Source organism: Periplaneta americana, chromosome 4 (genome assembly GCF_040183065.1).
Source record: "Periplaneta americana isolate PAMFEO1 chromosome 4, P.americana_PAMFEO1_priV1, whole genome shotgun sequence".
NCBI lineage: Eukaryota > Metazoa > Arthropoda > Insecta > Blattodea > Blattidae > Periplaneta > Periplaneta americana.
Genome location: NC_091120.1, coordinates 142629188 through 142773366, shown reverse-complemented (window position 1 = coordinate 142773366; position 144179 = coordinate 142629188). Strand labels below are relative to the sequence as shown.

Sequence of the window (144179 nt, the reverse complement as noted above, 5' to 3'; positions counted from 1 at the left end):
AAACAAAGTGTTGTATTCTGTCCTTGTAGTCAACAGCTGTGTAATTACTAACATTAAGCTTTTGAGTTCTGTCCGCATGCACAGCAATTTTCCAAAATCGATTCGAATGTGCATTGCATTGCCATCTATAGATAAGAATGTGTACTATGTCATGCCTGTGAGTGCTCCAGTGTGAGCTGCATGGTGTTATTTGTCTATGGTGAAGAGGGAGGGTACTGTACCGTTCGTTTGAACGACTCAACGACTCCGACTCATCACCACTGGTGACTGTTATTTCGGAACTGTTATTTGGAACATAGTATTTTTTCGGAACCGGAACAGTCGGAACTGTTCCGGGAAAAGAACAACTTCGCCCATCACTAGTCACCTCTCGCCGCAATTCGGCTGTCGGTGTGATTCCTGACGCACATGACGTCATTCAAATTCGTTATCAGAGATCGGAACCAACCCTGTATTTTATGGGTGTCATGTGCGTCCTTGCAAACCTCGAAAGTGACATTAGTGTTGTATAGCTTCATTCAGGGATTTTGGCCCCTGCAAAAAGTAAGTAGATAGACAAGAGCGAGTTACTCATCACTACTGGCGGGCTGGGTCACACAGGTCAGGCCGCACTGTCATAACACAGTGTTACTTCCTTCCTATCATGTCGGGGTACACTCCGCCTTAAAACACAATATTCTTCCACACGTCCCGTTATTAACCACTACATCTGTTGACTAAACAATGTCATGATGACTTATATTTTCTTGACATGAGTGTCCCTCGGCTACGAGCATAGATATTATTTTCATTTTTCCTCTTCCCCTCCTATGCACATTTGTGATTAAATTTCTTTCTTATGACGCAACGCACAGCTCGCTCACTAACCAAAGAACCAAGGATAGAGGCCATTAACGCTGAATCGAGCTGTACAGTGTGCCTGACTCAAGCCGTTCATAAACTGTTTTAGGCATCACGCACAACACGACTAGGAATGGACAATTTTAATCGTTGAAATTCTCTAATTCGCAGCGCTTGTATTTTAGTCTTAATAAAGACTGAAAACAGCGAAAATAATAAATAAACATAGACGGGTGGACTGAATAATATATTGATTCATACAATCCGTTTGAGGAAAGAAACATTCATTTTTAATACGCGGGTCTCTCTAGGTAGTTTAGTAATTTCGTAATTTTCTCCGTTTAGATAGTGAAACAGATGTTCACTAATTTAATTTTGGTTGTCAACTACGAGTTTTAAGTGCCGAGAAACTCCTTGTGCTGGCTGTCTGCGGAAAGATGGGAATAGTGCTCACAATGTCTACTTTTTTAAAAAGTGTCGAGATCTCCCAAAATGACCCTATCAATGTTAAACAATTATTGAAACTGATAAGTTGACTCTTGGATACTGAATATGTAGGGCCTACTATAAAATGCGTCAAATGGTTTAGTAGGAAACGCTGTACACAGACTAGAACTGAAATTGAGAGGATTAGTGCAAAGACCAGATAAGTCAACTTTTGAACAAAAATGAGTAAAAGCATGCATCGTATATATGGGTAATGCGACAATGCGCATCTTTTGGTGCAAGAATCAGAGTTGTGTGGGCTTATCTGAATGAGATATGCTTAGTTACCAACAGAGATCTTGGTTGTATTTAGAGAAAGAATCAGACTAGTCCTGATCTTCCTGGTTCTTGCATCAGTTGATGTCAGCACAAGTGTAGCAGCTATTTACTGATTTATTTACTCGTTTATTATTAAGCTATATATTTATTTGTTTATTTATTTATTCATTCATTCCATTCATTCATTCATTCATTCATCCATCCATCCACCCATCCATCCATCCATCTATCCATCCATATATCCATCCATCTATCTATTTATTTATTTGTCTATAACAGGACAAATCTCCCATTCCAATAGACAGTAAAAAATAAAATTTCTGTCACTTGTGTCATGAAAATACAAAGCAAAAAAAAAAAAAAACACATAAAAAAGGACCAATAAGAATATGTTGTTTTTTAGTCAAATGTCCAAAAACAGCTTCGAATTTCGTGACACTTATTAAGCAACTAAGCCAAGAGATATTAGGTTACGGTAGCCCGTTTTTCCCCCCTCCAATGCATGCATTGGCGTACGCAGAATTTTGTCAAGGGGGGGGGGTCATTATTAAAATTGTTTACAATTTACATTATCGGTATTTTAAATTTTGCGTAGGCCTAAGCTTATTATTACTATTATTATTATTATTATTATTATTATTATTATTATTATTATTATTATTATTACTATTATAAAGTCATTTTAAGTTAATTGACATAAATTTGATAAGTATTTATATTAAGAAGACGACGTGAATTTTTGCATTCACAAGGGCAGAGAAAGACATTCCTCCATTTTGTGACTCACAGTTTACTTGACCCACTACATCAGATCAGCCAGAATCGCCATATTGAAAATTATCTTACGTCATATTCTCTAACACGCGAAAAAAAAACTCAAAATATGCTTACACAAAGAAATAGACTTACTGTCTTTGAGATTGTTAATGTTAAATAAACTTGGCCTATGTAAACACTTCAAATGAAAAAACATATTCGCTGAAAAAAATATTATACAAATAATTGCTTACTCACATCTGTAGCCTGGGCGAAGAGGCCATGTTGAGTATGAAGAGTTGATGGTTGTCCAGTCTAATTAATTTTGATCGAATACAGACACTGAAACATATCTTGTAATTTTTGTCCACACTTATACTTACCCTCAACACATTCACAAAAGTGATCACAAATTTAAAGTAATTTCCACACGCACTGAACCGAGGCACCAATTAACACCCAGCTAACCCAACGCCAAGTGCAGCTTCTGTCCGCTGCGCTGCCCAGAGTGCATTTCCTCCCAGCAGTGTGGCTAACTTCAGAAACACGAAATTCGCTAAAGAGCTTCAAAAATTCCGCTAGACACATTCCGCTACTGTTGTGACTATTGAATAAATAAGAAATATGTTACGTTTTAAGGGATCATAGAAAGTTTTATTGTGCTTCCCGACTTAATTTATATTGTTTGGAAATCAAAGCTGTGAATTAGACTTAGGCTGTATTAATTTTATTTCGGATTTATTTACAAATGCTTAAACATTAATAAAGACGTGCCAGTATCTTGTTAACAGAAATGTAGAAGTAGGTTCTAGTGATATTTTATTAAATCATATTTATTTTATAAAGACAATTATAGAAGCAAATTTCTTTACTTATTCTTCTCTTTGTCATAGTCTAACGCACTAAAATTTAATTATACTTGTACTATTACGTGATGTTACATAAAGTTGGTATATATACTATAGGCCTAATAACCACATTCTAATGTATTCCTTTACTTACAGACCTTAGAATACACAATGCATATTAAATTCGTATCTTACGTCATTAGCATCTCTATATCTGGAAAAATAAACGTTAATGTGGTTCAGAATCTTTAAGTATTGTATTTTTATGCAGGTAATTGAAAGTTAATCAGATTCCTTCCCAGTTCAGTCCTGTGAAATTCATGTGGTACTCATCATATATTTCTTGTTTACACCTGCTATTATGAGTATCACCTATTTTGTAGGTCTCACAGATATCCTACATTTTTATTTCTCAGATCTAATTTTATTCTCAGTAAAGCACTTTCAATGACAGGTGACAGTCTATTTCTTTGCTGCAGTTGGAAAAGCAGTGATATTTCATTTGCAGTGATGACAAGCATTAGCAACATCTCTTAGAGAACATTAAAGTTACGCGAAATCTTACAGAAAAACAAAATTTATTTGGCAAGTTTCAGAGAGAATATACAAATTTAAACTTCTCTGATTGAGGTTCTGGCTGATATGTACATCTATTATCAGGTAGGGCATCTCACTTGCCGATATGTGTCAGAGGGAGAACAATTTGTATGTATCTGAAGTCTGATTAGTGGAATATGTAGCTAATCGGCTATGTATGCATTGGAGGGAGAAAGGAACTGGCCAGACTACCCCATTATCTCTTGGCCTAGTTGCCTTATGAATGAAGAATTAAGAATTAGCCACGAAATCCCCTGAAGGGCAAGGACCTCATGACTATGCAGGGTGGCTTGTCAAGCAGTTCCCGGTTAGCCACTCCGGGAATGTTGGTCACTTTTATAATATAATAGTTTGGGGTACTGTCTAGGTTAACACTGAAGGGTCCACTGTTCACTAGTCAATGTTTGGGTTGCAAGTCACTTTGTGATTAGTTTCCATTGTTGTCGGTCTTTCGCTGTTCTTGACCATAGATGGCCGAAACTTGATCTAAGTTCGTCCGCCCACCTTGTCTTCTGTCTTCCAGCGTTCCGTTTGCCAATCCTTGGGTCCCATGTCGTAAGGATGTGTGTCCACCGGTTCTCGTTGAGTCGCATCATGTGTCCTGCCCATTTCTTCTTCAGCTTGTCGGCCGTTTCTGCTGCGTCTTTGAGATGTGTTTGGCTCCTTACGTCTTCGTTACGTAGTCTGCGTCTGAGTGTGATGTTCAGCATCTTCCTCTCCATTTTTCGTTGGCACTTTCTCAGCACATCCCGCACTCTTTCCGTTAGAGACCATGTCTGTGCTCCGTATAGGAGAACTGGAAGGATGCAGCTGTTCATGACTCCGCTTCTTAATTTTAAATTGTAAGTAATGTCTGTCAGAATGAAACTGAGGTTCCAAAATCTCTTCCATACGTTTCCGATTCTTCTTTGAATCTCGTTCTGAAAGGACATTAGTTGGCCGAGGTAGATGTATTCAGTCACGTAGTCTAGTTGTCTGCTTCCTATTGTGATTGGTATTTTGGAGTTGTTAGTCGTGACTTTTGTTTTCTGTGGGTTTAGTTGTAATCCTACTTCCGTGCTGAGGTTCTGTAGCTCCTCTACCAATGCTTTCAGTTTTTTGGCTGACGTGGCTAGGAGTACAATGTCGTCTGCAAACCGTAGTTGCCTCATGAGTTGTGCCTCATTGGTGTTACTTAAGGGGTTCAAACCTGTCTTCGGACAGTTGACTAAACAACAACAACAACAACAACATATTTTTTTTTTTAATTCCCCTACATTTCGGGTGGATTTCGATTATCGCCGCTACGTCTCCCGAAGCCTCAAATTGCGCTACGCGTAGCGGAATTCCGCTACAGTTGGGCACACTGCCTCCCTTGACGTCATAACCGGTTATAGAAATGTTTTAAAAATTACCAACTCATCAAAGTTGGACGAATCAGAGGAGCAGATCTTCCCCCGTGTTATCCGCCATTCTCGATGCTTTGAGAAACGCCATTTCATTGGCCAATGAATGAGGCGCAGTAGGAATTTTTTCCAAAAGACGACATAATCATGTGTAAGAAATAAATAGAAAATTATAGCTTCATATAAGCATGAGAATAAATACGCATTAGTTTCAAAAAATTAAGTGACTGTTTCGTAAAAAAAAGTGAAGATCTGTTACATGTGGGTGTACATGAACCTTCCAGTCCAGACGTGGGAATCTGCAAGACAGGCCTTCTGCGCGTACTTTAAGAGAAGTTATGCCATTTCCCAGAAACAATCGTGACTATGTTATTAATTTAATTTATTAGCTAAAATGTTTACTGCGAACAGTTGAATAAAACTGATAATTTCTCACAAAATTCTGAAGGAACTGACAAGCAAACATTCTGATAGGGGTAGATAAAAAGATTATTTTTAATTAATTGATGAACTAGTGGACTTACTCGTGTTAAATATGTAATATTCGTCCGGCTTACAGCTGTTTCAGTGCATCACGCACCATCATCAGAGCCTACTAGATCGCGGCGTCATCTCGAACTTCTCTGCCTTTTAGGAGGGTGTGTTTTATTGTTGGAATGTGTTGGATTGTGGAGTCGAATAGTGTGTGTGTACTGAAATTGATCTGTGTGTTGAGCAGTGGCGTATACTGGTTAAAGGGTTTGGGCTACAGCTGACCCTATTATTACACAAAATATATCTAACAATTACTTTCATTTTAATTAATATGGTAAAAATAATAATACAAAATTATTACATTATGTTATATTATAAACTTTTTCTTTTGTAATTTCCTTGGGCTACCGCCGGTGGCCCCGGTAGCCCGCAAAATACGCCCCTGGTGTTGAGGATTTGATCAGGGTGTGTTTCAGTGTGTTTGTATATTTCGTATTGTTCTAGTGTGTTGAGGTTTTGGTTCTTGGGTTGTGTGTGTAGGATTTCCATGTCCGTATTTATGCTATTGTATGTATGGTTGGCATTGGTTATGTGATCGGCGTATGTAGATGTGTTGTGTCCTCTGGTTATAGCTTTAATGTGTTCTTTGTAGCGAGTTTGGAATGATCTGCCTGTCTGTCCTATGTAGAACTTGTCGCAACTATTACATGTGAGTTTGTATACACCTGTGTGGTCGTATTTATTTGTTTGTGTTTTTTGTGTGTTGAGATGTCTTTGTAGTGTGTTTTCTGTTCTGTATGTTATGTTGTATTTCTGTTTTCTGAATGAAGATGCGATCTTATGTGTGTTTTTGTTTTCATATGTTAGTGTGATGTATTTCTTGCGTTCTTATGTTTGTGTTGTGTTTTGTGTACAGTATTTATGTGTTTGTTAAGTTTTTGTTTTGTCTTCCTTATGATGTTGTCTATTATGTTTGGATTGTATCCGTTTTCTTGTGCTATGAATTTGATTGTGTTCACTTCTTCATTGTAGTGTTGTTGGTTCGTGGGTATGTTGAGTAATCTGTGTACCATTGTCCTGAATGCAGCATGTTTGTGTTGTATGGGGTGGTTAGATGTGTTGTGTATGTGTGTGGTGGTGGTGGTTGGTTTTCTGTATATTTTGAAGGTGTGTTTGTTGTCGATTTTTGTTATGGTGATGTCTAGGAAATTTATGGAGTTGTTGTTTTCAAGTTCTAGTGTGTATTGAAGTTTTGGATGTAATTTGTTTATGTATTGGTGTAGTTTATGTATTTGTCTTTTGTTTCCTTTGTATAATATGAGTATATCGTCTACATATCTGTGCCAGTATATTATGTTGTCTGCATACTTGTGTTCATTGTTGAGTATGTATGTTTGTTCTATTCAAAAATAGATTATTTTTCTTTTCTTTCGCCATGTTAATAGTGTTAAAAGAAGTGCTTATATATATTTTGGCCACTCGACCGCAATTACGAGGGCCATAAAAAATAAGTTCGCCAGGGGCCGTTAACAGAAAGAAAACACAATTTCAATGGAAAAAATTATTGGAACAGACACAGCAATTGTTGAGCTATGACATTTGTCATATCATTGGATCGACAGAGAGGTGCAGACAGCTGTCAAACGTTGGTTCCGATCCCATGCGGTTGACTTCTATGACACAAGGATACAAAAATTTGAACTCATGGTATGACAAATGTCTCAATTCCAGTGGACGATATGTTGGCAAATAGCGCAACAATTGCTGTATCTTTTTCAATAAATCTTTCAATGCAATGTGTTTTTATTCTGTATACGGCTCCAGGGAAAATCACTTTTTGGACGGCCTCGTAATTGCGGTCGAGTGGCCAAAATTTGTATAAGCACTTGTTTTGATATTATTAACATGGTGTGAGGAAAAATTTTAACTTTTTTATCTGCCCCCATCAGAATGTTTGCTTGTGAGTTCAAAAACAGCAATGGGACTGACTGAATATAATAATAATAATAATAATAATAATAATAATAATAATAATAATAATAATAATAATAATAATAGTCTAATAAAGTTAATAATTAGAATAATTTTAATAATAATTGGCCTAGTAGTAGTAGCAGTAGTAGCAAACTTAATAATAATATTAATAATAATAATAATAATAATAATAATAATAATAATAATAATAATTCATCAGTAGGACGGATTGTACATAGAATCTTTGTACCGTTCCAGTCTTTCACAATGATACGTCATCGTTCCTACTTCTGTATTCTCCTTCCAGATAGAGTGCCTCCATGTGCTCGTTTCTCTCTTGTGAGTTCCATTCCATTGCTCTCTTGTACAAGATTTATAGGCTCTATATGGTTTATACCTTATATTTCTACTTATGGTATATCTAATATATCTTTATTCTGATTCAGGGATTTTAGCCCTGCAAAAAGTAAGTAGACTGACTAAGAGCGAGTTACTCATCACTACTGGCGGGCTGGGTCACACAGGTCAGGCCGCGCAGTCATAACATCTGACACTTCTTTCTTATCATGTCGCAGTACACTCCGTCTTAAAACATAATATTCTTCCACACGTCCCATACATCTGTTATATTTTCTTGACTTGAGTATCCCTCGACTTTGAGCACAGATATTATTTTCATTCTTCCTCTTCTCTCTTCCCCTCCTATGCACATTTGTGATTAAATTTCTTTCTTATGACGCAACGCACAGCTCGCTCACTAGCCAAACAACCAAGGACAGGGGCCATTAACGCTGAATCGAGCTTTTTACAGTTGTTCATCAATATAGGCCTACATACTCACCCAAAACTTATTTACTTAGACCTATTTTAATTTTGGTATGTTTCTCCGGCACTCCCCACATTAATAGTTTATTACTGTAATTCTTTTCATTTTACGAAAAATAATAATACAGCAATACGTAAAAATCTGATTATGTATTTTCTTGTAACGGGATCCGCAAAGAGAAACGAGTCTAGTACTTGGGGAGAAATGGCTAAATTTTCTTCCATGAGCTTAAGGGGTTAGGTACAGCCCTAGATCTTGTATGTAACAGATATGTCGGGCTTATAGGCTTTGAGGTTAACAACTTTTGTCAGATTTACTACGCTGTCATCTAGTTGTTACATAAAGAGTCACGTCATAATTCCCATTTGCATTGCATCAGCGACTGTGCTGCCATCTCGTGTTCGTTTACGGCGGACGGGTGGCGATCCTGGCGGTTGTTCTTTTCAAAGTGCTGCCGATTTTAACGTAGCGAGGAGTTATCTGTTACATATATGATCTAGGGTACAGCTTACAGCAGTAAATTTTTGGAAATATTCAACATTTTTTCCTCCATTACTGTATCTTGTACAATAATGAAAATTAGTATGTGTAAAACACTGTCCTTCTACTATATTAAACAAATATTTTCACGATTTAAAAAAATATTTATACATTTTTCCAAAATTCAAAGTGGTGGCAGTTCACTGTGCAGAGATGAAGCGTTTCCCTCATAACTCATAAACTTTTCAACTTTTTCATGTTCTCTCTCTTTTATTTTATTTCCGAAACTCATGTTTACAATATCATGATCTTTCAACTACATTGCTTAATAAATAATATATATATATATTTTATTTTATGTTAGAAGAAAATACTGATATTTGACCATTTTGTTAAATGAATTCATTTTTATCAGACAAATTATATCAAAGGTAGAGAAGTGATTTTGCATCATATTGTAGATATGACATGCATAAATATACCCAAAAAATTTCATCATAGAATGTTTGATAGTTTTTGAGTTATGAGGAAAAAGCTTCAAGACTGCACAGTGAACTGCCACTGCCTTGAATTAAAAAAAAAAAAAATTATTAATAATTTTTTTTAAATCGTGAAAATATTTTTTTCTTATACCAGAAGGACAGTGTTTTACACATACTAATTTTCATTATTATTCAAGATACAGTAATGGAGGAAAAAATGTTGAATATTTCCAAAATTTTACTGCTGTAACCTGTACCTAACTCCTTAAGTTCCATACATGCATAATATATAGATGCTCTACATAAGTATGTATCTTATACAATTATATATCATTAGATACTGTGTGTTCACTTCTAAACTTTCACCTTGAGTAACACAGGATTTTAATATCGAAGGTTGATTTTCATTAATTGTTGGCTTCTTTTCAAGGATCTGAAGTCAGATTTTGATTTGAAGAATTGCAATATTAACACAATTGTATACATAGGCCTAAATCAAGACAAGTAATCTTTGGAAATGTCTATAGAGTAAACAATCTTGTTGATATTCATAATTTAGTTCCAACTATTCAAAGTCTCATGCAGACACTTCATTTTTCAATACCGCTTCCTCTTCATCTGGAAGTTCTGTCTTCAATATTGTCTTCTATTTTGCGGTTCTACATTGTCTCTTTTCACAGTCCAACAGTAGTCGGCCATCATCACTTCATTCCACCTGCCTTGATAACGCTTTTCTATTTCTTTCATGTCTTGATGAACCCTTTCTCCGTGTTCTTCGCTGTAATCTCCAAGACAATCAGGAAGAAGTCAAAATCGCTATGAAGTAAATGAATTTTAATGCTCATATTGCATCGTTAATTTTTCTTAGCTACCAGCGTATTTTCTACAATATTTTTTTAATCTGGATGTTTCCTATTTCCTAAGAAATTGTCGACCACATTGTTAAATCATGTCCAAGCCAGTCGTTCTTCATACTTACTTAGTTACTGGCTTTTAAGGAACCCGGAGGTTCATTGCCGCCCTCACATAAGCCCGCCATTGGTCTCTATCCTGAGCAAGATTAATCCAGTCTCTACCATCATATCCCTCCTCCCTCAAATCCATTTTAATATTATCTTCCCACCTACGTCTCGGCCTCCCCAAAGGTCTTTTTCCCTCCGGCCTCCCAACTAACACTCTATATGCATTTCTGGATTCGCCCATACGTGCTACATGTCCTGCCCATCTCAAACGTCTGGATTTTATGTTTCTAATTATGTCAGGTGAAGAATACAATGCGTGCAGCTCTGCGTTGTGTAACTTTCTCCATTCTCCTGTAACTTCATCCCTCTTAGCCCCAAATATATATACTTAGTCTTTTCGGGATTTACTTCCAACCCTATCGCTTTACTTGCTTCAACTAGAATTTCCGCGTTTTCCCTAATCGTTTGTGGATTTTCTCCTAACATATTCACGTCATCCGCATAGACAAGAAGCTGATGTAACCCATTTTTACATCATTTTTACATCAGTATAAACTATCAAAATATCCAGGAAACAGTGGAGTATCCCACATATGGTACTGGGAAGTTTTAAAACTACTGGATTGAGGTTTATTTTTTTAGCATTTTGAACTTTTCAAAATACTCTGCGTACCACAATATTTTAACTATCTGCTTGAAATTTTCAGGAAAACTTTAGATAAGTTATATATGAGTAAAAGAACTCGTGTGCAATTGTTGAGAAATAGTCATTGATTCCATTGTTATTAAATATTGTTCATATTTCATATGCATCAAAATTAAAAATTAAATAACAATTATAGAAAAGATTTTTTTGTACAAAACTAATTTAAATTAAAAAAAGCTTGCTCATCATTTTGTTCATATTAGTCTTTTAAGTTCAAAAGAAATTTTTAAGTATTATGTGATAATCTATTTGGCACAAGGAGCATCTATAAAAAAAACAGTAAAATCTGAAATAAAGAAATGAATATCTCAAAAACTATTTGACGCAGCTTAACAACATTTGGTGTGTAATATCAGTATAATAATATGCTGGTATGGACAAAATTTCAAGTTGATCAGATGAAAATTGTAGATTTTAGAATTTCATAGATGCATTGCCAAGTGCACAGAATATGCTACTGGTATAGAGACATACATGTGAATAGATACCCGAAATGATCATATGCTCGTGCTCGGGTACAGTCCAGTAGTCTACATAAAATTTTACAGGGATCATACTTGTTACCATTCATTCATTCATTCATTCATTCATTCATTCATTCATTCATTCATTCATTCATTCATTCATTCATTTTATTCCATAAATCTTACACGAGCAATGAAGCTTTATGATGTGGAACAAGTCAAAATTTTACAATATTACAATTACAATTTTTACAAATTTTTATAGTTTTACAATTTAGTAATTTTCTACAATTTTTACAATTTTGTGCAATTTTTTACATTTTGGCGAGATGTAGTGAGATGAGGTGAGGTCCGAGGATTCGCCAAAATATTATCTGGCAATTGCCTTTTGGTTGGGGAAAACCTCGGAAAACCCCAACCAGGTAATCAAATCAAAGGGGTTGATGCCAAGGACTCGCCATAGACCATCCGGCTTCAGTCCCACGGCTGTGGAAAACCTCGGAAGAAACCGAAGACCAAAGGGGGATCCAATCCAAGCCCGAACGCAGCTCCGGATCAGCAGCCCAGCGAGTCTGCCGACTGAGCTACATCGATGGCTCTACTAAAAGCATACAATATATAGCCAACCAGATTATTAAATTTACAAACGCAAACGATCATTCATCAGTTGAGCTATATGTATAATACAAAAGTAAGTTAATGAAATTTAAGGCATAAGCAATTCAACCAGTTGTGATATACAGAAATTGATAATACATATCATGCAAACTACTTCAATTTACAAACACAAACAATTTATCAATAGAGCTATATAGATTACTATTCAATTTAAAGCATATTCAATTCATCGGCCAAAACTATAGAAATGTATACAATACAAAGTAGCATACTTTCATTAAGCTATACAAATTTGTGCAATTAATATCAAGTAGATTAATTCAATTTATAATCATAAACAATTCATCAGTTGAGCTATACAGACTACTATACAATTTACAGTATATACAATTCATCAATTGAGCTATACAGACTACCATTCAATGCTAAACAAAAATATACAATGCATAGTAAACAGATTAAGTCAATATAAAAAAAAACATATTTTAGTTGAGCTATATAAAATTGTACATGTCATTTAAGTAGAATAATTCAATTCACAAGCATAAACAATTCATCAATTGTGTAGAAGGTTTGTGTATGTAGAAATCTGGTTAATTCTTTTCTGAACCTTTTCTCGTGGTTCTTCAAATCTTTGAGATAAGGCAGTGCATTGAAGACTGTTATACATGAATAGCGAACTCCTTCTTTAAAACAGCTTAGACTAACAGAGGGTAGATTAAGATCTGATTTATGTCTTGTATTAAAATGATGAATGTCTTGATTAGTACTGAATTTATCTTGCTTCTTAATATACAGCATCATTAGGGAAAGGATGTATTCACAAGGTAAAGTCAAGAAGTAGAAGTACACCCTTGAGCTCCTTTTGTTGGAATCAATAAATAACCTCCATTCAGAAGTGTTGTATGTAACTCCAAATTTTTTATAGTAGGCCTACAACTCGAATGTTTTTGCAATAAACAAGACAGTCTTCTGTGGTTTCCCTTGTTCTACATCAGTAAAATGTTGTGCCCTGAATAAGCAAATGACTTTTTTCCTTTAATCGAGACCCCCCAAGATTTGTGCAGATTCTTTTAAAAGACCTAGATTTCTTTCCAAGTCATTCAGTTCTTCTTGTGTAAACTGCTCTGGTTGTCCTTGTGAGGGTGTCGAGTCGTAATAATGGTCTGAAGATTCAGATTTAGATTCAGATGATGATAATGATGCTAAAGCTAGGGGCGGTTTAGGTTCGGGAATGGTGGGACAATGTGATATAGGTCTTATGGTTGTTTTTAAGTTTGGTTAGATAGTCTTTCATACTTTTCTTGTTATGCCCGTCGACTTTCACCATACTAAAATAGCAATCATCGACATAGTTTTCTTGAAACAATTGTCTTTAGAGACAATTAATATTAGGTAAAGCTAAAAGAAAAAAAGCTATCCCCGTAACATGCCATGAAGGCACTTGGGGGGCATGGAGGTAGAGCCCCATGCTTTCCATGACCTCGGCACTAGAATGAGGTGGTGTGGTCGGCACCACGCTCTGACCGCCTTTTACCCCCCGGGAAAGACCCGGTACTCAATTTTTAAGGAGGCTGAGTGAACCTCGGGGCCGTTCTGAAAGTTTGGCAACGAGAAAAAATCCTGTTACCACTTGGGATCGAACCCCAGACTTTCCAGTCCGTAGTCAGCTGCTCTACCAACTGAGCTACCCGGCCGCCAATTAATATTTGGTACCCTCCACAAAACTGGCTTCATTTATACACCGACGGATCCTTGATATCCAGAGAACAAGGTGCCGGTGCAGGTGTTACGTGCTGTCTCTTCTCACTTGGATATGGTAGAACAAGTTTTGATGGTGAAATCATTGCAATAAGTGAAAGTCTCAGGAATCTTCTATGCCACATCAATAAATTTAGGAATGCAGTTATATTGTCAGACTCCAAAGCAGCTATTCTATCAATCGTCTCTAAACACACACCTTCATGTCAAACAGCAGAAATAACTAAAATGCTCTCTCAATTAATATCACTCAATAAAAGAATTGTATTCCAATGGATACCATCCCATTGTGGAATCCTGGGAAACGAGAATGCTGATTCTTTAGCAAAGAAGGGCAGCACTGCTACTTACAGACCTGTTACTAAATCTACGTATTACTCTGTGAAGAGATTTATTAAATCTACATACTTAGACTTCAACAAACAAAATTTGATAACACAATCCCAAGGGAAAAAATGGAACTCTCTGCATCAAAATCCACAGTTAATTCCTGATTTACCACGAAAATCGTCTGTAGCTGCATTTAGATTGGCAACAGGCCATGATTGTTTGGCCAAACACCTACATAGAATTGAAATATATCAGTCCCCTACCTGCCCATTGTGCAACTCAAACCAAGAAATGGATTCGGAACACCTCAAAATCTGTGCTTCATTGGTTGGTCATGATAATATATTTGAAAAATATTGGAGTGCAAGAGGACAAATGACTTTATTGTCAAGCGCCTGGTATTAGAAAACAACAACAACAACAGTTTTCTAGTTCTCTCCATACCATTGGAATGCCGAATGGTAAGAATTTCTACTTCACTTGTGTCCATTTTCTCAAACCTGCAACGTATCTATCACACACAGTATGGCGCGAACAATTTCTCTTGGTCTCCTAACTTTATGTCAAAATAAGATAGGTAAGATTTTTTGACAATTACACTAACAGATTTTTTAAGAACATAGAAGGTTTTTCTGTTCTTCTCATTTTATCCTTTGCAGTTACACACTTGAATAAGCAATACCACAAAACACCGGGAGGGTGTTAAAGAAGAAGATGGGTGAAATTTTGGTAATTTTCAGTAAAAAATCGCATTCTCGTTTTCTTGTGAAAAATGAATCAGCAATCTCTTGTTTATATGTCGAGCAACTTTCAATGTTCTGTGGCCTCGGAAGCAAAAAAATTACGCAACATATAAATGGCTGTACCTTTGAACTTTAATTCCATGCAAATTGTACAAGCTGTTTTCTGACACTTTTTTTCCAGAACATTTCGTTAGGTTTGAAGTTTAAGGTTCTTACAATTTTTTATGCTAGGAACATGAAATTTTACTGCATATTCTATATACTGTGCGTAACAAAACAACATATGTGTTTTATAATTAAATTAATACTTTTAAAATAAAAAATGAAATATTTATAGTGGTAATGGAAAATTTTTATTTTTAGATATGTAGTGGTTATAGAAATTTTGTTCTCCTTTTGTAGTAAATATATAGGCAAACTAATATGTAATATTTTACTAAATATGTCACTGGTCTTACATAAAATATTTCCGACATTTTACTGAAAAATTGAACCATATTACATTTTGAAGTAGGGGAAACTCGGCTAATTCCGCAGTACGGGTAATTCCGCAGTAGTGCATATATGATTTTACTGCGGCTTTACAATAGCTAACGTAAGATTTGAGAGGCTGTCAACAGGAGGCATGCCCTCTGCAGTGCTATAGAAAAAAAATCAAGGATATTGGTCGACACATCTGTCGGAAATACAGTGAAACATCGAAAGTTGGCTGTTTTTCGTGTTTTGCTACACAGCTGTGAAGAAAGTGAACATTGTTACATATAAATTGCTCCTTTTAGGTTACTTTCATAATGTATTTCATAATTACGTACTACTGCGGAATTAGCCAAGTCCTATTACGGATTTATCCGCACTGTTGCGGAATTACCCGAGTTATTTTTCAACTGCAATGTATGTACAACTAAATATATTTGCATTTTCGTAGGTCTCTTTATCTCATTTGGTAGTGAAAGGTTTCGTCCATGTCTACATATCTTGATAATATTTTTCAATAAACATTTTGATAAAAATATGATAGATTTACTTACAGAATTAGCCGAGTCTCCCCTATGCAAATTTTACAAGACATTTTTGTTAGTAACCCAGAAACCAATTGACTAACAGAAATCAAATTTCACCACATCCTTATCTGTCACATTGTGATTATTTGTGCAAACAATCAAGGACGTAGCTTTAAAAATGTAAAGGTAGGAATTTCACCCATCACCCTCCCCTTAACAACAGCATTAGAACAACAGTTCAGAAAAGCTACACGCAGGATCTTGTAGACTTGTTTTTGGCTTTCTCAAAGATGGCGATAATAAGAATCATGATCATTATATAACAAGAGACACAAAAATGTAACAGCAAAAATGCAATAATTCAAAATAATTCACTATATCTGCCAAAATTAATCTGGTTAAATCCACTAAGTCACTTAATGTATTTTATCTGAAAAAAAATCGTATCCTCAGACTTAGTGAAAATGAATATATTTAAATTTGCCTAGTAAGATGATCTTGTAGAACTTAATGGTTATTACTAGTGGATAGAGCGACAAAAAACACATAGATTAGTGCAAATAACTCAAAATGTGAAGAAAAAACTTGACGTGTTTTGCTTGTAAACCGATGGTATAACTGATCGCATTTCCTCGTAGTAAAAAAATTGGAATACCTTTCGATTTCATGATATTGAATATAAATTCCCTGTTCTGTTTTCGTGTACTGCAGGCCTAAATGAAAGGTGGGTTTCCAACATGTATGCAGAATTTCTTAAACAAATGCAGAGACCAGCTAAAGAAATACTATTGGATAAGTTATTTTCAGTAAAATTTGGGAAGTCAGTTGTATCCCAGCCCAATGGAAAACAGCAATAATTAGCCTATACTAATTCTGAAGAAAGGGAAGGAAGAACATGATTCGCAGAACCAGGCCTATAGGCCAATCTCACTAACTAGCATAGTTTCCATAACTACAGAGAAAATTGTTAATAGCAGACTTCTAGAAACACAACTTACTCATAAACATACTCATAAATAATCAGGCTTTCGTGAATACAGATCAACTATGGAGCAAGTATCAACATTGGCCCAACACACTAAAGATGAACTTGATCGTAGAAACATATAGACTACTGTTTTTGTTGACTTCAAATCAAAGTGTGACTAAATGGGGAAAGAAAGCTTAACTTGGAAGTTCACAATGAAAGAAGTACGATCTAAAATGTTAAAATAGTTCCAAGATTTTACCACTCAAACATATCAATAAAAGTGAAATATAATAATAGTGTTTCTAAAAGTAAAGTTTCACGAAACAGGTCTACCACAAGACGCTGTAATGAGCTGTCCACTAATAAACAGCAACACTAAGGCAACTGTATGAAATTAACTGCCTGCTGTATACAGGTGACCGTGTGAAATGCAAAACGTACAACAGAAAGTATTTTAACAACAGCACTTAATACATTAAGTAAATGGTGCCATGAGAATGAAACTGAATGCTTCCAAAACAATATTCCGGTCCTTTGACACAACCAATTTCTGTGTAGGTATATATATATATATATATGACCTTGAATGCAGAGTCCATGGAAGGAGCCTCTTTGTTCAGTATGAATACAATGCTTTGCGATAACGCTCTCAGTCATTACTCATTGCTTATATTTTCACAACCTGGCTATTCTGGGACACACCGATAAACCACAGCACAGGCAGATCGGATTTAGTAGCGCGTCATTCGCGTTATTTTAGGGCCTACTATATGCCTTCTACATTTTCCAGATAAAAGGGAGAAACATTGCAGAGCCAAAGTTGAGATTTTGTTGCTTATGTTATAAATTCATTAAGCAAGAGGCAAAAATTAAGTATGAATTGTGTTCCCCAACATTCATAACAAATGTTCTGAATCCGATAGTGCAAGAATGAGTTTTGGAAGCAACAGGGATCTCATTACGTTTGGTTTAAAAAATAACCCAAAGAAATGCGTTGAAGAAGAATCAATTTTCTACGCAACAAGCAAGAAACGTCATATTCCAAACGGAATAACACAAGTAAATGATTTTGATAAATGGTCTATTTCACGCACACACTGCAGTACTTAAATTTTTTACATAACGGCGTGAATATTCTCAACAATCAAGGGACTACAGCTTACGTTCTTCCTCTTGTGCCATATCAAGAACTGAATCTCTCGACCCGTACCAAGACCAAGGAAATTGGCTCCGTTCTCTCCATGTTGTACGAAGGCCTGTTCTCCAACCAGGAGATCAACCGTGAAAGGGATGTGCTTACTATTGCGTCATCTATTGGAGCGAAGCTGAGAGGATAAAAAGAAAGGAGAGAGCGATCCAAGGGGAAATGCTTGCAAGCGATGGGACGGATGTGACGTCAAATTACACCTTTTGTCCGATAATTCTCCGCGAAATACCGCCAAGTATTTAATTTTGCTACAGGCGTTATGTCACATGGTGAAATTTAAATGTCTAACTCACATTTTAATAATGGTTAGTTGTTGCGTTTGTGGTGTAACAGCTAAACCAAAATCTTCAGGAAATGCCGTGACCTTTCATATCTAAGCATTATATTGTTATATTTATGTATAATGAATGGAATTGATATTATAGTATGTAGGCCTAACCATTATGGCTTACGTTCTTTACAGATTTCCGAAAGATTTAAGTCGTAAAAATGAATGGCTAAAATTTATAAATAAGCCAAATTGGCAGCCAACGGCAAGAAGCGTTATTTGTTCGCAACATTTCCTGGAAGAATGTTTTGACAGGTCCTCCTCCTGCTCTAATGTTAGACTGAAATCATATGCAGTTCCAACTTTGCATGTGGAAAGACTTAAATATGTAAGCATATCATCCATCTATATATATATTTAGAATTTAACAATGATAAAGTACAGTGCATTTAATACTAGTCTATAAGATTTCATATACAAATTAGCCTAGTTTTTTTCTCTTCCCTTTGAGGTCGGCATCATAATCCAGAGACTCTAAAAGAAGTTCCTTATATAATTTCAACATCATCAGAACTGCCATCAAACTCTGTCACACCAAGAATGTTGGGCGAAAAGGAGGTTAAAAACGATACTGGATAGTAATCACCTCCCAGTCTGTTATAATTCTACACAGAATTCCAGCAATTTTTTCTGCAGAAGAAAAGCACTGGCTATAGCCTATGCAACAAATGCACACTTTTCTCATTTTTCTGTATTTTAGGCATGGTAAAGTATAGCTATATAACTTAGTACTGTGTTAGGCCGTATATTGGTCCATCTATATACAAGATAGGCCTACTACATAACCTATATAAAAATGTGGCCTACATTTTTCTGAACATTTATTAATAAAACAATTGATCATTAAAGATGTAATTTAGCATTATAATAGGACTGTATATATTCTTTGTACTGTATATAAAAATGTAAAATATTTTATAGCCTAATTTAAAAAATAATGTAATTTACCAGTATTAGGCCATGTGGCAACTACGTGATAAATAGCCTACACTCTGAAAATACTGCAGCCTATAATGATATTGGGAAAATTTTAGAACACGGATTGCGCCTACCTAATTATGTCTTAAAATACTAAAAAAAAAAAGCAGATTTGTCTGAGTTTGTCGAATGCGCATCGTTATATTTACGAAAAGGCACTTTTCAGTGCCAATAATTTATTTTGTGTGCACAAGGTTGAAATTTTGAAGTAAGAGGGAAAGGATGCAATCCGTGTTCTGGAGTTTATCCATGATATTTTATTGTCCAACAGCCTTACGTAATTATATTTGACATGGTTGACCTTCACCTTGTACTATAAAAAATGTACTTTTCTGTATAGTAACTTACGGTATTTTACAAAGCCAATTATTAAAAAAATTAGACTCAACAGCACAATATGTCCACCTATGCTCTAACATAATATGAAGCTTCAAAAATTATATTTTGTCTTACGTAAATGGCTTAGAATGGATGTGGAGAGAACAGGAGTAAATTAGTAGATAATTATATCAATGTACATTTCACTGTAGCTTTATTAAACGTATTATGGTTGTTACATGGACTGAACACTTCATTTCTACTTTCTTTTATTGCTGTTCACTATATTCACCAACAGAAAAGAATATTAGCTTTTATAAAAATAACACCCGCTTAATATTACTAGTCTTTCAAAATATTCACAACACAAAACAGAAGTCGTAATCATAATACTACGAACATAACAGCTGTTTAACACAGCGGAAAAAGATGTGAACTATGGGTAATTTGGCGGCCATACTAGTACACCTTTCTGGTTCCACCGTTTCAAGCTTACTGCCCGGGGTTGGAGCGAAGTAAATAGATAATATTACCGTTATAACGTCAGTTTAAAAACCATGCGCTCTCCTGCATATGTTATTTCCTGTATGGAGAGATTAAAAGACCAGGAGATTAACAGTGATCTAATTTTGTAACTAGGGTAGTATCAATATGTGTGTATCAATGTTATTGTTTGTGCTGTGAGAGCTAGCCAATATAGATACGAGTACCCACGTGTGTGACCTTATGACATCTTATGACATCAACATTCATTCACAGCATTACCCCGCTTCGTCTCAGTCCCCAAAGACTTTCTCGTGGTTGGAGTAGGCCTACAGTATATCCCATTTTCCAATTTATATAAAAATAATAATGCTTGACGAGACAATAATTCTGGATGTATGCTTTCTATATAAATTAGTTTAATTCTAGAAAGACATGCGATGAAAGTAGTAAAATATATAAATTCTAGCACTTCCCTGAAAGAGCGTGATCTCGTATTCAGGGGAGAATTCAATAGGCCTACATAATAAAATTACATATACTATTACACTTTTTCAACGTCATACTACTTTTGACCAATAAAACCGAACGAAACGATGTGTTTCAACCAATCATGGCTGTTTATCCTACAATTTTTATCACCTCCCTAGCATTTGTTTGTTTTTATAACTACCCTAGCATTTCTTTCTTTGTTTTTCAACATTGTACTTTCAATAATTTAAAATGATTCAGGTTTATGTCATCATCCTTAATTAAAAGTTTTCTATTATTCATCTTGTTTATATTATTTAGGTTATGTTTTAGCTTCGGCTGTATGAGATTATGGATAATCACGTATCAGAGATTGTTTATAATTGAAGTGGAATGCAACTGTTAAAAAAACTGAATCAACAAAGCCTTCTTGACTAGTAATCACTCGTAGAGTTCAATGAAGATTGTATAGTTGTCACAACTGGTACAAGAGAAGAATTAATCATAACACACCACTACCATCTAGCGGAATATTTGTAACGATGAGTTGGAACAATATCATATTTCCAAGACTATTTCGTTTATATGTCATTCCATTTTCGACCAATGAAGTGTAATGAAATTTTGAATTCCAACCAATCACAGTCACACTTTGCGATCATTTTTGCAGCTAGATTTATCGCTATCAATTTATCACATGGTCGTTCTTTTGTTTAGTCGTTGTCGCCAACTGTTTCCCCGTAAATTGATGATCATGAATACATTGAGGTGCAACTACACGGTTAAACTTTTCTTTCAGCTTTAAAGCAATGAATGCAAGATTGATATTTAATATTAATTAATATAACTTATTTACGCAGTGAAGACGAGGTTCAAAACGGCGCACCATGTAGACACAAAATCTTCACGCATCTTAATTGAACGTACCTTTTAAACTTGATTCTTTCAATATTCTTCCCAGATTGCACGCGTGCGCGATAGGAATATTGAACTGTGTAGATGCAGCTTTAGTTCCGTTACTACAGCGAGAATGCGTTTGTCGAGCTATAAAAATGCTTTCGTGTAGCACTGATTGTAACGGTCGAAATAAGGCACAGATGACATTGGTCCTGCTTCCACAGGTAACTTAACCTGTAATTTTAGCCTATAAAATTTGTATTTGTGAATGAAATGAAATAATTAATAGAAAGTCAGATGTTCAAATTTATGTAACATCATCGCATATCAAATCCTAAGACCTTGCATAGTAATAATAAGGTCTTTCATCAAACAGCCTTCCGTATGGCGTAATAAAATTCGTGTTTTAATTAGGCCTATCTAGCCGAGATGACTTCACTTTGTAGCAATATATCTCGCTGTGAATATAACTATCCCCACTGTTACTGTTAAATTAAATTATGATTTCAGCAGATAATGAAAATGTATTTATGTTATAATAATAAGAGAAAAGTGCAGTACATGTAGGCTAATTAACATTGTTAAACCTGTATTTCGCTTTTCGCAATCGGCATTACTGAATAATAACATCGAATTTCTTTATTGCAGTAATCGATATTCATCTACGAGTATTTCAACTTTACAATGTCTGAATAGGTTAAGTATTCGTTAATATACAATTATTAACATTTCGTGATCGAATTTTAGGGATATATTATTTACATTTTTATTTTATTCACGAAATAGACCTAATAAATGTCACTCGAGGTTTGAGATTTCCTAGATAAATCTCAGACCTCTCGTGACATTAGTACAAATAAATTATCATCATCATCATCACCATCCTTGCATGTATTGGGCCTAGTGGACCGTTACGGTCTCTTGCCAACGCTTGAACGGTCTGCCCAAGGATCACAGATAAATTATATAAACTAAAAGCTTAATAATTAATGTTCACCGATGACTAACTGAATACTCGTACATCCATTTTTTAAATTAAAACTTTTTAACTAAACTAGATGGGGATAGTCCTTAATTAATTTGTTACAAATCCTAGGGCCAATATTACTACTACAGAGTAATTCGAAAAGGACTTTACAAATTTGATAAAGTACGAAAATTTATTGAGAAGACTTAAATTATTAGTTCTAATGTCATGTGAGAGCAGGACACAAGTTTACGCATAAACGTTGAGTGTAGTGCAATGTAAATTCTTTCTTCAATATTTTTAACAGTTTCCAAGAGGAAGCAAGACAATATGATAGCAACCAGACGCTGACCCTATAGTCTTGATATAAATGTGCACTGGTTCTTTCTGTCGTTGTAAGTTGGATAGAAATTTATAGGTTCTTTGACTGCCTTGCATCACCGCCTTTTCTTTATTGTTAGGCTATTGCTCCTTGCAGTCTCCCTTTCTCTCTCCCCCTCTCCCTCTCTATCCCCTCGTTTCCTCCTAGTTCTCTCTCCCTCCTGCTGTCCTCTCTCTCCTCCCTCTCTCACTCTATCTCTCTCCTGAAGACAAATCTTTATTTGAAAATGAGAAATAATGACTGAAAGTGAATCTGAAGAAATTCGTGAAACAATACAATTCATAAAGAAATAGGCTATAAACAAACGACGATCTGTATCCTAGGAGACAAGTCTCACTTGCATTGCAAACATGATTCGCGCTATACGAATATAAGGGAAGTTGTATTCTTGTTTGCTCCCAACAGAATGGCAGACATAATATACTTCAAAGGGAAGCTCAATTTTCCTGGAAGGTGGCTGGCGCTGCTGATGTCAGCGCTTGTGACTAGAGTTCAGCGAAGCTGCCATCAGCTACAAACAAAACATGTAACCGACAAAATTAAACCTTTCAGTATACAAACTAACTGCAGCCAGTGGTTTTCAGGAATTCCTTAATTCAAAACCTACACTATCTACGGTAGAAAATTAACAAATATCAAAAGCGATCGTAAATAACATTCCTGCAATCTATCTTACATTAAGTTTCTTTTGAAATTACATATGTAATTCATTCATAGTATTCTACCCAATGACAGATCTTTCACTGCAAACCCAGCATTCTCCAGTCTTTCCTACTTTTTTGCCTTCCTCCTTGTCTCCCAATATGATCCATATATCTTAATGTCATCTATTATCCGATATCTCCTTCTTCCCCGAACTCTTCTCCCGTTCACCATTCCTTCCAGTGCATCCTTCAGAAGACATTTCTTCTCAACCAGTGACCCAGCCAATTCCTTTTCCTGGTCCTGATCAGTTTCAGCATCATTCTTTCTTCACCCACTCTTTCCAACACAGCTTCCTTTATTATTCTGTTATTATTCCCATATTTTTTCTACGTTTAATTTCCTCTCGAGTGTCACTTATATTTGCTACTGTTGCTCAAGGTAGACCTACTTGAATTTTTCCACCTTTTCAAAGTATAAATTTCCAATTTTTATATTTCTATTTCGTTCTGGTCACGAGACATAATCATATATTTTGCCTTTTCGGGATTTATTTCCAACGTATCTGTTTACTTGTTTCAAGTTAAATTCCCGTTCTTCTCTAATAGTTCGTGGATTTTCTCCTAAAATATTCAAGTCATCCGCATAAAAAAACAGTTGATGTAACCCGTTCAATTCCAAACCCTCTCTGTTATCCTGGACTTTCCTAATGGCATATTCTAGAGCAAAGTTAAAAAGTAAAGGTGATAGTTCATCCGCTTGCTTTAGCCCACAGTGAATTGGAAAAGCATCAGACAGAAGCCGTCCTATACGAACTCTGCTCTATGTTTCACTGGGACAAATTTTAACTAATCGAACTAGTTTCTTGGGAATACCAAATTCAATAAGACTATTATATCAAACTTCTTCCTTAACCGAGTCATATATCTTTTTGAAACGTATGAATAGCTGATGTACTGTGTTCTTATGCTCCAATTATTTCTCCAATAGTTGTTGAATACAAAACATCTTATCAATAGTCAGTCTATTAGGGTACGTCTAAAACCACATTCATAGTCCCCAATAATTTCATCAACATATGAGAAGAATATTGTACAAAATTTTGAACGACAGCAACAATTCTATAGACTCCATAACTAGATTAGATCGTCAACATAGTGTTAATTATAACTAACAGTAATAAGGAAAAGAAGATGCTTTAATTAAAGCGAAAATTTTTGTCCTAATACAGAAATGTAGCCTAATAGGTGTAACATTAATGTATTCATCTAATGATAAGTAAAGACGGAAATATTGAAAAGACATTTGTTGATATTCAAAGATTTAATCGCGTTTCCATATCCGTTAGCACTGATGTCACAAAGCGTCGGGAATATGAATTATTCTTAAAGTCTGCAGTGGCATCGCTTTGCAGTTTCTTCCAGTTCGCGCTGGGCAGCCTTCAACAAGACGTCGTAAAATCAGAACTGAACACGATTCCTTGAACCCCTGTGCGATAATCATTTGTATCGTATGTCAACCTCATTCAATTGTTTCCTCCGCCTCCGCGTCTTTTGTTCTCGTGAACTTCCTGTTTAATGTTCTCTCAATAGAGAAAACACTCGTAACCTATCTTGAGACTGATTGATAGCATGAACAAAGACTTGTTAATGCGGTGTGCGGGTGATTGTAACAGGATGGTGATAGCGGTGGATTGCTGATTAACAGGTCAACTAGTATGTGTATATATATATATATATATATATATATATATATATATATATATATATATACACTTACTTATGGATTTTAAGGAACCCGAATGTTCATTTCCTCGTCATCAGTCCCTATCCTGTGCAAGATTAATCCAGTCTCTATTATCATATCCCACATCCCTCAAATCCATTTTAATACTATCCTCCCATCTACATCCCGGCTTCCCCAAAGGTCTTTTTCCCTCCGGCCTCCCAACTAACACTCTATATACATTTCTGGATTCACCCGTACGTGCTAGCCTATATGTCCTGCCCATCTCAAACGTCTGGATTTAATGTTCCTAATTATTGTATGTCAGGTTAATAATACAATGCGTGCAGTTCTGCGTTGTGTAACTATCTCCATTCTCTTGTAACTTCATCCCTCTTAGCCCCAAATATTTTACTAAGAACCTTATTCTCAAACAACCTTGATCTCTGTTTCTCTGTGGGAGTCCAAGTTTCACAACCATACAGAACAACTGGTAATACAGGGACATCACTTTATTTTTACTAACATTTTTAACATTAACCAGGCTATACTCGGAAACACTGTTACCCCCCTTCCATTACAGGAGTTTGGAGTTGCTAGTGCAATATGTAAACAAATCATTTTACTAGCTATAGGATGAGAGAAAAGTAGTGTATCCATTTATGTTACAGAGAAATATAGTATTACGATTTTCAGTTTGGTCATTACTTTACAGTATTTTATCAAAAAACAGTAGAATAGTAACAATTTTTTTTCACAAACTCAAGTCTTCAGGCGGTTATATACTTTATGTAATGTCTACTTTATTCAGCATATTACTAACCTAATTTATTCCTGAGAATTTTGTGAGCACTTCCGTAAGAAACCCCAATTTCTACAGTTAACTTCTTGACCGACTTATTACGACCTCGCTGCATTCTTTCTCTAGCATCTTCTACAGCATCTTCTGTCACCTTTGTTGGCCATATTACACTTTTCTTCCTTTCTGTACACTCTGTTGCTCTAAATTTATCTACCAGATTAATGACATTTCTACGAAAATATTCCGTAATGATATAATCAGGGGGGGGGGAAACACTGTTGTTCACATTCGGTTATATTGTAATTCCAGTCTCCATCATTGTCCTTCATACCTACAAATAGTAAAACAAACTTTTGTTTAAATAATGCTGTTAAGTACCGCACTATATTAATAGGGTACCGTACTTTCGGTAACTCTAATCTTCACTTGTGCACAGTCCACACAGATAAATTCAGTTATGCTACACACCATACTTGTGTGAAAATAAACTTCAATAATATAAGCTTTTTCTTCTATAGAAAATGCAACATATTTCTGAAATGCACTGTACCCTGTACTGTTTATTTCACTGCTAGCAACAGCGGCCATAAGTTTGTGTGATTGACGTTAGCAAGGGCATTAGTGAAAGGGGTGGAAGTCAAGTACATTTAGAAACGCAGGTACAATAAAAATTGAAGTAAAAATAAAATGATGTCCCTGTATAACTGTTTTATAAATTCTAACTTTCAGATTTTTTGACAACACACTAGATGACAAATGTTTCTGAACGGAATAATAGGAGGAATTTCCCATACTTATTTTACGTTTAATTCCCTCCCGAGTGTCATTATATTTGTTACTGTTGCTCCAATATATTTAAATTTTTCCACCTCTTCGTTGGATAAATTTCCAATTTTTACATTTCCATTTCGTACAATATTCTGTCACGAGACATAACCATATACTTTGTCTTTTCGGAATTTACTTCCAAACCTGTCTTTTTACTTGCTTCAAGTAAAATTTCCGTGTTTTTCCTAATAGTTTGTGGATTTTTCCGTAATATATTCACGTCATCTGCATAGGCAAGAAGCTGATGTAACCCGTTCAATTCTAAACCCTCTCTGGTATCCTGAACTTTCCTAATGGCATATTCTAGAGCGAAGTTAAAAAGAAAAGATATTATATGTATATATATGTGAACAATTTTTTTTTCTAAAATGAAAGTTGTAAAATCAAAAAGAATTTTGCGTATGACAAACGATCATCTCGTTGTTCAGATAAAATTGGGTACCTGTATCTTGACTCCTAATTTTAATGAGTCAATTCTAAATCCATCATAATTTTTAAATTGTGTATAAAACAACAAAAAAAAAAAACAAATCAAATCAAACAAAAATGAAAAATATATGAACAGATGTATATTGATATAAACTTAATTGAACTTTTCCTTAGCCTGGATATGTAGCTACACTGTCCGTCTCTGCGCACGCTAAACTTGCATTGCTGAAGGTGTTCCGCGACTTCTCCTCTTAAATCTTTCACCTTCCACCTTCCCCTTGTCCACACCTGTGGAGTAACGGTCAGCGCGTCTGGCTGTGAAACCAGGTGGCCTGGGTTCGAATCCCGGTCGGGGCAAGTTACCTGGTTGAGGTTTTTTCCGGGGTTTTCCCTCAACCCAATACGAGCAAATGCTGGGTAACTTTCGGTGCTGGACCCCGGACTCATTTCACCGGCATTATCACCTTCATATCATTCAGACGCTAAATAACCTAGATGTTGATACAGCGTCGTAAAATAACCCAATAAAATAAAATAAAACCTTCCCCTTTGCTATGTTTTGCGGGCTGTATTTCATATGATGTGTTCTTTGCCGACCGCTCATCTAACAGGTCGTTCAAGGGGACACTGTACTGAAATTTCCAAGTTCCATATTTTTAAGAGTTCACAATAGTAAAATCAATAACTGGTTAATAATGACAAATGTACAAAATTTCATCCGCCTATGATAAGTGGTTTGCATTTTATACCACTTTATTAAAATATTGAATCGCTTCGTATAAAAAGTCCCTTGTGCCACAATACACATTATTCTGAACAGATATTTACTTACATGGATTCTTATATACATGAGATCAAAACTTACAAGGCCTATAGAGTTTTGCTGTAAAATTAATCAGTAAATTACTAAAACTTTTTATTATAAAAGAATTGAAAATAAAAATATTAATAATTACCAAATGACTAGTAATTTACCGATTCACTGTACAGAAAAACCCAATTGTTCCAATACTTACTTACAAATGGCTTTTAAGGAACCAGAAGGTTCATTGCCGCCCTCACATAAGCCCGCCATCGGTCCCTATCCTGTGCATGATTAATCCAGTCTCTATCATCATATCCCACCTCCCTCAAATCCATTTTAATATTATCTTCCCATCTACGTCTCGGCCTCCCTAAAGGTTTTTTTCCCTCCGGTCTCCCAACTAACACTCTATATGCATTTCTGGATTCGCCCATACGTGCTACATGCCCTGCCCATCTCAAACGTCTGGATTTAATGTTCCTAATTATGTCAGGTGAAGAATACAACGCGTGCAGTGCTGCGTTGTGTAACTTTCTCCATTCTCCTGTAACTTCATCCCGCTTAGCCCCAAATATTTTCCTAAGCACCTTAGGAATATACAATATATATATGCAGGAATGTTATTTACACTATTTACCAAAAAGTTAATGAGCAGTGTTTTTGTCCCTTTAGAACCTCGTGGTACCACCTCTTGTTGCTATAACAGCAGCCACCCTGTCAGGCATGCTCTCCACTAGTTTGTGTAGGATATCCACTGGAATGCGTCGTCATTCCTCTTGCAACATGGCACTCAGTTGGACAATGGAGTCCACACCTTTGGAGTAACGGTTAGCGAGTCTAGCCGCGAAACTAGGTGGCCCGGGTTCGATTCCCGGTCGGGGCAAGTTACCTGGTTGAGGTGTTTTCCGGGGTTTTCCCTCAACCCAATATGAGCAAATGCTGGGTAACTTTAGGTGTTGGACCCCGGATTCATTTCAGCGGCATTATCACCTTCATCTCATTCAGACGCTAAATAACCTAAGATGTTGATAAAGCTTCGTAAAATAACCTACTAAAATAAGTAAAAAAAAATGGACAATGGAAGTTGGCCCATGTTTCGGCGGCTACTATGCAGTGATATGCAGACAATTGTGTTCACCGGTTGGACTGGCCTGCACAGAGTCCTGATCTCAATCCCATTGAGCACCTTTGGGACGAATTTGACCTGCGATTGAAGTCTCGGGAGATGCGGCCAACTTCCATTGTCCAACTGAGTGCCATATTGCAAGAGGAATGGCGATGCATTCCAGTGGATATCATACACAAACTAGTGGAGATCATGCCTGACAGGGTGGCTGCTGTTAAAGCAACAAGAGGTGGTACCACGAGGTTCTAAAGGAGAAAAAACAGTGCCCAATTACTTTTTGGTAGATAGTGTATAAAGAATCATATGAGTGATTATTAGTTAAAAATATTGTAAATTGTAGCGCAAGGGACTTCTTATATAAAGCGGTACAATGTTTTATTAAGATATTAATAAAATATAAACCACTTATCATCGAGGGATGAAGTTTTATACATGTATTGTTATTAATCAGATAGAGCTGTGATCAAAGTTTTGTGAGTTTAGGTTTAAAAACATGGAAGTTAGTAATTTAAGTATAGTTTCCCCTTAAATGATTTGAATATACCCGTTCAAAGTAAATATTTATTTATTTATTTATTTATTTATTTATTTATTTATTTATTTATTTATTTATTTATTTATTTATTTATTTATTTATTTATTTATTTATTTATTTATTTATTTATCTATTTATTTATCTTTTCTTTATTGACTCAATCACTCATTCATTCATTTATATATTTATTTATTTACTTATCTATTTATATTTATTTAATCTGACAGGCTTATGACCATAGAGTCTTCTTTTCCATCCTATCAGATAAAAACATACAAATACAGAATGGAGAAAAAAATAAGGTAACCGAAGCAGTGTCACTGATTAAGGTATGTTTATCACACAATTACGAATACATTTTCTACATACTTTGCGTCATTGAGAACAAAACATTCCATGCGTTCGATGATAGACACCATATAGGAGCACTTATCAAGGGTTACATTTCCCATCACTCAGTCAATGTTCTCACTCAGTTGTTGTAGAGTTCGTGGTACGGGTGTGAAATATTGTTCCTTCTACAGAAACGCATCGTAATTATATCGTCAGGTCTGGTCATCTAGCAGAAAGAAGGAATGTCAGTAACGTAATCCACGGCGTACCGCTGCCAAGGTGGTCCGCCTTTTCGTCCGGTACCATAACTTCTCAAGTACTGCCCAATCCAAATCCGTTCTGCTGATGTGTACTGCATGGTGATCCGTCAGTCAGCAATCAGCTGTAAACATGCAACATTAAACACGTGAACAAATTTACATAAGACATCAACTTTATGTCATTTCGACTTACCCATAATAAACTGATTTAAATGGTTCCATGTTAGACAGACAGACAGATACTTTATTGCTTGGACATAAATACATTATGCATTAGCAACGTCAATATAAATAAAATCATACAAAATTGTTTGCCAAGTTAAAATATTCGTTAATGCTATACAAACTGTGTTCATATAATTTTCTTTTAATTAACGATTTGAATGAATCGTAATTTAAATTTTTAGTTGAGTTAGGTAAGCTATTATAAAACTTCAGAGACATATAATAAAAACTGTTTTGTGTAGTCTTGTATCTGCATAAATCAAGTCTTATATCGTTACAACTTCTCGTATGGTGTTCGTGAAAATGCAAGTTCAAAGGAAAATTATCAATATTCACTTTGGTATATAACAAACACTGCAATACACATAGTGATGGAAGAGTGAGAATTTTACAGGATTGAAATAATGGTTTACAATGTTCTTTTGGTCCAACACCACAAATAATTCTCACTGCTTTCTTCTGTAATTTAAAAATATTAAAAATGAACTATGGTTCCCCCATAATAAAACATCATATTGAAAATGACTATGAATATATGAAAAATATACTGTTAATAGCACTGTTGTATCCACAGTTTTAGACAAACATCTTAACATAAATATTCCTTTAGATATCTTATCCGAAATCATATTGATATGGCTATCCCAGCCCAGACCACGTTCAATATAAATACCCAAAAATTTGATGTTATTATGAAAAGCATCACTTTTTCTATCTAAGCTAAGTTATTTTGGACTCAATGTATAACACTTAATTTACTGGTTGAACATCTAGTAGGCCTATGTCTTTCCAATGTTAGATTAGAGTCGACCCATATTTTATTTTAAAATGTTGCACATCCTACTTTCTTTGTTATGCTGTTATTGCTTAGTACTTGGCTGGGATCATGTATTTTTTGCCAATTGAAATTCATACATTCAGTCTTATATGCTGTTATGTCTAAGTGGTAAATTGGCAAGTTTAGTTACGATCTGACAATATGTTAACACTAGAAAGATGGAGGGGTTATTTTGACCCCTTTCCATATTTATGGGCCCATTACTCCTATGCTACATGTCATATCATATGACATTTCTTAATTCTACCAAGATATTGTTCACATTAAATCTGGACGTTGAAACTTTTTATTTATTTATTTATTTATTTATTTATTTATTTATTTATTTATTTATTTATTTATTTATTTATTTATTTATTTAATCTGAAAGGATTAAGACCATAAGGCCTTCTCTTCCATCCTACTAAATAGCACATATAAATACAAAAAAGAAATACAAACACTGATGAAAATAATACAAATTAAATTAAAGCCCTATAAAGGGTCAACAGGGTCAAAAGAACACTACAGAGCTCTCATCGAGCTAATAAAAGAAAAGAAAAGAAAAGAAAAGAAAGAAAAACAGAGATAGCAATGATGATAGTGATAACTGATGATGATGATAATAGTAATAATAATAATAATAATAACAATAATAATAATAAATACATTACATATTAATTGTCAACTTTACAACAGCATAGTTACAATATTTACTATATGTCATGGGTTAAACCGAAGTTGCGCAACCTGACAGGTGTTCAACAAGCAATTCCATGAACTAGAATGTGATTCTTTATTTAAATTTTGATCTTGTCCGACAGTCTCTGACATGGTCAGGGAGAGAATTCCAGAGGCGTAGAATCGATATGCTGAAAGATGATGAGTAGAAGGATGTTCTGTGCAGAGGAATAGAGAGAAGAAGGTACATGTTCCGGGTTCGAGGTAGTGAAAGGTAAACAAAACGAGATGCTAGGTAAGAGGGTGTTATAGAAGTGGAAATATTAGAAGGAATACCTAGAAAGACTGAGGGATCAAATTGATACCCGTCGATATTATCAGTATGTATGTAAAGTTAGCAGCCCGAAGACTGGTCTGAACCTCAAAAGTGACACCAATAAGGCATCACTCATGAGGCAACTAAGCCAGGAGATATTGGGTAGAGTGCCCCGTTCCTTTCCCCTTCTATTGCATACATCGCTGACTAGATATAGGCCTATAATACACTAATCAGACTTGAGATGTAATTATTATCAGTAATGAAGTACAATATTATTCAATTAGTGACTAGTTTTGGACTCAATCTTGAACTTTCATAAATAAAATACATACTAAAATGATAAAATTGCTCTGTTTGAGAACAGTGGCGGATTTAGGCCTAAGCAACCTAGGCAGCTGCCTAGGACGGCAATTTCCAGAGTGGCGGCATTTTCTCTCTCTCTCTTTTCTTTTTTTTTTTTTCCATTTTTATTTTACAGTGAAATTTATTTTTAAAACACTTGTTAGTAAATATTTTCTGAAGTTAGTTCTTGAATACCTTGTGGAAGTCGAATATTGTTTCGCATTGTCGCGATCGCGGAGAGAGCAAGTGGAAAGTGTGCAGCTGCATAATTATATTGTAATGCCGGTATCACGTTATTATGCTATGAAACTGCTTAAATGTAATCCTAGTATAAAGAAGAATGCATTGTTGAAAATCAAATAGGATGTGTTTATTAATTTATCGTTATGAATAGTAACTACAACTCTCAGTTACATTTCCAGTATAATAGGTATAGTCCCTATCGTCAACAATACTATTTAATCACTTTCCACCGTGCCCCGCTTAGAGGGATCGAGAAATAAATGCACACCACTTAAAGTCAGATACACAGGGTAGAAGCGAAGTAGTCCTGCAGATTGAAAGAGAGATAGGGTACACTTAAATGAATAAAAAACCTATATTACATGTTGTGATTAAATGCACGGCTAATTAGAAAATTAAGTTGGAAGTTCCAGCAGTTTGGCAACATCGCCGCTAACAGTCTGCTTTAGTAACGCAATACAGATATAAGAGATCAATGAACTCAGCGTACCTGAACTGCCTCGCGGCTCCTTCTCTAGCTACAACGTTGCGATGTGGTTAAATTGTTCAGTAACTTGAAATTAGTGGTTTCAATTTACACGAAAACCGCACGTTATTGAAATACGACAGAAGGATAAATGATTCTTTATTAGATTCTCTATCGATATAGACAAAAATCACAATCCAACTCGCAATACTTACCGAATAAGAGGGTATTAAAAATTTGAAAAAAAAAAAATAATAATTTTTTGTGAGAAAACTATGAACTTCCCACCAGCTATTCGTAATAAAAATCTGCAGGATTATTTCACTTCTACTCTGTATAATGGGTACGATTCAAATGGCATCTGTGGAAAAACGTCGCAATTAAACTGTGATCTTGAGTTTGCTGTTCTTGAGGGAAGAACGAGAGTTATAAAAGTTTATGTCCCAGAAAATGTTAATGAAATGACAGGAAATGCAAAAATAATCAATTCCTTCGTTATAGTTCCAATGGCAGACGGTCCATTCTTTGACTTTCAGCATACAGCTTTCAGCATACATCTTGTAGGCCTACTGCAGATAAGTAAATAATACATAGGGCTATGGAAGTTATAAAACAAGGACTTCCATTTATTTTTGTAAAACATTTCATTACAAAGTGAACATTATGAGCAGGGAAAGGATTTATATGTAAATACATATTTACTTATAAAGCTAATATAATTTATATTTTGCATTATCTTTATGTTTCACAATGTGTAGGGTTGAAAAATCCTACTTTTATTTTCCATATTTTTCCATATTTTAGAGTTTAGTACATATTTTCGTTAATTTCCATATATTTTCCATATTTCATATAAAACAGTCCATATTATATTAGGTTTAACAATAAAACAAAACAAAATTCCATTAACTTTTAAAAATACATTTCAACAATAGAGATTTAAACACATGTTCAGTAATCCCTTTAACATCAGAGTTATTTGAAAATTAGCAGTCCTATCAACAATGGGAAAGTAAGTTACAAAACTGTATTAATTTAATTTAAAATTTTTAACAGACTTCAGTTGTGCAGCTCAACAGTTAAATGCCAGTCAGAGTACACATAGGTTCAGTTTTGTAAATCATACTATAAAGACGGTAAATATGCCAAAAGTACGTCATTCAGTCAATTTAAAATCAAAACTAACAAGTTACATTTCAGAATTTAAAGAAGATGGTTTATCAACTGACAATAAAATATTATTTTGTAATTTGTGTCAGTGTGCAGTATCATCTACACAAAAGTTCCTGGTGCAACAACACATTACAACTAGTAAACATCAGGCCAACAAACAACTAAATTCCAAGCAGAGACAATTGTTTTTAACACAACCAACAACATCGAATGTAAGATCTGAGTTTAACATCGACCTGTGCCGTTCTCTCATCTCTGCTGATATTCCTCTCTACAAACTAAAGAATAAGGTCTTCAGGGAATTCCTTGAAAAATATACTCAACATACAATCCCGGATGAGTCAATACTTAGGAAGACGTATGCTCCATCCATCTACGATGAGACAATACAGAAGATAAGAGATGAAATTAAAGTTAGTTCAATTTGGGTTTCCATTGATGAGACTCCCGACAAAGAAGGTAGACTTGTTGGTAATGTAGTTATCGGTTTGTTAAGTGAACAATATTCTGAACGAATTCTTTTACATTGTGATGTTCTAGAAAAGTGCAATAACAAAACTATAGTTAAACTGTTCAACGAAGCTATGGGTATCCTGTGGCCAAAGGGTATTATGTACGATAATGTGTTATTCTTTATTAGCGATGCTGCCCCTTATATGGTCAAAGCTGGACAAGCATTATCTGTTGTATATCCTAAATTGACTCATTTTACTTGTGTGGCGCATGCATTTCATCGTGTGGCAGAAGTGGTCAGAGACAATTTCCCTAAAGTAGATTTGTTGATTTCATCAGTGAAAAAAGTATTTCTCAAAGCTCCCAGTAGAGTTAACGTGTTGAAAGAAATGTACCCTGAAATTCCATTGCCACCAAAGCCAATTTTAACTAGATGGGGTACATGGCTAGAAGCAGTTGAATATTATGCCGAACATATAGACTCTATTAACAATGTTCTCCTTGCATTGGACTCTGAAGATGCAGTCTCAATTGATACTGCGAAAACAGTTACCTGTGACATAAGTGTGAAGAATGACTTAGCTCACATTCAGCATACATTTTCATGCATCATAAAAACGCTCAAAAGTCTCCAAAATAGGCACCTTTCACTATCTGAAAGTTTTGAAATTATAAATAGTACTGTGGAACAACTGAATCGTGGTAGAGGTAAAGTTGCAGATGCAGTAAGAGCTAAGGTGGACACTGTACTTTCAAAAAACCCTGGATATGAAGAACTACAAAAGGTTGTTGCTGTGATGAGTGGTGAATCAACAGTGAAGATTAACTTGGACTTATCCCCAGCAGACATTGTGAAATTGAATTATGTACCAGTTACTTCTTGTGACGTCGAACGCTCTTTTAGTCAGTATAAATCTATCCTCAGAGACAATAGAAGAAGATTCACTTTTCAGCACTTGAAAGAAATGTTTGTAACCTATTGTTATGGTAACAGACAATAAAAATTGTGTTTTGTTGAAACTACATTGGAAGATAAGGTACGTCCATTATATTTTTTGTTTAGTTTGATTAAAATGTACCAATATTTAACGTACATAGTCATTTTTTTATAATTTTAAGTCCATATTTAATTCCATATTTTGGTAAAAATCCATATTTAATTCCATATTTTGGTAAAAATAACTACATATATATTTACATATTTCATATATTTTTAGTCCATATAAATCCGTTCCCTGATTATGAGAAATGGAAGGTAATTCAAAGCTACAGATGGCTTAGAAATACATTGTAAAGAAACAGAGCAGGAAATTTATTCTAGAGGCAAAGAAGGCTGATTAAAGATCAGTGTTACCTTTGCAATAGTTGGAAACAAAATAGGCCTAAGCCTAAATGCTGGTTTTACTGTGTTTTCGTACTACAGCCATAACAGCTTCTCTTAATAATTATTATTTATAGATTGTTGCATGGTAGTAGAAAGAAGGAAACAGGCAAAATTGAAATTCTTACAGGATCCAGTTGAGGAGAAGAGAGATAATTATTTCAATGAAAGACGGGAAGCAAGTCGTATACTTAGGAATAAAAAGAGAGGTTACTTGAAGGAAAAACTGAATGAGGTAGAAACAAATAGTAAGAATAAAAACATTCGAGATTTATATAAGGGTATAAAGGAATTTAAGAACGGATATCAGCCAAGGGTAAACGTGATCAAGGATGAGAATGGTGACTTGCTTGCAGACTCTCCATCAATCCTAAACAGATGGAAAAACTATTTTGCGCAACTACTAAATGTACATAGGCCAAATAGAAATGATCGGGACGAAATTGAAATACAAACTGCTGAGCCATTTATACCCGAACCCACGCTTTCAGAAGTCGAAATTGCGATAGAAAATCTGAAAAAGTACAAGTCTCCAGGTATCGATCAAATTCCAGCAGAATTAATACAAGAGGGTGGGAGTGCATTATATAGCGAAATTTATAAACTTGTACTTGCTATTTGGGAAAAGGAAATTGTACCAGAACAATGGAAGGAGTCCATAATTGTACCTATTTTTAAAAAGGGGGACAAAACCAACTGTGCTAACTTTCGAGGAATATCACTTTTGTTGACGTCGTACAAAATTTTGTCCAATATTCTTTTGAGAAGATTAACGCCGTACGTAGATGAAATTATTGGGGATCATCAGTGCGGTTTTCGGCGTAATAGATTGACTATTGATCAAATTTTTTGTATTCGACAGATAATGGAGAAAAAATGGGAGTGTAAGGGTATAGTACATCAGTTATTCATAGATTTCAAAAAGGCTTATGACTCGGTTAAGAGGGAAGTATTATATGATATTCTTATTGAATTTGGTATTCCCAAGAAACTAGTTCGATTAATTAAAATGTGTCTCAGTGAAACATACAGCAGAGTCCGTATAGGTCAGTTTCTATCTGATGCTTTTCCAATTCACTGCGGGCTAAAGCAGGGAGATGCACTATCACCTTTACTTTTTAACTTCGCTCTAGAATATGCCATTAGGAAAGTTCAGGATAACAGGCAGGGTTTGGAGTTGAACGGGTTACATCAGCTTCTTGTCTATGCGGATGACGTGAATATGTTAGGAGAAAATACACAAACGATTAGGGAAAACACGGAAATTTTACTTGAAGCAAGTAGAGCGATCGGTTTGGAAGTAAATCCCGAAAAGACAAAGTATATGATTATGTCTCGTGACCAGAATATTGTACGAAATGGAAATATAAAAATTGGAGATTTATCCTTCGAAGAGGTGGAAAAATTCAAATATCTTGGAGCAACAGTAACAAATATAAATGACACTCGGGAGGAAATTAAACGCAGAATAAATATGGGAAATGCGTGTTATTATTCGGTTGAGAAGCTCTTATCATCCAGTCTGCTGTCCAAAAATCTGAGAGTTAGAATTTATAAAACAGTTATATTACCGGTTGTTCTGTATGGTTGTGAAACTTGGACTCTCACTCTGAGAGAGGAACATAGGTTCAGGGTGTTTGAGAATAAGGTGCTAAGGAAAATATTTGGGGCTAAGCGGGATGAAGTTACAGGAGAATGGAGAAAGTTACACAACACAGAACTGCACGCATTGTATTCTTCACCTGACATAATTAGGAACATTAAATCCAGACGTTTGAGATGGGCAGGGCATGTAGCACGTATGGGCGAATCCAGAAATGCATATAGAGTGTTAGTTGGGAGACCGGAGGGAAAAAGACCTTTAGGGAGGCCGAGACGTAGATGGGAGGATAATATTAAAATGGATTTGAGGGAGGTGGGGTGTGATGATAGAGACTGGATTAATCTTGCACAGGATAGGGACCGCTGGCGGGCTTATGTGAGGGCGGCAATGAACCTTCGGGTTCCTTAAAAGCCATTTGTAAGTAAGTAAGTAAATAGATTATTTTAATTCAATAAATATAGTGTAAAAATACAAGTCATGGGAAACAACAGAAATGTTAAAAGTAGTTTTTCATATGTCGATGTCTTTTCCCGAAAATTGTGGGAAAAAATCTGGTACCTTTACTGTAATCTACATGCTCACATACAGTATGGTGTATACTCTATTTTATTTCAAGGAGTGCAGTTCGGTGGCTCCTTTGAACACCCACTTACAGATTTATGACTTCCTACATAATCACCTCTTACAATTCCATCCTGTCCCCTCGTCCCAACATTGCACAGTTGCCACAATCCTGGTGACCCTCGAAATGAGACTGATGGGATTTTTGGAATTCGAAAAAGATGCGGCAACTCTGCCTCCACGTGGATTTGACGGGAGCCTGTCAATTCTTCTGAACGAGGGTTGCGATTGGTTACTGACAGGAGAAGCAAGATTTCCGTCACAGTAAGGAATACATTTATTTATGACAACCAATTAGTAGGGGGCAGTAGAAGGTCTGTCGGCAAAGTCCTTTCTATGTGCACTCCATGAAAAAAATAGAGTATACATTGTGGCACTACATCTTGTCTGCTCTGGTCATGAATGAAGTTTTAGAATAGTTTGTGTCCTACATAACTATTAGAGATCTGATTTATAACAGTCCTGCTTTGGGCATGAGTCAGCGTCTTCTCAGTGAGGTAGGCTACCCCTTTTTTCTCTGAATACCGCGTGTCTGTCTGCTTTTACTTGACATATTTCTTAGAATTTCCTAACGATATGATAGAGTGAGAGTTGCTTAGAATCCTGTTAGTCTATTAGGTCTTGAGTCCGTAGAAAATGCAATCGATTTTGGAATTCCTTTTGTTTACATACGAGATGGAAGTGAAGTGATCCTGCAGGTTGAAAGGGCCGATAAGGTACCCTTAAATTAGTAGAAAACTTATATTACGTTTTGTGATTAAATGCACGGTTAATTTATTAGAAAATTGAGTTGGAAGTTTCAACGTTTCAGCAGTCTGGCAACATCGCCGCTAACACACTGCTCTTTCTTCTGGTAATATAGATGTATCGGGGCTAGGATTTTGATGACCTAGAAATCGTGGAAAAAATGTCCTAAAACAATGCATTTATGACCTAAAAATCTTTCAAAAATGCCCTTAAAATGCCCTAAAATTTGATCTTACATAATTAGCTTAGTAGGAAAAGAGGTTTTGTATTACTTAATATTTAGACTAGTAATTAAATTAATTTCTAGTACCAACATTTAAGTTTACTTAATTTTACATAATTTTTTTCTAAGTAGTACACTTTAATTGAAAATATTTTGGGCTAAGAGGGATGAAGTTACAGGAGAATGGAGAAAGTTACACAACACAGAACTGCACGCAATGTATTCTTCACCTGACATACTTAGGAACATTAAATCGAGACGTTTGAGTTGGGCTGGGCATGTAACACGTATGGGCGAATCCAGAAATGCATATAGAGTGTTAGTTGGGAGGCCGGAGGGGAAAAAAACCTTTAGGGATGCCGAGACGTAGATGGGAAGATAATATTAAAATGGATTTGAGGGAGGTGGGATATGATAGAGAATGGATTAATCTTGCTCAGGATAGGGACCAATGGCGGGCTTATGTGAGGGCGGCAATGAATCTCCGGGTTCCTTAAACGCCAGTAAGTAAGTAAGTAAGCTAGCAAAGTGAGTACAAATTAAATTTATAAAGCAAAAATGTTTCTAGCCACTACTGTAAGAGCCGGGCTCGTGTACGGTGTGGTCTTAGCCAATAATATACATAAAATTTACGTGGCCAGTTTACTAAATACAGTAATTACAGTTAGGTACAGCTTACAGCAGTAAAATTTTGGGAATATTCAACATTTTTTCCCTCCATTACTATATCTTGTAAAATAATTAAAATAAATATGCGTAAAGCACTGTCCTTCTGCTATATCAAAAAAAAAATTACATTTTTTTTTTTTTTTCAAAATTCAGTTCACTGTGCAGTGATGAAGTGTTTCCCACATAACTAAAAATTTCTATGATGAAATTTCTTGTGTGTATCAATGCGTGACATATATACAATATGATGCAAGATCACTTCCCTATCTTTGATAGATTGTCTGATAAAAAATAAATTCATTTTACAAAATGGTCAAATATCAGTATTTTCGTCTAACACAAATTAAATATATATATATATATATATATATATATATATTAAGGAATGTAGTTGAAAGAGCATGATATTGTAAACATGAGTTTCAGCAATAAAATAAAAGAGAGATAAAATGAAAAAGTTAACAGGTTTATGAGTTATGTGGGAAACGCTTCATCACTGCATAGTGAACTGCACATTTTGAATTTCGAAAAAAAAATGTAAATAATTTTTTTAACTCATAAAAATATTTTTTTTTCATATAGCAGAAGGACAGTGTTATAGGGTAAACATTGGTAATTTCGTAGCAGTGGTTATTTCGTGATACTTTTTCTTTGCTCTTTCGTAAAGTAACCAATGGTGTTACGAGATTCAAATTTCCGACAAGGGATTGCATATGTTGTCCGGTTTCCAGAAACATACAGTTACGCTTTGTGTGACTATTGTAGTTGCTTCAGTGAGCTTTTATGTTTGGAGAGAGTAAGTTAGCGTCGACTTGTCAGGCGTATAAATTTTGTGGATGTTTGTAATTACATTACAGGCTTATTACTAAAGGTAAGCATATGATATTTGGTACAAAGATTTATTATATCTTAATGAAATTTTAGGAAAGGTTTTTGGAATTTTAGATACAGCTGTAGTCGCCATATAGGCTTAGCTTTACTGATAGAACTCTTAGCTGTTTTAGGAGAAATTTTTTTGAGTACTAAGCGTTACATTTTATATTACAATACGAATTGTATTACAATACGAATTGTGTTACAATACGAATTTTAGAACTCTTAAGATTAGATGTGATAACAAAAAAGAAAAAGGGGACGCAATGGGTTCAGTGCAGCTTCTGTTTGATTTATTATCATGCTAAGTGTCAATGATAAGTGCTAGATGACTTACTTGCAAGAATTGTGACAGAAGATGAAACATGGCTCCACCATTTTGGACCGGAGACAGGCAGAGAATGGAGTGGCATCATACAAATTCACCAAAAAATAGAAATTCAAAAGTGCACCTTCAGCAGAAAAAATTATGGCTACTGTGTTTTTTCGATTCAGAAGGACTCTTGCTTGTGGACATCATGTCACACGGAACCACCATTAATAATTCTGCCGCGTATGTGGCAACTCTGAAGAAACTTCAAGCTCGACTGAGTCGTGTTCGACGACATCGGCAGAAGCAGGATATTCTGCTATTGCACGACACGCACAGCCATATGTCAGTCACAAGACCACAGACCAGATCAGAAAATTCGGATAGACAACACTGAAACATCCGCCTTACAGTCCTGAGCTGGCACCGTGCGATTACCATCTCTTTGGTAAACTGAAGGATCCCTTCGCGGAACGAGGTTAGAAGATGACTCCCTTGTGCACGCTGCTAAAGACCGTGCTGGTCTACAGGCCCTCGTTCCTAGGTTACATAAGGCAGTTGAAAGGGACGGGGATTATGTGGAAAAGAGATATTTTGTTCCTAAGGGATGTATTTACATTCTGTGAAAATAGCAAAGCTGTAGGATAAAAATATGATTTTTAAATAAATATTATGCATTACGTTTGGAGTTACCCTAGTAATATAGGCTGTAGTAAAGTCCGCAATAAAAGTGTTCACCTTTTCAGGGCAAAGAAGATGCCTTTTCAATTTCAATTTTTACTTTGATTTCATGTGTTGATATGTATTTCTATGTTTTCTTGCTATGAATATTAGACGGAATTACTATGTTTGAAGTCTTGTAACAATAAATGAGAATTTTATTTGACTTTAATGAATTTTTACACAATTCTTCTACCCCTCACGAAATAACCAGCCTTTTAGCTTAAGTTGTAAAAGTGGTTTTTGGCACTTGTTCAAGAACGTGTCCAATCTTTTATATCTCCAGATTTGTGCAGCAAATTATCGTCTTTTAGATGAAAAAATCGGAATAAGGATATATTTACACATTTGCATTATAAATTAATTTTCATGAAATTATCATGAAATTACCAATGTTTACCCTACATACCAATTTTCATTATTGTACAAGATAGAATAATGGAGGAAAAAAATATTGAATATTTCCAAAAATGTTACTGCTGTAAACTGTACCTAACTCCTTAACTTAATTCAAACCGATAAACAACACACAAGAGCAAAAAGAAGAAGAAGAAGAAGAAGAAGAAGAAGAAGAAGAAGAAGAAGAAGAAAGAGAAAAAACATTTAATATAAATTGACAATCAGACAGAAGCCAGAGATATTAAATATTATAACATCTTTTAATATAGCTGTATGACTAAATAGGAACTAACATTTTGTACAAGAAAATAACAATAATGTATAAAATTCGAAGAGGAAAGAACGTACTCTACACACATTGTTGAAGGTAAATAGCTATGTCACTTACAACCATTGATGATAAAAAATACTGTTTTGATTAACTTTCTCTCTTAATATACACCAACTTCTTGCATTCACAAACCCACATATGCCTTATCATGATGTTACCTCAACTTTCTGGTTCTGTTTTCGATGAAGAAAAATGTCTTTTGTCTGTCCTGAAAAAAATTGTTTTGTGCACTTACGGCCTTTCTTGTTTAAACTCTTCAATTAGAACTCTGAAACACAAAAGAAAACATTGCAAGAGGGAAATCAAATTATTAAAATTTTACACAACCGAAAATTAAATAATTACACGATCAACAGTGATTTTGTTAAATGTAAAATTTCTGCTGTTTCTTAGTAATTTCATCTGCTGATTACGAAAATGAAGTCAGAATTTTTCTACCACTCACCATTTTTTTTTTTTTTTTGTAATTTTAGAAAAATTGATTTATTTTTATTGTTACATACAGTTCTGAATGAACATGCTAATGGAAAGAAAATATTTCAAATATTTTTTTTTTAACAATTGACCTGTAACGTCAGATCATTGTCGCCTGTGAAGTCAGAATTCTTGAGAATGAATTTGGTATTAATTCTCAGTTGAGTTGGAACTTACATTCATGAAACAAGTTTCATAACCCGTGTTTTATTTGTCCTAATTTTAAGTTTGTTAAAAGTGTCGTATAAAGTGAAACATGCCTCGAAATATTGTGTAAATCACATAAACAATGTTTGTTATGTTTGTGGTTAGTTAACTTTGAAAGCACACAGCGAATTTTTACTACACTTGTTAAAAGAACTTACGAGTGTTAATTTGATTGCAAAATAGACGAAGACAGGAACTGGGCCCCTGAAATCTGTTGTATTCCATGTAATTCTATTAACTGATTAGCTAAAAAGATCCCGTCATATCCCTTTCTAGTTCCATTGATATACCGGGAAAATAAGAATCATTCAACAGACTGTTACTTTCTAGGAACCACAGATCAGAAGATTATACAGAACTTGTCAGCGAGCTGATTCAGAACTATAACGTGATGGGGTGTAATATGCCTCTCAAAATAACTTCTTGGATTCTCATCTATTTTTTTCCCCTCACAACCTTCGGGTAGTGACAGACGAACGTGGGGAGCGTTTTCATCAGTATTTTTCTGAAATGGAAAGACGCTACCGAGAAAAATGGAGCCCAAATATTCTAGCAGACTACTTAAAATAAATGTTTTCCAAGTCAAGTATAGCTTAAAATCTATTTCACAAACATTTTAGGTAAATAAATATGATTTTAGAGATATTGTTACAAGGTATAAATACTAGAAAATTTTGAATTAAATTTCATATAATTACTCAAAAAACCTGCGTAATAGAATAATTTTGAAAACGTATTTTAAATCAGCACCAAAAATGCTATAAGAATCACCCTTTCTTTATCTTTTAACAAAAATATGTCGAATTTTGTTTATTATAAAATATCAGCAAATATTTTTCCCGCACTTGTAGTATTCCGGAAAAGTCTTTCAGGACATTGGATTAAAAATAATGCCTTTCGGAACAATGGATTTTCGGGAGATTGGATTCGGGAAAATGTCCGGGAATTCCAGAAACTTTATCATTTGGGGGCGGATTTCAGTATAGTTGAATTAATGTTATTCCTCAGTTGCAAATCATATGCTATGCATTTCAAGTTATCTTTAACCAAGTGCATAATACGTACATGTTTAAGGAGTTAATGCACATTTCAACTTTTAGCGCATATAAAAACATATTTTTTTTTATTTTCTTTTAGCAATCTGGTGCTTAATAAAGCCTAAGAATACGGAAAATCGAAAAAATGGAATATAGAAGAAACCCATAGACATTACTAGGCTTCGTATTCCAGCTACCTATAAACTGGAATGAGGTTGTCTGATTCCAAGTATATGTGACGTCACAGAGCTGGTACAGGTACGTTCGTATACAAAATAGTTACGCAACCTCTGCCCTCTTCCTCATAAAGACAAAACCGGGACGCAGTCATAGTGAGTAGTCTTATCGATCACTGTTCTTACTAATCGTATTATTTAAATAACTACATTTTTATGGCTGATTGAAGGTTCAATGCAGAGGTAAAATGCCTTAGGTAAGACGCTCAAGCGTGTAATATTGCAGGACATAGTTGAGGATATTTTGAACTAATATTTTCACTGTCAATATCGACAACATTATATATAAATTGTGTAAGATGAACGTAAAAGCGACAAAAACAGTGCACTGAAAGACACTGCAATACCAAAATGCGCAGAAAATGTGTTGAACGTAATCCAAAAGTCAAAATCTGAAAATTATGAAGATATTAAATCGATGTTTAGCATGGATTTCTGTAGCCTACCATGATGTTCTGTGCCAACATCCCAATTAATAAATTAAATAATCTACATTTTAGGGAATTTCTAGAAAAGTACATAGAAAATTAGTGGATTATCAGTGATATATACAATATACCAATGAAACATGAAAAAATACCAGACAATAGAAATATCTTGTACATCATGCGCCAGTGTCATGTGCTATTGAAAGAATTTATTGTAATATAAAATCAGTTCAAGTGACATCCGCATATGTTCAAGTTCCGTAACTTACGAACGCACGCACGTTATTATTCACGGCAAAGATGACGAAAATGAACATCACGGCTCAAGCATGTGTTTACTATAGTCGCGACGCTGTTATTCCTGGCGTGACTCCTCCTCTTTGCTTACGTCTTAGGAAGTCAAAGCTCTATAAAGTCTAGGTAGGTAGTATCGTTCGCCATTTTTGTTCTTTCGTTGCCGAGCTACCATACGAGGAATCTATTTGCCACATCGTTAAACATTATCATGTCGTAGCTCCTATGATAATAAATCAAACTGTAATTCAGCAAATAATTGAGCGGTAAATAACGTCTTCGTGTGCTTTCTGCGAACGCCAACGAAAGAGCCAAAATGGCGGGCGATTATATTAAGTATTTATCGAGCCTTAAGAAATGAATAACGTCTTCCTCAGCGAATCACAAGACGCACACGTTTAAATGTAGCCGACCTGCAACGCGATTGGCTGCCGGAAATTAGAGCGACGGGAATATAGTATAGCTTCAGAATGTCGAAAGTTGACTGTAATCCACGAACACGCAACAATAACGTGTTTTTTTATATCCTTATCCTTTGCATTACCTGTGTTCGGCGTACTATATACTCAATGTGTCTTTAACTTCAGTCTTTAGGTAGCTGGAATACGAAGCCTACACATTACAGTATAGTTATATTTTGTTTTTTGCAATCTGACAATAAAATTGTGGCCGATTTCGCGGCAATCAACAAATCAATCCATAATTGAATGCCTTACTGATTCTGTGAAAAAGTACAATATTGGGATGTTATGATGGATGAAAGTTGAGATTAAAAGAACAGGCAATCATAGCAAGAAGCCGTCTTTTCGTCTACTTCGCACTTGCATAAGGTTTTGAAAGTTGTCGCGATAACGCTGCAATATGATCGACGCTGTAGTTACAGGAAGTTGACTGCTTAGCGCTCGCTGAACTCGAATTTCGCCGCCTGTCGACTTACTTACTTACTTACTTACTTACAAATGGCTTTTAAGGAACCCGAAGGTTCATTGCCGCCCTCACATAAGCCCGCCAGCGGTCCCTATCCTGTGCAAGATTAATCCAGTCTCTATCATCATACCCCACCTCCCTCAAATCCATTTTAATATTATCCTCCCATCTACGTCTCGGCCTCCCTAAAGGTCTTTTTCCCTCCGGTCTCCCAACTAACACTCTATATGCATTTCTGGATTCGCCCATACGTGCTACATGCCCTGCCCATCTCAAACGTCTGGATTTAATGTTCCTAATTATGTCAGGTGAAGAATACAATGCGTGCAGTTCTGTGTTGTGTAACTTTCTCCATTCTCCTGTAACTTCATCCCGCTTAGCCCCAAATATTTTCCTAAGCACCTTATTCTCAAACACCCTGAACCTATGTTCCTCTGTCAGAGTGAGAGTCCAAGTTTCACAACCATACAGAAGAACCGGTAATATAACTGTTTTATAAATTCTAACTTTCAGATTTTTGGACAGCAGACTGGATGATAAGAGCTTCTCAACCGAATAATAACACGCATTTCCCATATTTATTCTGCGTTTAATTTCCTCCCGAGTGTCATTTATATTTGTTACTGTTGCTCCAAGATATTTGAATTTTTGCACCTCTTCGAAGGATAAATCTCCAATTTTTATATTTCCATTTCGTACAATATTCTGGTCACGAGACATAATCATATACTTTGTCTTTTCGGGATTTTCTCCTAACATATTCACGTCATCCGCATAGACAAGAAGCTGATGTAACCCGTTCAATTCCAAACCCTGCCTGTTATCCTGAACTTTCCTAATGGCATATTCTAGCGCGAAGTTAAAAAGTAAAGGTGATAGTGCATCCCCCTGCTTTAGCCCGCAGTGAATTGGAAAAGCATCAGATAGAAACTGACCTACACGGACTCTGCTGTATGTTTCACTGAGACACATTTTAATTAATCGAACTAGTTTCTTGGGAATACCAAATTCAATAAGAATACTATCATATAATACTTCCCTCTTAACCGAGTCATATGCCTTTTTTAAATCTATGAATAACTGATGTACTGTACCCTTATACTCCCATTTTTTCTCCATTATCTGTCGAATACAAAAAATCTGATCAATAGTCGATCTATTACGCCGAAAACCGCACTGATGATCCCCAATAATTTCATCTACGTACGGAGTTAATCTTCTCAAAAGTATATTGGACAAAATTTTGTACGACGTCAACAAAAGTGATATTCCTCGAAAGTTACCACAGTTGGTTTTGTCCCCCTTTTTAAAAATAGGTACAATTATAGACTCCTTCCATTGTTCTGGTACAATTTCTTTGTCCCAAATAGCAAGTACAAGTTTATAAATTTCGCTATATAATGCACTTCCACCATCTTGTATTAATTCTGCTGGAATTTGATCGATACCTGGAGACTTGTACTTTTTCAGATTTTCTATCGAAATTTCGACTTCTGAAAGGTGGGTTCGGGTATAAATGGCTCAGCAGTTTGTATTTCAATTTCGTCCCGATCATTTCTATTTGGCCTATGTACATTTAGTAATTGCGCAAAATAGTTTTTCCATCTGTTTAGGATTGATGGAGAGTCTGCAAGCAAGTCGCCATTCTCATCCTTGATCACGTTTACCCTTGGCTGATATCCGTTCTTAAATTCTTTATTCTTACTATTTGTTTCTACCTCATTCAGTTTTTCCTTCAAGTAACCTCTCTTTTTATTCCTAAGTGTATGACATGCTTCCCGTCTTTCATTGAAATAATTATCTCTCTTCTCCTCAACTGGATCCTGTAAGAATTTCAATTTTGCCTGTTTCCTTCTTTCTACTACCATGCAACAATCTTCATCAAACCACGGTTTCTTTTTCTTAGTTTCATAATAACCTATGCTCTGCTCAGCTGCAATTTTGATACTATCTCTGATATTTTCCCACATGCTATTAACATCTAATTCTTTCTCAACTTCGTCGGAACTTTCTAAAGTGGCAAACCTATTCGAAATTTCGACCTGATAATTTTGCTTAGTTTCCTCGTCGTTTAATTTCAAAATATTGAATTTAGTAATATTAACTTGTTGCTCTACTCGCTTGGCTACTGATAATCTTTCTCTTAATTCTCCAATCACCAAATAATGGTCAGAATTACAGTCTGCACCCCTGAAAGTTCGAATATCTACTATACTAGTATGTCTCCGTTTATCTATCAAGATGTGATCTATTTGGTTGTGTGTCAATCCATCTGGAGAAGTCCAAGTATATTTATGTATATCCTTATGGGGGAATGTTGTACTTTTGACAATTAAATTTTTCGATGTGGCAAAGTTGACTAATCTAACTCCATTGTCACTACTAATTGCGTGTAGGCTCTCTTTTCCAATAGTTGGTCTAAAAATATCCTCCCGTCCTACTTTAGCATTGAAATCCCCCAATAAAATTTTCATGTGATATCTAGGGAACTGATCAAAAGTATGTTCCAATTCCTCATAGAAGCTATTCTTTATATGGTCGTCTTTCTCTTCGGTAGGGGCGTGAGCATTTATAACTATGATGTCGCACCATCTACCCTTAAGTACTAAATATGATAACCTGTCACTGATAAATTCGACCTTTTTTACTGCTGATTTTATTCTTTTATGAACAAAGAATCCTGTTCCTAATTGGTGATTATTGTTTCCTTCCCCATAATACAACAAGTAATCTCCTATTTGTGATATGCCATTCCCATCTAACCTAACCTCTTGTACTCCTACGAAGTCTATTCTATATCTAGCTAGTTCTTTTGCTACTAATGTTACCCCTCCTATTCTATAAAGACTAGTTACGTTCCAAGTGCCAAATCTCAAAACCTTATTCCTTTGCTGTGGTCGTGCCAGAGAATCAGTCCTATTCCGAGGCTTATTATAGGGATACGTAACAAGCTGTTTTTTACGGTGATGGGTTGTTAGCCCTTCGCCCAACCCCCAAGCTGGAGGACCACCCCTTATCGGCTGTCCACGACTGCTTATTCAATATATTCGCAGCTACCCTCCATATCTGGAGGCCGTCTCCTCTATCCGCAACCTGAGGACGCGCCATGCCGTGGTGATAGAGACCCACAATACATGGCGCCGCCTGTCGACAATAGTAAAAATAATAATAGGCACGATAAGCAATTTTATTTTCTGTTTTATACTTGCCGACGACATACAGTGCGCAGTTTTCTTAATCTAGCTGGACAAAATTAATAACTTCTCTCCTATTCAACAGATTTTCATGAAACTTTACGCATAATTTTAAGATAGCGTACTTGTTTTCAGTACAAACTATGGTTAATTTGTATAGAAGGAATTACCCCTTTATAGGGGGTTAATTTGGACATAATTAATAACTTCTTGTCCACACCTGTGGAGTAACGGTCAGCGCGTCTGGCCGCGAAACGATATGGCCCGGGTTCGAATCCGGGTCGGGGCAAGTTACCTAGTTGAGGTTTTTTCCGGGGTTTTCCCTCAACCCAATACGAGCAAATTCTGGGTAACTTTCGGTGCTGGACCCCGGACTCATTTCATAGGAATTATCATCTTCATTTCATTCAGACGCTAAATAACCTAGATGCTGATACAGCGTCGTAAAATAACCCCATAAAATAAAACAAAATCAATAACTTCTTTCTTATCTAACATATCTTCATGAAACTTCATGCAGAACTTAAAGGTAGCGTATTTCATATGAGTACAAATTCTGATTACGTCTGCGTAAGGGAAACTAATCATTTATAGGGGGCGGGGGAGGAATTTAAACAAAATTAATAACTTCTTTTCTACCTAATGTATTTTCATGAAACTTTATGCAGAATATGAATGTAGCATGTTCGATTTAAATACAAACTCTGATTACGTTTGCATAAGAGAAACTACATTTTTATATGAGTGTATTTATACAAAATTAGTAACTGTTACTAGAATTGAATTTATTAAAAATTTGATATAAAAAAAATTATTCTTTATCTTTAAAAATTTACTTTCAATAAATAATGCTGAATTCATGGTATTATCACAGTCTAGTATATACATACAGTCACGAAGCTTGAGTTGTGAGGGTATTAGGAACAATAGACTGTGTCGGTACTATTTCGCATTGTCTGTGTTGAGTCGATAGTAGCGATCCTAGTGGTTAACAACTATCTATGGATGCATATTTCCTACGTATTGAGCTTCGTGACCATATATACTAGACTGTGATATTAATAATACCGTATTATGTTGTGAATTGTTGAAATGCATCCATATGTGTCAAATCAACACGATGTTTGCAAATCACGCAGAATCGCGGGATAAGGTACTCATTTATTCTTGTTATACAGAATAAATAAAGAAATATAATTACAAAACAAAACAAAGAGAAATACAACTAGGGATTTTGTGGTATTTAAAAAAATCATCTTGCCATTTTACTGTCAAAGTGGTCCCTCATCCAGGTTTCGTACTATCAACCAGAAGAGCCATTTCACTTTCGAAATTTACTCTAATTATTTTCTTCCTGGATTCGCATTCGATTTGTCAGTTTCACCTCCGATGTGCCATTTTTAATCTCTAATCCGTAGGTGCTATGAATCCAAACTTCAAATGTGGAGAGACCGGAACCATAAGTTGTGGGTCCATAATGTTTGTGGCCTTCGTCGCTTGGTCCTTATCCAAATCTTTGGGAAATTCACAGCAAAATGTAGGCTATAGTATTACTGAGCCGTATTATTCTCCGTTAGGATATTACAAACTATACCATCAACCATGGCCATAAGTAGCTGTTAATGCACTTCTACTTGTTTGTCCCCAATAGACACCTTGATTAGTTCCAAAACATTTATTTGCTGTTGAACTTTATCTGACTATTCTCTGATTAATTGTGGCGCTTCTTTCAGGTAAAGAACTGCCACTTTAACTGCAAGACAGAATGTTCGATCAAAAATCACCAAAAGCTCTCTCAATTTTATTTTCAACATTACTGGGAATATCTTTTACTTCTAATAGAGCTATAATAATATTATTTAAAAGTTCATTATGCCGTGACTCAGCACGGTATCAGTCTTCAAAAATTGCCTGACTGATATAGACCATATTGCCTTAGAAACCTGAATTATTTTTCGTCAAGTTTTTCGTCTATTTTGTTATAAACCGATTAAATGGGTGTAATTTAACACAACAATGCTTTTGTTTTTCATTGTTAATGCGAATATGTGAAATTACAAGGCATGGCCATATGGTAACGCTAGGTTATTATGTGTCAAATTTTAATGAATTGTTTATTTCTTTATAATGGCATCTTGCAATCAATTTATTGAAATTATGTGAATTTTAGCAGCCAAATAATACAAAAAATACTAAAATAAGAAAATTACTTTCACAATATGTGAACAAAGAGGCATAATTTCCTGAGTACAGAACACATTAGAGTTACCTTTAGTGTACTTTCACACATATATGAAAGTTCATAGAAAAGCTGTTGTTTCCGATCTCTGATAACGAATTTGAATGACATCATGTGCGTCGGGAGTCACACGACAGCTGAACTGTGGCGCGAGGTAACAGACCAGTTGTGACTGATCTCATAGTCAGAGTGCACGGCGACTCACAGCAGAAATTCCCAAGAAAATCGAGCCTTTTGGGAGGGGTACATAACCTTTCCGATGCCAAGTACAGTTAAGTGAAAATAAAAGAAGCCTGCAATAAACGAGGTTTCGTTATTTCCACGAAAGGCATCTTCTGTGTACTTAAATAAGATTGGTAAAGCTCGAATGGAATTAATTTGTAACATCTCGTGGGGTTCGACGACTTGTGACGGGGGGGGGGTGGATTTGCTTGGTTTTTCCACTCCGGAATTAATCCCATCCGAACTTTGCCAGTCTTATTAGGTACATACAAGATGGCTTTCTTGGAAATAACGAAACCACGTTGTTTGCAGGCTCCTATGATTTTCACGTAACTGTACTTGGCATCGAAAAGAGTTCTTACGTACCCCTCCCAAAAAGGCTCGATTTTCTTGGGCATTGCTACTGTGAAACACCGTGCACACTGATTATGAAATCACTCACTACTGGTCTGTTACCTCTCGCCGCAATTCAGCTGCCGTTGTGATTCCTAACGCACATGACGTCATTCAAATTCGTTGTCAGAGATCGGAAACAACCCTATATATGAATATAACAACACATCTTCCTAACATAACATTTTATGTTAATTTTTGGTGTGCTCTTCACATATTTCTGTCGTAAGCTAAAACAGTTCTTATGATATGACAAAAAGAAACATGGGTTGCAGAAACCTAAATCACATTTTGATTACGCTGTATGCACAGAAGAGCAGTTTGACCAACACATCGGCTTTTTTTGTTTCCGGATATCGGAATCACTAATGTTCCACTCCATCGCATCTTATAAAATCAGATGTTCTACGAGGACCGTCCAGAAAATAAGTTTCCCTGGGGGCGTTTGCAGAAAGAAAACACAATTTCATGGAAAGATTTATTTGAACATATAAGTACAGCAATTGTTGAGCTACTTTTCAACATATTCCCCACCGGAATAGAGACATTTGTCACAGCGTAGGATCAACGTTTGTACCCCTGTATCTTAAAAGTCTGCCGCCCGGTACCGGAACCAGTGTGACAGCCATATGCACCTCTTTGTTGATCCCACTTTTGTGCTCTAAGTTCTTGTTTTCTAATTCCAAAAGTATTTCAAGCACCTATTAATAACATTCATTTTGTTACTTCTACTCTCTTGTTAACTCCTCCATCTTACTTTTAGTAGTAAGATAGCATAAAGAATGAGTGACAACGTATTAGCATAGTCTAATATATACAGTCACGAAGGTCAATACATAGGGAATATGCATCCATAGATAGTTGCTAACCACCAGGATCGCTACTATCGCTTCATCACAGACAATGCGAAATAGTACCGGCACAGTCTATTGTCCCTAGTACCCTCAACAACTCAAACTTCATGCCTGTATATATATATATATATATATATATATATATATATATATATATATACTAGACTGTGGTATTAGCCTATTAAGGTAAGCGTTCACTACATCGTATCGCACTCCTCGTACGAATCGCACGCAACGGATGTTTTAAGTGCAGTGCGTTCACTGTAACGGCTTCACTTCATCGCCTCATCGGATTCCCCTATCAGCTGTTTAAAACATGACGTACGATATTGACATTACTGAAAGCAGAGGAGTTGAGGTTAGGTCTATTAATTACGCCTGTTAGCGAATAAGAATTTGTATTTGCTTCATGCGTCTTAATTGAAGAGGAAGAAACGAAAGAAATATTGGTCACATAATATATTTGCAAGAAACGACTTCATTACTGTAATGGGAACGCCTCAAATTATATATTCTTCGCAATTTTCTACACGCGAAATAAGTTTTCCGTCTGCCATTTTGGGGCGACACTGAACATGGCACAACATAATAGTGACAGTTGACCAGTTAAAATTGATTTATTAAAGAAGACCATGATCGCACGCATCGGAAAAGTTGCCCATCCGAGAAACGTGGACGGATTTGCCGAAAGGCGATGCGTCCGATACGATGTAGTGAACGCGGTTACATAACAATTACAGCAAACATATCTTTTTCCGATCCGTGCGATTCGTCCGATGCGTGCGATACGATGTAGTGAACGCTTACCTTTAGAGACAATGTATTATATCCACAACAATGTTATTGGATAGAAAATGTATGCTTGATGTACACGAATACTCAATCAACAATTAGGCTAGTAAAATACCACAACAAACATTACAATCACGTTAATCAAAGTAACAAATAATTATCGTACTTCTTGTTGCTCTTCAAAATTGCTGCTGAGAAAGCAACATCTAAATTGCACAGTTGCTCATGCTCAAATGGTATAATAAATTTTCGATTTCACAATATAATAAGAATGAACCAATTACATAGCTTGTATTCCCAGAGAAAAATTCCCGTTTATTATTTAAGGACGTGTGTAAATTAAGTTACATTGCTTTTCGAACTGCGTTACCTTATGGTAGCGCTAGGTTAAAACGGGTTTACCGGTTAGGTTCGCAGATAAACGCAACCAAACAAACAATTTTCACACAGGTAATGATGTCCGAATATAAATATATAACCCTATATTTCTTTTGATTGCACACAGCAACTGGTAGAAACCGTGTTGAAGCACGGTCTTCTCATCTCGCGCAGGTTACGTGGGCGAAAGCACGTGAAAGTCTAGGCGCATTTTTGTCCACAGCGCGTCCAGGGTCATGCTTCAACCACGGTGGAACGGCTTTCATTTTATAACTCAAATTGAGGACCGTTTTCACAAAACTCAACAAACCCCATTTTAAAAATTTTACAGGATACTTTTTTCTTTTGTTTAGGCCTACTCTCAGAACTTCGACATAGTAATTCTCAAAAAATAAAAAAAAAATAGACATTGTTGCTCTTTCAGAGATGCATTAATTGATAGAATGTGCAACTATTATTTTTCTTATTTATTTCAAAACCATATGACAAAAGTTAAGAATTTCACAAAACTCAACATATACACTATTTTAAATGCACGTGCTTTAAAATTCTTAATTATTTTTCAAATTTTTCTAATCACTGAAAATCAAAATCTTGTAGTATATGCGCAGATTGTGTAGTTAATGTTAGTCTACGCGTAGTATGCGCAAGCGATAAAAGTTGCACAAGAGTTGCAATTTTTTTTGTTATATATATACAGTATTAGGATACCTAATTTAGATAATTCTCTACTAAATAAGAGTATGTTAAATGATCTACCCATATAATCAAATGTGGCCAAAAATAATTAATAACTATAGAATATATTTGGAGATGTTGAGTTTGTGAAAACTCTCTACATTGAGACACTCTTTTCAACGGAAAATGTCGAGTTTTGTGATATTAAGAGCACTGCATAATTTTCCTCTCATTACAAATGACCAGAATCCTTCAAAACACGAAATTCGAAAGAAAAAAAAAAAAAAAAAAAAAAAGTTGAGTTTTGTGAAAACGGCCCTCAATTGAAATCAGAGTTTTTCGAAAAAAAAAAAAAGAGTAAATAGCCTATACTTCATACGAAATAAAAGCCGTATTGGGGATACTAATTTAGCAATTTAGCTGAATTACTCATTATATTGAAGCACATACCTGGATTTTGGGATTTCGCGGTCTATGATCGGGCCAAAAACCCTGATAGAACTGATATTTAACCCTTACGATGAATTTCGGTGAAGTCCGGAGGGCCTAATTAGTCAAATCCACTCTCCTCACCTTCATGCTGGGGCCCCCTGGGATCTTTTAAGATGTGGAAGAAAGAGTGGTGTGCGGAAAGCAACGAGAAGCTACCGCATATATCCTTCCCAAGAGAAACTGCAAACATGGCATGATGAGTCTTTCGAAGGTAAAAGATTTCGGAAGTTAAGCTTTTAATAGAAAAAGGAGCACCTTTTGCGGATGTCTGGAAAAAGAACTAAGAAAGAGACTAGTGAAGTGCTTTGTGTGGATTGTGGATTATATGAGGCAGAAACATGGACATTACGACGAAATGAAGAGAAACGAATAGAAGCATTTGAAATGTGGACATGGAGAAGAATGGAGCGTGTGAAGTGGACAGACAGAATAAGAAATAAAGTTGTGTTGGAAAGAGTTGGTGAAGAAAGAATGATGCTGAAACTGATCAGAAAGAGAAAGAGGAATTTGTTGGGTCACTGGCTGAGAAGAAACTGCCTACTGAAGGATGCACTGGAAGGAACGGTGAACAGGAGAAGAGTTCGGGGAAGAAAAATATATCAGATGATAGGCGACATTAAGATATGACTATGAGGAGACTAAAAGGAAGGCATAAAATAGGAAAGATTGGAGAATGCTGGGTTTGCACTGAAAGACCTGCTCATGGGCAGAACACTTATTTATGTATGTATAGGGGCTACCTTGATGTACAAATTCCATGTGAAATAAGAACAGAAAACACAATTTATTAGCACTTAGTGTGGTTTTCAACAAAGCGCTCTCTATTGCGACTGAGGAGTGTGGATTCAACACTCTGTAGGTAGTAAGCTTCAATGTTTACGCTTATCCGGGAGAAATATCGCGCAGTGTCTTTACAAAATGCATCGTTCAGTCAGGAAATATATTCATAAAAATATATGGTGATATCAACAAGTCAAAAAAATGAAATTTGTCCAGCTAGATTAAGACAATTGGACACTGTACGACGTGGAAAATATATATAGTGATATCAAGAAGTCGAAAAATGAAAATTTTCCAGTTAGATTAAGACAATTGCACACTGTATGACGTGGAAAATATATATATAGTGATATCAAGAAGTCGAAAAATGAAATTTGTCCAACTAGTTTAAGACAATTGCACACTGTATGAAGTGGAAAATATACATATCGATATCAACAAGTCAAAAAATGAAATTTGTCCAGTTAGATTAAGACAATTGCACACTGTACGACGCGGAAAAAATATGTAGTGATATCAACAAGTCAAAAATTTAATTTGTCCAGTTAGATTAAGACAATTGCACACTGTACGACGTGGAAAATAATTTTATCGTGATGCGAAGCCAAGTCAAAGAAACTTCTACAGTATGTAGAGTGCATCAGGGGCGGCTTTCGAAGAGAGGCTGCGGAGCTGCAGCACCCCCAGACATTTGTGGCTCTTGTCTCGTTTTATGTTGTGAAAAACATTTATTATACAGTCTCTATTTAGCGGCTCGAATTTTTTTTTAAATTTCGCTCTCAATGACATGCACGCAATCGTTAGTGAAGTCACTTCCTCCCCTGGTGCTGCCAGAGCGAAACCAGAGACAAGGACTATAGTGTGAAGCCACTTCCTCCCCTGGAGCTGCCAGTCTCGTCTCTGATGTTTTGCGCGTTAGTTTTACCCCTCCTCCCTGCTCCCCCTTGCACAGCATCCAGAGTTTCCAGGCGCTGCAAAATTTGCAGCAGTTTGTCAGTAGCGCGCAGTTTTAAATACGTTTACTTTAATGTTGTGAGTATAACAAGTGCGACAATGTTTAATTCTGTACAATATTTACAGTCTATTCAGTTCAGTACCTTAACAATTCAGGAGAAATGTGAAATTAAGTGCCCATCAGTTGAATCTCATAATGGAAAGAGCCGCTAAACAAAATACAAAGGCTCGCATATTTTTTTGCCGATTTATCCAGTATCCCTGCTTTCTTCTCTCAATCTCCACTCAGTCTGTATTAGATTAATGTGTTTCAAAGACAATTCCATCAGCTGGGGCAACAAGATGGATTTAAAACAAGACCAGTAAATGTTATTCATGAGAAGAAGGAGCCATTGTTAGAATGTTTTCAAACCATAATGGAATCTGAAACATCTGACATCACAATAAATGAGGCAAGCGCCCTGGTGCGTACTCTTGAATATCCTGAATTCAATTTCTGGCTCAGTTATTTTTTTTTCATTTATTGATGTATCAACTACAACATCGCCAGTTAGATATTTCTAAAGTTCAAATCTGCATATAAAAAATTAAATTATGGTTTATTTAACGGCACTCGCAACTGCAGGGGTTATATCAGCGTCGCCGGTGTGCAGGAATTTTGTCCGCAGGATTCTTTTAAATGCCAGTAAATCTACTGACATGAGCCTGTCTCATTTAAACACAACTTACAAGATAAGCCGCATGGAACTAATCTTTAAATAAAATAAGTTGCTTGGTTCATTTTTGTATGCAGCCCCCCTTAATTCAATACCCACGAGCCGCCACTGGAGTGCATTGTATTTTAGAACAGATTAGCCGCAAGAAAATGATTAGTTGAAGACTTTGTGTGTAAATAATAATACCCCACATATAGGAATTGCATATATTTTAATTTTTACTTCAAACATAAGAGGATTGTCATATTTTCACGCAGCATAATTCAATCATTTGTTAACATATTTATATAATTATTCAATCAAATCAAATATAATGTGGCTTATAGCTGTTAACAATTAGAAAACTTTCAATCTTAATTTTGAAGGTTATTACTATTTACCCCGAAGTCTTCAATTTTTAATTAGTTTTATCAGCGATGCCTAACGAAAAATGTGCCAAGTTAAGCAATTTTAACAACTGATGATACAGAAAACAATCAATAATAGTAAATTAGACCTATTTAAATGAATTTGTTAGTTTTGTTTATTTCACTTTTTATGGTGCATGTTTTGTTATTTTTAGAGCATAAATATTGTGGTTTTTAAGTGCATATGTGGATACATATTTTGCCGTTTTTAGTGGATATCAATCCTCTTCATTTATTACCCATGTATTTTATAATATAGACCGATAACGGTTCTTTCGTTTTCCTTTGTTATAGTTTTACATGACATGTTACAGTCTTGCACGTTTCGCTGTTATTTTATTTCTGTTAATCCGTTCTTTTTTTAATCGTTTGCTGAACTACAAAATTCAATCCCACAAAGCAGTACTGGGGAATGAAGTTAGTGGAGGTCAGTGTCATAACTGATTTATCGACTGTAACACTCGCCGACTGAAGAGTTTATTCCTCCTTCCACACTAGGTGGCAGTGCATGTTATCTGTATAAAGCGATAGTATTCCAGAGATAGTGTCACAAGCTTTTTTATTGAAGGACCAAAAATAAAATTTCAAGAGTCCATAATATTGTCAGTAGTGTGTACTGAAAAATTTATTGTACTGTCAACATTGTTTGCAATAGAAATGTAAACCTTACGGGTTGTCAACTCTCCCGTATTTCCCTAATTTTTTAACAGTCGCTACTATCACCTTATCACAGACAATGAGAAATAGTACGGCACAGTCTATTGTTTCTATTACCCTCAACAACTCAAGCTTCGTGACTGTATATAGGCCTACTAGACTGTGATATTACTACGAATCTTTGCTGTATAACCCACTTCAAAATACGACATTACGATTAAGGAGATAAACATAACCTAATTCGATGAATGAAATACGAAGATAAACAACTGTTTTATGTTATGATGTAGTATGTTTATTCAGTTGACGTCACTTGCAACGATCCATTGGTGATGTACAAGATACTTTAATTTTTTCGTTGAACAAAAAGATACAACTCCATACTTTATAACATCTTTCACCATAATTTTTAATGTACAACACCATACCTTTGTGGAATAGGGTCTAGTTAAGACTAGTAGGACTTGTTTATATATGGGTGCACTCTATAATACCCAGGGCCGCCGAGAAGGGGGGGGGGCAAAGGGGGCAAGTGCATATGGGCCCGTGAGCAGTAAGGGCCCGTCAGATTGAGTGAGTCTGATTACTTTTCATTATCACGAATAATTATTCACAGATACATGCCGGTACTATAAAATTTTGTAAGAACATTTGTTATATGAATCTGACATATTAACCAACAATAGTAGAATTAATACAGATTACCACTTCATTATGTAGATGTTTAACTTCTATATAATAGAATATTTGTTTCCCGCGTTAACAATCATCGACACGACACTTGAGGGCTCCGGAATTTGCCTGGAATATGTTCCCGCCACTTGTACCGAACACGTTCAATTGGCTTGTCCTCTTAACTACCAACCCCTGCCGGCTCACCGCAATATGCTAGTGGACTCTCCTAAATCTAAGCCGCAGGATCACGTTTCCTTTTCAGTAGGGCCTACATAGTATGTTTCGTGACGAAACTTTAATCTTTTCGTTGTCGTTTTTCTAGTAAATTGTGTTCATTAGTGTTACCAGTGGACAATGGACAAGTAGAAGGATAAGTCGGGAGCTGAGAAGCGCAAGGAGAGACAGAAAAATTGGAAGATATTATGAAAGGGTGTAGAACTTTGAAGTTGGTGTGGAATTGAGCGACCTTGGAAAACTAAAAATTAGCAGACAAATTGTGTCATTGAATGTGCTGTTCGAAAACAAGAGCCTTTCCAAAAACAGTATTACAGTATTTTCAAAACTCAAGAATGGAGAATGTGTTCCCAGAGACTGGCTAGTGTGGAGTGAAACAAATCAGGGAAAATAGTACAGTGACTGATTTGTTTCACTCCACACTAGCCAGTCTCTGGGAACACATTCTTCATTCTTGAGTTTTGAAAATAATACTGGAAAGGCTCTTGTTCCATCACTTAGAAGGTTAATAGGCAGGTTGGGTGGGTGGGGGGGGTACATTTTCGAACAATACATTCAATGACACAATTTCTCTGCCACTTTTTAGTTTTCCAAGGTCGCATGTTACTTGCCATGACTCAGAGTTAGAAACTAGTTGTGTCTAAATTTGTTTCACTTGCACATATTAACACATCATTTTTACTATTGTTTGCTTGTTCTGATTCAATACTACTGTTATCAGAATTTTTTTTCTAAACAGCCACAACCATCAGTATTCACTTCTAAGCATGAACTGTCTTCATTTTTGACAACCTGAACAGACGGGCTTGAGATTGATTTATTTTCTGCACCTTCACAAGCAATGCTCAATTTCACACCAACTTCAAACAAAATAAAGGAAATAAAAATGTATTCAGAGTAACAATGTGTCAAGAAAGACTGAGTAACCTTGGCCTCCTTAGTCTGGAGAGCGATCTCATTAGGGCTTTTAATTTTGATAACTTAGCATCATTGAAGTCAAGGAGAGTTGTTTGTTGATGTTGGCCTGCAAGTCAGAAATTACAGCCGTTTAAGGATAGTGTTTTATGAAAATGAAACGAAACAAGCGACAACGAAAAGACGAAAGTTTCGTCACGAAACATACTATCCAGGCCCTACTGAAAAAAAGCGTAATATATTGCGCTAATGTGAAGTTTCGCTAAAAGTTTTCAATGTAACAAAAGTGTATAGTTTTAGATTCGTATCTGTGTATGAGGTTATCTTTTATTTATTTCGCAAATAATTATTATCATCAGAATAATTGGTAACTTGTCATTTTTAACTTTTTCTTTCAATGGGGCCCTAGCACAATATTGCACAGGGGCCCATAAATCCTGTCGGAGGCCCTGATAACATCTAAGACACCAGGTAAACGACTTACATTTAAAAAATTCACGCATGTTGTTCCTCATTTCATTTTATTCGGTAGGCAGTTGATAAACTCAAGTTTCAGAGTATAAATGAGATTAGATACACAATGAATGGATCCGCAAGCTATTACTATGTCTACTTTCAGTATGTCACGGACGACCATGTAAAAAGTTCGCGTGAAAAAGGACGTTAATCACAGCATTTGCATTGGATATCAAGGTTTATTTCTCTTGGTGGCCTTAAGTAGAAACTTTCACAGTTTCAGATCCAAGCGATATATCATTTTGAACTTCTTATCATTCATATCTCCGAAAGGGTTCCCCTTTTATGGAACAGAAGGGGAGTCCGATGACATTCATTGTTCTCTTATCAGTGGGAATAATGAGATCTATACAGAATAACACAATAAAGATAAGAAGATTAGATATTAGCGTTATATTATGCTAAATAGTAGCTTATATTAAACTTAACTAAGTTTATATATTAACAGATAATTAACAACAATATAGCTTAGCTATTTCTGAAGTTAAAACTATACACATCTACTTATCATTTCCAGCAATAACAAATGTTATTACAACTACACTATCTGCTGCTCTTGTACGCTCTTATCTCAAACTTAGAACAACTCGTTGAACTCATATCAAATGGCTTGTGCTTAGAATTTCCTTCAGTAAAAGTTAAACCTAGCTCAAGGTGATTGTTCTGATATTAACATTTATATAAACAAAGTTCGATGAGTTCTACTTATATGGACAATTTGACATATTTTCATATAGGCCTAATCCTTTTTATTAACTTATTTTCTCTCATATCAATGTTTATGGCTACATATCCACAAAGCTTAAAATATGTTTACTCTCAGTCTTTTTAAACTTAGATAACCATGGAGGAAAAATGTTTGATTATATGTAGCTCTTCCACCATGAAGTATCCACATAGCAGTTCCATACATACAGGCTCCTACAAAAGACCTTTCCGGTTTCGAACACATGTAATTTACGTTCCATGAATCTGAGGTGCATTAAAAAAGTACCAATGGAAAGAAAAACTCATAAAGTTTAGTTCCTTATCTTAAAGATGTTCAGTGTGTCCCCGTTTGGTATTCGGTACACATCAAGCCTATAGTCAAGTTCCACGTAGGTACGCGGATTTTCCGACTTGCAGTTTCTGAGGTTATGTCTGTTCACCTTACCAGAAAGATGAAAAGTGGCTTCGTCAGAAAACGCCACAGAACGAATAAATTCATCATCGTTTTCAATGAAAGTCTGCATACCTATATGCAGAAAATTTCTTCGTAGCACTTTGTCCTTTAGGGCTTGCAGCAACTGTAGTCGGTACGGATGAAATCGCAACCGCTTGCGAAGAATCTTGTCTTAAAATCAATGTATCATTTACGGATTATAGGCCCACTGGGCGGATCTGCACCACACTTTGTTCGGTAATGCCGTTGCATTTAATATCGGATTTGTTCACATGAAAATCTGTCCTCTATAGGCACCGTGCATGGGTCTCAAAATCGTGCTGGTGGCGCCGCGCAGTGTCTCAATTCCTAATTAACTACAGGCTCACAGTCTCGCAGTCATTCACAAGTCATGTGTGATATAGAAATTACATGCGGCTTTCTGCTGATAAAAGTTGTAATATTAGTAAGAATGGGTTCATTGATTCATAGTGTTCTGCCCAAGGGCAGGTCTTTCACTGCAAACCCAGCAATCTCCAGTCTTTAATTATTTTATAGACTCAGTGGAAAGTTCAGTACTGCTAGAGGAGTGTAAAAATGTAACTACAAAGTTCTTAATATCTGTGAAGTTGTTTGGCATTTAAATCAGATTTCAGACCAATGAGGGTGAACAGTCATATTACGAAAACATTCTTATACTTATATTTGATGTCATGACGTGTGTAATATTTGTGTGTATAATGTCTCTATAAATTACGTATTTTAATGTGATTTAATTCTAAAAGTAGTCTTAATTACACTTCCTGAATAATGGACGACTGCAAATTCTCTAAAACACAACACATAATGAACAATATCATCAACATACTACCTCTGATTGAGGTTCTGGCTGATAAGTACATCTCACTTGACGATATGTGTCAAAGGAAGAACAGTATTGTTTGTATGCATATGAAGTCTGACTAGTGTAATTTGTAGCTAGTCGGCGATATATGCAATGGAAGGGAAAAGGAACTGGCCACTCTGCCCCATGATATTCTGGTCTAGTTGCCTCATAGGTGGTGCCTTGTAGGTATCACTTGTGAGGTTCAGACTTCTCTTTGGACAGTTGAATAAACAAGATCAACATGCGGAAGCAGTTCAATTGATAGTTTGTGTAAAATGTTATACTGTATATTTTAAATCGCTGAATGCACCTTTCAACATTAATTCGAACACTGGCAATGCTGCAAGTAGTTTCGACTTCTTCAGCTGTTAATTTACCATCGTGCAGATACGGTGGAGTGACAACAATGATCCCTTTATCGGAGAGGTTTGTTATTATTCCGGGAAAACATGACTTCATCACCACCTTCTAATAAAGTCAATAATCCGCAATCACTTGTTATGAATGTGTCACTCGATCTGTCTCGGTAGCATTTAGATTTGAAGGCCACCATCTGATCCATATTGGGTGGCTGTTCCACTTCTGAACAATTAATTGTCACTCTACATTTTTCAATATTGCAGGCATTGTTTCCTGCATACTTTCTCTGCTAGGCCAAAACCCAAAATTATAGTAACCATTGTGGATGTTAACAACATTAAAGTGGCAGTAAAAATACATTATAATTATAATTGCACGATTAACTCCGATCTTCACCCTCATAGCAGAATACAACCCAGTTTTCATTTTAATTGGAAAATATGAGTAGACGATTTTCTTTACTAATCTTACTTTTGGACAGAATTTTTCGAAAGCTTTCGATGTGAAATTCACTAATAAAAATGGCAAAAATAATATGTATGGTCTACATCTTGGGGCATTTCGACTATCTATGGTAGCTATTTTTGGGTTAAATGATAGAATTATTGGAAATATTTCTTATTATGATTCTACGGATATGATTGTGTTTCAATTGGCAGCAATTTTAACATTATATTTGAAACCACAAATGTCACTCCCATTAAGTCTGGTAGTTGTCTCATATTTTATTGTAGAATAATTTCGGAAACCTTGCATTTCATTAAACATATCATCTGTTCCTGAACGCTTGTCGTAACATTTCTTATGTGACTTCAGTTCGGCATGTAATGGAATAGACACTTGAGTAATCAATTCACACAATTCAATTGTGAAAGAAAAAACAAAATCACTAAGAATAGTTTCATTTACTTCTACCTGTAAGGCTAGTTCATTTTTCGAAATAACACTTGTTGAGCATTCGCCTTCCATAAAACTTAAATTTTCATCTTTTCTTCTTCTTTATGCATCTCTTTCGTACCTTTCCGGAGCTAGTTGAGATGAGGCAGTCTTTTTCTTGTAATCTTTTATAAAAATACTGGGAACGGTTTGCTAGTTTTGGGGGTGTTCTGATCTCGTTCTCAATAAAATGAATACCGCAAATTCTTACTGCGGGTGTTGGTTTCCAAGGTGAACCATCAGCACTTGAAATCAAGAATTAAATATCGATATGAATACATTTAAAATAACTATATTATCATTTATTGTTGCTAATATTATACATAATACAGTATATATGTAAAGAACTCAGTAATTATGTACTTTTTGAAATTTAAATGATAAATTCCTGTCGTTGATAACTTAATGGTTATTTTTAAACATAATACTATATATATATTCTATTTTTTATATCAGGCCTAGTAGGCCTATATAATAACACTATGATTACAAGCAGTGTAGCCTTATTTACTTTCGTCTGCGTACTGCATGGATCCACAATTAGCGTCGTTGCGCTTCAGTTTTCTGTTTTGGGAATGAATAAAAACAATATCGGTTGGTGTGTTCCTATAAGCATTACTACACTCAAGAACACAGCAATTTGCATTACCTTTCCGCTTTTTAGGATCATCCATATTTCTAATCATTTAACCTGAGATGTTAAGTATATTCATACGCTTCAAGTACAACTCTATCGCTGCTGTCCCGCAGTTAGTAACAACAATCGCCACCAGAGGAGCTTGCACGGTGCCTATAGCAGCCATTTCGTCTCAACAATGAACAAATTTGTTTATATGCGCTATTATTAGGCAGTTTTACCAACTAGTAAAACAGTGTTGCCACAACTAAACCTTTTGAGTTTCTCGTTCCATTGGTTCTATTTTCATGCACCTCAGATTCATAGAACGTAAATTATATTTGTTCGAAACCGGAAAGGTCGTTTGTGGGAGCCCTATATGAAGCGCTACTTTGACAATAGAAATCAACAGTTTCGAAGTACTGTACAAACTTTTTGCAATAACAAGACTATGTATAAACCTAATGTGAGAGAATTTTGTTAGCAGGTCTGGTAGGTGATCTGTGAATAAAATGAAAACTACAAGTTTGTTGCATTGTGCTATGTTAGTAACGGCCCCTTCCTCGGATTTATTGTAATAATGTTTACTGTGAAATATTTGCGAGGCCAGCCTATGGCAAATGGGGAGGTGTCAATTACGTCCCCGTAAACATGTTGACGAAGAATTAATACTTCAGTTGTGTCCGGGGTTTTTTAAATATTTACTTCAGTTGCGTCCACAGCTACCTGCCGGTTTAGCATGTTAAGTTAATTTTTTAAAACTTAACTTCTTCCCTTACTATATATTTTACCAGTTTTGTGAAAAAAAAAGTCATATTTTTTATTTTCGTAAGAGGTCATTTAATATTGCAGAATCACTGTACATCACTAATTTTCTTACATACCTAAAAATCACTATGAAATGGACATACATTCATACCTGAATTATTATCCCGAGTTATCTCGTGCACCTTGATTCCAGCTCTGGTAGTTGTCCCACTTTGATTTTCTCCTGAACTATTTACCAACTTATGTTTTTTTTCATGGATTAATTTATGAGGTACAATACCAGTGCTGTTATCTAGGCGTTAAATGTTGCTTGTCGTGTGATAGACTCGAAAGCAGGTATTACGCACAGTGGCACATTGCATTCCGGACAGTAGTGTCTGCTCTCCTATATGAGAGCGTTTTGGGAAGAATAGTGTAGCAGTCACTGAATATTTGTACCAGTACATCTGTTCTTCAGGTTTCTGAATAATGTTCTGCAGTATCACTATGTTCAAAAGTACATGTATTTCAGAATCTGTAGTAGGCCGCCACGAATTATTTTTAGCATTCTGTGAACACTTGTTAGCATGCCGAATCGTCTCCTCGAATATAATGTTGATGAGGTCATTATTAAAGATTAATTTTAAAAATTGAGAATTATCGTTATCAGAAACAATCTTAAAATTTCAGGGAACTGGGACCTCGGAGGTGCAGAAGAAATGGTGCCAGATGTCTTCTATTCAAACCACTGTCGAAAAGACGCGACATCAACTGATCTGAATTTGTTTGTTGATCTATAACTTCGTCTTCTGATACCGATGTTTCATTTCCTAATCTTCTACAGGAATATATCCCTGATCAAAAGTTTTGGAATCACGAACTTGATCCATCTTTACAGAAAACAGCACAAAAAACACAAAACACAAACGAAACCGCCAAAACTAACTAGCATCTACTCACTACTGTGTGTTAATGATATATGAGCATAGAATTCCACTCGCAAGGAAGAAGTACAAAAAACACCACCAGATATAGCAATATCACTAACTTCTGTAGCGATCTAGTGAGGAAAGGGTTAATGAAAGAATGGAAACATATATATTCGGGATATAATCCTTAGCAACGAAAATGGGACTCAAACGAGTTAACTCGGGTTAATAAATTTTGACACAAGTTAGCAACCCGAGTTAACTCGGGTTAATCAGGGAAGTGGTTGATATAATCCAAGAACGCGTTCTGCAACAAGCCAAGACTAAACCAAGCACTGTATAGAACGCGTTCTGCGACGTCATGTACAATGTGTAAAGGTTAAATTGGAAACATATATATTCAAGAAAAGAGCTTACCACCAAAGTTTTCACTTTCCTCCAAAACCCAATAATGATGAACGTTTCAAAGTTGAGTATTCAAAACATGTAGGTACCAAAACGCAAAAACAAACTCGTACATGGGGTTTTCCTTAACTTTTTTTTAGCTAAAATTTCCCTTATTTTATGGAATGCTTGTGAGGAAAACCGCCAATTGTCAAAGCGACTGAGTGATAGAAAAGAGAATTTTGATTTCAAGCATTGTTTGTTGGAATAAAACAATCCGTTTTCATCTCTGACAGTGTTGGTGGTGTAAGACAGAATCTCGGACTTGTGAAAGAATACCGCTCAAACAATTCCGAAGTTGGACAGTATTTAAGATTGTTTTTTGGTTTGCCCTTTTTGAACCCTGCCGCCATCGAAGAGGCATTCACAGACGACAATGCCTTCTCAGTCACAAGACCTCCAAGTTGAACAGTTTATGGATGACATCTTTGAAACGTATATGCTCCTAACATATTCACGTAATCCGCTTAGACAAGAAGCTGATGTAACCCGTTCAATTCCAAACCCTCTCTGTTATCCTATAATTGTTTACTTTTAGAAGTTCAGGAACCTTTGCTTAACAAGTATAGGCCTATATTGGTTTTTCCTTGATTTAGGATATATATAACTGCTTGAAAATTAGGTTTTAAAAGTGACGTCTCGGCAGCCACACCTATGGTCATGTTTTTGGTTTTTTGCCTTTCCCCTAACTTGTGATTTTTCAACTTGTACAATTTTCTCAAACACTACTTAACATATACGAAGGAATTTATGGGAGGTTCAGAATTTTTAGACAAATATTATTATTCACTTAAATAAAAAATTGCATATAAAATTCTCATTAAATCAGATAACATAAATTAATATTTAAAAAATATGTCTAGATAGATTTGTCATCAATATTTATATATTAGTTATGGTGTACTACCACAACGTATGTATACGGGTTTCACCATAACTTTCTATTACATTTACTTACAGTTATTATGAAATCCCGACAGCCTGTTAAATTAATACATCTTCTACTATCCTTATTAACTTAACTCCAAACAGTCAATTTCTCCTTATTGACCTTAAACATTCACCATTTGTTCGTTCCTCACTTACGTTCCTTCAAGCATTCTAATCTTGCTAACATAAATGTATATAATATATTTCCGTCTTTCTACATCGCATCTAGCTCATTCTACTCTACAGGATATTATTCTGTATATATATATATATATATATAATGAATAACTTCCAAATCGTCGATGAAAGCAAGGATTAGAAAAACAGAGTAAGAATTTTAACAGATTCTGATTGGTAGGTTTTCTTTATAAAAGTGTACCTGTGTGAATAGATTTGTGTTCTGCAATGATATTATAGTATTTTGCATATCTTGAATTAATAAACAATTACAGGTATGATACTTGGTAATTACCCTACATATTTAACTTTAGACACCTCTAATAAGAGAATCCGGGTGAATGTGTAGTAAAATGTCCATTATCCTGGCTCAAAATCTATTGCAGATAGTTGATTTTAAAATTCTTATGTATTTTAACATAAAAAGCACTCAGAACACTTCCCAGTGCCCTTGAGGAGCGTAATGTTCTTCATTTAAATCGTTTTTCCATTAAGAATTTTGCAACACATCGCAGCAAGTGAACTCTGGATTATCGATTCTACTCGAGAGTTTTTAGATGGAGGCAGGGGGTTCCCGTCTTATCATGATATGAAGATAAGCTGATAAGTTATCTTCCATATAAACATACTGATATCACATTCACCTTCGTTTTATTTCACATAAAATTTCGCCGTTAGCAGCTGACGTGTTGACTCTGGGACCTACGTTGCTAGTAAGTAAATGTGCTGTGACAATCACATTTTATTGAATTTTTCTTTTTTGGTATTGATTGTAGGTTTCAAAAAGAATATTTTGCTATTCGATCGTATGTAAATGTCTTATTTGCTGTGAAAGTCAATCCAGTGTTACTTTATTATTATTATTATTATTATTATTATTATTATTATTATTATTATTATTATTATTATTATTATTATTATTATCATCATTATTTTAAAGTAAATGTGAAATATGTTTATTGTATTCAGGATCCTTGTGGTCACTCAAATTCTTTGAGCTGATGTCTATAATTTAGAATTTATATATATAGATACCCCACCCTATGATTTATTGTAGTTCGTCACCGGAAAGTCGCCTGTATAGTGCCAACTACAGGTCATGGAGATGGGAAAATATAACTATATATTACACACTACTATAATAGGCTATGTAATTATAAGTCTTAAAACACGGCATTAAAATAACAGTTTAAAAAATGATGTAAACCTTGTCTTCAATCGCTTGAATTTTCTCAAGGCACTTGGACGAATTTTACGAATATTTCCTAATGCGTGAATTTTCTCAGGATAATCACATTACATTAAGTCACATAAAAATACAGTACCGTATCTTAAATTAATTTTCAATCATAATTAGGCATATGTATTCTTGGAGAGAGATGCTTTCTACGATATTTTATCTTAGAATCAGCAGGGATGTTCGCGCTATATTGGAATTTTAGTATTTACTGTATTATTATTATTATTATTATTATTATTATTATTATTATTATTATTATTATATGAAAATTAGATCTCGGTGTTTGGGATCTAAAAATCGTGATTTTAGCCAACTAAAATAGACCGCAAAAACATTAATAGCTTTTAAATACTATTTTAAACATTACAAATATCATTTAGTCATTAAAACTATATACAGACATTATTTACTTACTTACAAAAGGTTTTTTAGAGAACCCGGAGGTTCATTGCCATCCTCACATAAGCCCACTATCAGGCCCTATCCAGAGAAAGATTAATCCAGTCCCTGGCATCATATCCTACTTCCATCAAATTAATTTTAATATTATCCACCCATCTACGTCTCGGTCTCCCCAAAGGTCTTTCTCCTTCAGGTCTCCCAACTAACAATCTATACATGATGAAAGAGTGATGGAACGGAGAAAAATTCTCTCCGGCGCCGGGATTTGAACCCGGGTTTTCAGCTCTACGTGCTGATGCTTTATCCACTAAGCCACGCCGGATACAATCCCGACGCCGTTTAGAATCGTCTCAGATTAAGCTCCATCTCTTGGGTTCCCTCTGGTGGCCGCCCTCTACACTACGTCATAGATGTCTATGAACGCAGGACCGAAGTCCATACATGTGTTGAGGTGCACTCAGATGAGTGACTGATTGGCCGGGATCCGACGGTATGGGCGCCGTCTTAAATCACAAAGTGATTACGCATATCATATATATTTTGATGTACCGAAGTACATATGATATTTCCATCACTCTTTCATCATGTGATGACGCAGAATATCTGCATGGAAATATCATATGTACTTCGGTACATCAAAATATATATGATATGCGTAATCACTTTGTGATTTAAGACGGCGCCCATACCGTCGGATCCCGGCCAATCAGTCACTCATCTGAGTGCACCTCAACACATGTATGGACTTCGGTCCTGCGTTCTTAGACATCTATGACGTAGTGTAGAGGGCGGCCACCAGAGGGAACCCAAGAGATGGAGCTTAATCTGAGACGATTCTAAACGGCGTCGGGATTGTATCCGGCGTGGCTTAGTGGATAAAGCATCAGCACGTAGAGCTGAAAACCCGGGTTCAAATCCCGGCGCCGGAGAGAATTTTTCTCCGTTCCATCACTCTTTCATCATGTGATGACGCAGAATATCTGCATGGAAATATATGTACTTCGGTACATCAAAAAAATATATATAACAATCTATACGGTACGCATTATTGGATTCACCCATACGTGCTACATGCCCTGTCCATCTCAAACGTTTAGATTTAATATTCCTATTTATTTCAGGTAACGAATACAATGTATGCAGTTCTGCATACATTCTCCTGTACTGTAACTTTATCCCTCTTAGAACCAATTTACAGCCGTAGAGAACAACCGGTGATATAACTGTTTTATAAATTCTAACTTTCAGTTTTTTAAACCACACTAGATGACAAACGCTTCTCAACCGATATATATATATATATATATATATATATATATATATATATATATATATATATATACAACTGAATTATTAAGTATATATATATATATATATATATATATATATATATACAACTGAATTATTAAGAACATGAAGAGCATAAATTCAAGAAACATTATTAATTAAATTAATTGCTTTCTAAACCTTTGTTTGCTGCTTCTAAAATGACAGTTGTTTAAATTTTTCAATTATTCTCTTGCCTCTTAATAATTGTTATTGCAATAGATACTACATTCTCTAAATTTTTAGTACAAACTTAGTCGTTCTCTGAAAAAATTAATCTGGAATGATGGAAAAGTTATCAGAACAAACACTTAAGTGATGAATAGAAACCTAAATTTAGTTACATTTGACATGCTTATTTCATGTATTAGTCACAGGCATATATCCTGTCCATTCATAGCATCTGATACTCTAAATAAAATTTAAGAGTGTGATTCAAAAACTCGCTCAGTTCATTTGACAATTTTGTGATATATATATATATATATATATATATATATATATATATATATATATATATATATGGTTGTACTCGTATTATTGTGTATGCCACTTCAAAATCGCTCAGTCCTTAGACTGGTAGATACAGAAACTAGACCAGTCCTTTCATAAAATTGGACTTAACGTGTTTTGGGTACACTCTTCAATTGCAAAGCCAAATTTTTTTTTTTTTTTCAGCACACTATTCCATGTATCTTCACTTTTCTGCTAACTATTCCTCTTACACTTTTCGTTTTCGCTTCCTAATTAGAAAAAGAATTGTTCTGGAAAAGATTTCCCATTTGGTTCAAGTTGATTAGGAACGGAGACGGAAAGGAAAAATTAGAATGGATGTAAAACAATCCCTGTGATAAAGTTGTTTCACAATTGTGACATGCTGCACTATCTGATGACAAATCATTCAACCATACTACCCAACATATAAGTTTGTTTATCAGAATTCCGAATGTATGTGACCATGTCAGTGAGTCTACTAAGATATTAAATTGTATTTTATATTTTAACACTTTTTTCTATTAACTTATAGTTAGTAATGAGGCGTTCTGGAAGTGATTGCGTTAAGTGTTAGAAAGCTAAAGAACGAGAAAAAATATTAAGAAAAACTTCGAAATTCAGAAATTAACTTAAGTGGACAGTGTACTATGTTTTGGACAGTTCTGAAATTGCGAAGGATTGTGAAAACCTTGCAAGTTTTTATGATGGAGATCTTGTTTCTTCGAAACCCATATCTGAGTGTCACTACCTTGCTGCATTTGTGAAAATGAATATGAAGTCTTTGAAAGAATATGTTGCAGATGATCACGATTATAAATGCCTTAATATTCATAACCTGTACACAATAACATGAAACAAGATCATATTTTCTCAGCATTCCCCAATATGGAAATCTCTGTGAGAATTTATTGACCTTGTTTGTAACCAGTGCATCTTGAGGACGTTCATTTTCCAAGCTGAATTAACAAAAGATGAATAATTAAGAAATCGCATGGCGAAAACACGATTATTTTATTTTTTTATTTTTTTATAGGTCTATAATTCACGAGTTTGAAATCGCAAAGTGCCGGAAGGTTCCTCCCTAGAGACTAGTATAGGCCTAATATTATGTAAGGGAAGAGTTGTGTAACTGTTAGTGAATTTCGTCCCTGTCTTCAAAATCAAAGAGGCGAGTTTTATTATTATTATTATTATTATTATTATTATTATTATTATTATCATCATCATTATCATTATTATTACTTTCGCTGGGGACCCATACCAACTTTAATTCCTCCCTCATTACTACTACTGTTACTACTACTACTACTACTACTACTACTACTACTACCACCACCACTACCACTACCAATATCACAACCACTACAACTACCACTACTACTGTCACTGCTACTACTATACTACTACTACTACTACCACCACTACCACTACCACTACTACTGTCACTGTTACTACTACTACTACCACTACTACTGTCACTGCTACTGCTGCTACTACTATACTACTACTACTACCACCACCACTACCACTACCATTATCACTACTACTGTCACTGCTACTACTATACTACTACCACTACCACTACCACTACTACTGTCACTGTTACTACTACTACTACCACTACTACTGTCACTGCTACTGCTGCTACTACTATACTACTACTACTACCACCACCACTACCACTACCATTATCACTACTACTGTCACTGCTACTACTATACTACTACCACTACCACTACCACTACTACTGTCACTGTTACTACTACTACTACCACTACTACTGTCACTGCTACTGCTGCTACTACTATACTACTACTACTACTACCACCACCACTACCACTACCATTATCACTACTACTGTCACTGCTACTACTATACTACTACCACTACCACTACCACTACTACTGTCACTGTTACTACTACTACTGCTACTACTACTACCACTACCACTACCACTACCACTACTAATGTCGCTGCTATTACTACTACTACCACTACCACTACTACTGTCACTGCTACTACTACTACTACTACTACCACTACCACTACCACTACTACTGTCACTGCTACTACTACTACTGCTACTACCACTACTACTACCACTACTACTGTCACTGCTACTACTACTACTACTACCACTACTACTGTCACTGTTACTACTACTACTACTACCACTACTACTGTCACTGCTACTACTACTACTGCTACTACCACTACCACTACCACTACTACTGTCACTGCTACTACTACTGCTACTACCACTACTACCACTACCACTACCACTACTACTGTCACTGCTACTACTACTACTACTACCACTACCACTACTACTGTCACTGCTACTACTACTACCACTACCATTACCACTACTACTGCCACTGCTACTACTACTACTGCTACTACCTCTACTACCACTACCACTACTACCACTACCACTACCACTACTACTGTCACTGCTGCTACTACCACTACCACTACTACTGTCACTGCTACTACTACTACTACTACCACTACTACCACTACCACTACTACTGTCACTGCTACTACTACTGCTACTACCACTACTACTGTCACTGTTACTACTACTACTACTACCACTACCACTACTACTGTCACTGCTACTACTACTACCACTACCATTACCACTACTACTGCCACTGCTACTACTATTACTGCTACTACCACTACTACCACTACCACTACTACCACTACCACTACCACTACTACTGTCACTGCTGCTACTACCACTACCACTACTACTGTCACTGCTACTACTACTACTACCACTACTACCACTACCACTACTACTGTCACTGCTACTACTGCTGCTACTACCACTACTACCACTATCACTACCACTACTACTGTCACTGCTACTACTGCTGCTACCACTACTACCACTACCATTACCACTACTACTGTCACTGCTACTGCTGCTGCTGCTACTACTATACTACTACTACTACCACTACTACTGTCACTACTGCTGCTACTACTACCACTACTACTACTTCTACTACTACCACTACCACTACCACTACTACTGTCACTGCTACTGCTACTGCTACTGCTACTGCTATTACTACTACTACTGCTATTACTATTGCTACTGCTTAATCCGCACAATATGAATTGTTCATTTTTGAGATTTTGAATATTTCCTCTTGTTTGCAATCCATATAAGATACTTTATTTCTTATTTGGCTGTATGTAAATGTAGTTTCATTTTTGTTTTTAGATCTTGTATGATTGTTCAGAAGAAAAGAGATATGCATTATTTTGAAATATCAAGTAAAAAGAATATGTGTCAGATTCATATGTAATCCTTGGAATTTTGTGTTGTTTTTATATTTTCAAACATTGTAATTATATTTTATACTATTTCGCAAGTGTTTATAAAGCCTATGTATTGTTTTCCATACCTCTGTGGATAGACGAACGTCATAATAAAATAAACTAACTATAATCTCTTTGCCTTCACAGTCCAACCTAATCGTTCAAAAAATGTTACTGCTAAGGAGATAATAAATTCTAGGCCTATTACTCGGAATTTATTTCATTTGAGGAAAAAACTCTAAATTTCGGGTCATGTAGTCAGTTTCGTTCAGTTTCTTTCAAAAATACTCCCTGAATATACCCAGATACAATGATTTGTGGAAATTACAGATTATTGAATAAAGTTAGTCTTAATGTCTTCTTACAAATAGCCTGAAAATCATTTGATTCAGAGTTTAGGAAGAAAGTTTACAATCTTCTTTTATTGCCACTGAATTCAGGTAGGAATTCTTTGAAAAGCAACTTTCTCTGGATGGCTCATTAAGAATGACATTCTTGTAAATGTTGCAAAATTAGCAGATAAACCAATAAACTAAGTAAATATAATAATAAAGATCGACATATAAACAAATAAAGATAGGCCTAATTTACATATATTCTGATTTTATAATAAATAGATGATTTTATGAAAGTGACATATATGGCTTCTAAACTCGAGCGCCCCAGACCTTAATTGAACTTTGTATGTGGAAGTTCATCTACGGCTCCTGGTACTCAAATGTTCGTCCTGATGATATACTTACTGGTACTGTACTCATACTGTCAGCTGTAATAGTTCAGACAAACTTTCAAACACAAAGTACAGTAGCGGCAAAGAAAAACCGGACCGACCCTTGTAGCTGATTTCAGAGCCTTGTTCAATCAAGAGCACGATAGACTGGTAACTAAGACTTTCGTGGTTCGAATCCTGCCTGGGAAGGAAACTTTTTTTTTTTTTTTGTTCATTATTCAAATTTATTCCTAATACTTTTCGATTGCTGGTAAAATTCATGTTCTGGGAATAAAAAGTTAAATAAGTAGTATAATATCGCTGCAGTCGAAAAGTATTGGGAATAAATTTGAATAAGGAACAAAAAAAATTTTCCTTCCCAGGCAGGATTCGAACCACGAAAGTCTTAGTTACCAGTCTATCGTGCTCTGGAGTGAACAAGGCTCTGAAATCAGCTACAAGGATCGGTCCGGGTTTTTTTTGCCACTATTGTACAGTTTCGAACAGCTCGTTCGTTCTTAGTGAACACTTTTGCAAAGTATAGATTGTATCATAAATGTAGAATTCAATTTAAAAAAAAAATCCTTATGTAATGTCCCAAGCAAGCAAATGATAAAGACTTTACCCTGCAGGCTGTACATTATGAGATTATGCATCCAGGACTGACATTTTTAATGACGAAGCTTGGCTACATTTATCGGATTATGTAAATTTAGAAAATATTCGTTTCCGGAAGCACCTCATCAGTTATATGAGTACCCATTACATGGTGTTCGTAATGTTCTTCATAACACTGTGACATCCTAAAAATTCTCCATCATCGCCAATCATTACGAGAGTAATCTGGATCCACCGCCTGTGGTGCACTCTGTATAGTCTCTGACGAACTAAGTGATCTACACTTTTCGGGAATAGCGACATCTATGAGCCGCTCGTTGAGTCGGGGAGAATAATTGCAAATTAAGGACTCTGCCATTGGAGGAAAGAAACATTATACAAGAAGAACATGGACTTTTATTGTTCAGTAAAATGTAGAAGTTTTTCTAAGCAGATGGACATCGTTTCAAAAATTTTTTGTAATTTAAGGTAAGATTAACTACTGTGATAGCATTAATTACGTTCTTAATTCTGTGGCTTAGTCATGAGAGAAATTAGTGGTCTGAGAGTGCGTTTTTACGGTAAAATCAGGTCCCTTTACGATGAGTGAAGAGCAAGCAACAAGCCTGGAAACAGTCCGTGCACTTAGTGGCGCTCAGGATTGGGAAACCTTGTATGTCCTCGTATGTACGAATATTCATCTTATGACTAATTCCTTAGGGATCTATTATAATAGTTTATTTTCTTCTACTATTATTCATATACAGAGTGGAAGTAATATAACTCTACAGAATTTAACAACTTATTCCTTGGATAAAGTAAAATACAAATGTCTAATTACATAACCTATAAGCCCTAAACGAAAAAATAGCCTAAATGCTAAAACTGTTTTACATAATAAGTGCTGTCTACACGACTATGATTTTTATTTCTATCATTAGGGAAACTGATGCGAAATGATTTATCCGTATGCCGTTTTTAAATAAAGTGTACGGTATTCATAGGTGATCTGACCACACGCTGTAGCTATACTACTCAGACTTAAAGCCTAATTTTTCTAATTAATCATACACTTAATTACAAAACACATACGAGTAATAGGTCTTTTATTGATTTGAATTAATCTATTGCCCTCTAATGACTCCAACCTGTATACCGGCTGATCTAAAATGCTCAAACAAACTTTTTTTGGACGTGGTTGTACACACAAAACGGATGCAAATATTTCATATACACATGTCTACAACTGAAACATTTCAGAGCTAGAGCCTTTTCCTTATGTAGAATCCATCAGTGTGTGTGTAATGTGTTCGAAATGTGAATTTCACATCTGTTATTCTTGCAGATGTATCCTTGCACATAAGGCAGAAAAAGAAGTTTATCCATGCCTGGGCATGGGCTCATTTTCAAATGGAATGTTCGCTGCCATCTCAATAATGCTTTTTCTGACAATGTACAGTTCATGGTGAGGCTGTTAAGTGACCTCCTCGCTCACCTGACTTTAATCCCTTAGACTTCTTCTTGTGGGTAATTTTTTTTTTTAAATGTGGGTGATGTGAAAACTTTTTAACGGCTTATTTTTAAGGATGTGCAACCAATTCTTGAATTTATGGGATGTTGGTTCGTATATGACAATCAATGCAGCATCGTGCCCAGTCCTATGTTCTATATTCAAATAGGAGAATCGCATTTCGAACATATACTCAGAGAGATTCTACATAAAGAAATGGTTCTTACTCTGAATTACTTCGGTTGCAGACATGTGTGTGTATGATTTTTTGTTAGTTCTTTTTGTGTGTTGAATCAGCTCCAAAATTTGTTGGAACACTTTAGAGGCATCCGATGTATAATTATATAATATGATAGAAAGTTAGTGGTTTATAATAAGATAAGTATATTATTCACTAGTCAAGTAATAAGCAGTGGACATTATTTTATACACTTCCGGTTTTGGCCATCACAAAACAAATCTCTGGAAGTATGATCCACATTCCCCTCAATTGCTTGCACCAACTTGTGACCCTAGCCGTGCTTAGTAACCAATTTCGACACAGCACGAGAAGGTAGCATATGCTTTGTGGCTAGGCGAGTTATAAGTCTAACTGTTCAACGTCGTTTATAACACAAGGTGGATGTGAAACGTCGAACACGCAAAGCACTGTTTCAAGGATATCAAACTGAGGGCTGCAGGGAGTGTTTTTTCTTTTAAATAACTTAGCATACCATTCATTCTGACATTATACATAAAGACACCTGCGCAAAAACTACAATCATCTTAATCACTTTCATGAAATTTTCAGTAGCCCTAATCAAAAGCAGTAAATAGCGCCTACGTGTGACTTTTCATAATATTTCAGTTTAGAAGGTAACACAAATTCTGAGATTACAATTTTGATTTGACTACAAAAAAATATTTCATAATAATATTTTCCTCTCCTTCCATAATGGTTTCGATCACGTTAACATCGTAGAGTAAATCATGCTGATGCCTTCAAGTCCTAAGACGATTATTATCTGAAGTTTCTAAAATTGGAGGTACGATTCTGTACATTTTTTATATTCCTCTGAAGAAATCAATGTCGGCGGCATATGGCCTTCTTATTGTGTAACAAAATCGTTCAGGAAAATAATTTTGATCCAATTAGGAATAAATACATTTACTTTACTATTCTTTGAAATAAAGTCCCATATATACACCATGTCCACCTTAGAGGGATCGAGAAATAAGTGATAATTTCAAGTGTAAATAATGATTTATTAACATACACTACCGGTCAAAAGTTTTCAATCAGCTTTGAAAAAACTATATACTTTATTTCAATCTACAAATACATCGGAAAAAAATAGACCAACAAAATAAATATTTTCTATCTCTAGCATTATGATATGATAGAATATTCAAAACGAAATATCTGTTTTAACCACAAATCCACAGTTGTGATAGCTGATCGAAAACTTTTGACCGGTAGTGTACCTTTCTACATAACTTGATGTAAAAACTCTTCGAGTTTCGGAGAATGCTGAATGCAACTCGATGTGTGCGCCTTGAGTTGCCCTGCAGCCATCTAAACGGTATTCAGCCTCCCGCCAAGAGTTCTGTAGCATTTGTGGAGTCACTAGCGCAGCTGCATTTGTGATGCGTTGTCTCAGTTCCTCCAAAGTGTTAGCTCTTCCTCCTTGGTACACAGCATCCTTCACAAAGCCTCAGAAAAAAATCCAAGGGGGTCAGATCGGGTGACCTGGTTGGCCAGTCAATGCGTCCTCGTCGTCCGATTCACCTGTCCATGTACGAAGAACACGGCGTTGTACTCGCGTAACAGATTTTTCTTCTGCTAGTCACTGAACTTTCTGTTGTGGTATCCATATGTTGACCATGGTGTGTTCTCCTACAAAATGGCGCCAGGCTTGTTTTAGCAACAAACAAACGAAAGTTACGCATGCAGCTGTTTTCAAACTTTGTTGCGTGAACTTGGACAGTTTCTCTGCCTTGTCAGATGTAAATCTCAACGATATATTTATCTGCTTTTAAGTGGTGAGCATTTATTTCTTGATCCCTCTAAGCGGGACACTGTGTATTTGATTAAGAAGAATTAAGTTTCACGTTTATCATTTTCGAATGAATTGTGATGCTGTATATGAACAAAACCCGTTCGTTATTTTGGGAAAAGCCGTTGTACGCACGTAAAGACAGAGAGACAGACAGGCAGAGAGACAATCAGGCCACCAGACAGAGTGTATGTCAAAAACCCACATTTTGTTTTTAATGATTGCTAGAAACATAGGCCTATACTTAGGTAAAAATCTCGAAATTGATGTTTTTGGACTTAATACATTTACATATTTCGAAAAGCAAAGTGAAATATTTGTTCAAGAATTATAAGCTTCAAGTACTATTCAAATTGTAATGATATATGTGTATTCTAGTAAAAATTAATTAACGTAGAAATTCGATAATTTAACACTCCATATTTTTTTTTAGGAAAGTGTGATAAGAAATGTTTTTTTTTTTTTAAGTAGCGTGTATCTTAATCTTCATGGACTGAAGATTCTTTTTTTCTAATAAACAATTGGAAGAGTGAAAGTATTTTCGTACTCATTTCGAGTTGGGGGTCAAATATGTAACCACCGTTTCTCTTTTCACTTCTTTAGGGTAAAGTAATTTGTACATTATAAACAAATTTCAAATGTTCAAATTTCAAATTTATTTATTTAATACACAAGGTTTATACTACATTAGGCATTGCAGCCCGAAAGAACAGAAGTTCGTGCTCGGGCTCAGTTCAGTCTACTTATATAAAATTGAAAAGTGTTAATTCAGCACAATAATATTAATATGTAGTAAAATACAGACCATGTAATAACATATACAAATATAGAAAATACAAAGTACACGAGTATCAGATTACAATTTTAAACTCATATAGGTTAAGAAAAGACAAAACAATTAAATAATTAATCTAATTTGTTTAATAAAACTATGTGTGTTCCGTGTACTTAGTTCAGGGTAAGCTCTAATTAATGCATTATACAGGGACATCATTGTATTTTTACTAACATTTTTAATATTAACCTGGTTATATCTTTGGATTAACGGTTGAGAACCGGAAACACCGTCTGCTACCCCCTTCCACGACTGGAGTTCGATGATACTGGCGTAAAATACGAACAAATCGCTTTACTAGGTATAGGAGGGAAGAAAAGTAGTTCATCCATTTACGTAAACTGGGAAATATCGCAATTTTGAGTTTGATAATTTTCATTAGGTTTTTGTTTAATCAAAAATCTTTAACAATAAGTGTTTTTTTCTCACGAACTGAGTCATCCATGCGAACGTATTCATTATGCAGTGTATATTATACCGTTTACAGCACATTAGCGTACAATATGGAGAATGAAGTTAAATTGAAAAATAATCATAGTATGGATATTTAAATACATTTTTGAAAATGGTGGCCGTTCATTTCGATACAAGCTACAGTTCTTTTGTGCATATTATCGCACTATAGACTATTGCATCTAATTCGAATTACCAGTTTCGTCCTTTGTAATAGTAACTCATGTTGAAATAATTCTGTACCGCTCTAAGTACTATAAATTCAATCTTCACTAACAGAAATTAATATTTTCAGAAAAGAGGGAAGACAGCCCAGCCACTAGTCTTTACAGAGGAGCGAGCAGAAGCGGGTGGGGGAAATCGGGATAAGACATAGGCAAACGGACGACGTGATGAATATGATTGAATATTGAAAGCTCTTTCGTCACTGGAAAACGTGAACTTATTTCTGGAACATACTATACTCGCTAACTCAGTACTGTTTACTATGTGCGAACTTGGTTCTGTGTGGAGGGCAGTTGCAACTTCATTAGTAGAATGGGTGGAAGTGAAGTACATTCAAAAACTCAAGTACAATAAAAATTGAAGTAAAAATAAAATGATGTCTCTGTATATTCTGGGTCCAAAATTTCTGTTGTGTTTTAATCCAGCAGTTGTGTGGCAATTGGGGGTGTTTAGAAAGAAACTAGTTTTGTCTCGTATGGTATTCATGAGAGTCAAATTTAAATTTATTGTGATTTTTATGGAAGTAAATCAGCAATGTTTATTTATAAACTTGTTCTAGATTTGATACATCAAATTCCTGAAAAATTAAATTTCGTTTGGTAATCAAAAGGTTTATATAGACAAATTTTGATCATTCTTTTTTGGAGCAAATTTAAAGGATGGAGAGTCGAGTAGTGAATTCATTTCTTTATTATCTATAATTCTACAATATCTTGCATATTATGTTGCAGTATCAAAATGTCGCAGCTCAACATCTTAGACGACATTCTCAACGAGTTGGAGTGTCCCGTATGTATGGAATATATGCAGCCTCCTATAACATTGTGTACAAATGGCCATAATATCTGCAAAACATGCAAACCAAGGCTGGAAAACAAATGCCCGACATGCAGACAACCTATTATTCTAGCACGAAATGTATCTTTGGAGAAACTGAGTAGAGGAATTGAATTTCCTTGTCGCTACAAGAAATTTGGATGTCCTCAGACACATCTTCTGGAATATTTACAACAACATCAAAACATCTGCTTCCACCGACTATACAACTGTCCACTTTTTAAGACAGTAGGTGTGAGATGTAAGTGGGAAGGGTGTTACAATGAAATAAAGACCCATCTCACTGATGCACATAAGGGAGATGTATCAGAAGTGTATTCTAAAAAATTCGAAGATATCAAGAAATTTGAATCTGGAATTGTACACCACGGGGTGGTGTATACACATAATGAAATCTTTTACCAGCAATTTGAAGTCAAGGCTGGTGATTTCTATTTCATACTTCAATATGTGGGACCTGAAATATGTGCTCCTTTCTTCAAATACGAATTTGTTTTGACTTCAAAGAATGCAAATGAAAGAATTTCTTTCCATCTGATAACGTCGAGCTATAAAACTGAAATCGATACAGTATACCGTACTGGAAAATGTGTGAAGCTATCCTATAACGTTTTTAAAAATTTCATGGAAAATAACAAACACTTGGTTTTCGAATATGAAATTACAAAATTGTCATAACGCATAGTAGACAGTTGTAAACATGGAGGGAGATATTTGAGTACAGATTCTTATTTTACATTTTTACTTTTGTCCAGTCTACAACATAATTAATTAAATAATTTTTTATTTATTCTTTAGGTCACCAATTCAACATCATGAATGCATTAATTCTATTCACTTCCTCATTCTTACTTTTTATCGTCTTTCTTTCTTTATTTATTTTTTCCTTTCTTTCTTCTTTCGTTGTTTGTTTCATCCAAGCAATAATTATCTTGTTTATTTCTTTGTGTTGCAGAAAGAGGAAGAAAGCATAAGTTTTCTTTCTCTCTGTGCTTATTTCTCTATGATTTTTCTTCTTGTCCTATTATTCTTTATATCTTCCTTTCTATATAACTTCCTTGACTTCTTTTGTTATCTTTCATCTCCTACTCTTTTTTCTTTTCTCATTTTCTGTCCACCAATCTTTCTCTTTTTATTTATCTCCTATACAATTTTGTAACCATACATTGCCTTCAATAAAAATTCCGAGAAGTTTCTGAATATGACTACACTGTTAAATATTTTTATTCTGAATAATGAATTTGTGAATTAAAATGAAGTAATGGCATCCATTTTTGGCTATAAAATGGTTAAAACGCAGTTATATCGCTGCTTGTAAGCCATAAATATGGATTAAAATCCTGCTGATTGTATATTATGTATTTTTAATATAAAATTGTTTTAATGTATCATGGTTGTTTTAGAATGGCATCTAGTTTTTGGACCTAAGGAGTCAAATGATGCATACAGAATAAGCCCCGAAAGTGACATAAATGTATATAAAGTTCCGTTGACAATAATCCCTCTTCAGCGAACAATGGGCATTTTCGTTAATCATCGTCAGAACCCGATGAAAAATATAAATCCACAGACGACTGTAACCGGAGAACAATACAAATTTAACGGGTGTACGCCTGGAAACAGGTATTGCTTATTACAGCGCCGCGTTTGAAAAGTGATTTGGACAAGTAACAGCCCGCTTTGCGATGATCAAGCGCGTCACTTTTGGCAATAAAACATCACGAGTCACTGCAATATATTGCAGATGTTCAGTCTTAGAGAAAAGTTTTATCGCACAGATACTTTAAGTCCCAGAAAGAAGGTAGTGCGCATGATCAGAAGGCGAGCGACTTGATTCACAAGAGATGGACTAATTTAGGTAATAAAATTAGTTTTGTTTTGTTGTATGTTTGATCAAGCGCACTGCCTCCTTTCTGGGACTTACAAAGTATCTGTGCGACAAATTTTTTTCTAAGACAGTACGCAATTTATTGACTTACCTTACAACAAGTACTGGAACTGGCGACTGCTTCATATATGGTACGAAACCCTTCATACGATTTCTTCGTAATATACGTATCATAAATGATGATTCACTGTTCTAATGTATATTGCATTGCCACAAACTAAACTGAACTGCACTGTATGTAAGTTAGCTGTAAACTAATGATCTAATCTCGACGTCCCTTCAGCCTGTGTTATCTGTCCATATGACGCAACTCAAAACCTTCCCACTCTCGATTTGCTCGGCAGTCGCGTTCGATCTCTAACAGTAAAAAGCCGACTGCATTTACCTGAGCAAAACCTGTTCCCTGGCGAACGCTCTGTAGATATAAAGATAATCAGACTGTTCATTCTTCATAGATAAAATAAATTATCTTACAGTAAGACTGCATCACTTCTTTGTGTCTTCGTTATAGTATGCTTTGTTCATGTTGTCCAAGAAAATTTATGTAATTCTGTTGGGATTGATTATGGTCTATGGCAGCGATTCTTAAACATCAGATTTCGAGAACCACTTTCATAGGATGTGTATTCTGCAGGACCCCATAAGAAGTTAACTTTATACTTTTTCTTAGTACAAAGTAAGATAATATTTTCAAATATACAGGCTGGAAGGTAACCTTTTACAATCCTTGACACACATTACAGATCATGTCATTTGGGAACGTTTTGTCAAATAATATTTTTTCATATGATCAATAGTTTTTTGTAATATTTCGAGAAAACGAATGTTACAATGTTGCAACGTTGTAGACAGTAGCGAGTTTACTTCGCGAGATCATTGCATCCCAGCATACTGAATGCCGCTCCAATCATCTACTTGGCAGGGGTTTTGAGAGGATGTACACACATATCGTTTTTTAATCAAAAACATCTGTTGATAATGCAGTCATATCAAAATTTATGTAATCGTAACATGTTAATTACATGAACTATGTTATTCGTTATCTATGATGAAACGTTCGTTATTGTATCGTTTCAGCACTAAATTTAGTACGAACAAACACGTAGTTTCCGTTACATTTTAAGCCAATTTCATGAATAATACAGTAGAATGAAAAATGATGCATAAAAAAATTATTCCTTCAAATACAGCATCATTTCACATTCAGGATCACACAGTTGATGTCACTCCAACTCAATTACAATACAATGTTTGGAAGAAATAAACAACTTTGAAACTAAATGAAAATGATACACATTAATATGAGGTACACTGTTAAATTTTGTATACCATTCTCTACAGTGTATTTTAAAGGTATTGTTCAAAGTGTCCACCAGTTGCGTGTCTACAACTTTCACACTCCTGATCCAGTTATCTGTCACGGTATAAGCGAGCAGCTGCAGCGGCATAAATTAATAACATGTCCAGATACTCACGATTAGAAAACTGTGTCACCTCGTTGTGTTTCAACTGCTTCGAACTGCACGTAGCCTGCAACTAATGATGCAGTGAATGTAAGCGTATCTTCCGCTCCGTACACCTGTCTCGGCCACTGGTTTGCGTATGTAAGAAACAGTGTTGCCAGCGTGTCACAGCCCTGTTCCCATGCAATATGTGCATAACTATGAACACGATTTATTCGAAATCTGTATTATTTTCCACATAAGTACAACTGTAACATGGCCATACGTAGCTTACTCTATCATCCTACATGAAATAAAAATCCAATTTTGAGCAGTTTCATGAAAAACTTAATCATCATTTCAAGTTATAAAAGATAACTTTTTTCGAAAACCGTCCTTCTGGGAACAAAATATTATTAGTCTTTCTTGTTTGTCATAATTCGAGATATATCTCAGAAGGATTGTAAAAGGTTACCTTCCACCCTGTATAAGCTATTTACTCTCCACTTTCAAAATTATTACAAACTCAAATTTAAGGTAGTTTGCAAACTTTGAAAAAATAACTTTATTAGTAATAAAAAGTTATAATTGCGTTTTTATAAAATTAAGGGATATTTATTACTGAAATTGCTGGTATTATGTTTATGTTTTTCATAATGAAATAGCAAATCAAATTTTAGTTTGAAAAGTCACTTCCGGGCCCCTGACTTCATCTTTTAGATTCCCAGGGTTTGACGAAACTTACTTTAAGAATTACTGGTCTATGGATATAAAGTGTCATATCGACGGTGTTTAGGTAAAAGAGTTAAACTATCATTTTTAAATGTAACTTTTTTGCTGTAATTAGTGTAAGTAGTTAAAATTTAATTACAAATCTTGAAGATTTGTTTTTGACAATTATGTTTACATTCCTTCAAATGAAGTAACTAATAATGTGTTAAAATTTAATTGCAGCTGTTTCTGAATTTTTTTTTCTTCTGTGGGATAAGCTCTTTTACCTAAACAACATCAATATGTAGGCTGTCGGTGATGTGCTAAAATTTACTTTAATTATTCACTATATAACTGTTAGAGAATGTCTTAGTTTTGAATTTAATTTATTTAGTGTATGAATATATTTGCATAATAAATAAATGCATACAGTATATTATGTATCACACTGTTTTATTTATCACTCTTTCATTTCCTCATACTAAATTAGTAGTTAATAAAAGAAGTCACTTGGAAAACTTTACAAAAAAAATTGTAGTCAAGTTTTCGTAATGTGATTCGAGTAGTACCCCAATTGACTTCACGACGTTGACCGAAATACAGGGTTGTTTCTGATCTCTGATAACGAATTTGAATGACATCATGTGCGTCAGGAGTCACACGACAGCTGTATTGTGGCGCGAGGTGACAGACCAGTAGTGAGTGATCTAATAGTCAGAGTGCACGGCGACTCTCAGCAGAAATTCCCAAGAAAATCGAGCCTTTTAGGGAGGAGTACATTACTACCCTTTCCAATGCCAAGTACAGTTAAGTGAAAATAAAAGAAGCCTGCAATAAACGAGGTTTCGTTATTTCCAAGAAAGCCATCTTCTGTGTACATAATAAGATTGGTAAAGCTCGAATGGAATTAATTTGTATCATCTCGTGAGGTGCGGCGACTTGTGACGGGGGATGGATTTGCTTCCTTTTTCCACTCTGGAATTAATCCCATCCGAGTTTTGCCAGTCTTATTAGGTAAGATGCCTTTCTTGGAAATAACGAAACCACGTTTTTTGCAGGCTCCTACGATTTTCACGTAACTGTTCTTGGCATCGGAAAGAGTTGTTATGTACGCCTCCCAAAAAGACTCGATTTTCTTGGGTATTGCTACTGTGATACACCGTGCACTCTGATTATGAAATCACTAGCTACTGGTCTGTCACCTCTCGCCGCAATTCAGCTGTCCTTGTGGTCTCTGACGCACGTGACGTCATTCAAATTTGTTATAAGAGATCGTAAACAAACCTCTGTAGTATTTGTGGTGAACAAGATATCAGAAAGACTTTTTCGCGTTCTTTTTCCAGATTTTCTTCAACTTCATATATTATGTCATTCCACAGATACGCTCCATTTCATCTTCCTTCATTTCTTAAAAATTGTAAACATGATGTAGGCCCATAGCATTTAGGTACAATAGTACCAAATGGACATGAGCCAGATGAAAAGTTTCTTTTTTGTGTAATGATCGTCAAGAAATATTATTATTGGTGCTAATCTTGGACACACAATTGGCTGATAATTCGCTGATAAGGTCGCTTTATTAACTGCTACGTTATGTCGGGTCGAAGACGTAGTTTGTACAGTACATACGGCGAGCTTAGAAATTCTTTTCAGCTTATGTCACAACAGGATTGCTGTATGTATGAGTCATACAGAAATGAAGTGTGGTGAAAAAAGATGAGACATTCATTCATTCATAGTGTCCTGCCCAAGGACAGGTCTTCCACTGTAAACCCATCATTCTCTAATCTTTCTTATTTTTTGTCTTCTTCTGTCTCTCCGCATATGATCCATATAGGCCTATCTTAATGTCGTCTATCATCTGATATCTTCTGCTCCGAACTCTTCTCCCGTTTACCATTCCTCCCAGTGCATCCGTCAGTAGGCAGTTTCCCTTTCCTCTTCCTGATCAGTTTCAGCATCATTCTTTCTCCGCCCACCTTTTTCAACACAGCTTCATTTCTTATTCTGACTGTTCCTTTCACATGATCCATTCCTCTTCTTATCCACATTTGAAATGTTTCTATTCGCGTCTCTTCACTACGTCGTAATGCCCATGTTTCTGTCCCATAGAATGCCACACTCCACACACAGCACTTCACTGGTCTCTTTATTAGTCCAGAGGTCCGCAGAAGATGACCCTTTTTTCTATTAAAAGCTTCCTTGGCCATTGCTATCCTCCTTTTGACTTCCTGGCTGCAGCTCATGTTACTGCTTATAGTACACCCCAAGTATTTGAAGCTGTCCACTTACTCTACTGTCTCATTTAGAATTCTCAAGTCAATCTTCTCTATTTTTCTTCCTTTGACCATGGTCTTCGGCTTATTTGCATTTATATTCATCCCATACTGTTCACAGCTGTCATTTAGCTTCTGTAGCATATCCCTTAGATCATCTCCTCTTCTGCTAACAACACCATATCATCAGCAAATCTTATACAGTTTTTTCTTCTTCCTCCGACTGTCACTCCGCCCATGTTCTGAAAACAGTTCTTCACTAAATTTTCGAAGTAGATGTTGAACAGGGTTGGTGATAAAGGGCATCTACGTGAAGATTAATTTTTTTTTGGTCCTACAGAATACGTCTGTTACGGTAACAATTAATATTAGAGGAGAAAAATTCGCTCCGGCGCCGTGGATCGACGTACTCCTCTCCTTATTTCACTTCCTCCTAACATTTCTTCTCCTATTTTTACTTTGATTCGTTTCATATAAAGATTACTGAACAGTGTCACGTTTATAACAGCAAATATTATTCATTAAGCTATAGGCTACATAGGATAAAAGGAACTTGCCACCCTATCCCATTATTTCCTGGCCTAGTTGCGTCATAAGTGGTGCCATGTTGCTATTACTTATGGGGTTCAGACGTGTCTTCGCACAATTGATTAAACCACAAACTAGCTGTACATGTTTTGCTGTAACTCACGCCTAAGTACCGCAAATTGTAGTTTTCTAGTACGACAAAGAGGAAAAGAGTAGTTTAATGGACTATAGACGAAAAGGGCAATGTATGGAGTAGGTATTAACGTCGTTTATAGTGAGGATCATGTAAGAGCACTTCCTAAAAGACTAATTTGGCTGTCTCTTCAGTGTTGCCAACTAATACCAGATATCACCAAAAGAAGGTAAAATCACAATGCCATGTACTATAATAATAATAATAATAATAATAATAATAATAATAATAATAATAATGTATTAACAATAACGATGTCTTGCTTATTTACCACATCTCATCTTTATGTTGGGGAGGTGTTTTCTAAATAGTTCAATAATTTGTGAAAGAGTATATTATTTTCCTTCTGGGCCTCTCGCACATTATATTAGTAGATTAGTGTATGATCTAATATTAAAATGTATTTTGTCTGACAACATGAAATTCATTGCTTTGATTAAACAGTTTACGATTCACGAGACCTAACCTAAAAATGTATTTTGTTTGATCACGTGAACTGATTAGAACGAATTCCGAAAACGAATGCCACTTTGAAACGTATGCATAAGAATACTTACGCCGTTATTGTAAAACAGGAAAGAAATTAATTAAGATGTGAAATGGTATTTCTATCGATTACCCAGGGGCATGAATCACACGAAATATGTTATATTTATTTACACTTAGCTTACCTGACTACAATCTTGAATTGTAACCACAACACAAAGCAACACGTAAAATAACTCTCATGTATTAATATTAATACTAATAGGCCTATTAATTTATTATTAGTATGTTCATATTTCACTAGCTTCCAGTAATCGGCTCAGAAATCTAGAACAATTTGAATTTTCAGAATTTAAACTACCGACAAATTGTGTCACTGCTGCCAACATAACAGTTATAAAATCACTACCAGTTGTAGTATTTCTAAGTACCGAAATTCGAAACGAAGTTGGCAAAAGAAAATTCAACCTGCAAACTATAAAATCACCATAATCTACTAGCTTATGTAGTAATGGGGGAAAAATGGTTAGGTTTCACCCTTAGGGTATTAAGTAAGCTGACCCGGGCTATATAGTTCGATCATGTATGAAATGCCATACTCAAATAAAATACATGCGCAAAATGATTCTTATCCACATATACATACCAAGTGCTCATAAAATACATGTACAAAATTATGACTAGTTCACTTAACAACTTGATGAAATGAACTCCAGCCTATACAGTATGATTTGACAGATTCTCATCTCATTACAGTATTTATGAAAATTTCATTTTTGACATTACTCTCCCAAAATCATTTATTGTAATTCCATTTCCATTGAGCGATGAAATGTATGGTAACTCTGCAACGTACACTTTTCTTCTTTATGTAATTTCTAATTTTTTGTTATTTACTGCATTATTGGCAGAGTTGATTTTTGTATACTTGTCAATCTGGATTTTCACTAATACGTCCATAAGCTGGAAAATATTTGAGTGCGAGCTGTAAAACCTGGAAATAAAATGACTTGTGAAATGACTCATAACGAATTTGAAGTGAAGTGGCTGACATGATGCTGGACATACTAATTCATAGAGAAGAGGGAAATAGTGCCTACTTATTTATGTAATAATCGAAGAGTTCAGAACCATAGTGGGCCAAGCGCCATTTAATAAAACCGTAGAAAACAAGGGCTAAAATTAAGTTATTACCATAATTCAATGGAAACATATAGCAAGTAATATAAAGTATACACATTAAACTAAATTATATATAAATCTTCATTAAACTTTGGTATTCACTTACCTTTAACTCTTGCTTTCTCCGGTTTTAATAAATGGCGCTCGGCCCACTATGGCTCTGAACCCTTCAGTTATGACAAACATAATAGTTCCTTCTCTTCCCTGCTTAACATTGACTGGATGACATGCATGCTAGACAGCAAGTGAAACACCTGTTTGGTCAAATTGAAAACCAGTCTTCTGTTAGTCACCTCCACCTAATAGGCGAAGCCTAAGGTTCGGCCACATTTCACACAAGTTAGTAAGTTAAGTAGTGACTAAATGCTCTAGTTGTGCACAGGACCAAACGATAAGTTTATGTTACGTACTTCCGTGCCTTTTGTGAAACATGGGCCTATAAGGGGATACATTGCGTTGACATAATAAATTGTACACATTGTAAACAATGCTTCATTAGAATAGATTATAACAAGGAACAGGAAGATACAACAAATGAAAATCTCCAAGAAAATTATACAACAAATCCAAGACTTAAAATTAAATACGAAAAAAATCAGAAAACATGATAGAAAAGTGAATTAGGCCTACATGATAATCAGATCATTTATTTATTTATTTATTTATTTATTTATTTATTTATTTATTTATTTATTTATATTTACATTTATTTATTTACTTATTTATTTTTCATTTATTTATTCATTTAATTATGCTTTGTTGATTTATTTATTCATGTATTGAATAATTTTTATTTATTTATTTATCTAGTTTTAATTAATTAATTTACTTATTTATTTGTATCTAAATTTATTTATTTACTTATTTATTTGTTGATATATTTATTCATTTATTTATACTTCTTGATTTATTTATTAATTTATTGAATAAGTTTTATTTATTCATTTACCTAGTTTTATTTAATTAATTAACTTATTTATTTATATTTAAATTTATTTATTTACTTATTTATTTGTTGAGTTATTCATTTATTTATACTTTGTTAATTGAAGCGTCGGTTGGAACAACGTTATAAGTTACATTTAGTAAAATTTACAGGAGCTGCAAAACTGTGTACACGTACGTACAACGTTGCTGTTATAGGGTAGCAAACTTTTGAGTGGGCAAATTTCACGTACTGCATTGATGGACAGTTGCAAGCCAAGGAGTATAGCAAGGTAACATGATATACAACATTATTACACGGAAACACGCCGAATGAAAATTTTGTAACTTACAACGTTGTTCCAGCCGAAGCTTCAATTTATTTATTAATTTATTGAATAATTTTATTTATGTACCTAGTTTTATTTAATTAATTAACTTATTTATTTATTTATATTTAAGTTTATTTATTTACTTATTTATTTTTTTATTTATTTATTCATTTATTTATACTTTGTTGATTTATTTATTCATTTATTGAATAATTTTTATTTATTTATCTAGTTTTATTTAATTAATTAATTATCTTTTTATTTATTTATTTATTTTTAAATTTATTTATTTACTTATTTATTTGTTGATTTATTTATTCATTTACTTATACTTTGTTGATTTATTTATTCATTCATTTAATTTTTTATTTATGTTTCTAGCTTTATTTAATTAATTAACTTATTTATTTATTTATTTATTTATTTATTTATTTATTTATTTATTTATTTATTTATTTATTTATTTATTTATTTATTTATTTATTTATTTATTTATTTCAGTAAGGTCAGACCTTCGCTTCCATGCCGCCAAGAATATAAATACAAAGAACAACTGCAGAGAAAATAGATAAATAAAAAAGAAATAATAGTATAAATTCAGTACCTAAGTAAGTACCAAAGCATCTAGTACCTGACATTGTACGGTTTTGAAGAGCAATAATCACATTTTCGAAGCTTGTACAATAAAGTTAAAATTGTGAGTTGAATGACGTCACATTATAATGAATAACAATGTATATATTGCTGTATTTCAAACGAAAATGTTCCTTCTTCTCTCTGTTAGATAATGTTTGTATGTAGAAAAATTTATTTCTAATTCAAAAGTAGTAATTGATGGAAAATGAAAATTAAGGATAGGTCTATATCTGCATTGTCACAACTCTTCTGTCAGTCGCGTCGTAGCCCATTATAATATGCCTTGCTCCACAAATTACAGATTATCCGGGATTTTTCTTTAGAAACCTGGACAACTTGGTCTTAACATTTTCAGTAGCAATCACTGCTTGCGCTTCATTTATTTTTCGCTGTAATTGTTCCAACTAATTGGAGAGTGTTAATTAATGTTTTCTTTGATTTTCGAGAAGTTTAGTAGCTGTAGATAGATCTGTGAAGTACTTGTCTAAGAATTGGATAGTATAAAAGAAACGCACTGAGAACTCAGCTAGGTTCAAAAGGTCTCTCATACTTCACTATATTAATCAGGAACTGAATATATCTATCCTGCAGCGTACTATTAAGCTAACATAGCTAACCAGCCATCCCATATGTCACGGATGTTACATTTTTACAATATTTTGAAACTCTACAGTACCTGGCCTATAATATATTGAAAATGAAATGACTTTTATCAACTATTATTGTTGTTTTTGTTGTTCAGTCAACTGTTCGAAGACAGGTCTGAACCTCACAAGTGATACCAAGAAGGAACCACTTATGAGGCAACTAGGCCAGGAGATAAAGGGGTAGGGTTGCCAGTTCTTTTCCCCCTCCATGGCATACATTGCCGACTAGCTACATATTAAACTAGTCAGATTTCAGATGCATACAAACAATTTATTGTTCTTTCTCTGACACATATCGTCAATGTATGACTTGAGGCTTTCCCGAACCCGAGAAGAGTTATTCTACATAATATCAAGTTAGATGTACTGACTGATAATAGATAAACTATTATTTTTAGAATCAATTTAGAAGATCAGTATCATTTTACAGAAAAACATGTTGTTGAATAACAGTTATTATTATTGCAGAAAATAAAGAAAAAGTTCCGTTACGAACGTTACAAGATTTCACGCCTCATTAACAAAAAGTATAAAACTCAGGCCTATGCCTCAAGAAAAAAGATATTCATTCTCATAGTAGCCATATGAAAGCTATGCAAATCTCATGGCATCCAATTAGTTCACAAAAACATAATTGGTAAATATTTTAATGCTCTTTCTTTCATGTCACGGATGTTACACACATTTTCTCACAAATGCTACAGATGAGTTAATGTCCTTCATTTTTCCAGTTTAAAAACAACTGTGATATTTCTAAGTCAAAATATTAATTGTTATTAATCTAAGCTACTTAAAATAAATGACAGAAAGAATATAGCACAGAGTAAAAAGTTCTTTGATTCTGGAGCTCTGGAATTAACAGTGCAGACTCTCAAACTATTTCTTCTACAACAACTCCTTGAAAAACATACACTAACAGCTGATCTCTCTATGAGTAAGTGCTGCAAACTTTAGGGAAACAATACAGTTCCTATTACTCTAGATCATATATACCCAGATAGCTTGGCCTTATAGGTTTTTAGCTTTTGTGAGGTTTACTACGCTGCCATCTAGTTCTTACATAAGGAATCACGTCATAACTCCCATTTGAATTGCATTAGCATCTGTACTGCCATCTCGTGTTCGTTTACGGCGGACGGGTAGCGATCCTGGCGGTTGTTCTCTTCAAAGTGCTGCCGATTTTAACATAAGGATGAGCAATCTGTTGCATATATGATCTAGGCTATTACTCAGCCAAAACCACTTAGCCTCAGTGCCCATAAAACTTGTAAAATATTTTTCTTTTGAAAATATAACTTTAGAATATTTAAGTTCAGAACCTCATCTATGTTTTACAGTAATAGTAAACAAATCTTTCTGAAAAATACTTTCTCATTGGAATTCCCAGTTTGCTCGGAATGGATGTAACATATTTTTAGTGTGTCGGTGACCAAACACAATTGGGCTTTAATAATAATCGGTCAATCTTAATCCGATCTGAGCAATAGTTTCGGTTTCCTGATCGAACTGGCATACGCCCACAGTATGAACGTCGGAATGCAATATTTGAAAACAAAAACAAAGGACTACTCAATAAATTTGTAAATTTGTAACATAGGTTGCCATGAGACTTTTATACAGACTGTCCCATTTATCTTGTACACATATTATAACTTATTTGTTTGGATAGGTATTGGAATTTTTGTTTTTGAGCATTATGTTAGAACGAGGGGCTAACATGAATATGGAGATTTGGTGCATGTAACTACATTATGGTACAAGATACACGTGACGTCATCAATTTTTCAAATAGCACTACATACTTTAGTCATGTTACATTGATTGCACACATTAAGACGAGTTCAAAAATGTATCACAATGTCACCTTCCTAATCAATAACAACAACAAAACGAAACAAAATGTACTTCCATTGTGATAATGTTATGCTTTGAGAGTCACAGAAGATTTCCAAATGGTGGCCATTCACATTAATGCACATTCGAAAGCGTTCCCCGAAAGACCGTACGACTGCCCGGCATGTTGCTGACTGAATGGACACACAAGCCTGTTGAATGCGTTGCTGCATGTCGTGTTGTTAGTATGTTCTGGTACACAATGTTCTTTACAGTTCCCCACAGGAAGAAGTCGAGTGGCGACAGGTCCGGAGAACGTGCAGGCCACTACGTGGATTGTGGCGTCGACAGTTGTTGTGGTTTGTTTACATGTTAGACAGCAAACACACAACACACGACTTGTACGGACGTCAGTCGTCTTTCGTTTGTGTGAGTTAATGCACAAGATGAATGGGGCAACACAACAAACGGCACAATTTGATGACATTCATTTTGCATTTTGTTGTTTTTATTGATTGGGAAGGTGACATTGTGATATATTTTTGAATTCGTCTTAATGTGTGTAATCAATGTAAACTGATTAAAGTACGTAGTGCTATTTGAAAAATTGATGGCGTCACGTGTATCTTGTACCATAATGTAGTTACATGCACCAAATCTCTACAATCATGTTAACCCCTCAACTCCCAAAAACAAAAATTTCAATACCTATCCAAACAAAAAAGTTATAATGGGTGCACAAGAAAAATGGGACAGCCTGTATATTTGTTACTTTTTAGTTGGTTATTTAAAAAAGCAATAATAACTACTAGCTTGGTTAGCTTCGAAGGACTTATCGATATGGAGAAGTTATTTGGCGAGATAATCCCCAGTATTCACAACAAGATTACCTAATATTCGCCTTACAGTTGTGAGAGAGACTTCGGGGAAAAAAGAAACAAACCGAATAATCGGCCCAAGTGGGAATTCATGCAGCTCCTAATCGGATGGCAAACTCGCCTAATGCATACGGCCTATTTGTTCTTAATTCAACATCCATTTCAGCGGCTGGCGAGTGATGCATGTACAACAACATCAATGAAAACCACGAACGTACAGTAAGCGTTTCAAATGTTGCACTTTTTGATACATCAGAATCTCCATACGTGCTCCCTCACCCACAATCGGGAAAGAGCATAGTTCTACCTTAAGGGGAGTCTGTATACTGAATTCTGAAAAAAAAAAAAAAAAAATGTTTTTATCGATTTTCAGTAGTTTAATATGTGTAAAATGATAATATGATTTTATTTCTTCTAATTGTCAGCTTTTAACCCTATCTTCAGCAAAAATATTTTTTTTACTGCCTCCGTGGTCTGTTGGTCAGCATGCTGGTTTCCAGATCAAGAGGTCCCGGGTTCGATTCCCGGGCTCAGCTCTCGGTGAATTTTTCTTGAAGAACAGGAATTCCCTGGGTGTCTAGAGTCTGGAAATTTGTATGAATGTGAGTGTGCCGGGTTTATATTAATTAACCAATCATCACAAATATAAAAATGTCGCTAGGACTGTTGCTAGGCAGTAACCTGAACACACGTTTCAGCGTCACATTGTTGACAAGTAACTCCATCTGTTAGCACAACCATAAAGCATCTAATAGATGCTAATAGAGTTACCAACAACGGGGGGGGGGGGAAATTCTTAACAACCGCTCAGTGGAATTTTAAATTTATTTAGCCGGTTATATACTTAAAAGTATGTTACATATGCCCTGTTTTTTGTACATTTGTACATTTTATCATTTCTGAGAAAAGTGCATCCAAAATTGAGGAATTTAACATTGCAAGATATGGAAAATGGTGTCAGAGTTTCCATATCTTGCAATGTTAAATTCCTCAATTTTGGATGCACTTTTCTCAGAAATGATAAAATATACATGTATTGTTTCCTACATATAATAAACACTTATTTCTGAAAAGTAGACTACTCTCAGACATGTAGAGTTGTTTATTTCAATACAATTATTTTTTTATTTGTCCTATATAACATATATTAAAATTTACATAATGTTCTGTGACCTAATTTTTCTATTTTCAAAGAGATGGGCATTATTGTAGTCTACATTTTGCATAAATGCACGTTAAATCAGTGTACAAAATTTCAGAATTCTATCTCTAATCGTTGTGGAGTTATGAAATAATGTGTGAAAATTTTCAAATTTTCGAAAATTTAATTTAAACTAAAAAGTGAATTCTAAAAAATATTATTAGTGGCGTTTTTTACATACTTTTATCAGTTATTTAAATTCTAATAAGTCTAGTTGTGATATCTTGTGATTTTTGTCCAATTGTGAGTTCATTTCCTTATAAAAATTTTAGAAATTTACAGCCTGCATTTTTTTATAATATTTGTGCTCGTTCACGTACATATACCCTTAAGCCACATAACGAGGTACTGTTCACTTCCGTATCTCAAGTCTCACTGATGCAATCACCCCGACTCTCACCGCGGCGTCCCGGCGAGGTCACTAAAGACGGCCATTTTCGCCGCGCCCCTCTTTCCTCACGAATCTGTACGAAGCGGTTTACATATTGTTAAGAAGGGACTTCTGACATCTATCACACTATACATAAATATTTAACATAGCTCTTATACGAGTAGTTTTCGTGCACTATGTGTTCAAAATGTTGCACTTCTTAGAACATCCGAAACTCCGTACTTACCCCCACGCTCATATTTGGGAAAGGACGTAGTTCAACTTCCAAATAGGCCCGGATGAAGTTTTTGGGGTAGTATGGGTGACCAATGCTGTACGTAGAAAGAGAGGAGCTCCGGACTCAGGACTCTAGGCTTATCAGGTACATTTCTGTTGACATGTTAGGAACAATAAGTTTCTGATTAAAGCTAATGAACTTTTAATTAGAACCGTCTCGGACTTCAGTGTTCATGGAGGACATGTCAGGAAGTGTCTGTGTAGCATGTAAGTGAAGTGAGAAACGTCATTAGGCATTACTATAGTCTAACGAGGACAGAAGCGAAGAAATGGACACTGGAATTTAAATTGAAAACATACCCATATCTAGGTAAATATTGCACGTACTTAGATTAATATAAGTTAATGAGTAAATTGAGTATTTTTAATTGGCACCAACTGATAAGTAATGATACATATTATGTGATAGCAGTTATCTCGGACGATTTGAAATGCACGATAAGATAAGTGAATGTACAAACACTTTAGGCCTATATCCTGACTAGTAGAAATAAACAAGAATATATTCGCTCTGCTCTTTGGTCTCATTCATTCAAAAGGAATAAATTATGTAATTAATTAATACTTTTACCTTTTAGGCTTCAGACCTGAGAGATCCTACATTGATGGCATATTCACATTGAAACAGCTGGTGGATAAAACGGTAGATCGAGGTAGAAAAGTCCACTTTATCTTTAGACAGTAGATTTGGAGAAAGCGTATGATACTGTACCCTTAGGCAAACTTTGGGTAGCTATGGAAAAAATGAACACAAAGGAAACTTATATATGAGCTGTCAAGAAATTATATTGTGGATGTAGCAGTGTTACGCCAAGGGTGCTCACTTGCTCAAAATTTATCTCGAAGCAATATTGGAATAGTGGAGGAGGAAATGTCAGATGGGTGTGCCAGTTGGAGAGGATACGTTGTATAGCTTACATTTTGCTGACGATCAAGTGCAGGTAGCGGCAGATGGTGATGATTCAAGTTATATGTGAGCCGTTCAGAGCAGAAGTGGTGTAAGTCAAAAATGGGTAATGAGGGTTAAAATAAACATTCTGTACAATACAACGCAAAGTAGCAATTAATATTCAAATTATTTAAACTATTAGTAGTCAGTGGATAGCAAGAAGGATATATTAATTGCTACTTTGTGCTGTATTTTACAGAATTTATACTTTAAAACTCATTAACCAATTTTGACTTACACCATTTTTGCTCTGAACGGCTCATGTATGTTCCGTAAATTGGATGAGGAATGTAGGCAAGGAGAAGGATCGGTGGAGCGGAGAAAAATTCTCTCCGACACCGGGATTCGAACCCGGGTTTTCAGCTCTACGTGCTCTATCCACTAGGCCACATTGGATTCCAATTCCGATGGCGGATTGAATCCTCTCAGTTTAAGCTCCACCTCTTAGTTTCCCTTTAATAGCCATCCCTCATGCACTGTATCACAGATGTTTGACCATGGCACAATGTACAACACACCAATGTGCAGAGGTGCACCCATTACGAGTGACTAAGTGGCCGGGATCCGACGGAACAAGCGCTGTCTGAAATCACTAAGTTATTATATACGCAAATCATATTATTGCGATGTACCGAAGTACATATGATATTTCCGTGCAGGAATTCTGCGTTATCATATGACACAGAATCCCTGCACGGAAATATCCTATGTACTTCGGCACATGGCAATGATATAAGCAAGGGGGTTTATCAATTAATCTCAAGAAAACTGAGTACATGATTGTGGGTAGTAGTAGGAAGGATAATTTAGACACTGGTGATGGACAAATAGGAAACTCTGGGTCATTTAAATATTTAGGAGTTACATCAGGCCAAAAGTGACCAGGATTTTAACAATAAAATTGGTAAAGGAGAACGGGTGATAAGACAATTAAACTTCTTCTATGGAATGACAAGGTAACAAGAAAAACTAAGATAATCTATATAAAACAATAAGAGGAAGCATCTGTACCTATGAATCTGAAACTTGGAAAATTAGAAATAGAATGAAGAAGAGATTGCTGACCCTTGAAATGGACTTTTGGCATTGTAGCTGCAAAATTTCGAGGCTGGACCATATTAGGAACCAGGATGTCCGTAATAAAATGCAGGTATCAGGAGATATTTTGCAGACAGAGGAACCAAAACGCTTATAATAGCATGGACATCTTCAAAGAATGTTTGCTGATCGATGTCCTAAAAAGGTCTTTAGCTGGATTCCCCCTGGAAAGAAGAGAAGAGGAAGACCACTGAAACAATGAAACAAGGAGGTTCAGGATGAAATGATCACCAGGGGCCTACAAATGAGTGACTTGCATAACCGGAGTACCTGGAAGTTGAGAAGCGGGAGACGGTGACAGCCGTAAAATTACTCGCACTATTATTATTACCTCTTAGGCTAGTCTTACACGTAGCCACTGGCGTAGCTCAGTCGGCTAAGGCGCTTGCCATCCGATCACAAGTTCTGCTACGGCGCCGGTTCGATTTCCGCTTGGGCTAACTACCTGGTTTGATATTTTCTGAGGTTTTCTCCAACCGTGAGTCAAATGTCAGGTAATTTATTGCGAATCCTCGACCACATCTCTCCAAATATCATTTCTTTATCGCCAATCACATCGAAGCTAAATAACCTATTAGTTGATACACCGTTGTTAAATAACCAACTAAAAAGAAGTTCACATGTACATACAGGTACCCGGAAACAAATAAAAGATTTAATGTTTCAAACAGTTGCCCAAAATTGTAATGTACAGAACTGCCTACAAACAAATGCATTAATTGTTTCTGCAAAGTTTGTGGTGCATCGCAAACATTTGCACAAATCTTGAAAGGAAGGCCGCCCACACAAGGGATGGACATCACCCGAGTGGAGGGTCAGTCCAATTTTTAGACATTTCTTTTGGGAACAGGAAAACACAAAATATCCATAATTTTTCACATGACATTTGGCTAGTTTACTGTACACAATTTCCAAGGTTGAGAAAATATTTATAAGTCTTCAAACAAGAATTGGTTTGGCAGACTATTATAATTGGTAGAAACTTCACGCTTGATTAATGTCAGGCAAAAATACATCTTAGAGATAGCCCATGTTTACTTTGCTTTCTTGTAGACCTTTCATTCATTCATTCATTCATTCATTCATTCATTCAGTCATTCATTCATTCATTCATTCATTCATTCATAGTGCTCTACCCAAGCGCAGGTCTTTAACTGCAAAATCCAGCTTTCTCCAATCTTTCCTGTTTTCTGCCTTCTTAGTCTCCTCATGTGATCCATATATCTCAGTGTTGTCTATCATCTGATATCTTCTTCTGCCCCGAACTCTTCTTTCGTTCACTATTCCTTCCAGTGCATCCTTCAGTAGACAATTTCTTATCAGCCAGTGACCCAACCAATTCCCTTTTCTCTTCCTGATCAGTTTTAGCATCATTCTTTCTTCACTCACGCTTTCCAACACAGCTTCATTTCTTATTCTGTCTGTTCACTTCACAAGTTCCATTCTTTTCCATATCCACATTTAAAATGATTTTAGTCGCTTCTCTTCACTTCGTCGTAATGTCCATGTTTTTTCCCTATACTATGCCACACTCCATACAAACCACTTCACTAGTCTCTTCCTTAGTTCTTTTTCCAGAGGTCCGCAGAAGATGCTTCCTTTTTCATTAAAAGCTTCCTTGGCCAATGCTACCCTCCTTTTGACTTCCTGGCAGTAACTCATGTTACTGCTTACAATACATTCCAAGTAGTTGAAGCTGTCCACTTGTTCTACTGCCTCATTTACAATTCCCAAGTTAACCCTCTATATTTTTCTTCCTATGACCATGGTCTTCGTCTTATTGCGTTTATCTTCGTCCCATACTATTCACAGGTGCCATTTGACTCCAGTAGCATATCCCATAGTACCATCTCCTCTTCTGCTAGAAATGCCGTGATGTCATCAACAAATCTTATGAACTTTATTCTTCTTCTACTTTCACTTCTCCCAGGTTCTGAAAACAGTTCTTCAGTAAATCCTCAAGTAGATGTTGAACAGGGTAGGTGATAAAAGTCATCCTTTTCACCCTTTCAGTTCCTTCTGACATTTCTTCTCCCATCCTGATTTTGACTCGTTGCTTCATATAAAGAATACTGAATAGTCTCCTCTCTTTCCAATTCATACCTATTTTCTTCAGGATTTCCATCAGTTTATTCCAATTCACTCTTTCAAAAGCGTTTTCTAGGTTTACAAATACTATATACACTTAATTATTCTTCTTTAGGTATTTTTCGCCGATTATTCGTAGCAGTCCAATTGCATCTTTCGTACCTTTTCCCTTCCTGAAGCCAAACTGATCTTCTTCCAACTGTTCTTCCATCTTGGAATAAATAGTGCCTTAATTAAAAAGTTTTAGGACAGTGGTTCATTCCACGAATAAATGCAGTGTGGAGGATGAAGAATTAGTTACATTCAGGCTGTAGAGGTTCTTCATGAAAACCAAACGCTAGGTAGAGGAAACTCGGTATCAGTCGACAGTGGTGATGTTTAAGCAAACGTTAACAAATGCCATACAGTTCTGTTTGAAAAATGTTACGCTTTGTTCTAAAATGTCTCCTTATAAACTGCAAACGATGTGAGAAATGAAGGAAGCTGATTATGAGAAGAAATACAACTTTTCATTACGTGTATTAGCTCAGATGGGAATGATTATCTCGAATACTGTGGACAGGTGAGGCCTTCTTTACTGTCAGTGGTGGAGTAAATAGTCATGGAATTTTTGAATATAGATTATAGACGACAATCCACATGCTTATAAATTATTAAGTCCCATTCTTAGCACATTCCGTAGCCGTTTAGTTCATCTAATTGCTCAGTATACTATGTTAATTACTTTGTAATAACCCGACAGGCCTATATTATGATTTTATTCTTTAATATTTTTTGTGATTCCTGCAATGATTTCTGTAGATTTTTTTAGCATTGAAAACAATTTATTGCTTACAAATTTAGTTTCAATGCTACAAATATTGAAATAATTAGTATAAATTTTGTCTAATAGAGGCCATATATCGCACATAACTGAATATATAACACCTAAATATTATTTCCAGGAACCTGAAAGATGAGCACACTTGAGTTGACGAAAGATATACTAGAAGAACTGAAGTGTTCGCTTTGCATGGCATACATGTTACCACCAATCTATATCTGCAATACTGGACATAATATCTGCAGCAAGTGTAAAGAAAAACTGGATAATTGTACGAAATGTAAGAAAGAGATTCTTGAAGCACGCAATGTGTCACTGGAAAAGCTCTGTGTGAAAGTGGAAAAGCCTTGCAAATATAAGAGATTTGGTTGTATGCTCATATTCCCATTGCCTGCATTAATGGATCATTATAAAGTGTGTTCATACATTCCACTGAAATGCCCCGCTAAATATATTCCCTACTATAATTGTAAATGGATGGGAACCAGTGAGAGCATGAAGGAACATGTTGTTGAGAAACACGACGAGTCGGTAATAAAGACATCATCTGCACAGTTGCTACGCACTAATAGCTTCAAAAAGAATGTTAAATACCAGACAATAATACTTTCACAAGATCATATTTTCTTCCAGCAGCTTGAAGCAGTTGACAACAGTTTTTATTATGTTTTGCAATTAATAGGAAAAGAGGAGGAAGCTTCAAAATTCATGTTTGATTTTACACTTGGACCAACAAAGTGTGAAGAGAAAATTACGTTTATTAACCAGATCTGTAACAATTACACGACTATGGATGAGATAGTAAGATCTGGAAAGTGTGTGAAGTTATTCTATGACACTGTTGAACGATTTTTTGACGAAAAGAAGAATTTACATTTTGGTTTTAAAATATCTAAGAAAACTACCGATACATAAAAACTTTACATTATTACAATGTTTTCTATAGGCCTACATAAATTTATTGTTATAATTTTTTTTGTTAATATAACCTAAAATAGACAATAACAGTGATGATCTATGAAATATATACAGAATTTAAACGATATAGATAGATAGAAATTCTAATTCTGAACAAAAAGTCTTCATGAAGTTTGTCCGAATATCAATAATTTCCCCGCAATTGATGAAAATTTCTGAGTTTAACATTTTCAGGAAAGATAGTAATTTTCGTTAGAGTAATGACAAAATACAATTGTAGGGGTTGCAAACAAAACCGGTCATTTCCAAAATAGTATTTTTTTTAATCAGAAAAAACTGTATCGCGCCTTTACTTCATTCCAAGGTAACGACAATTTTGTATCGTGCATGTTACATCCATTGTTCTATTCGTGTCAATAATCATTATTTTAGTCATTTTCTGTGCATTTTATACACAAAACTATTTTAGAAATGTCCGGTTTTGTTTGAAAATGTGAAGGAAATGTTCATTTTTGTTCGAAAAAAGCTATTTGGCATTTATAACAATAAAACATAACATCACAGTCTACTATATACAGTCACGAAGCTTGAGTTTTGAGGGTGCTAGAAACAATAGACTGTGCCGGTACTATTTTGCATTGCCTGTAATGAGGCGATATTAGCGATCTTAGTGATGAGCAACTACCTAATGTTTGCATATTTACTACGTATTGAGCTTCGTGACTGTATATATTAGACTGTGATAACATCATTTACATCAATTGTATCATGAAGTAACGAATATAACATTACTTGGTAATTATATAGTGAGCATTGACCAGACAATCTTCCAGCAATAGCGTCCAGAGCACATAGGCTTAAATTATTAAATATTATAATTTACATATGTATGTTTTAATTAAATTTTGAAAAATGTCTTGTGACTAGGATAATAATAATAATTATTATTATTATTATTATTATTATTATTATTATTATTATTATTATTATTATTATTTATTTAACCTGGCAGAGTTAAGGCCATACGGCCTTCTCTAACACTCAACCAGGAGTAAAACTGCGTTACGAAAAACATTACAAATTTACAAAGTACACTACAATTTTACACACAAAGCTGAATACGATATTGTGAGCTCCTTTACACTCTAACGGGAAAATATGTGCCCAGGACCTCTATTGTGGGAAGATGGCTGCCTCGCCGGTGCTTACTACATAATCAGCCGTACTATAGCCCAGTGGTTCCCAACCTTTTTTGACTGATGACACACTTTACTGAACACCCACGATATCGCGACACACTTATTTGACTTTAATAATAATAATAATAATAATATAATAATAATAATAATAATAATAATAATAATAATAACCAGTACTTTTTTTCTGGAGAAAAAGCTGGTGAAACTCTGTGTAGAATATTTTATAGCGAGCGGTGAGATGCTTACTGTTCATTGCACGGGAATTTTGTCGTTTTTAAGCTCCTTTTCGTCCAACTAAGACTTTCAAGATCTAAACGGAATTCAAAGAAAAATTATATAAAAAACATATTCACATATATTTCGGTTCCACAATGAAAAATGCAACACAAAGATGCAGGAACGCCGTTCCAGCACGTTCCGCCAGAAACAAAGCACCGATAACAACTTCTATGTAGTGTCGGACATTCAATGTTGTAAATAGGTTGATTGTACACGTAATAGAAAATTCTAAAAGAACAAGCAGCAACTTGACTGGCATTAGAAAAAAACAAGGGTAGACTATGTGTAACGCATTGTATCCTTCACCTGACATAATTAGGAACATTAAATCCAGACGTTTGAGATGGGCAGGGCGTGTGGCACGTATGGGCGAATACAGAAATGCATATAGAGTATTAGTTGGGAGGCCAGAGGGGAAAAGACCTTTGGGGAGGCCGAGACGTAGATGGGAAGATAATATTAAAATGGATTTGAGGGAAGTGGGATATGATGGTAGGGACTGGATTAATCTTGCTCAGGATAGGGACCAATGGCGGGCTTATGTGAGGACGGCAATGAACCTCCGGGTTCCTTAAAAGCCAGTAAGTAAGTAAGTAAGTAAGTAAGACTATGTGTAAAATATCCCAACCTATCTATGCTGGATGTCCGATATAAGATTTTTATCATCGTTTTTGAAAACTCGCCTATTTAAATGTGACATCTGCGCTTGGTGGGTTGCACAGAGTTTCTCTATACTTGGCCTTATGGTTGAAAAACTGAACTGAGAATTGTTACAGGTGTTCACGTTTTATTGGTAAAGTCTGTCTCAAAATAAAATGTACCATATCAAAGACTTCGTTGCAAATAAAAATGCATTGTAAAGAGATTTTTTGGATGACATGAAATTTATTTTTCAATTGCAAAATTTCGCGACACACTCCATGGAGCTGCGCGACACACCGGTTGGGAACCCCTGCTGTAGGTAATACTTTTACAATAATTTCACTTACAAAAAGCATTTAGCTCAGCTATCTGAATGCACATTGCATGAAAACAAAAATATGAATCGAATAGTTTATTTCCCTAGATATCTTTCACTTTCATTCTACTGTATCATGGAAAAATATATTTAACACTTTTACAGTAATTTCAATTAGCAATAAGATATTATGACTCCTGCACATAGAAATAGAAATAACCAATTTTGAATGGATTGATAATTTCAATACATACAAATTGTTGGAAATGTCGGTCTTTGATACAAAAAAAGACAATGAAAATATTGGCATTAGCCTGATATGGAATTTTCCCTTTTTGATTGAAAATTTTGGTTTTACCATACTGTTTCTGATATAAATGGCAGAGTTAGAGTCAAAAAAGTAACATATACCGTAAAAAATCCATTTTTTGTTTTCGGTGGAAATGGCCGGTTTTGTTCGCAATCTCCACAATTAAAAGAAAAACAAACTAATAATAAAATCTCATGTTACTTTTGGCAGACATCGTCATAATTATAGTCTTGTACACCATTAATTATTTAATTCTTTATTATTTCTTAGTTAAGAACATAATGAATTATTTTTATTAAATTAAGAGCTAATGTAAATATTGAAATTGAAGGGGTCAGAGCCATAGTGGGCTAAGCGCCATACATTAAAAACGGAGAAAACAAGGGTTGAAATTAAATGCTTATCATAATTCAATGAAACATATAGCAAATAATATAAAGTGTGCACATTGAAACTAAATTAAATGTCAATCTTCATTTAATTATGGCATTCACTTAACTTTAACGCTTTCTTTCTCCGTTTTTAATAAATGGCGCTTGGTTCACTATGGATCTGAACCTTCAATTATTATTCTGTTATTTGAATGAAATTTTCAGCTATTTATATCACTAGTCTTAAATTCTCTTTTAAATAATTAGAATGTTGTATTCTCATGTGTATGGATTAAAGAAGAAACAAATTATTAATAGGAAGTAACAACGTATTTCCGAAGAATTTTAAATTGTATTACTTGTTTTGAAAACATGTATTTTTTAAGTTTAAACTTGAGAATTTCGAAAAATTCTATTAGACTTCTTTCTTCAGAAACATCATCCCTATCACCAGTAAAATGTTCGGTATTTATAATGTTTACACCCTGTATACATACATACATTTATTTATTTATTGGATTATTTTACGACGCTGTATCAACATCTCAGATTATTTAGCGTCTGAATGAAATGAAGGTGATAATGCCGGTGAAATGAGTCCGGGGTCCAACAGCGAAAGTTACCCAGCATTTGCTCGTATTGGGTTGAGGGAAAACCCCGGAAAAAACCTCAACCAGGTAACTTGCCCCTACCGGGATTCGAACCCGGGCCACCTGGTTTCGCGGCCAGACGCGCTGACCATTACTCCACAGGTGTGGACTACATACATACATACATACATACATACATACATACATACATACATACATACATACATATTATTTATTATGTGAGTATATAAGTGCGTGGGACCAATTCATAACGTAGAAATCTTACATATTCATACTATTTATTTTTAAAACTTGAAGAAATATCAAACGTTGCAGGAAATTCTTTCAATAACTTAACACATTATATTCCGTCCAGTTAATTTTAATAGATACAAACATATGTAAAGGAAAGTACCTAATAAATTTACTACGAATATCATGGTGCAGTATGAAAAAAGAATTTTGGATAACATCAAATAGCTTTTTACTTTTAAATAATGTAGACTATACTTCTATTATAATAATGAGTCACTTCTGACAGTTAACGTTGTTGCATGCTTTCTTATGCTTTGTAACCATCTACACTGACACTGAGTAATTAAAAACGTACATTTATATGGGACTAAACAACTGTGTAACATGTTGGAAGCGTTTAACTTAAAAATCCTTCCCCTTAACCCCACCCATCACACAGCTACTACTAAAACTCTAATAGATCTAATTATTACAAACAATCCTGACAGAATTGTAACATAAGGGCAGTTGCCTGTTCCTGGAATTTGTGCACACGATTTAATATTCGCAGAGTATTCTCTCCAGTGCCCGAAAGCTGCAGCGAAATTCATTACATACAGAGATCTAAAACATGTCGACGACGATCAATTAATTTCCGACGCTATGGAATTGCCATGGCATACAATATTTAACTTAGTCACTGTTGATGAAAAATTGACCGCTTTTAATAACATGGTGATACAATTGTTTGATAAACATGCGCCATTAAGGAAAAGACGTGCCACTCATCGTCCTGTTCCATGGATGACTGATAACATACGTAACCTCATGGCGTCACGTGACGCTGCCTACAGGAAGTATAGACACAATAAATCTGAGGAAAATTTTTACAACTATAAAAAAATTAGGAACAGAACAACGCAAAGCATTAGAAATGCCAAACGCCGTCATGCTCTCAGTCTTGTCGACCCCTCCATTTCCCCACGGTATCTTTGGAAGCATTTACGTGACATGGGAATAGGAAGTAAAACTACAGAAACTGAAATCCCAAACATATCACTTGATAAACTTAATCAGTACTTTACTTCACCACCCACCTCACAACCTGATAAACAACAAAAACTTAACACCATGAATACTCTCTTAGCCATTCCTCTTCCTTCTCGCGAAAAGTTTTTCTTCTCTAATATTACAGACACAGGAGTTAGGCAGGCTCTTAAAAACACTAGATCTACAGCGCAAGGCTGACAACATAAACATTGTTTTTATTAATAAATTAATCTATATCGTGCTTCCTGTGATAACACATATTTTTTAATCTTCCATCATCACTTCTACCTACCCAAATGTTTGGAAAACGGCTCTAGTGCGTCCATTACCTAAAGTAAACACACCTGCATCTCCTAAAGACTATAGGCCAATCTGCATTCTTCCCGTTCTGTCAAAGGCTCTTGAACGTATTCTCCATAAGCAATTAAGCAAATATCTGATTGAATTTAATATTATCGACCCTTCCAATCTGGATTCAGAAGCGGGCATAGCACTTCCACTGCTTTATTGAATTTAACTAAAGATATACGAGAGGCTATGGATAAACGACTAGCAACAATATTAACTTTATTGGATTATAGCAAAGCATTTGACTCTTGACATGGATCTGCTACTAACTGAACTTCGAGTGTTAATTTTTTCTGACAGCGTTATCACCTGGATGCACTCCTACCTCACCGGCCGCCAGCAGCGTGTTGTCTTTAATAATCGGTTCTCCTCCTGGCAGACAGTAGAGTCAGGATTTTCTCAGGGTTCGGTATCGGGTCCATTGCTTTTCTGTCCCTATATCAGCCGTGGCGAATATCTGACTCTCGAGCACACTGTGGCTCGCAATGGTTTATCTTGCTTTCTACCTCCCACAACCCTCACCCTCTCACTCACTGGAGTCAAACTCCGTTCCATTTGTATTTGTCTCTGATCTGCGAGTGGCATATCATCGCAATGTCTCTCTCGAATACATGTACATCTACAAAAACGAAAGTTTCAAGTAGGATGGGAGGACGCATTTTTTTGCTGCCAATATGATGAGAATATGAAATGTATGATTTGTTCACAAGTATTACGAGAAAACGGCATTATACTACATGTCACTCATGAAACATTAAAAGATTTATACTACATGTCACTCATGAAACATTAAAAGGTTAAGTGTTGTTATTATTATTATTATTATTATTATTATTATTATTATTATTATTACTATTATTATATCTATATGTCGATCCTTTTTCAGCAGATGTACGAATAATGCGGTTAGATCTTCAATTTAAACTCACAGATTTACAATGTGATATTAAATGAAAGCTACATGTAAGGACTTGACAAATGTTTAACTTTTCAAATCTTTGCCAAAAAATAAGTATCCGAAGCTTCGTTCTTTCGCTTTCTCTTTTGAAGCCATGTTCGCTATAACTTACGTTTGTGAAAAATTATTTTCAACAATGAAAATAGTAAAAACTAAATTTAGATCACGACTGACAAACAAATACCTTCGTGATCAACTACGACTGGCAGTAAGTGACATCATTCCTGATTTTGAAACTCTGTCGCAGAAACATTCTGAAGACAGTTAATCTTAGGTTACGATAACGTACTAAACATTAGTTTGTAGCCTTGTACTGTATAAAATTGTATTTAAGTGCCTGACGTAAGGAAAATGATAATCCGTTAATAAGTCAGACAGTTGCTTTACTTCCCCTTCTGGTTTCCACCTCCCTCCATAGGTGCTATGCATGTTGCAGGTTACACAGTGGCTCGGCGCACGATGACATTTTCGCCACGCCTGCTCTATATTAACGATATCGCCAAGTCATTTAAATATTGCAGATATCATATTTATGCAAATGAGGTTCAATTATACATTTCCGCCAGTCCTGATAGACTAAGTGACTGTATTAACAGACTCAATAAAGATCTCGAATCCGTTTCATCTTGGTCTCAACAATTCGGACTTAACTTATGTAAATACAGATAAATCACAGGCTATCTTATTTTCGAATAAAAGATTAATCCCCGATATTAATAAGCTGAACCTTCCTCCTGTGACTCTGAATAAAGCGATCATTCCATTCAGTTCAACTGTAAAAAAACCTGGGAGTTCATTTTGAATTTAACCTTACCTGGGACACGCATATCAAACACACATGCAAGAAAGTATTTTCCACTCTTCACTCATTAAAAAGATTGTACCACTATCCAGCTAAATTACAGCAGACGCTTGTACAGACTCTTATTATGCCTCATTTCGATTATTGTGACGCTTTATTCAGTGATCTCAGGGTGGATTTATCCCAGAAACTGCAACGTGTTCATAATGCGTGTGTTCGTTTCATTTGTAATGTCCGCTACTACGATCACATTTCGCCTTCTTTCAATAAATTATTGTGGCTCAGGTTAAATGAGAGGAGAAAGTTACATTCCCTTTCTCTCTTATACCGAATTTTGCACACCTCTACTCCCTCTTACTTATCTGTCTGATTCCACAGTCTTTCTCGGTTTCATAACTTAAATACTCGGTCACAATAAACACGCTAGAAATACCACTCCACACATCATCTCTTTATTCTTCATCTTTCACTGTTGCTACTTCTCGTCACTGGAATTCTCTGCCGCCTGAAGTCAAGGGCTGCCGAACTTTAATTTCCTTTAAATGTAAATTAGAAAAATATCTTATGATGAGTTGCCAGACCTAACGCGTTGCAAATATTTAATGGAATGTGTTCAACTGTATTTATTTTTATTTTTTATTTCATTTTTTGTTTCTTATTTTTATTGTGTAATCATGTAAATCGTGTTTATTTATCACACTTAACGCCAATATGTATCCCACTGTGTTGTTTTTTTATTATTAATCTATTTGTGTGTAAATTTTATTCAATTGTCGGTTTCTGGTTTCCCTGATTCTGAACTGCAAGGTCAACACACAAAGCAGTAAACAACATTCCTTGAGTTTTGATGTTTCTGTATACCTCCGTCTCCTGCTACTAGCAACCAAGCCTTAATGTAAACTCCGCGTTGCAGTCAACTTAACTCAACGGTCCCCAAGGTGCTATGTGTGGTTATTACAGTGTCACCATCATCACCATCATGGTCATGATCACTATTATTGTCGTCGTCATCATCATCATCATCACCACTACGTACATTACAGTTGTAACACAATATTATTATTACACATTTCAATAGACCATGTATCTACACAATTAAGATGTCCCAGTGGAAGCGTACTGTACTGTTTAGGCTATAAACTTTTACACTAATTAGAAATGTTTATTTCTCCCTCCCTCTTCCTCTGTCTGTCTGCTTTTTCCTCCCTTACTCTCTCTTCAACTGTTAGGTGAGAGGGAATTGATGGAATTAGATTTTGGGTGAATATTTTGATTTACATTTTATTTTTCCAATATATTATTTGGATGTCCCTCTTCAAATTTATTTAAATTTTATTTATTTAAATTCAAATATTTATTTAAATTCAAATATACAGAATAAAGAAATATAATTACAAAAACAAACAAAGATAAATACAAATAAAATAATACAAGCAATATAAAAAGAAGATACAGTAGTATTAACAAAATTTGAGACCGAATGAGCAGCGCTCGTGCTCGGTCGCAGTTCAGATATAATATTAAAATAAAAAAAATAATATAAATAAATAAATAAGTAAAATAAAATAGGAACTAAAATATAATTACAGCGGCAATGGAATTAAGTATATACTATAATATTAACACTAGAGAAGAATAATATCGCACGTGAAAAGTAGGATTAATATATATTTCAAAATTATAGAATACAAATATAATATAGATTGATTTATTCATACACATAGGCTATAAATTTATTTAATCAAATTTAAGATATTAACACGTTTCTAATTTTCTTGTTATATGTTAGTGGGTTACTATATCACTTATGACTACACTCAAATTGTACACATTTTTAATTTTCCGATTTTCTGTTTCAATTTTAATTCTCAGTCTTCATACTTTTAGGCCACGGAATTTTTTGCGGAAAACATTTTACGTAACTTATATTTATTTTTTCATTTCAATATTTGATTTTTCCCATTATCACGTATAGTTATACTAAAACTATATCCATTTAACATTTATATATCTCAGAAAAGAACGTGCTATATATATATTACTTTAATGCTTAGTTTGTATAAGTTTAATTTTTTCCTTGCAAAACGAACTTTTCCTCAGCTTCTATTTAATGCAGAAGGCTGAAATTTTCTGATTTGTTTATTTGGATATTTTACATGTATTGAAACAATGTTTTTTAAATTTGTTAAATTGTGGAGATGTTACAGGGAGAAATGTACTACTGAAAATCGTTGAAAAAATATGCGAATTGTTAAAAAAAAAACATATTTTTCAATGAGTAAATAAATTAAAGAAAAAGTACTGTTTCAGCTTAAAATTGTGTGTTCATAAGCTGCAAAAAACAAACTGTCTAGTTTCAATAGTTTTAGAGAAAAAAAATCGTATGTAAAACGTAATTTAACATTATGAATACAGGCAATTCAGTGTCCCTTTAATGCAATCAAACTTAGCACAGCCACTGGTCCACTGTAAAGCAGCAATTTACTATTTTCCAACATATGTCCCAATTCTTCTTACGATTTTCTGAGGAAATCCATTAGAGTCGTGGCCGAAAACGTTATAGAAAGGGAATTTCACTGACAGTTGTAATTGTCCGTCTCTCGATGCAATAGAGAGGAAGGTTCTGTATCTTGTTTTTTGTTTATGCGATATAAGACTACTTTTCAGAACAGTGACGCTGCGATTGACATTAATTCTTAGACAAAAATTAGGAGAAAATTACTGCTACTATTCCTAAAAGAAGCAAGGAATAAAGACCATTTTGCCATAACGTAGCGTTTAACAATAACCTAAAAGTAAATGTAAAGTTATACGACGTAGAGCTTTTTTTTTAAAAAAAGTTGAATACTCGGAGTTTGGGAAACGTAATCACGCCATTAAGGAAGGGAAAATATTAACAGAAGTAAGAAATAAAGTTGAGAACGAAAATGAAGAAGATATCAGAGTTGCAGGAAAGCATCGACAGATTAAAAAAATGCAGGATACATTATGCCGCGGACAATTGGCAACAAGGATCGAAGACCGAAAAATATGAGCAAGATAAATAGGAAAGCAGAATGAGGATAGAGTCGGTGAGGGAACAGAAGGATATAGTAAGGGAGAGAAATGGTGTAAGGAAAATACACACTAAGTCAAACGAGAGGGACGGGGTTCAAATAGAAGTAGGCAAAAATCGGGGAGAAACGCTAGGGACGAGTTGAGAATGCATCACTAAATGGAAGGATACTAACACAAGAGGGGAAGAAAAGCGAAAAAATGTAATCTTAGAAGCTGGTGAACAGAAGGACTGAAATGTTGTGCTTTTGGGTCAGTGCAGTCTAGAAAATTATAGGGAAAGGGTGTTGTTTTTACAGAATAATATAGGAATAAATTGCAACCTCATTCAAGAAATTAAATTACAACATCGCATACAGAACAAATAACACTCTACAAAATCATCTCAACACACAAACAACACAAACAAATACAACCACACAGGCCTATACGAACTCAAATGTAACACCTGCAACAACTTCTACATAGGACAGACTGGCAGATCATTTCAAACACGTTACAAAGAACACATCACAGCCATAACAAAATTACAAAACACCTCCACATATGCAGAACACATCACAAATGCTAACCACACCTACAGAGACATCAACACAGATATGGAAATACTACACATCCAACCAAAAAGCCAGAAACTAAACACATTAGAACAATATGAAATATACAGACACACAAAAACACACCCCAATGAAATTCTCAACACACAACTCAATTTCAGAACACACACTCTTTGACTCCACATTACACCACACAAACACACCCTCACAGGAAACAAAACAAGAGGCACCAATACCAACAACAACCAGTTCTGAGGATGACCCATAATAGGTCGAAACATGTAAACCAGGTACGATAGAATTTAACACAAGAAAGTCATATAATACATATGCCGAAGTGATACAGTGTTAAAAGTTGTGTAATCAAGATGTATAATAAATTTAGTATGAAGATGTGTTAAATTAGTAGATGATAATTAGGGATTGAGGCTGTAGAGAAGGAATATAGTATCAACCATAGACCATAATGACCTACAGTGCATGTCGCTCATAACTGGAAAGTTGAAACCCGGTATAGTGCGGTGCATTTTTTTAAAATAATGAAATACTTTAGTATGATTTCCTTCTGAAGAGAATTCGGAAGGTCTGTATTTTTTATTTTTCAGTAAAGAGAATTTGAGTCCGGAGAAATTACCGAACAATTACCAAATTACATATTTCGGCTTCTAGTGGATATCATCTTGTAGTGAACGCGCAAACGGGATGAAGAAAATTAAGCGTACCTTTTCCTCGCCGATCTACTCTACTCTACTAAACAAGTTTGACAGTTTATATAGTTCATAATCTTTACTTCGAAATTTTCTTAGCCTATTTTATTGCAATTACACGAAATAGAAACTCTATATGAATTGCAATTATATATTCTTTATTTTTTGTAATTATTATGTCAGGTTTCATTAGATTTTGTACTGCCTATATTTATACTTCATTTCTTGTCACTAGAGTTGACATAATGCTTATACCATTGTCTATTTCGATATTCATTCTAGGAGATCTAGAAATATCTATTATAATAGATTTGTGAACCTATGGAGTGACTGAGAAGTGGACGTACCCCCTTTATTTTCGAAACTATGATGGCTATAATCGAATCTTTATGGACATTTTCCTGATGTTTAACGAACCAAAACATCAGTATGCAGACCGTCATTGTTGCATCACAGCTGAATTCTGCTCCTGTTGCTGCAGATGTTGCGGAGGTAATTCGAGGTCACGTGCGGATGTGGATGCATTTTCCAAAGCTGCTCGTAAAACTTCCGTTGTGTGATACCAGTTACTACTTCCACTAGAATATTGCCAAGGTTACAGAGATACCAACATAAATCTTTACGAAATAAAGTGGGGGGGGGGGGGTACAACCACTTCTCGGCCACACTGAACATTGCGTTGTTGCTATTCAGGCTATATTCGAGCTAAACATGAAAGAATCAAGTGCACAGAGGAGTGCAGATTACCGCCATTTTCGGGAAATTCTGCCTATTGCATGTTTCCTTTATTATTATTATTATTATTATTATTATTATTATTATTATTATTATTATTAGTCGGCCTGGGTGACGCAGTCGGTACAGTGCTGACCTTCTGTGTCCGAGGTTGCGGGTTCGATGAAATTTAAATGTGTTTAAATGCGATAGGCTCATGTCAGTAGATTTACTGGCATGTAAAAGAACTCCTGCGGGACAAAATTCCGGCACACAGGCGACGCTGATATAACCTCGCCAGTTGCGAGCGTCGTTAAATAAACATAATGTATTATTATTTTATTACCTTATTCCGTTACATTTTTGGTATACAAATTGCATAACTTGTACTTAAATTTATTAGCTAAAATTGAATTCAAGTACATGAGTGAAATATGTATTTATTCACACTGCAAATGAATAAATATACGGTGGCAGTGGTAAATTATTACATACAATAATAATAATAATAATAATAATAATAATAATAATAATAATAATAATAATAATAGTAACAATAATAACAGTAATAATAATAATGATAATAATTATAATAATAATAATAATAACAATAACAATAACAGTAGGGTAGGCTATGTGGGATATGATGATAGAGACTGGATTAATCTTACTCAGGATAGGGGCCAATGGCGGGCTTATGTGAGGGCGGCAATGAACCTCCGGGTTCCTTAAAAGGCAGTAAGTAAGTAACAATAACAGTATTAATAATAATAATAACAGTAACAATAATAATAGTAACAATAATAACAATAATAATAATAATATTAATAATAATAATAATAATAATAATAATAATAATAATAGTAATAATAATAACAGTAGGCTATGTGGGATATGATGATAGAGACTGGATAAATCTTGCTCAGGATAGGGGCCAATGGTGGGCTTATGTGAGGGCGGCAATGAACCTCCGGGTTCCTTAAAAGACAGTAAGTAAGTAAGTAAGTAAGTAACAATAACAGTATTATTAATGATAATAATAATAATAATAATAATAACAACAATAACAGTAGGCTATGTGGGATATGATGATACTGGTTTAATCTTGCTCAGGATAGGGGCCAATGGCGGGCTTATGTTAGGGTGGCAATGAACCTGCAAATTCCTTAAAAGGCACTAAGTAAGTAACAATAACAGTATTAATAATAATAATAATAATAACAACAATAATAGGATATGGAAAGTTCAATTTAAAAAAGCATTCTATGTAAAGGGAGCATCCTAAATGAAAGGAAACAACAAGTTAAAATAACCTAATTAATTAAAGTTAAACTAGTGTCATATCTTAATCTCCCATTGTAATATGCTCATGTAAATATTGCATATCTTTAATTGTATTTGAATCAATATGTATTGACCAAATTTTAGTTGTGAATAGATATTTTTTCTTTAATATTTGTGGTTTGTGTACAGATTTCTATATTTTTTCTTGGAACTGATAATACATTATTGGCTAAGACCACACCGTACACGAGCCTGGCTCTTACGGTAGTGGCTAGAAACATTTTTGTTCTATAATTTTAATTTGTCTCACTAGCTAGCTAGCTAGTTAAATAAAGTTATTAAATAAATTAAATATTATCTATAACTTTGATATTATACTGCTAGTTTCACAAATACTGAAATAATGAACTTAATTTTTCTACATTGGGGACTGTAGGCCTACATCGCATAAAATAGCCTAAAGAATATAACATTTCCAACCATTTACTGCTACATATATAAATATTATTTCCAGGATCCTGAAGGATGAGCGCTCATGATCTGATGAATGACATACTAGAAGAGTTGAAGTGTCCAGTTTGCGTGGCATACATGCTACCACCAATCCATATCTGCAGTAATGGACACACTATCTGCAGCAAGTGCAAAACAAAACTCGTGAATTGTCCGACTTGTAAAGAACAGTTTCTTCAAGCACGTAATGTGACACTGGAAAAGCTCTCGGTCAAAGTAGAAATACCTTGCAAGCATAAGAAATATGGTTGTATGTCCTCATTCCCTTTGTCTGAACTGACAAATCATTATGAGCTATGTTCATATACTCCACTCAAATGTCCTGCTAAAAACATCACTCACTGCAAATGTAAATGGATAGGAAGCTATGGCAACATGAAGGAACATGTTGTTGAGGAACACACTAACGCGATAACGAGCATTTCAGATGTAAAATTAGTACACATTAAGAAATTTAAGAAGAATGTTAAATACCAAAGAATAATACTTTCGCTTGATCGTATTTTCTTCGAGCAATTTGAAGCAGTTAAGGACAGATTTTATTTTGTCTTACAATTAGTAGGGAAAGAAGAGGAAGCATCAAAACTTAAGTATGACTTTATACTTGGACCGACAAAGAACAAAGAGAAAATCATTCATACTAACCTTACATGTGCTTACACAGTTAGTGTGGATCAGACAGTAAACTCTGGAAAATGTGTTAAACTATATTATGACACTGTTGAACGATTCTTAGACGAAAAAAATAATCTGCAATTTAGTTTGAAAATTTCCAAGAAAAGTGGATGAAGTAATTAAGACAATTACACTCATTTCTAATAAATTGATGTTTTGTCTGCCTAAAAATCAGATAAAAACAATTATGGTTTCTAGGAACAATACTCAAGTGGCTTCACTCATAATGAAGAAATGTTAAATTTTCAACTTCTTACTTCAAGAATTTAAGTAACAGCAGAAGCTAGAGGAAATTCTTTCAATATCTTAACAGAGTTTTATTTCCTTTTGTTAATTTTAATGGATACATAGGTTATACACAGTAGGCCAAAAAAGAATGGCACAAAATTTAAATGGTTATAGCCTATTTTAGTAGCCAATGATTTCACTTGAAAGTTTATTTCACAGGCAAATTTCACAGTCCTTGTAGACCGGGAAAGTACTGTAATATTTAATTTTTTACCATTCATTAAACATTATTTTTTTATTTTTTGTAAGGCAGCGTAATTTGAGTAATTTACATCAAATAATATAAATCGCTGAGGAATTGCAGGACGTTAGGTTCACCGTATACCAAGAGGTACAAGGATTAACCACGCAAGGCAATGTTAGATGTATCGACATTATTGCCATAAAAAACAACTCGGCTCGATCGTTTATGCCGCACTAAGCATCATGGTCTTACGAGTTCAGCAGGCCAAGCCGTTTGTTGTGCTATCACCATTTGTTTTCTTCCGTTTTGAGTTCTCATTTTATGAATACTGGGTCGCTTAACGAAGACAAGATTTTCATTAAACATTTGAACCAGTACGATAATGTATCTGCCCGTCAAATTGTAAGGAACTACGCTCAGCGAGAATGGTCTGTTTCAAGTGTAACTCCCACTTAGTCAAATACCAAAGAATAATACTTTTGAATAATCACGTCAATATTGTAAAGAAAAATATCACCTTTCAGAAATTGAGGTTGTCGGTCTGATGATGGGAGCAAGGGAAACCATAATTCTTTTTCGCTAAAACGTGATAAAAAATTAGCCCTCAGTAACACCACTATGAGGGAAAGAGCCATTAGTGCCTTAAAGGGATTCATTCGGATTTTACGAAATCATCAGTAAGTAGGCTATACACCCCTACTAACAACGTTTTAAATGTATTTATATATCAATTTCCTGTATTTTTACTCTATTGTACAAGGTGGGCCAGTCAAACGGAAAGATTTGATGGGAGTATACTGTTCATATGAAGAGGGTGAGAATTAATATAACTATCTCTTCTCTACCTACTTTACAATAATTTATGACTCCTTAGGCGGTGACGTCTGTATCTCCGCGTTGCCTAGTAACCAAGGTGTTTGTCTCTATCATGTTTTGTTAAATGGTGCTCATCGTTACTGCAAACAGCAATAATTGATTTCAGTGGTCATGAGAAACCTCTCCATGCCCAAAAGATAACGGTGTGGTGCGCGGTTTCATCAACTGGAATAATCGGCCCATTCTCTTTCGAGAATGAGACCGGAAATGCAGTGATTGTTAATTCAGTGTGATATGTTGAAATGATACAAAACTTTTTTACACCACAACTCGCCCATTTTCCAGTGAATGAAAGAAAACACACTGTTTCAACAGGACGGAGTAACAAGCCACACCGCAAGAATTTCGATGGATGCTGTGAATGCTTTGTTGCCGGGCCGCGACATTTCTCGGAAAGGGGATATCGTTTAGCCGCCTAGGTCACCTGATTTAACGGTAGGCCTATGTGATTTCTTCCTATGGGAACACCTCAAAACGAAGGTGTTTGGGAGCAACCCACCCAGAACAATTCCAGCCCTAAAACAACGTATACTAGAAGAGGTCGCTGCGATATCTGTCAATATGCTGAGAGGGTTATGCAACAGTTCGTGGCCAGACTACCCATAGAAGAAAGTGTGTGTTTCAATGGAGGTCACTTAGCTGACGTAATTTTTAAGAAATAGTTTTTTTCTTGTTGCATGCGTAATGGTTATTCATGTACTTGTCATGTCTACTCATTAAATTGATGTAATAGGAACTTTTCATTCTTTTTCTGCGCCTTGAAATCTTTCCGTTTGACTGGCCCACCTTGTATTTGTTTAATGTACTTGTATTAGGCTTAAACATAGGTTTCTTTATTTTCTCTTATATTTACTTTTTTGTTTCAAATTACACGTTTCTTATTTATATCTATACACGTTCATAAATATATAGTAGCCTACAGTTTCTCAGTCTTCGCAGCATTTTAATAAAGGTAGTTTATAAAATTAAATTAAAAGTACAAAAAACTGTATCATAGGAACATCCGAGTACCACTTCATGTCAAAGCCATCTACCTATATTTCCGCTATACACTGGAACTGACGAGAATTTCTGCTCTCGCGCGTAGCTTTCAACTGGCCCTCTTCTCTCGTTTTCGTCTGAATTCCTACACATCTGGTCTTCTCTGAATCCTTGTACCCTCTGCCACATCTCATAGTGTACTTTGCCGGTCGCGATGGTATTTTGTTCCGAATTTCTTGAGAAAGATTAAAACTTTTATACTATTCTCACAAATTGGATCTCGTTAATCCTCACGCATCTGGCTCAACCGGTTTACATATTATTGTTAAGAAACTATATATCTCCTGTGTCCAAAATAATGTAAATAAATCATTAACATAGATATTGTAGTTTCCATGCAGTAATCATTTGATATTTTACACTTTTTGGGACATCAGAAACTCTGTACGTACCCCCTTACCCACACTGGGGAAGGATATAGTTCTACGTTAAAACAAGAGATGACGATGTAAAATTACGAGAAACAACATTTAAGCTGATAAATATAAAACATTTAGAATAATGGAGCAGAAAATAACCCAAATAAGCAACCTGTGTATCCATATATTTCATCTGTCACTTGTTCACCGTAATTTATAGACGAGGGATGCGCGTCCCATCACGGTTGGCACTGTGTTGCTATGGTATCTGCCTATCGCTCGTTCTGAGAAAAATATGCCAGAAATGACTCATTCTTTTCATAATAGTGTAACTTGAAATTGACTGCTCTACAAAAAATTTTCAATTGAACACGTGACTTCTTGTTTGTTGGTTATACGAAGTATAAAGTATATTACCTAAGTTTGGGTTCAAAATATTGCTAGCTGGTATAATTTATACTTTTAAAATTTACTTTATATTGTATCTGGAGAAACAGGGAATCCGTTCCATGCAAGATCACGGACCCAAGAAGCCGATACCTCACAAGCGTAAGAAACCGAACCAGCGCAAGAAGCAGCTCAAGAAGCCGCGAGACAACGAGCACTTGGCTGACACCCTGGAAACGTACGATGACAAGTGAAGATCGGCGAAGTGAGAGTGGGATTATTTATTGTGACGTTGGTGGATGAGTGTGGTGCTGTTGACTGATCACTAAGACAGGTAGACAATGCGGAAGAACACAGTTTGTGCATTGTGAGCGACTGGAATGATGACGAAAGGTTGTATGTTGCATTGTGTATAGGCTAATTGATGGAACTTACAACTTTGTTTTAATTTATTTCTTTTATCAAAGATAATTATTTTAATGTAACAACATTGAAAAATATAATTAATTGTTTCATCTTATATTACTTACATAAAGTAAATGTAATATAAACAATATTACAATTTTCAGATAGCAATAATATAATGTTACACTAACAAAATAAAAAACTTTGTAATCTATATAATAACATGAATGCAATTATAAAATTATACTGATAATGATGAAATGGGGACGTGAATAAAGAAGAGAGACCGACACATAAGCCTATGCATTAATGAAAACTAATTATCCATCAAATTTATAACAATGTCTTGTTGAATTTCGTACATAAAAACCGAAATATATTTAATTTGTATTCACACAAATATATAACCAAAAGATCAGACAACATATGCTTGACAGAACCTAAATGTACCACAAATGTAGCTTATAATCACAGTAGCAACTTCGGTCCAAGGCTTTATAAAAAAAATAATAGCTAAATTCCCAAACATACAATTTGTTAATGCTCCTTATTAAAAAAAAATCAATTAAAAATTACTGTTTAGGAAGAATATTTAGAGTTCCAATTATTGTGATATATGTGTTTTTCTTCTTCTTTTTTTTCTGTTATTTAATAAAATGTCTTAAAATTATGTGAATGCCCCCTGAGCACGAGTATGTAACGTACTCTTTCTGGGGGTGCTGGAGAAATTATTATATAAAAAACAATATGTGTATTTGTTCTATCAATAAAGTATTATTATTATTATTATTATTATTATTATTATTATTATTATTATTATTATTATTATTATTATTAGATACCATAAACACATCGTCTCTGTCAACTAATAGTATTATACGTGATGTGTAAGGATTCAAGTAATAAACGGTATAATATAAAATAGTCGAACCCTACTAAGAGCTCAAGGAGTGGTGTAGCTTTCTCTTCTGAAAAAAAACCTGGCATGTATAGATGTATAGGCCTTTATAACGTGTTATGGAATTATTGCAAATTATTAACTATTTGTTTGTGCACCTGTCAAGATAGAAGAATTCAGTGGAGCATAGTATCGAGGACATCATGCCAGAAGATGGGGTTATCTCAAAAGTAGGGTGTATCGCAACAAGCCTCACATCATCTTCCAGCTGAAACAAAACATAAGGAACGAAATTAGTGCCATCGAACCTGTTTTGATGGGGCAAGTCATGCAGAACTTTCATAGCAGATTGCAGGAATGTATTCGTTGCCATGGAGGTTATTTACGAAATGTAGTTTTTAAAAAGTAGTCATACATTCCCAGATAAGACTGAATTATTTTTTGTTAAAAAAATACGATTTTTTTGTATGAATTATTTAATTGTAATTGATATAACATAACAAAGCTGTTTTTATTATTATTATTATTTTTTTGTTGATAGTATCCGAGATTTTCAGTGTCCTATATATAGGACGTCAGTCATATCCCCATGCAAAAACATTATATGACATAAGTCGTTTTAGCACAAATATGTATAAATTGTTTAGCTTAACAATACGTCAAATTAACACAAAATTATAATATCACTCACACACAATGAGATTATTTTATTTTTCGAGAATGTTTGTGGTGTGTGATACGTGATAAAACATTTTACATGTGCACCAACATCACACTTCATACATATTATTGTTGTCTTTGTGTGACACTGTCTGCATCGAGTTTGTTTTTCTTGAGATACCACAAAATGATTACTTCCATCAAACCTTGAATCTTTTTGCTCAGTCTTAGACGAGATGGTCTACCGCAGTGGTCGTCAGCATTCGCTGAAATGGGTAAAGGGTAAGTGCAGCAGAATTAGGTAGAGAGCATACCCGCCAGCAGCCACAAATGCACCTGCGGATAAGAGACGATAGCCCGAGAGTGCAGTGAGTTGACGACCGCTGGTCTACCGCTTGACTGTATATGTCGAGCAGTGGATTCGAGAACAGATAAGACAAGACGTTTGCAAAATGCAAGATGATCCAGTTTTTCGTTGGAGTTTATCTTGTATAGCTGCCATGCATTTTGTTCTACTACGTCAATGCAGACTAAAGTACCATTTCTTGCTTCTGATAGATGTTTTGTATAGATTGATGTTTTGGTCCACCCATATTTTTGTTGTACTAATATATGATATTGGGCTATTTCACTGATATTTTCTTCTTCAAATTTCTAGAGTATCTTGAAACTGTGTGCACGGAAATTGAAAAGTATAATATTTCCCTGCTGTATGTCAACATCTTCCCAATTGAAATTTATTATTCTTTCTCTTCATCTGTATATCAGTTGCTGAATCACTAGTATTTCTACTGCCATTCTCAACATCGCCTTTACTATGTTCATCATTACCATTATGACTTTCGTCACCATAATCATCCATTCCCTCTCCTTGTGTGTTGAGGGTTACTTCCATCTCAGCTCGCAACTGACTACCAGGCATACTGTCAATTGTAGGGTTATTTTCATCACCAGAATCCTCAACAGTTATGTTACCACACGCATTTTTTGGTGATAAAATGGTGATGCAAATGTTATTGCACTTAGGTATAGCAACTTGGCGTCCTGAATCATTTGTAAGGCTTCATTTAGTGAAAACCCCCTATAATAACATGAGTACCATCAGTCTCATGACATGTCCCCTTTTATGACTGACGTACTACATGTAGTACGCCTAACTTCACCATAATATGGCATAACACTAAATAAAAATTGAATCTAATTATGAATTATTATATACGAAGTACATCATACGAGTATGTCCTATCAATATCAAAAGCATTATATCTATAGCATGTGATATATACCGACTTCGAGAACAACATGTTCTGCTCCACAGCCATGACTCACACAAATATGTCAACAACAATGACTATGACAGACTGAACATAATAAAAAAAATTGGAGGCAATTTATAACACATAAGGATTATGGTATCATGATTGCCGACTATGAAAATCTTACACAACAATGTTAAAAAAATAAAACGTCAGGTATCCTATATATAGGACGTCAGTCTTATCTGGGTTAATAAATTGCATTGTACTAGATTACTTCCGGCATATGTGTTTTCTTTTAACTCGTCCTGAGTGTCCCACAATAGGGCTATAAATATCGTCATATCCCACTGCCGCACCCTATACAAAAGTTGTAGGGTATCAAAGAAGGAATATCTAGAACATATTTTCAAATACTGTATTTTCATTTATAAAAAGTGTGCCAATGAGTCTGTTATTTTTAAGTGGCACCATGTAATTATTTCCCCATTTTTTAATTCTTCATGTATCAGTACGTACAAAATCATATTTTATGCCATTTATAAACTATTGTTTTGTAAAAAACTTACCTCTTTTGATGACAATATATGTGTACTGAACAAAGGTAAATTTTAATACTTCAGTACATCAGTTTGAGGAGGCTTTGGATTAAACAATTGCAGACAAGTGAATAAGGCTAACAAAAACAAGTGAATAAGGCTAAACAAGTGAATAAGGCTAACAAAAACAATTGAATAACAATGCTTATTTCATTTCAATATCATCCTGAAAGTAATTAATCACAGCAACTGTATTTCAACCTTCCGCAGAATGAAATAATTCCAGCTTGTGGTACTTCATTCACTGGAGAAGGAAGAGGAATTCAAGATATCTTATTCCAGCAAGATGGTGCCCCTGCGCATTATGGAAGAGAGGTGGTGAATTATTTAAATCAAGTATTTCCATGAAGATGGATAGGCAAAAGAGGAAATATTGAATGGTAGACAAGATCGTCTGATCTGTACTCATTACATTTTTTTTTCTTACGGGGATATTTGGAGTGGAGAATCTACCAGGACCGACTACGAAACTTGGAAGACTTGAAATGAAGTATCAGGGATGAAATACAGCAGATCAGTCGAACAATGTTGCTGAGAACATTAAACAATTGCAACCTAGATGTTGATACAACGTCGTAAAATAACCCAATAAAAATAAACAATTTCAAAGTCAGGTTTATGCATTGTTTGGCAGTAAATGGTAGCCATTTTGAGCAGCTTTTATGAACTGAAATAAACACGTGATACAACACAGCAATGCTAATTTTGATTTAATTTTTTTTTTTTTTGCTTTAAAATCTAAGCATTGTATTACTATTGCAGTTAAATTTTAAGTGCATGACCGACGATGTGTCTTTTTTAAATTATAAATTTAAATAATATTAATATTGTTATTCGATTGTTTTATTAGCTTTATTCACTTGTTTCTATTAGCTTTTGTCTACAATTATTTAATCCAAAGCCTCCTCAAATTGATGTACTGAAGCATTAAAATTTCCCTTTGTTCAGTACACATACATTGTTATCTCAAGAGGTAATTTTTACAAGAAAATAGTTTATAAATGGCAAAACTATATATATATATATATATATATATATATATATATATATTATTTTGTACGTACTTGGACCCGAAGAATGCAAAAATGGGGAAATAAGTACATGATGCCATTTAAAAATAACAAACTCATTGGCACACCTTTATAGGCTAAATGAAAAGCATAGTATTTGAAAACATGTTCAAAATATTCCTTTTTGAATACTCTACAACTTTTGTATAAATAGTTGCTTCATAAAATTAGAAATAAGAAAGTTACAAGCATTGTTACATACTTTTTACTCACTTTGTATATTCTTTCAAGCAACACTCAAAACCTTTAAGAAAAGTAACTAAAGTCTCTATATCTTAATAGTAGCAGGCATAGGGCCTACTTTAAAATGCTATTAAAAGTTCTTTCCTTTTACATATTTTTAGTAACTTTATCTTTCAAATATACAGCTGAACATTTATTGCAATGTTAGTGATAACTCTATTGGAAATAACTATTAATAATCAATTCCAGAAATCTCTTGTAATGAGACTTTTTGTATAAGCAAATTCGAAGTTTTAATTCATATATTTTATAGCAATATACATATTGGAAGTTTATATTGGACAAAGTTATTACCTTCAAAGTTCTTTGAGCCTAGAAAAAGAGCAGCTCTTCACAGCGTCCACCGACTCAGTACGGTCCTGGAGTATTACATCGTGGAATATCTTTGGCCAGGTATAGGCAAGGATCTTCCTATAGTTACATGCTCAATCCATTCACATAATGTAATGCCTTGTTCATTATATCTCTACGCCACTCATGATTTTTATTTTCATAAAATGAAGCCAATACCCATTGTTTTGTTGGTGTAGAATAGTTTCTACTTTTTAAAGTTTCTGTTTTTTAGAGCTGGCACTTTCCGACCCGTGGACACGACTATACTGCACACCTACATGCTATATCCTACACTGCTATCACAATTTTCTCGCGTGATCTGAGAAGATGTGTGACGAAAAGAAACTCTTTGACACAAAAAGAAGATACAATGCAACAAATATAAAAGAAAGTGTCCTTTACATACTATCACCGTTTATTCATACAATAAAAACGCCTAGGCCTATATAGTACACAGTATATTCTACATATTTAAATATTTACATACATATCTATAGTACACTTATCGACACAGTAAATCAGTAAATGTTATATATTTACAAGTGAGTGTGTGTGTGTGTGTGTGTGTGTGTGTGTGTGTGTGTGTGTGTGTGTGTGTGTGTGTGTATGGATGGCTGAGAAGTGATACCTCGTTTTCTGTACCCTAAATTTGCAGATAAATGAAAAAAAGTTTTAAAATTTATTTTTCTTAAAATAAGATAACTTTTTATACAGAGTGATTCAGGCCACCCGTAACAATAATTTATTTCGGAAAGTAATGCATTAAAACTTTCGACACAAAAATATGTATAACTAAAGCACATGTGAACTTTCACTTGAGCTTGATTTCATCAATCAGCCTTAACAGGAAGTAGGGTCAGTGGCGTATTACTTTAAAATTTGAAATGGGAGTCGTGGTCAAATATTGTACCATTTGATAGAACACTGCAAAACAAACAACTTTCATAGGAAACGTTTTTATTAATTCCTACTCTTTCAATGAGAAAACGTACGAAAAGACAATGGGTGATTCGGACCACCCGTAAGTCATTTATTTCGGAAACTATTGCATTAAAATTTTATGAAACGAAAATATTTGAAACTAAAGCACATGTGAACTTTCACTTGAGCTTGATTTATCAATCAACCTTAACAGAAAGTAGGGTCAGTGGCGTATCAATTTAAAATTTCAAATGTGAGTCGGGATCAAATAGGGTACCATTTGATAGAGCTCTTCAAAACAAACAACTTTCATAGAAAAGTTTTTATCAATTCCCACTCTTTCAATGAGAAATAATCTGTTGCAGCCAGATCAGGAGATCTTGGTGGCCAGGCAATGTCATCAAATCGTGAAATTATTCGTCCTGGAAACATGTTATGGCGAAACAGTTCATTGAACCATGAGCAGAGTGCGCTGATTACTTCCTATGGGGTTATCTCAAAAGTAGGGTGTATCGCAACAAGCCTCACATCATCATCCAGCTGAAACAAAACATAAGGAACGAAATTAGTGCCATCGAACCTGTTTTGTTGGGGAGAGTTATGCAGAACTTTCATAGCAGATTGCAGGAATGTTTTTGTTTCCGTGGAGCCTACTTACGAAATGTAGTTTTTTTTAATAATCAGACATTAATAAATTACATTGTACTAGATTACTTTTAGTATATGTATTTTCTTTTAATTCGTCCTGAGTGTCCCAGAACATGGCTATAAAAACCGTCATATCCCACTGCCGCATCCTATATAATAATCATGTATTAATCGCATCTCCTTCCACTGCACAGCCAAGAACGTTTTTCAATAAATTCTATGACCAAGATCGGTCTATTACTTACGCACGAATCTCGGGATGAAGCAGACATTATTTTAACAGAAATTCTGCTAAACTCTGAGTTTAGCAAGTCTAGTTTTTCAGATAAAGCTCCCTGTGAAGCAGACTTGAATAATAATAATAATAATAATAATAATAATAATAATAATAATAATAATAATCCGAGGCACGACAGCCCATGAAGGACCATGACCGACCAGCCAGCTGCTGGCCTCACGTCCACATGCCGAAGCAGAGGTGGACGATCACCCAACCAAAATGGAGGTACCGGTTGATTAGTATGATGATCCCCCCAGCAGTTATAGCTGGCTTTCATAACCGGATTTCGCTACCTATCGTAGCTCCCCAAGTGCATCACGATGTTGGGTGGGCACCGGTCTCATACACTGGCTGAAATGTCATGAGAAAATGTCTTCCCCCATGAGGACTCGAAACAGCGCGCATTCCGTAACGCGAGTCCTAGGCAGGATGCCTTAGACCACGACGCCATGGCGCGGGACTTGTAATATTCTAAGTTTAGCTTTAAGAATGTGACAAAATTCAAGTTACCTAAAATTAAATGTTGAAATACTTTAATTAAAATGTTTAATTAATTATGATTATTATATTATATATAGTCTATCGAATTTCCTTATTGAAGGATGGGTTTTCGTGTACCTTAATAATACGTAATTTCAAGGGATGTCTTGCCCCCATTATTGAAACCTTGGTCTTCAATTCGTAAATGCTTACTATAGGCCTAGTCCTGTAACTCCAAATGTCACTTGAATATAAAGTAATGCTTCTCTTCGGTTGTATAAACTATAATTCGTATCTATGTAAGAGTAATGTAGACGGAAGTAGAGAGAAGTACTGTACCCTATATTGGATATAAATTATGCAATATTACACGTAAGTAGGCTACAGAGTAGGGCCTACTCGAGTAAAATAGTAACGTCTATCACGTTCCTAGAACGCTACGTCATTTATTATTTAAAATCTCATAATTCTTGGATGGAAGCATAATAACATGCAAATTCCAAAGAAAAATCCATAATTTACTTCAATTTCATGTTGTGTAACTTAGTTACCTATTGTTGTCATGGCAACACATTTTGCGAAATATAAACAAAATACGTTAACATACTTTTCTGATACCTAACCTGTGTGGCACTGGAGTGGAAATGTTCTTGTTACCTCAGGCAGCGTATTTTAAACTTGTTCTCATCGTAATTAAAGTTATAACAATTTTTGTACTGGGACTGGAACAGATAGAGTAAAGAAGGGTAGAAGAAAATAACGACTTTGCCATGTGTATAACAATTTCGGTGTTGTTTCCAGTGGCGGCTCGTAGTCAAATGTCCAGGGTAGGCAAAATTTACAGAACATTTTTATGTAATTCCCGCGATTCAATGACAGCTCGCTTTCATCATGCCCCCCGAAAATTTAACTCTTGCTTACATAACAATACTGTTACATCAATGAGCCGTCTCATAATTTGTCGGTTTTTTCTAGTTTATTGTAATACTGTTGTCTTGCAACCCTTGTTGTTCAGACAACATTTCCGAAATTGGATTCAAATTCTTTTCAAGTCTCTTTAGACTTACCGAGTTACAAATATGATCTGATTCCAAGTACCTTCTTTAGATTACAATAACAAACGTGACCACCTACAGCTTAGCTTTAACTTCACTTCCTGTTAGCCATTTATGTATTTCATACCATACTTACTTACTTACAAATGGCTTTTAAAGAATCCGCAGGTTCATTGCCGCCCTCACGTAAGCCCGCCATCGGTCCCTACATTGTGCAAGATTAATCCAGTCTCTATCATCATATCCCACCTCCCTAAAATCCATTTTAATATATCCTCCCATCTACGTCTCGACCTCCCCAAATGTCTTTTTTCCTCCGGCCTCCCAACTAACACACTATATTCATTTCTGGATTCGCCCATACGTGCTACATGCCCTGCCCATTTCAAACGTCTGGATTTAATGTTCCTAATTATGTCAGGTGAAGAATACAATGCGTGCAGTTCTGCGTTATGTAACTTTCTCCATTCTCCTGTAACTTCATCCCTCTTAGCCCCAAATATTTTCCTAAGAACCTTATTCTCAAACACCCTTAACCTATGTTCCTCTCTCAAAGTGAGAGTCCAAGTTTCACTATCATACAGAACAACCAGTAATATAACTGTTTTATAAATTCTAAATTTCAGATTTTTTGACAGCCGACTGGATGACAAAAGCTTCTCAATCGAATAATAACAGGCATTTCCCATATTTATTCTGTGTTTAATTTCCTCCCGAGTATCATTTATATATGTTACTGTTGCTCCAAGATATTTGAATTTTTCCACCTTATCGAAAGATAAACCTCCAATTTTTATATTTCCATTTCATAGTGTTTCATACCATGAAGGATTAAATTTTCTTGCACCTTTAGCACTGACTTTATGAACAATAGAGCTTAATGCAAGAGTGGGTCGTCCATTGTCCAAAATACTTCTCTTTTCAATGTCATTACGACGCGAAAACGGACAACGTAACAGTTTACTTATTATATCAGTCATAATATAATATTATTTTTATCACTTACATTAACTATAAATCACCAAATATACGTAACATTAATATACAGTACGTACTTGCAAAAATCACATTTTCTAAAATACACTGTTAAAAAAAACATCTTTTAAAACACACTGTTTAAAAACTGTTATACTACTCGTAACAATCTACGTTCCAACTCGTGAAACTTTCAAACAGAAATTTCGCAAATCGTAGGTGTTCGATAATGCTCGTGGGTTCTCGTTAGGGCAGGCAGATTTCTAGCGCGCTGGCTTCAGCATAGAACGCATGCGCTAAGAAAGTATTTAGAATAGCGATCTCTTTTAATGCTTACTCCAGGGCCAGCTTTGAAGTTACGTGGAAGGTCGGCTAACTTCGCTTCTGCCTACCTTCTGACAGTTCTGACGCATCGTGATCTGTCCAGTGTATTCTTGTCGCATAAATCGAACTGCCAGTAGTAAGCAACGTCCAACTAACCCTAAAAAAATCCCATTCATAGTTAATTGAAGAATTTCTAAGCACCTAGACAAGAGTATATAATTATATAAGGTTTTCCAAATGTGTTGGGGTAGTTAATAAATATCCACTTTTAGGTTTTTCTAAATGTGTTGAGGTAGGCTTAGCCTACCCTGCCTGCCCTGAGGAGCCGCCTCTGGTTGTTTCTTGTAACTGTCGCAAATGTTTACTCCCTATCGCCCCCTGATATCGACACATCTCTCCAGGAAAGCATTTCTACATGTATCCTTGACGTCGCCAACAGATTCTTCCGAGAGGTTATGGGCGTAACGTTGCAGACAGAAAAGTTTGGGGAATTTCCAAGGGGTCTCAAAGAAGCAAATGAAGTTATTGGTGACACTTTATGGGTACTGAACAACGCTGCGAATTTTTCGGTTTTAACGCTAGGACATCTTGATGATTTAAGAGTAAAAAAAGACAACATCCTCAATCCAGGCTCAGCTATTGTAGTAATCCACGACGGGAGTAGAGAAGACCAAATCAGGGAGGCCAATTACAAGTTTATGAAATTCTTCAAATAGGCGTGGAATCCAACATGTCGTCTGGTAATAAAATGCGAGTCTGTTCATTTTTCATTCACTCGAGATTCCTGTATTTTTTCGCTCTTTATATCAACGATGGATAATCTTATATTATCGGAAGTGATTGTTGTTATACCCGACTTAAGAGTCGAAGACATCAGATATTGACGTATACACGTGGCTTCCAGAAGAACAAGACGAGCCTTGCACTGGAAAACCAAATCAAGTAACATTTGTAGATCGATGGAAATCAATTAATAGAAGTTTTGAATATAAAGCAAATCTCTTCCCTCCAAAAGATTACAAGGATATGAAAGGATGTGAACTTTATATTTCTGTCTTGCGATTGAAACCATTCGTGCCAATGTTTGCGATTAACGATAATGTCATATATTACGGCCTTGTACCAGACATTATTATGACCTTAGCTCGCGATCTTAATTTCTCTGCAATATTTGTAACAAGTGAAAAGTCAGCACATATTACATTTCCTATGAGATATGAAAAGATCAATAAAAACAGTTTATTTTTCTGAATTTATGCTGTAACATATTCATACTTCTCTCAAAGTATCACATGGTTTGTCCCAAGTGGGATAAAGTTTCCTCTGTGGCAGAGCCTTGTTGGAATATTCAGTGCAAAGATGTGGCTGCTAATGTGCGTCTCCTATGTCCTGGGTTCGCTCGTATTCTGGATATTATCCCGATTGAATCACAGCAAACGCTTGGATGTTGTAGTGGTTCTAATGGATACCTTCCGAACCTATCTGGGAGCTGATATACCATTGAAAGTCTCAGCACGTTTTCCTGCTTGATTTTTCATGCTCTGGCTGTCTTATTGCCTCATGATAAATACAGCCTATCAATCGTCTCACTAATCTTTGAGAGCATCTGATCGAACTAAATGAGTCTTGATTGAAATTAGTGAATGCAATGTATGGAGGTGAAGAAATAAAATTTTGATGTTCTGAGGACGAGGATCTGTGTGATGTAATAGATTGTATTTTGAGAATTAAGAAAAAAAGGGACATGGCTGTCCTGTTTCCTAAAGATACGTTGCAATATTTTGTGCATAAGTATTATTCTCCAGAGAAGGGATTGGGTGTAGTGCCGCTTAAAGATGATGTCGACAGCGGCGGTTCCTCTTTATGAGCACAGGAGCACGTTAACACCTTATAAACCAACAACAATCATACATATTACTGTATTAATGTTATTACATCTATTACTTTCCAATACGCATTGACGTTCCTACATTTTTCGTCTCGAGAGAATGTCCCATTCGTGTGTCGTGTGTCTTTAAATCTCCATTGGACAGGTTGACAGCAGCTCGCACAATTTTTCTCTAGCAGGGTGAAATAGCCTGAGGCGAGAATATTTTCTGGTTTGTTACAATGGTTACAATAGCTCTGCTCTCACAGGTCTGAACGTGCTAGTGACAGAGAAACAGAGATGCTACATCTCCCTTGGGTCTGGCATCGTATTCCCTTCTCCCTCTTTCCTCATTTTCTCTCTTTACTCTTTCTTTTCAAAATACCGTTACGCACGGTAGCTTATTCTGTTGTCTCTTGTTCAGCAAAGTAAGAAATATACAAGCTGCAATGATGCGTATTGAAAGCTGAAACAGTAACACTTGAAGTTTGGAGACGGATGTATGTGAAATTGTGTGTTAAATTAAAAGAGGATTAAAACATTCCTCCATGAAAGAATACCGATTAAGTACATTGGCTATGTTGCCAGTTGAAAAAAACTTGTTAACGACATTAGAGACTTCAATAATAAAGTTATTGATAAGTTTGCATCTCTCAAAACTAGGCACATGGAGTTTCTCTACAAATAAATCTAGATTTTCAACAACAGCAGTGAAGGTGAGTCCTATGAATTAATTTTACTCTACTCTTGTTTAATGGTTTTAATTTTGGTTTATATGTGTAGATTTGGTACATGCATATTAGAACTCGTTTATCTCTGACGTGTGACTCAGCTATACGAGAATACCCTATATCAGTGTGTTCATTGCTCTTTTTTTTTGTGAACACCCATCCAAGAAAGGCACGAGCCGCCACTGGATGTCGAGATTGCTTATATTAGTTTTGGCGTTTATAGAAATGTGATGATCATTAATAGAATGAATAAAATCCTGGAACGGTATTTCACGTCTGGAATCGCTTATATGTATCATAATTATGAGCCAAGTGAGAAATTAGTATTGTTAGTACAAGGACGACTACATATGGACATTGTATTTCGTCTGATTGTAAGTCATTTACAAGGTGCCTTGTACTTACTGGTGATTGGATATTTGCTTGCAGTTATGACGCCTATTTGTGAGATTTTTCATCATGCTTATAAGGTACGAATATAGGGCTACTTCGCGACAAACTGGGCAGTTCTACGTTTTTCACATTGTACCCGTTGATCATAACTGAAGTGAAACTGTCAGTAGCTCACTAGATGGCTCTTGCAATGGGATAGGACCTCTTCACAAAAAATTAATCACATTTTGCGAATCCAGCGGAATCATGACTGACAAGAAATCATGTAGCATTTTCCATTCATACCAGCTGAATCTAGGTGCATTAGACTGAATATATACGTATGCATAATGCACGATGTCCACAATAACACTCCAACATTTAAAACAAGTATAATGGAAAGGAAAATGTGTATACTATAATTACTATACATGAAAATCATAATGTAACTCATCAGGTTTTTATTGTGCTCAAATAATTCAGTTCAGTGCACTTGCACATGGGTGCCTCGGGTGGCGTGAAGAATGTCAAACTTCAGTCAATTTCACGCCATGTATTCTTCAGCATGTCTTCTGTGACAGTGTTTATGTCATCTCTTATGCAACGATTTAAGTTCGTTGTGTCATTAACTTTTGTAGTGTATACTCTGTCTTTGACGTACATCCAGAAGACAAAATGTAGCAGGGTAATGTCGGGTGAATTGGAAGGCCAAGGAATTGGACCACCACGGCCAATCCAATGATTAGGGAATGTGTCCTTTAAAAACTGTCGGACGTCAAGACTTCAATGAGGTGGGGTACCATCCTGCTGGAAGATTATTGTTGGCTGCATGGCTACTATCTGCAGCACGGCAAAATTTTCCGGCACATTCAAGTAACTGTTACCAGTGACAGTATTCTTTTGAAAGAAAAACTGTCCAACAATTTGATTTTGCAGAAGCAGTCTTCAATGTCGGAGGGTCCTTATTGTAAACACGACGAAAAGTTTCGCTGCACTTGAATAATGGATTTCGTTTCTACATATCACCACAGTCTACTACAGGCTTGTAGAACTGGGCGAAAATTGTGATTGTGTTATGTGATTGTGTGCGGGCACAGATACATCATTCAACACCGGCAGACTGTGGACGGGGAACCAACGCTTTCTCCATGCTTTCCACCCCTCTCTCGCTAGTTCTGTATCCCTGGTCTAATATATACACTCACGAAGCTCAATACATAGGGAATATGCATCCATAGATAGTTGCTAACCACTAGGATTGCTACTATCGCCTCATCACAGACAATGCGAAAAAGTACCAGCACAGTCTATTGTTCCTAGTACTGTCTACAACTCAAGCTTCGTGACTATATATACTAGACTGTGATACCACCACACAGCCTGTGCACATTCGTTTTAAATCTCCATTTTAGAAACAATCTATTGTTGCAGCGCCACTATGTCTATTGTGAGCACTGCAACATTACCATGAGGATGAGAGCAATTCTATCGTCTAACTCTTCTTTTCTCTTCTGCAAATATTTAGATTGTGATTTTGAAATATATGATTTTGGTATAAGGTTTTCATTTTTATAAATTAGGAAGTCAATGAATTCTAAAATTTTCAAACTCTGGGTTACTAAATCTGTCCCATCAGTTAATACCCACTGATTAAATTCAACTAAATCATCAGGGTTATATACTTCACATTTACTGAATAGAAACTGCTTCAGCTCTGTTGTATCAGAACACTTGTCACACAATCCTAGTCTACACATTCTGTTGTTTATGCTGCAAACAATTTTAATGAGATTATTTAAACTTTCTTTTAGTTCTATACTGGCCAATAGGAGTTAAGCATTTTGGTGTATTGTGCATAGACACACTGAATGTGTTCCTGGTGATCTTGCTAGCGCACAATGTTTTGGTCTTAATCTGCTAAATGTTGAACACCAACTACCGGTATTACTAGACTCCATTAGAAAATCCATTGTGCTATCAAAAAGGAGTGTGTTATATGGCAGTAAAAATTTTTATATAATAAAATCATATTAAAAACATAAGATTATTTAGGGCCAAATTAAAGAAGTACCTAATTTATCATACCTTCTATTGTGTAGGTGAATTTATGACATTAAACAATGCTGCATGAATATTTCTGTCTTATATTAAAGGGAGAATGTAGGTATGTTTGGTGACAAATCTCAATATTTCTAACATTATTTTAATCTAGAAAATCCAAGGATGATTAAAAACATTCTTGTTTACTAGTGTGCAAAATTGGATGATTCTACCTTAAATACATTCAGAGAAAAGGGTACATAAAGTGCACCAATTTAACAGGCGGAGATAGGAACCTACCGATACCTACATTCTCCCCTTAAGTATCGATACTACACCTTTGTGTTATGCTACTACATTGTAAAACTCATCTGTATATACCTATTTCAACTAGACTGTGGCTATAATTAAAACTTTATAGTACCGGTACTAACCCTCTGATTGAGGTTCTGGCTGATATGTACCTCTATTATCAGGCAGTACACCTCACTTCACGATTGTGTCAGAGGAAGAGCAATTGTTTGTATGCATCTGAAATCTGATTAGTGTAACACATAGCTAATTGGCGATGTATGCAATGGAGGAAGAAAAGAACTGGCCACCTTATCCCATTATCTCCTGGCCTAGTTGCCTCATAAGTGGTGCTTTTTGGTATCACTTGTGAGATTCAGACCTGTCTTCGGACAGTTGACTAAACAAACAACAATATAGTAGCTTACTATTAAGATTTTTTTTTTACATGTTCCATATTCTAGCTGTGAAGTGATGTATGAATACCATGGAATGTAAGTAAATACAGTATAATACAATACAATTTCTATTATGATGGGTGTTTTCAGTACTGTAGCTAGAAAAAAATTTTAGGGGGTACTGTTGAAATCTCCTTGGTCAGACTAGATTCTATATGGACTCTTCTTCTTTTCCAAAGTTACTTCTTTGTCATGCATCCGCCTCTGCAGACCTCCTTCGATATCGCAGCCACAATTGCACATAAGACAAGAAATTAAATGCTGACACTGGTGACCCAACACTTTTAGAATCATAAACGTAGGAACTATTTTGCTGGAAGAGTATTCCTTTTCTTAGTGCAGATATCGTTATTACAGTAATGCTCATTCACATTCTTTAGTTGAAATTGGAATAGAATCTATATAACATGTAACTGGACTCAAGATTCATGAACGCACGAAAAGTAACAATATTTCCCTCCTCTAGCAAACTGCTAGCATTACGCCTGAGCGAGTTTTAAAAATTAGTGAATCAGTGCGGCAGAATTCTTGAGGCAACACATCATAAAATTAGTGTTATGCGAAGGTGTCTACGCAAGATTTGAAATTGGCGAATCAGTGTAGCAAATTTCTTGAGACGTTATGCAAGCTTGAAACTAACAAATCACAACTACTCCTGAAGTAGCAGACCATGATTTTCGATAAAACAACGAATGGACAAGTGTTTAAGCAAAGAATATGAGATGCCAGCCGCTATTTTCATGCCAGATATTAAAATCAAAATGTTTTTCAAATAGCTAACATTATCCATTTCAAAGTATATTAAGGACTATTTCAACATAGTTAATATATTTTCGAATCTATAGTCTTTTCTGGTACCGTAACAGCAAATTTTTATTTTTGACGGTATGACATACTGGCCCGTACCCGCCTAACTACAGCACTGGGTGTTTTGCTTTAAAAGAAGAGTATAATTGATTCTTACAGACTGCAAAGTATAAGGCGTTTCTATTCATGAACATTTTTTTGAAATGCTAACTTTGTCTTTCATACCTGGCAATATTCTGGTACAGTGGCGGCTCGTGGGTATTGAATTCGGGGGGGGGGGGGCTGCATATAAAAATAAACCATGCAAATTATCTGATTTAAAGATTAATTCCATGCGCCTTGTCTTGTAGGTTGCGGACTTTTGAATCATCTTCTTATTAAAATCCGATATGTCGTTTAACATAGTCTTTAAAATGGAAAACATAGCTAATGCGGTCAGTCTCTCTTCTCTCATCGTATTTCTAAGATAGGATTTCACTCTTTTCAAACACTAAAAGCAACGTTCTGGTTCGGAAGTTGTCATTGGTATGGTGATAGTTATGCGTAGTAGTTCCACGACTTCAGAAAATGAGGCCTGCAAGTTCTCAGATAGAAGAAACTGCAAGAGCTTGACTGCGTCACTGATATTTCTGAATTCTTGTCTCTGATACAACACAGTGAGTTACGTTTTTAGTTTGTCTTTATCGAACATTAAAAAAAGCTTCACACATACATTTAGGTCATTTTCAGGAAATGAGCTTTTGTAGCATTCAAATTTTTCTTGACACAGAAGAGAAGATAATATCAGATGATCTATGAATTGGAATCAGGTGTTAGCTTGTGTGATAATGTGGTCACACACTTCCTTAGTTGCCGCAACCCTTGTCTGAATGCCTTCGACCTTATGACGCTTTTTAGAGTTTTCATTTTCACAGATCTCGCTGCTCAACTGTTCGCTGTTCCGTATTGTCTGTATGGCATTAACAAAGCTTGATATGCGGAGTCGGCCTCGGTAGCATAGTCGTTGTGGGTTCGATCCCAGCCCAGGTCGATGGAATTTAAGTGTGTTTAAATGAGAAAGGCTCATGTCAGTAGATTTACTGACATTTCAAAGAATCCTGCAAGACAAGATTCCGGGACACCGGCGACGCTGATATAACCCCTGCAGTTGCGAGCGTCGTTAAATAAACCATAATTTAATTTTTTATATGCAGATTTGGACCTTAGAAATATCTAACTGGCGATGTTGTAGTTGGTTGTATAATATATCTACATGATACATCAATAAATGAAAAAAATCTGAGCCAGAAATTGAATTCAGGATCTTCAAGAGCATGCACCAGGGCGCTTGCCACATTTATTGTGATGTTGTTAGATGTTTCGGATTTCATTATGGTTTGAAAACATTATAGCAATGGCTCCTTGTTCTCATGAACAACATTTGAATCGGGGAATACTAAAACGTTCTAAGTCATCCAACCTTGTTTTTTGGAAAACTAGAAAAAACTGTTTGCTTACTTTCAGGGTTTGTTTAAAAATATGAAAAAATTACAATTTAATATATGACCTAAACTTGAGCTAAATCATGACCAAAATCACTTTTTTTTCTTCTATAAACCTAAAATAAATTCAAATTAGAATGTCTGACTTAGAACTTTTTAGTTTACTTTCAGGAAAATTAATAAAAAATTGAAAAATTGTTAAGAGTATTTATTTGTATAAACTGTTTTGTGTACGAACAAAAGTGTCAACTAAAACTCACATTTTAACAAAATGTATGAGAAAAAAATAAAATTGGGGTGTGTGACTTAGAACCTTTTAGTTTACTTGAGGGAAAATTAATAATAAATTGAAAAATTGTTAATGGAATATTTATTTTGTCTAAACTATTTTATGTACAAACAATAGTGTCAACTAAATCACACATTCACACACTGGATAGAAACGTATTTTAGGCCAATTTTTATTATTTTAATCAACTTCTTGCTCCTACGCGCCGCTATCTACGCCTTCAGTGGGCAAGTTTAACAACTCTTCATAAACGTCCGTGTACGCTAGAGGTACATATGGCAATAGTGATCTAATGTCTTATACTTTTTGGGGTTTTATATGTACTTTACCTGTCTCGTACACTAATCGCACTGGAAAAGATGGTCGAGGGTCACTGTTGTGCAATAGCTTGTACGTGTTTACTAATAACCCATCAATGTGGCTTCTTGTGACTATGGTACCTTTAACAGCTGTGTCACCATCATAAGTACAATGAATTACAGAACTTATACCAAGTTGCACTTCATTTCTTTTTCTTTTTCTGTACCTGTCGCCCTCTTGTTTCTTCGGATACACAGGTTTTCTTGTAAAACTCTTGTCACCAATCTTTAAAATTTTTAATGTCACATATTTCAACTTATACTACTGTAAACTTTCTAGATAAACTTGAAGTTATAATAATTTTGGTCAACTGATGCATGCTGTAAAACCTGTCATGTTTTCTCATGGTCTTTTTGACAATTGCGAAATCCCTATCGCAGGGCAAAAAAGAATGCCCTCTGATAGGATAGAATTGTTCAATTTTCTCAGATCTCTCTGAATCTGTGAAGGCCAAAAATACGCTATTAAGAGCGTGGCTTTTACTCTGGCCTCCACAGTTGTCACAGTAAACATAAACTTTTTTTTATATCATTTAGGAAAGAGCTAAGGTATTCGAAAACGAAAGAACATACCTCATTAGGGCCTTTTTTGCGATGCCTTCATTGTAAATGTACAAAGTTGCATGGTTTTTCTTGACATCATGAATGCAGAATGAGTTGACATTTAGCTGTCTCAGGTAAAAAGTGCCTTGTACGGGGATAACTGGCAATGAAATGTTCTGCATATAATCGAATGAAATGGCAAGAACGTGATGTTGATCTTTAGATTTGTCAGGACATACCTCAGACTAAAGCAACTTTTTTGATTGATTAATTCTCCTTATATTTTCTTCGTCCATTTTCAATTTCTTACTAACACTGAACTCTTACAAAACAAACTCAGCTGTCACCGTTTCAATTTACTGAGAGAACAGTCTAGCCAATACAAACGAAAAACTTCTGAGTCAGTCTGGCCAATGGAAACAAAATGGTTTCGTGTCACTGACTCAGAACGTTTTTGTTTTCACTACGCAATACAGAACACTTATATCACCATACAAAGAGACTTGACTTAGAATATTTTTGCATAAATAGTTGTATTTACCTTCAAAGAATGACTTCCCGCCATTAAATAAATTTCGTAAAATTAGTGTCTTAGAACGTTTTAGTATTCCCTGATTCATTTACTGTTCTTATTTTAAAACTCCATATTGTTGCCCCAGCTGATGGAATTGTCTTTAAAACACATTAATCTAATACAGACTAAGTGGAGATCAAGAGAAGAAAGCAGGGATACTGGATAAATCAGCAAAAAAATATGCCAGCCTTTCTATTTTGTTTAGCAGCTCTTTCCGTTATGAGATTCAACTGATTGACACTTAATTTCACATTTCTCCTGAACTGTTAAGGTTCTGAAGTGAATAGATTGTAAATATTGTACAGAATTAAACATTGTTACACTTCTTATACTCACAACATTAAAGAAAATGTATTTAAAACTGCGTGCTACTGACAAGTTGCTGCAAATTTTGCAGCGTCTGGTGATTCTGGATTCATGGTCAGGGGCAGCAGAGGGTGGGGTAAAACTAACGCTCAAAGTATCCGAGAAGAGACTGGCAGCTCCAGGTGAGGAAGTGGCTTCACCCATAGTCCTTGTCTCTGGCTTCGCTCTGGCAGCACCAGAGGAGGAAGTGACTTCACTAACAATTGCGTGTATGTCAATGAGAGCGAGATTTTTAAAAATTCGAGCCGCTAAATAGAGACTGTATAATAGATGTATTTCACAACATAAAATGAGACAAGTCACAAATGTCTGGGGGTGCTGCAGCTCCGCAGCCCCTCTTCGAAAGCCGCCCCTGTTCTGGTATGGTAGACTCTGAATTGTTATGAAAGTTAGTTACCGGTACCATTATCACTGTTTCGTCTGCTAGCCTCTTTCTTCTTCTTATGTTTGGAAGTGAAAGTATCCCTTTCTCCTGCATAGGTTTCTTGACTGCTTAAGTACGTAAGGTGAAAGTGATATGCCGGTAACTCTGCTGGTTGGAGGGGGAAACAGAATAAATTAAAATAAAAAACTATTATGTATTTTGTAATTATATGCATTGTTAATTGAATTGGTTATTGCTAAAAGGCCCTTTGTCCAAAAATGTTAGTTGTGAATAAATCGAAAAAAAACTGTTTTTAAGAAATAGTAATCTTCGTAGAGCAATGTGGTGACTGTCCACCATAAAGGTACATTTGTTCTTTCTGGAAGCACAATTTTTATTTTGTTGTCACGTGTAGTTTGTATAATATTATTGATTAAAAATTCCGATTTAAGGGCTTTTTAGCAGTGAACTTAAAATAATTTCACATTTGGTTAAAAATGGAATACTGTAATAAAATACAGAAATTTTAATTAAATAAACTACCATTATTTCAAATTAAAAATATATTTCTCATCTTAAAACATATTCTAATTACGTATTACAACGTTTTAGGCCCTTTTTTAAAATCTAACTTGACCATTTCATTCTGTATTCTATGTTCTGCTAATGGAGAATTTACAATTTTCTCATAATAAGGCAACTGTCCACGGGGAATGTAGCATAGAATTTTCTTGATATCCTGCATTTTGTATGGGTTGATTGCAATCAATTCGTCATAAGCAGGACGTTGGGGAAGGACTTTGTTTTCAATTCCAGGTAGACAGAGATCAAAGCTATGCCTAATACAACCATCAATGAACTCGGATGTTGAAACAATATGAGGAAGAGTGGCATTGTACACAAATTCGGAATAACTCGCAGGGACGAATAACAACTTCGTACACCGAGGTACCTTTCTACACGAGATTCTACAGAAAGACCTCCTCTTTTGTAAAACATGGGCCATCAGTTATTGAAATCAAGCACTTCTTTAGTATCCACCATGTGCAATACAAAATTTTCCTTGCTGAGTGCAGTTAACAATAAGTTCCA

The 144179-nt window shown here is 35.2% G+C and overlaps 2 long non-coding RNA genes across 3 annotated transcripts; one reads left to right on the top strand and one right to left on the bottom strand.

Moving 5' to 3' along the window:
* Window positions 1-30222: 30222 nt before the first annotated feature.
* LOC138698240 (uncharacterized) lies at window positions 30223-87425 on the bottom strand. Its single transcript, XR_011331786.1, has 2 exons — window positions 84940-87425; window positions 30223-30620 (listed from the first exon to the last, which is right to left on the bottom strand). It is a non-coding gene; the product is annotated as an uncharacterized lncRNA (long non-coding RNA).
* On the top strand, window positions 69595-123595 carry LOC138698239 (uncharacterized). 2 transcript variants are annotated; one of them, XR_011331784.1, is made up of 4 exons: window positions 69595-69672; window positions 93424-93530; window positions 103864-104022; window positions 118590-123595. It is a non-coding gene; the product is annotated as an uncharacterized lncRNA (long non-coding RNA). The 2 variants fall into 2 exon arrangements; XR_011331785.1 differs by lacking the exon at window positions 103864-104022.
* Window positions 123596-144179: the final 20584 nt, after the last annotated feature.